Genomic DNA, 121,896 nt, shown 5'->3' on the forward strand with positions numbered 1-121,896 from the left:
AGATTTCTTTCACAGTTTTCAATAGAACGACGTTCTCTCTCTCCACAAATCCCCTCTGTGAGGGCTCGTTCAATTGCGTGCCATTTTCTGTTTTTTTTAATTTTTTTTATTAAAGCCACTCTTTCTTCTTCCGTTCTCAGAAATAAGGAAATTAACTTCTACTTAATCTACCACTTCTTTGATTATGGCGTGGAGGGGAAATCACGGATCTAAAATAGAGCAACGTCATGCCCAGTAATTTGCACTAGTCATAATGACGTTTGAGATATCTTTAACTTTCATTTTGCCTAGTCAAAACTGAATTACAGATATCTGCAATTGTCATTTAAGATGTGTGACGCGTTGATTAACGTTTTCAATGACGTCATTGTAGATATCTGTAATTCAGTTTTGCCTAGTCAAAACTGAATTACAGATATCTCTATCTGTCGTTTTGACTAGTCACAATCACGATACAGATATCTTGAATGACAATTCCAACTATCCGAAATGTAATTATGACTAGTCATAAAGACGTTATTGATATCTACAATGTTAATTCCGGATAGTCGAACTTAGCTTTTAAATGTTAAAATGGCTTGCCATACATAATCTATTATGGTCTGTCACTGCATCGATGCAGAATCGCCCACATCCCCATCGTGATGTATCGTAGGATATGCTTCATTTCAACACCCCTAATGTATACGTTTCGATGCAGCACTACTGAAGTTGGAGCCAAACGCTTCGGAGGGGGGGAAAAAAGAGCAGTTATGGCTGTCACATTTGTGCCAAAAAAGAGATTAAGTCAGGAGAAAAAGTGATAGATGGAACGCTTTCAGCAAGATAGAAGGCAAATTACAAGTAAATCCCCCCAAGGAACATTTAATATACATGTCCAGAGGGCTTAAACAGAGCCAGACAATGAAAACTGCTACCTTTTTTCTTCAGTTTGGTTGTCTCAGATCTGTTTTGTGACTCTTCCCTGCGCTGGATTCTCTTCCTAATCAATTAACACAGCTTGATAATCCTGCCTTTTCTCTTCTCACCTTTCTCTTCTCTCCTTCCCCCGTTCCTGTTCTGTTTTTCCGTTGCTCATTTTCTAATGCCAAGGCGATCTGTCAGACTCCCCACGTGCCTTCAACAAAGGTTGGTGCCTCTGTTGCGTTTTTGTTTCTGACACCACCCCCCACCCCCTTGTCCCTCCCCTCATTTCCCATCTACTACTTTGTTCCACCCTTCTCCTTTCCCTTTGGTGCAATTTGAATTCATTCTATTTGATCATAAGCCATCTAGTGGTTAATTTTTTTTCTACTCTTCTTGATGACTCACATCATGGGCTGCGTGGTTGGGTTTTCAGTTGCTCTTATGCTTTTCATCATGCTAGGATTATCACCCCCATACTGAATAGTAAAGCAGTGGCTTTTGAGTGTGGAAGCGATAGCTCGGCTCTCACAGAGGTCTTCAGGCGCGTGTTTTCGCTGTCATCCGGTCCTCAGTGCATTTGTCAAACCGCCTTGCTCAATTATTCCCTCTCTCTCCCCCCGTCTTTCCCCTCATCAGTCGCCCTCTTCCTGTCAGGAACTGTGTGATTTAGTGGCCCTGTCTGAAGCTCCTTGTTTCTGCCGCTGACCCACAGCCCAATCCAAAATTGGCCCAATTTGTCCACCGAGGCTGAGACAGGGACGCGGCTACGTCACCTCTCTTTTGTCTGATCCGAGCATATAGTCCGTATGATATCTGTGGTAAATTTGAGGTGAAATGTTGCAAAAAACGCCACGTGGCGGCCATTTTACTTTCCGCCGTAACCAAATTATTATTGTTTTGCATCATATCTCCGGATCCAAACATGGTAACACAGAATAGGCGATGTTCTCTGTGTTTTGATGGTACAGGATGACAATGATACCAAATACAACATCATCAGCTGTTCATTTAAAAAGTTAATGGTGCATTCAGTGACACTGAAGAAGACAAATCACAGTATCTGAGGACTTAGGCTAGACTTTTGATTATAAATCTTGTAATCCTAAATTTCCATTAACCTTGTGATCTTACTTGGTATGCACAAAGACACCTTCCACTAATAGTTGAATCTAAATTATGTATTGATTTTTTTTTAATAGATGCACATCCTCCCCTGCTGTTAGAACCTTGTCCCTCTGCTGTTGCTTTTGTGTTTTTTTTACTTTTCCCAGCCTTACAGTTGTAGAAAAAAGACATTCTGACCCAGGCAATATCTGGCACCTTTGATTAATAAATGATTGTCAATTCATTTTGTGATTGACTAATGGATTATCAGTCTAATTTAGGGCTGCATTATTTATATTGTCCTTGAATCTTTTGATTAGTTTTTTTTTTATCAATCAATTTAGTTGTATGATGTATAACATTTTTGAAAATGGTGAAAAATCAGTGTTTCCCAAAGCCCAAGATGGCGTCCTCAAACGTCTCAAAGATATTCAGTTTAGTGTCGCAGAGGAGAGAAGAAATTGGAAAATATTCCCATCTAAGAAGCCGAAGTCAGATATAAAAAAGAAATGTGTTGCTTTTTTACATTTTTTAAAGAAAAATAACCTTTCAGTTCCTTTGGACCTTCGCCAAGAGTATTGGAAATATTTGGAAACACTCTTGACGAAGGTCCATAGGGACCGAAGCGTTAGTTTTCTTCACAAAATGGGGACACTGCAGCAAGAGCAGTGTGCTTGACTTTCTCTTTTGTCACTACCTTGTTTTTGTCCTACGCATCTGCACAGGAGAATTGCTTGGATGTGCACATAGTTTCTTTAAAGAGTTGTTTTTTTCTTCGTCATACAACATAACTCGAGCCGATTTATTGATTATCAATAGTGGATGGAATAATTGACTAACCCTAACCCTAACTAATCGATTCATATTTGCAGCTTAAGACTAATTGTCAAATCAAATCCATGCAGATGAGAGATCATATTGCTCCCCCACATTGTGCTGTGTGTTATTGTGGCTGTCTGCGCCCCGCGCCACCATCTGAGTTTAAGACGGCGAGGCTCGCAAACACACGTCATTGTTCCTCGCTTAACCCATAGCAATTGTACACATCTTGAGTTGGCACTGGCTGACTAGCAGCAGCAGCAGACGATCAGCCGACGGCAGGCTCATCAACGCTGCACATCGCTCAGGACCTCCCTCGCTCTCTTTTCTCTCCGCTCTTGATTTATTCATGGCATATCTGCGCTGTGTATATTAATAGACCCTATACCTATTGCAGGACCATCAGTCTTCTAACATGCATAGCTGACGCTTACAGTTTTTTGGTTTAGCCACTTACTGAAACCCACTTTTGATTATGTTAGGGTTATTATTGTATTATCATTTCTGTTAATATCTCAAGGGATTATGACAAGGAACTACGGTGACGAAGTTTTGAACATGATAATGGTGATAAGTGAAGGTTACACAATGCCAGGGTGACTACCGGTGCAAATTTTTCTCGAAGGGTTTCATTTAATGAGTCAATGGAAGTTTATAGTGCAGCTATATGCGAAACGCCGTATTAATAGGAGCCTTTGTAAAAAAAAAAAAAAAAAAAAAAAAAAGTGTGGTCACAGTGTCTTGTTGGTGTCACAGTGCTCACACTGTGCTCGATGGAAGAAAGGACATTGTTGTCACCAGCGCACTGAGGAGACTGACGTCCCAGTTGTGAGGAATCAGAGCTGGATATCTATCTATGTGCAGTGGTCCACCATCAACACCACCATCCCTGTTGCTTTGTTTCTGTGCGTGTTGGTTTGTGCTGTTCTGCTGATACTGACTGTGCTCCTTGGCCCCCCGCAGGCTCCGCCATGGCTGGTTTAGACGGTCTGATAGGTGCTGAGGAGAGAATCATCAACAGCAAGCCCAAGATCAGCGACAGCGTGGTAAGCTGTCACTTTATCATTCCGCCTGTGCCTCAAAACTTTCCAACTTTGCTCAACACATGACCTGAGAGTTGGATTCCTAACCTTTGTGCTGTCTCACATTCGGCTATGCACTTTCTGGAGCAAAACTGAATATCCACATCTGATGTTTTTGTCTCTTTGTTTAACACTTTTGGCCCTTTTTGAATGTTTTTGCCGCATTTTTTCACTACCATGTATAAACACCACTAACACTTATTAAAACGTATTACTAGTTTTAGACTTGTTTTTGAAATTCATGGTCAATGAACCTCATTTATAGGAAATGATTCATTCTTGAGTCAAAAAAGCAGAAATGATGAATTATTTAGACTAAAATTAAAGCAGGGTAAATGTCAACTGTTTCGAAACATTTCCATTTTTTTCCAAATGCTAAAAAAATTACCAAAACACCCCAAATTGAATGAAAGTAGAGACCTGATCTTTTGTTGTACTTGTGAAGCGCGTTGAGTGGAATCATCCATGTTTTTTTTTGGGTAATTACAATCAGACCCACATTTCTGATATAGAAATTTTGAAAGCAGGTCAAATTTGAAGACAACAAATCAGGAGAAACTGTGTAAATAAATGTGAATGGTCTGCTTTTATATAGCGCTTTAGCTTTCTGCCTTACCGAATAAAGCCTCTCATTCACCCATTCACACACACATTCATACACCGGTGGTGGCAGAGATGCCATGAGAGGCGCTGGCCTTGCAATCGTTAGCAACTTGGAGTTCAGTGCCTTGATCAAAGACAACACATTATTGCTATTAGATATGTGGAAAATGTGCGATATTGTTGTTGAATATTGCGATAAGGAAATGACTTCTCATTATTAAAACAGATATTAAGGTGTACTCCGTTCTGCCTTACTGCTGCTTTCAGTATTCTGCTTAAATACAACAAATTGATTGTTGAATTTAAAATAAAATGAAAGGAAATCATTTCCAACATTCTTTTATTGAACAAATTGAACATTGAATATAAAAGGCAGCGCTAAAAACCGAATGACATTTCATATTGCAGTTTTCTACTGATATTTTCTTTTAACTAACACAATAGAAATCTCGGAGAGTCTTTTGCAAAAGTCTTATTGCGGCAGTTGATATTGCGGTAGTCGATATCTTCGACGTTCCACTTCTGGGACTGCTCCGGTGCAGCAGAAAATTCCACTGGATGTCCGTTACCTTCTTCTTTATTTGTGTTGGTGTTCTAACCTCTGGTGGATTTCTGAGGACTAAAATTACTTTTGAACGTACACATGTTCCACCAAAACAACGTCCTTCTTGAGGCTTTTTTTTTGCAGCGGTTCCGTGCTGAGCCTAGCGCCACCCAAGACGATTGGGATTGGTTTAACCCTTGTATTGTCTTCCCATTAACCATGAACTTGTCCTTTCTGGTCAAAATTGAAAATGAGCATTTATTTCCTCTTTTCCGATGTTTTTGTTGCTTTTTTTCTGATTTATTTGTCACTTTTTCCATGCTTTTGGCGCTTTTAAAAAAACCTGAGCTGGTTTAACAATAGGTTTTGGTCAACAAACCTCATTTATATCAAATTGTACATAGGTTTTTAGTTAAAAAGGCGGAAATTAGGAATTATTTTGACTAATAGTTAAGATCAGTGGATGTTGAGTGAATCACAAATGGGTATATGTCAAAATTTAGTCCAGATACTGTTTTGAAACCATTAAAAAAATTCAAATGGTATAAGATTCAATAAAACACCCAAAAAATTCAATAAAAGTAATCATTAAAATTACCTGAAGAACGTTGTATGGAATCATCCATGTTTTTTTGGGGGCAATTTGATTGAAAGAAATCCATATTTCTGATATAAAACACTTTGAAACGGGTCAATTTGACCTGAAGACAGCACAAGGGTTAAAGAAATGCCAATAAACCAAAGCACGCTTTTCTCCCATTCCTGAATGCTATGTGGACTGGTCAGACCTTCCTCCACAGCGCTGTGGAGGAAGGTCTGGTAAAGTGAGACTAGTATTGCGATGCTGATTAAAAAGAAGACAATATATATTGTGCAGACCTGGCTGCCATATTGAAATGTATTCCTCCAACAGGCAGTATGGACAGTTTAGTCTCATTACATGCACCTCAGTCTGAGGCAATGGAGGGGATGATGGAAATGGATGGGTACACACAGCGCTTTCACATAAAGCTCTCTTAAATTCAGCTTTTAGCGAGTCAAATAATAAATCCAGTAACTATGTTGTCATAGTTACAGCTATCTCACACAGGGCTATTTGCGTGTCACTCTTCGGCCTCTGCCAACCGCCCCACATTCAGATCAACTCAGCGCTTTGTTCGGCAGTCATCGCATGCTACTTTCCTTTTGCCACACACACCATTCCTCCTCATGGCTTCTCACACACTGCTCTGCTGCTGAATGTGTGCTGTCTTCCGCATGCTAATCCAACGCCAACTGCAAGGCTGTGTATTTGTATTTGTGTGTGTGTGTGTGTGTGTGATTATGAGTCATGCAAGGTTTTGAATGTATGCATGTTTATTTTCTTTTTCTTTTTTAAATACCTAGTGTTCTTAGACGGAGCGATCTGAGGTCACAAATGGCGGTGACACCTCAAATGTCTGTCGTGGTTATTAATTTGTGGGAAGCAGAGTCCGGACTGCTCTGTCTCTGCAAACAGTCAATTTTGTTTTCTGCCTCCTGAACCCGCCCACTACCGGTGGTGGAATGTAACTAAGTACTGTACATTTACTCAAGTCTTTTCGTGCCACTTTCTACTTCTACTCCGCCACATTTCAGAGAGAAATATTGTACTTTTTACTCCACTACATTCATTTGACAGCTTTAGTTACCAGTTACTTTACACATTAGGATTTTTGCGCATAAAACACACGTATAAATAAAATTAGCCGACAATATAAGGGCCTACTTATATAAAGTCCAGCTGAAATAATTAGACCATTAAATACACAGCTTTCAACTTTCACACTTTCTAAAATGGGTGGATATTTACTTTTAATTCTTTAAATACATTTTCCATAATAAAACATATGCTTTACTTGAGTAACATTTTCAATGCAGGACTTGTGACAGAGTATTTTTACAGTGTGGTATTAGTACTTTTACTGAAGTAGTTTTACTGAATACTACTAAAGGATCTGAATACTACCGCCCACCTCCACTCACAGCGCTTCTTCTTCTCCTTCAGATTCTCAATAATGAGTGGCTGACAGTCTGTAAAGAAAGACCTGTTAACCTGTGTGCCTAAAAGAGAGTCTGTTGTGGATGCTTGCAAACCCCCCCACCCCCCACCCCCTCTCCCCCTCTCCCCTCTCAGTTTGTACAGGAAAGCTCTGAGTGCATCATCACCCAAATACAGATAATCTTTGCAGTTTACTTTGCTGCACAATCACACCCTTTCGCTCTCCGCCTGCCTCTCTCTCTCTCTTTCGTTCTCTCCCTATCCGTCTCACACACATACAATCTCACACACACACACACACACTGTGGTGAGTGTAACCTGGGCTCCCCTGTCTGTGTTGACAGGTGATTGATGAGTCTCTGGATGTTAAAGAGGTGGTTTACAGTGCAGAGAGAGTCAGCGTATTGCATGATGCTGACCTGGTGAGTACACCGGTGCCCCCCACAGGGCTCTTTGGGGAAATGTAGTTATTGGTAGTGGGAAAAAGATGAAAGAAGGAGGAAGTGTGCAGAGATTCCATTTCTGCAGCTGAATAAAAAAATAAAAATACAAATAAAAACAGCTTTGGAACCCAAATCCCCTCCCTGTTTTTTTTTTTCTTTTGTTAAGGCCAATATGTTTTTGTTATTTCTGCATGGTAGCATGTTTGTCATGTGATTGTCTCTGAATGTACACATTTTGAAAAATCTCAGTGATATGATATGATGTATGGGAATCCACACAAACTGAGCGCGCTCAGTTTATGTGTGAGAATGAGCAGTAAAAAAAAACACAACTCCCCCAGTGGCTGTCTACATATGATTAGTTTGTGTCATATGTGCCAGATATCGTTGTGAAGATAAGTGTGTGCTGTAGGCAACTGTGGTGGTGTGTTCATACCTAATTGGCAAAAGATATTACACGATCCTCCCACCAAGACACATTCCATGCATGTGTTCACACACAAAATCACAAGTCAATCATGTCTACAAAAACTCTGCCAAAACAGGATATTGTCCCTGCTTCACTGTGGTTTGATAAAATAACATGAGAAGAAAGGCTTTTATTTTCCTCAAGTTACTTCATCTCCGCAATTCAGAGCTACTCTGACGAGGATTAATCTCTAAACGGAAAAACAAACTTTGCCAAGCATGGATAGTAAATTTAAGTCAGTTTAACTGCAGGGCAGAATAATCCAATTTTTATTCCAACAGGGGGCCTGGGACCCCTAGGGGGTCCTCACAGTCAATGCAGGGGGCCACTAAATTATTGTTAAGTCTTAACATGGATCCAACATATTATTAGTAAATATAAATCCCCACTGCTTATTGGCCTATCGGTAAGATAGCCACTAACATAGCCATCCACTGATGCAATTCATCCTTCAGATTCACTGTGCCTCATGTATGTTTTAAAACTAAAAATCATGCCAAAAATTATTAGGCTATTTTAAAAGCTTAGTATTCTAGGCAAAAAAATTTTATAAAGGCTTAGGCCGCCATACACATTTTTGAAGACCCAGTTTCTTATGCAACTCAATTTTATGCAGTATGTCAAAAGTTTGGGGTCACTTCCAAATTTCCATTCCACTCCATTATAGACAGAATACCAGTTGATCTGAGTTGGGGGGGGCTGATCTTTAATGCAATATCTACATTGCCCATTATCAGCAACCATTCCTCCTACGTTCCAAAGGCACATTCTGTTCCCTAATGTGAAATCCTATTAAAAATCTAACTGAGGGAACATTGGAGAACCCTTTTGCAATTATGTCAGCACATAATGTAATCTGAAAACTGCTGCCCTGGTTAAAAAACACAATGCAACGGATCTCAGCTGGTATTCTGTCTACAATGGAGTGCAATGGCAATGTCTAAGTGACCCAAACTTTTTAGTGTATGTAGTAGGAGGTCCCTGCTCCATCTCTCAGTTAAGGGGTCCTTGGCTTAAAAAACATTGAAGACCCCTGTACTAAAGGGAAATTTTTGTATGTGTCAACTTGGCTGCTATTGCTAATAAAGACATGCATGCTGGATCACTAGGACTACAGTTGAAAATTAGCTGGCTGGTGTTGATTAATTTGCATTGTCCTCATAAATAAATAAATCTTATTCTTACTTTTTTCTATTATGACTATTGATCAAGATAACAATTGACTCACCCATGTAGATATTTTGTAGCTTAGATTTTAGGAAGAACAATGTTGATCAGGGCAATTTCTTTGTAAAAGATACAGTGTAGTAGACCTACTCTATCTTTAAAGTGTCTTGAGATAACTTGTTGTGATTTGATACTATAAATAAAATTGAGTTGAATCAAATAAAATTGAGTCTGAGCCTACCAAAGCTTTACAAAAAAACAATTCCAATTACAGAAATAACTGTGAAGACTTCTCTTTAGATAGCTGTGCAGTGCAAATCCCTGTAGCTATTATATCGAAGTGCACAGCATAGCAGAACCCCTTCATGCATGTAAGGACAGCAAACACATGAAAGTTTGTGTCAGAGAGTTTCTAAATTGCAAAAGTTGTTGTTAATGTTGTCATGATCATTGGTCATTCAGATAGAGATTAAGAATATGAGAATAAGAATCATGCAAAAGCACCAAAAAATCACCACCAGATCAGGTGTTTGGGGCGCCTTGGTATTGGAGTTCACTTGGTTGAGGGTGCACCCCATGTACCAAGGTTCAGTCTTTACCGCAGCGGCCCAGGTTTGATTGACTTAAGCTGTCCTATCCAATGGGGCAAAAGGCAAAAAAGCCCAAAACATAATCTCCCAAAAAACAAACTAGGTTTTACTGGAAATAAATCATTCAGCATGAAAAAAGCATTAAAACATGACTAAAACTAAGAACAAAATCACTGATTAGTTGACTAAAATGGGGCAGCCCTAAAGAGCTCATGTAGATTTTAAATGACTGGAATTTGAGCTTTATTTCAAATAGTCCTAAAACAGCATGAGAACAACTATTTAAATGTCTCCTCACTGTTGCTCTCTCTGTCTTCCTCTCCCACGTTCCACCTGTTAGGAGTCCTACCGCCCCCTGGTAGAGGACTTCGGCTTTGGGGGCAGTGCACTGATTGGCCTGCTGGTGATCGCGGTGGCCATAGCAACTGTTATTGTGATCAGCCTGGTGCTTTTGAGGAAGAGGCAATACGGCACCATCAGCCATGGCATAGTCGAGGTAAGCCCCCTGTTATTTGGAGCAGTGTGTGGGGATTTGGGCAGAGGGTGTGAACCGAATAAGTGCTCTCGATGAACTGCTATCAATCTTATTCCAAGTGTCAGATTCAGATTAAATTATCAGGGGTTATGGAAATGGAGCATGGGTAATGCAAGGCTAATTAGATTGCTGCTCTACGGCATTTGCATACGACACCCACAGCATGTTGTTATGTGTGTGTGTGTGTGTGTGTGTGTGTGTGTGTGTGTGTGTGTGGTGTGTGTGTGTGTGTGTGTGTGTGTGTGTGTGTGTGTGTGTGTGTGTGTGTGTGTGTGTGTGGTGTGTGTGTGTGTGTGTGGTACTCACACAGGTTGACCCCATGCTCACACCAGAGGAACGCCACCTCAGCAAGATGCAGAACCACGGCTACGAAAACCCCACCTACAAATACCTGGAGCAGATGCAGATCTAACCAGAGCCTGCAAAGGGGGGGGGGGGGTCGCTGTGGAGTCTGACAAAGGAGGGCTACCTGAGGGGGAACATACTACTGACCAATAACATATGCTATTGTTAAAATCATTTGCATACATCCAAACTCCATTTACTGGTTTGTTCAAAACAATCCTTAAATAATGCTACTACTTCTACTACTGCTACTATTGTATCATAGAGCTCTTTTTTGATCATGTTTCTTTTGAAAAGGTGATGTATCTGCCATATCGCATTATGGAAAATGTGATTCTGCAGATTTCTCTGTAATTATCGATACAGCTATCTCCGATCAAGATGTATAACATTTCTTCAGACGTTTTCTTTAATTTTGAAAGTGAAAGGCAAATCAAGCGAAAATGTAAATGTTTTTGAGCGGCCATCGTCGAACGGGCACTGCACTTTGATTTCCCATCATGCAAGGTGTCACCCATGCAGTTTCTGATGGTTTCCCCTCAAAAAGAATTGATGTTTTTCTTTTGTTCTTTTTTTTTTCTTCCCTCTCAATAGATTGCTTGTATATGAAGGTTCTTTGTACCAATTAAAAATGTACAGTGAAACAACAAAATGAAAAAAAAAAAATGAAATCATGAATTATTTACTTTCTGTTCTTTGTTATGATAACAGACAAAATACATATACAGTTTAAATATATATAAGAATAGATGTTTTTATTCCACCAGGGAAGAGGCTACGAGTCGGTTTAGGGTTCTTAACTTGGTGGTCATGAGTTGTGTTTGCAGGCACACTGTTGGAAAGAGTCGGGGAAAGGGGGGGGGGGGGGGGAGGTGTGCACAGACCCCCCAGCTCAAACACATCACACAAGCACTACTCTGAACCCTTACCAAGTGAATGTGACAACAAACACAAACACAACCTTTTATCAATAGGGAAGCGGTATAATTCAATAGATTAAAAAACAAAATACCTATTGACATGTGTTACATAGTTGAATGTATTGGAGAAGCTTTTTTCTCCATACTATGTATCCGACAGGTACCTATGTGGCTTTGATTTGAATGCACACAAGCAAGGACATGCTATAAACTGACAAACAAGTGTAGTTTTTTCGGTTTGGTTTGTTCATTGTTTCGTGCGCAAATTATCTGAAGTAAAAACTACTTTGAAACAAACTTTAGGGGATGATGTACACACATGTAATTGGAGCAGCTGTTTGGCTTTGCTGGTCATAAAGCGTAGAACAGGCTGATGGATCAAAACAGGGCCGGCACAGGGGCACATACCGTACACAAACACTGCAAGAAGTCGCCCAAATGATAATGAAAATAAATGCAATTCGGTGGATTTGGGGAGGCTATGACTGATTCTCGGATTGTAACAAATGCCAAACAACGAGTGAAGTTTTTTTCTGAATCTGAATATACCAAATTTAGGGGATTATTACAAGTACTAACTATAACAATCTGGGATTTGGGTGCCGAGAGAGGCTTGGGCCGGCCCTGGATCAAAGCCAATTGAAGACACCTTGGAGCTGGAGGGCTGTGCAGGCAGACAGAGACAGAAAGACAAGGCTTGGAGAGCTGGTTTCTGGGGGAAAAGGAGCTAATTTGTGTATTTTTACAGGTAGAGAACGACACAAACGAGGAAACTGAATCCTACAATCCTCTTCTCTCTCTCTCTCTCTCTTAGTATTGTCTTTGTATTGCCTGTATAGTTGATGTTGCAATCATGGCTTTTTTCCGGAGGATTACCTGTGATGTGCATTGTTCTTATATGAAATGATATGATATATATTTTTAAGTTTGTTCTTCTTGTTTTCTATTGTTTTCCTCTTCCTGTGACAGTATCTCTGTATGCGACTGTCTCACTATGCACCCAAACGGCTTCAATCTTGTAACTGCCTGCTTGATTGTGGGAAGGGACCGGGAACTAATAAAATATGCATATTAGTGATTTTAAAAGAAATTTGATTGACACCAATGGAAAAACAGATTTATGGTTAACGTGGGGGGGGGGGGGCACATCAATAAACTCACAACTTCCATATGGATGTGTCCTCTTTTCTTGGATGGATGATGGATGGATGGATGAATAGATAGATAGATAGATAGTGACAAGCTAATTTTGTGGGGTCAGATAAAAGTGCTATTAATGGGACCATTATTTTAGGTCTAAAACTAAGCATTTTTTTCATTATCAATTCTGTCATTTTTTCTTTCAATTAATTCTTCACTAAATTAAATCTCAAAATAGATAGATAAATATGAGAAATAGAAATACAGTAGAAGAAAAAAACTGTTGAAAAAGTGTTGACTTGACATATTCAAATTGCTTTTCTTGCCCGATCAACTGACCCCAGAAACATTGAAATTTGTAATTATTATTTAATTTAATATCATAGCAGACAAAAACACCCGCTAATTTTTTGCATTTGAGAAACTAGAATCGGTGGATTTGGGGCATTCTTCTTACAAATTAGCCTACTTGATTATCAAAAATCTTTCAAATAGTTGCTGGATAACTGTTTGTTGTTTCATTATTTTTAAGGGTATGTGCGTATGGATTAAAAGATAATTAAGGTTTGTTTCGTAGTGATGTCTTTATTAAGTTTCAGAAGTTTTTATGGTGTGTTTGTAAAGACACATGGTTGTCCTGTTATTTATAGCCTACAGAAATAAGTGCAGAAGTACTGCTGCCCAGTTATGGCAATCCACCTGTGTCTGATTCAGCCGATTGATTCAGTCCCTTAAAATTACCTAGCCTACAATTTGGAAATATGTAATCATTTTTACCCCCAGCACATTAAAGGGGATTTCTGTTTGAGGGGGGGATGGGGATGGGGATGCCGTTTTCGCAAACAGAAACTTATGCCTCATCATGAATGTGAAAAAGAAAGAAAAACCTGCAGGTGATTCATCAGTGAGTCATAGCTACAGTGCAAAACCAAGGCCGCGTAATGTCACGTAAGATCACATGACTGATACTATAAAAGGCTGTATGAAACCAAATCAAGATTACACAAAATCAAAACAGTACGCAATATGAACACGTGGAGTGAACACACCACAAAAGACTGCTTGACTTTCACTGTAGGTAATATGTACTGAACAAAATTATAAACGCTTTTGTTTTTGCACCCATTTTTAATGAGCGGAACTCAAAAATCTCAGACTATTTCTATCTACAAAAAAGGCTTATTTCGCTCAAATATTGTTCACAAATCTGTCTACATCTGTGTTAGTGAGCACTTCTCCTTTGCCGAGATAATCCATCCACCTAAGATGCTGATTGGACAGCATGATTATTGCACAGGTGTGCCACAATGAAAGGCCACCCTAAAATGTGCAGTTTTACTGTGTTGCGGGCGTCCGGGGGGGGGGGGACCCTAACCATAACACCAGTTTTCGGATCAAAATCAGCACTGTGCACTATTTTTTAAACCGTTTTTAAATGGAATTCCTAAAAATCTGTACATCATTTGGGAAAAACACAAGAGTTGCCAAGGGAAAGAATCACGCTGTAGAGCTGACATCCTGTTTTGTATCGAGCTGTTCTCCAAATTCGCCATTCTGAAACCAGAACACAGCAAATATAGGGGATTTTCACTCCCCCCACCTAAAACGTGGATATTAAAGCTACATAACATAAGTAGTAAGGTGGGAATTTGCCATGAACAGCATTACAGGTCTTTTTTTCACAGAATGAAAGGCGATATTTCCCCAGTAGCAGAACTTTTCCATAATTGATTTTACGTTCCATTTCTTTCTGAAATGTAGCGGAGTAGAAGTAGAAAGTGGCATAAAAAGAACAGACCCATAAAAGTACAAGTACCTCAACATTTGGACTTAAATACAGTACTTGAGTAAATGTACTTAGTTACATTTCACCACTGGTTGCAGGGATTTTTAATGGGATGCTATGCCTGTGTTGTCAAATGACCACTCTACCTATGTATGAAAGAAACAAATGCTGAAGGGTTGCCAGTTATTTTCTGCAGAAAATACTCACGGTCTTTGATTAAATAAAGAACTTACTGCACCCTGAAAATTCCTTGATTCCAAAAACCGGACAGCCACAACACCATAATCAGACTGACTGAAAAAATCTGCTTTAGTGATCAAAACAACTACTAAAATATAGGAAATATTGGATAGGTTAGAAAAACAGAATTTGAATTCTGCTTCATCAAACACACAGGCCTAACATTCAGTGCTAATTTCAGTCTTTTTTATTTTGAAAATCAATTGAATCAATCTGAACAGGAAGTCACAGAAACACTCACATCCTGTTAGGTCTGATTCCAATTTAATGAGATCTTATCAGACCCATATATCAGCATGTACACATCTCCAGTTGTTTTTATTATGACAGAGCTGTCAAAATGCTCTACATGTGATGTACTACTGTTGCTGAACAGCTTTAATTTCTCTGACTTCTTAACCTCACTATCAGCCACACAACATGTGTTCTGTACCAAAGCTTTTAAATTAAAATCCCTCCAATTCAAAACCAATAAAAATATATATAATAATAATAATAATAATATATATAAAATCCTGAACCAATCCTGCCATGCTGCACCAAAATTCTGGAACTCCCTCCTTCCTCACATTTGTGCACCTAACTCCATTACACAATTTAAAACTGCTCTTAAAACCCATCTTTATAAATTAGGCCTAACTTAACCTATGCAGTGCAACTGCCTCAACATCATCTTACGTTTTAAACTGTTCATTTCTGAGCCTTGTTCTACCAAATGTGGATTGCCATTGTTTTATTAATACTTCATTGTTTTGAATATTTCTATCACTTGATGTAAGGTGCCCTTGAGTGTCATGAAAGGCGCCATTAAATAAAATGTATTATTATTATTATTACAATTGTTATTATTATAATAATTATTATTAATATTATTATTATTATGCTATAACATAGAGAAAGTCAAATGTTTAATTTGAACCCTATGGATCTCCATGCATTCGTGTCGGAAAAGAAAGCCAGAGGAGAGCGCTCACGCACAAACACACCCACACACACACACACACACACACACACACACACACACCACAAACTACCTACACTGTACACTCCAACAACACCATCCTCAATCGGAAATTATGATTGATAGGCAATAGAGTGTCACGCCCAGACTGTAGCCTAATCACTATGAGGGCTATGGTCACGGTAGTCTTGGCAACGGTTAATTCCGGTAGTCAAAAACCTGCGACAGGTAAACAGGAAGTCGGCCCAGGTGCAGTGGCGGTGACACGCCCTCAGAAACCCGAAGCTCCCGGAAAAAGTTTGTTCTCTCGCTGTTTCGTTGAGTTTCTCTCCGTCGCAGTGAAACGCGACGGATTCAGGCCCAGACATTTGTGAAAAAAAACATCTCGACCGAAGAGGAGCCTTATTTAAAGACACCACAAGACATTTGTCTTCGTTGGTAGGTTACCTGTGTCTGGTTGGCTATAGGCTCGTGATTTATTTTGCTCGCAGGTGAATTTGTTGACGAACACACGAATCATCTCCTGGCAACCAGGCCTACAGGTTCACCTCGGGGGCAAAACCGCCTATGGACAACATCGAAAACTAAGACACGAACAAGAAGAGGACTAGTTGGGGAGAGAAGAAGTAGTTCAGCTGTTAGAGGTCGGTTTGGTTTTTTAATTGCAGCCGCCTAGTGCTGGCCCCTAATGGACTACATGGACAGCGGACTAAGATACACCCCAAAGCCGGTAAGAAGCGAGTAGGCCTAGCTACTTTCTGTGAAGCCTACACATAGCTTAAGTCGCAAATGGATGGGGGTGTTCTGACGAATTATGCTTCCACGTCAAAAAATGCTACCTTATGTTTCCGTTTCTAGTTGTTCCCGTCAGTAGCTATGCTATTGACATCTTTTTGGTTCCAAACGGACAAGTCTAATGTAAGAATACGCTGAGCACATTTTGATACTCCTATTGTAACATATTTATGTAATATTCCAACGTGTTTCGATAGACCAAATCCCCTGTCAATATTGCGCCCACGCACGTGCAGAACTGCTAAGTAGCACTCTCGATAGAGGGAGCACATATTGACAATGCTCTATTTTTAACACCTAAATCCTTTCACAAAAACAGTCTAGTCTACTTTGTTTTTTTTTATGAATGAAATTTATGAAATTATTTCATAAAAACACGTACACCTAGTTTGTGTTATGGAAGAATTTGGGTGTTACCTAAATGACATTCTTCCCCAACATGGATGCATGTTTGTGTGACAGTGGAGAGCATCAGAAAAGAAAATGAAGCTCACTGATGCAGAGACAAACTTTAAAGATAAGTTAAAGTTAATGTGAGCTAAAGGTAAATAAACCTAGGATAGCAAACCTGCCATTAAGTAGGCTAGGCTAAACGGGTCCCTTGTGTTTTCATCAGCACATAACACTTAAATGAATGTCACATACAACCTTACAAATAGTTTTTAAAACCTCAACAGTGTCTAAGCTCAAGATTCTAAAAAAACAAAAAAAAGATTCACAGGATGTAAATGTAGTTACTTTTCCCATGTATAGTATACACGCCGAAAGCAAAAAAATATGAATCGATATTTTTGGAATTCTATCAATCGATTTTCAATCTGTAGAGCTTGAATTGGCATATGAATGTGAATCAATTTTATTTTTTGCTTACCCCTATTTATTGCCCACCAACTGAAGAACTAAGAAGCAAAGAAAACCTGGTTTAATTTCTTCGCCAAGCTTCAAGTTCAGTTCTGATTAGGGCTTAGACAGCACCTAAACTTGGTATTCTTTGGGCGAGATTTTAAATTAGTTAATCCCATGTCAAAAAGGTGTCTCTTTAGATTCATGAAAGCAAATACCTCTTCTGAGGCAGCACAATCCCCCAAATGTACAAGAAAACCTCTTAATGTGCATTCAGATAAGGATCAAGACACATTGTGAAAGATAGTCATAGCTCATGGGGTCTATGTCAAAATATTTTTCCATTCAAGTAAGAGCAGTAGTTTGTAAGAAAATCATATTATAAAAATCTTGGGTGTCCTGTTCTTTGGTCCATGATATTACTTTCCAACACACATCCGTCTAAATGTAACAGGTTTGCGATGACAAACAAGCTCTTGGAAGCTAAACTCGCCCATCCCCTTTTTCTCTGTAGACAACATATTTCCAAGAAGTTGGCACAATACAAAAATTATTCAAGGTGCTTGAAGTAAATTATACTCCAAAACCCTTAAAACCTGTTAAACCGATTCAATGATTTGTATAAAACCTTTTTCAGTTAGTGATTCTCTCTCCCTAAGACGAACCTCCCAACGTTCTTTACGTTGGACAAACTGCAAGTTATACAGAATGCAGCTGCAAGACTTTTATCTAAGACCAGCAGGAGATCGCACATCGCGCCTGTGCTTTAGGCTCTTCATTGGCTACCAATAGGTTTTAGAGTGAATTTATAAATTTGAATCACTACTTCTAGAGCCTTGCATGGTCAAGCTCCCTCTTCCATCAAGGATCTATTGCACGCACACACTTCCGGTCGCTCTCTGAGGTCTTCAAGCCAAGACCTTTTAACTGTTCCCAGAACACGTTTTAAAACCAGAGGTGATCGAGTCTTTTCTGTGATAGCTCCAAGGCTCTGGAACTCTCTCTCTTTAACGCCTTTAACTAGCAATACGGCTTAATATTTACTGTTTGTATTTGTTTTACTGTCTGTGACAGGTGCTATGTAAATACAGTTTACTTACTAAAGTTTTCTTTAGAGGAGAAGGTCCTCAGAAAGCAGGCAGTCATGAAGGCGCCTGAATTCCTCCAGGTTTCTCCGCCCTGTTGTGACTTGTTCACTGCAGTCCTTCTCTCCTGGCCACAAATATTCAAATTGCAGATTAATCAACTTTCATCACAGCAGGGTGATGAACACAATGCATTACGTTAGAAGTTCCCTTTATTCTCAGAGAATACATTTTCCAAGATATGATGGAGCAGATCTGGGGAGTATTCTTTATTGGAATCGTTTGGAGGATTTGGTTTCATATCTGATCATCGCTTCCCAATTAAATATGCGCGAGTTTTGGTTTCCGAAGCGGCCATGTGCTTGTTGTGTTGCAGCCTTGGAGCACAAGAGCACAGAGCTCTAGTGTGGTTTTATCTTACATTTAAAAAAAACCTGTAAAACTCCAAACCACCTTTGAATTAAAATAAAACGTACCTCTTATTTGTGAAAGTAGGTGTTATGTTCACGTTATGTGCCACTCATTAGATCCAGGCCGCTGTTCAGCTCATTCTCTGTAAGTGATTCAGCTTAAAAGCACGGCGGAACCAGCAAGCCAGCCAGCTGGTGTTAGTTGGCTAACGTTAGCTAGCTAATGTTATCCTCTTGCATCATTCACAGAAAACAAGCCAAAAACCGATCACTCGTGGCGACAGCAGGGTGCTTTGTGTGGGTGAAGCATGATGTTAATGTGACGCGTTTAGCGACTGGCTCTCTGCCTTGTAACGTTATTCCACTGCTCCTTTGTCCTTCAGTTATTGTAAACCTCAGCTTGTGACTAGCCAGATTAAATATCCGCTAATAATCAACTGTAAAGTAGCTACACCTTTAAAGGATCCCTTGGTAAATTAGCCTCTGTCGAATAGGAAGTGAAATTGTGGGGGGGGGGGGGGGGGGGGGGGGGGAGTTAACACCAACATTTAGTGGCAAAATCCATTGTTATGTCTACTAAATAATTTTAGATATAGTATAATTTCAAGTTCAAGTCCCTTACCTATGTTGATACACTGCACACCAGCATGCAAAGTATTACTTTAAAGGTCCCATGGTATGAACATTTTACTTTGAGTTTTTTTAACATTAATATGCTTTCCCCCAGCCTGCCTATGGTCCCCCGGTGGCTAGAAATGGTGATAGGTGTAAACCGAGCCCTGGGTATCCTGCTCTGCCTTTGAGAAAATAAAAAGCTCAGATGGGCTGATCTGGAATCTTGCCCCTTATGAGGTCATAAGGGGCAAGGTTATCTCCTTTCTCTGCTTTGCCCGCCCAGAAAATTTGGCCCACCCATTAGAGAGAGACATCATGGCTTTCAAACGAGCAAAGTTGCAGTTGGTCAAGGCCACACCCCCAGCCTTCACCTTGCCCCCCCCCCCTTCTCAAAAGCTACAGACTCAGAAATGGCACATACTAAGGAAAGCTCATTGTGGGACTGGCTCTAGTGGCTGTAATTCTGCACCAAGGCGGAATTTTGGGAAAGAGACTTCAGATACAGTATTAGAGGACTACTAAGGTAGGGTGACCAGACGTCCCCGGTTTCCGGGGACAGTGCCCGATTTTGGTGACCTGTCCCTGGCTGGATCTGTCCCCGGAAATGTCCCCGGATTTCACTGTGACTGACAGACCTAAGATTGGAATGAAAGAAAGAAAACACTGACCAAACGGAGCCAATAGTTGCACACCCTACACCCGCAGGCTCAAGATAGCCAGAGCCAGCGCTGCTCAGAGCACAGATTTAGAAGCTGTATTTTACAAAGCTAAAATTATTGATTATTTACATGGAGTCTGGTGGGTTTAGCTAACGCAATTTTGCGGACATTCATTTTTAAAAAAAGGATCTTAATCTTTAACAGAAAGGTCGACCCCTTTAGAAATCCTTTCCATAATGTTGTCAGATACTTGAGCACTTTTATGAACGTAAATACGAGCTGGACCATTATCCTATTAACTTCCATTGTAGCTTGTTTCTCTGCTGCCGACTGCAGCAATCTCGTTTAATACTGCATCAATGTCAAAGGAAAATATGTCCTCAATAGTTTTTATTGTATCCAATACTCAATGAGCTATTGCAGAAACAAGCCTAAAGTAATAAAGCAAAAAATGTCAGGTAAATGTAGTTCAGTAAACATTACATTATGAAATATTAGTTAGTAGTTAGTGGTTAGACTTTCTATCTTGAAATTTGACTTTCTATCTTGAAATTTGACTTTCTATCTTGAAATATCATGACTTTCTAACTTGAAATATTAGGACTCTTTATCTTGAAATATTAGGACTTTTTATCTTGAAATATTAGGACTTTTTATCTTGAAATATTAGGACTTTCTATCTTGAAATATTAGGACTCTTTATCTTGAAATATTAGGACTTTTTATCTTGAAACAGTCCCCTCTGAGGTGTAGTGGAGTGGAGTATGAAGTAGCAGCAGGGGTGAGTCTAGGATCAGACCTTTTGGGGGGGCTCTAGGTCTAGTGTCCTTGTTTTAAGTTTTACGAAAATAAAAACGTGAAGTGTTTTGGAGGTATATACGCTTCTGAGCTTAAAATCTCCCCGGATTTTGTCTGAGAAATCTGGTCACCTTACTCTAAGGTCTATCTAAAAGAGACTTTAGATACAGTATTAGGGGACCACTAAGGTCTATATAAAAGAGACTTCAGATACAGTATTAGGGGACCACTAAGGTCTATCTAAAAGAGACTTTAGATACAGTATTAGGGGACCACTAAGGTCTATATAAAAGCCCCCAAAGGGCTCCATATCATGGACCTTTAAATTATGTTGTCTGGAGATCCATTTTTCTTGTTGAAGGGGAAGTCTATTTTTTATTTCCACTGTTTCAACTGAATAATGTTGATAGTGTTTGGATGCTTTCAACGGTTTGTTCAAATTCTGAATTAGCAGAACCTATTGTAAAATCATACATTTTTATCTAGGCAAGTGACTTTTGTGCACAACTGCCTCAACAAATTAATGTCAAGCCCTGTTAAGTACACCTCAGTTGTTGACTATGATAAGATTGAGACTTTTCCTGTTAAAGACAGATACGATGAGGTTATTGATGTTCGAAGAAATACTGTTTTTTCTTCTTTTTTTAACATTCCAGAGTTTTTATCCCCAGAGTGTATTTTTATAAGAATGATTTACTAAACCATATGGACACTGTTTACAAGCTCAATAGAGATGTAGACTTGAAGTTCAGGCTTCAGTAAACAGACTACCGGTAAACAGGAAATCCCGTAAAACCTCATCTTGTTTAGAAGGAGATGTGGCATTAGAACATGTTCTCTCTTGTAGCTTTGCTTTTTTAAACACCTTGGGAAGTGTATGTGTAATGCAATATTTGGTTAATAAACAAAACAGAGCTATGCACGCAAATCCACAGGCTCTGCAACGCGCCTTTACAAAAGATATAAAAGCTGCTGCTCTTTAAAAATCTGTTTCCCCTCATAGGTGCAGTATAATTAATTCCAGTCATTCAGTACGGATATCAGGTGTATACAGGCAGAACTAAAGTGTTGTCCTTGGTTCATAAAACACTCAGTGGAGTCGGAGTTTTGCACTGCAGACAATTTTCCAAGAAACGTCTTATGTAAAACGTACATGCACAACATTCAAATCATAGGAATCCCAAAGCTTTTAAGATGATCTTTTGATGTTCCATAAAGTTGTCTAGTTTTTTTAGGGAACTTTAATTTTCTACTACAGTACAGCGAGCACTTAAAGAAACTTGTTGTGTTCCACTTCAGATCTGTGTGTTTTGCTTGCAGCCGGTTTGACAGGATTTCACACCGTGAAACCTTTTGTACTCCCTCCCCCCTCTGTCTCTTCTCTCAAAGAGTAACCACCGGGCCATGACTCATGCATGAAATTCCCTTGTAACAGCAACGTCACTCACTGAAACTGTCCTGGCTATGTAATATGGGTAGATTTTGGATGAGAATCTGCTCCGATATCTTTTCCTTTTGTAAAGTTTTTGAGTTATATTTCTGAACATACTTTATCTGTGTGAAAATGCAATTCTGTACGTCCCCTCAGGCTGGGACACTCCTATGATACACAAGTTCATACTTGCTGTTTTCTGCTGATTATCTACTCAGGTAGAGAAAAGACAGGTATTTCTACTCTGTCTTTAAAAGAAATGTCACTCAAGAAACATCCTTTGTGAAAAGCTTTTCCAAAAATGTCCTCACCCTCCTGTGGAATTACTTAATATTTTGAAGCTGGTATCTCAATGTAGACCCTTACGTTTTAATGTATTGATCATTCATTCACTCATACAACTGTCTCTCTGTCTTCCAGGACAAAGACTGGGACACGTCTGTCCAGTTCCTGCCAGCATCAGATAACAAAAAGCTTGAGAAGAAAAAGGGTCCGGGGAGAATCGGGGCTATCATCGGCGTGGTGGTCTTTGCTGCTGTTATAGCCCTTATGACCGGACTGCTGGTCTGGCATTTCCATTGTAAGCACTCCTTCCTTAATATTAATTAGACGTATAGGAGACAACAGAGCTCAACAGTGACCGCCCACTTTTTGGAATTGCTTTTGTTCCGGAATTGATTTTTTTTTATTTTTCCCCCATTCAATGAATCCATTGACATTTCATTAAATGCTTTTGGAAATAGTTTTAAGTCGGGGGACCAAGCCAACTAGCTACGAGATGAATTGTGACCATAAAACAGAAAAAGAATGGGCACCCAGATAGCTCAGTTGGTAGAGCGGGTGCCCATGTATAGAGGTTTACTCCTCGACGCAGCCGGCCCGGGTTCGAATCCGGCCTGCGGCCCTTTGCTGCATGTCACTCCCCACTCTCTCTCCCCTTTCATGTCTTCAACTGTCCTATCAATTAAAGGCCTAAAATGCCCAAAAAATAATCTTAAAAAAACAACAAAAAAAACAGAAAAAGAACATTTTAAAAACGGCAAAAAAAAGAAGACAAAAAAATACCATACTGTGTACAGAAACAATCATAGACTTAAGTGGTTGAAGCTCACTCTTGCCATTTGCGGGTTCCCACATGCATAAAGAGCACATATCATATCAAGCAGCGCCACTGGTATGAAACGGTACACAATTCCTGCCTCATAAAGGGGTGTGGCCTCATTTAAAAAAATTTTTTTGCTAATGTAAGATATCTACACAGCTAAAAGCCATATTTAGCATCACAGAGAAGAGTTTTGTTAGGGCGTTTACGAACGTTGGTTGACGTTAGCTTCTCTTTGTTGCCCGATCTCGCAAGAGTTTGGTCCTGAGACAGAAACAGGTCTCAAACAAAGTTCTTTGTTTTTTTTCCTGAAAAATTTAATTTTAGTGTCAAAATGTTTAGGAGATATGTGGCTTGTTGAAGAATGGCCCCAACATTTACTTTGGTGACTATGGGGTGAAATAATCGCTCATAATCTGTGTTCACCTTCACTTCTCCCATTGGAATCGGTACACACACTAGGACCTTCCGCCAGTCTCCTAAAGAGGCGTTGCCGTGAGAAACCCACATGGCACAGATACAGGAAACTATTCTGAGTTGGGGCGTCTCGGTTCTAAACTGTCTGTCATTTCCATGGTAATAGGAAGCTCCACCAATGAGAGACGTCACTGTTACACTTAGGTTTGTGGGTAGTGTAGTACTTCTTCGTGACATCACTATTAAAACCAGTTTTTCTTAAAACAAGGTTGATATTATACAAACTTCTACCCGAACCGAAACTATCGTTTCACAAACTCACACCTTCCTAGTCTACCTCAGATGGTTTAGACATTGTGGCTTATTATGAAAATTCTTATGGAGAAAATGAAAGGGGTTTTACCTTCTGGAACCACACTGTTAAGCTCTATATCAAACAGTTGATAAAGTCCCCTGAACACAATGAAAACAAATTGCTTTAAAGGTGAGTAATGGCCATCAATACATCTTGGCATGTTGACGTATGTGCTAAGTCAACATGAGAGAAATAATACAGAACAGCACAACCATGTTATCAAAATCCAGGGGGAAAGCACTTATGTCCTATGTGTCTTTGCATTTAAGATTTTTTTTTTTAAATTTTTTTTTTAGAAGATTTAAGATTTGCAAGATTGTTTTCATTCAAGCAAGTGTCGTAGATGAGAGAAGACTTTAAAAAAACAAAGCCCTTTTGCATATTTCTTTATTTATTCTTATTTACTGAATCCACATTAATGGACTTGTTTCTTGGCCCCTGGTGGTTCAAGATTTCTCTGTATTTCATTGAAATCTAACGATAATATGAGATACCTAACAGACAAATAGTACCAAAAGATGGACTTCTCTGGTGGAGATATAATATATTGATCAAGTGGGAGAGATTCATTCATTCATTTCCTTCTGATAAATCAACAAAAGCATACAAGTTTTTGATGCACCATGAAATTTTCATTGGTAAGTTAGCTACCAGTGCACCTTCACTTTGTTTATTCAGTCTGATTATTTGCACATGCAAGTGATTAAAACCTAGTAGGAGACGTTAAAGCTACATCAGTGGGAACAGGTACACCTGGGGGACTTAAATCTTCACAACTCAAAAGACAGAAGGCAAAAAGAAATTGGTGACAGTTGTGCAGTAAGAGTGTCTGTGTGATTCTGCAGTCCGTGATAATGCACAACTCCCAAGGATGTACAGCGGCTCCATGCGGATCACCAACCAGGTGTTCCAAGACGCCTACGAGAACTCCACCACCTCCGAGTTCAAGGCGCTTGCACAGCAGGTGATATCACAGGTAAGACTGCCACTCAGGCCTCCACACCACTGCTGGAATCGATCTGCATGTCAGCAAATTTTTTTTTATTATTAACAAACTTCATTCACGCTGTTGGGATTTTCCCTCTTGTCTCTTTCAGCTCAAAGCCATCTATTCCAAAAGTTCACAGTTGAACAAATACTATGTTGGATCTACAGTTCAGGCTTTCAGGTACAAATCTACCAATAGGCTCTTGTTTCCATTCCACTTGTCTGTCTTTTTTTGTTGATTAGGGCTGCACAATATATTGTTTTTTTATCGCCATCACAATTTTAACTTTCGCAATATACACATTGCCAAAGGCTGCAACATATCGCAATAGACACTCAGAGATGTTTTGTTTTAGTTGAAAGAAGATATCAACAGAAAAAAAGAAATGACTGTTACCTTTTAATGTGCAGACATTAAGTATTTTTTGAAGTGCATTGATATAGTCAGTTCAATCCTTTCATTTGTTTTAAATTCAACAAGCAATACTTTGTATTTTAGCACAATACTGAAAGCAGCAGAAATGCAGAACTGAGTACAATTTAATATCTGTTCATTTATTCCAAGTAAGATCGTTATCGCAATATTCAACCTTATTTTACACGTATCGTGCAGACCTAGGCTTGGTTAAAAAAAAAAGCAATTTACACTCTGTGTTAGTAATCACACACAGGCCTGAAATACACACACATGCTCAGGACTTATACATGCACTAATGGAGAGATGTCAGAGTGAGTGGGCTGCCATTTGAACCAGCGCCCTGAGAGGTTGGGGGTTACGGTGCCTTGCTCAAGAGCACCTGGCAGTGTCCAAGAGGTGAAATGGCATCTCTCCAGCCACCAATCCACACTCTGTACTTTTTGGTCCATATGGGGACTTGAACCAGTGACCCTCTGGTTCCCAACCCAACTCCCTACGGACTGAGCTACTGACACCCAAGCAGATTGGCAGATTTAACTGAAAGTTTTATGGCCACTGCTAAAAGAACAAATGATTCTTTATTTTTGTATGCATGCATGCAGATTTCCTAGCACCACCGTTTATACCACACTAATCTCTGAAAATTTTCTGGTATTAGCATTTCAAGTTCAGATGACGCTATACGCTCTCTATTGAATGCTGGTGTTTTTTAAAGATTTCCTTGCCCAAAAAATGGATGGGATTTACTGAAGCCTTAGTGTTTCAGTTCAGTGTAAATTGTATCAATCTGTAACACCAAAGGAGCTGTGGTATAGTAAAATAACTTAACAGACATATAGGCACAACAGACATAAATTGTGGAAAGAATTATACATGCTTCTAAAAGTGTTACTGAAATAAAGTTTTACCAGGTAACACTACAATTCCCAATCAAAACCTAGTCAAATGAAATTATTGTAGCTGAATTAACAGCTATTTGTAGAAAATCTGGGAAGAAAGCTAAATAATCTTTTACATATCTGTGTTTGGGAAAGTGGCATTATAATACTGATATCATTGACCAATTTACAGTAGTAGTAGTAGTAGTAGTAGTAGTAGTAGTAGTAGTAGTAGTAGTAGTAGTAGTAGTAGTATAAGACCAACACAAGGCTTGATATATCTGCACACACACACACACCTGTCTGACCCTTTTAGTACAGTGACATTTTGTTTTAGGCTTTACTCCATTTGTATACTATTGAGTTTGTGTCTGATTTGCTCTCAGTGAGGGCAGTGTTATTGCCTACTACCTGTCTGAGTTCAAAGTCCCTATTGGCCAAGAAGCATCTGTAGACGGTGCCATGTCTTCAATGGAGACTCTAGTGAACAAAGAGCGGCGCACACTCGCTAGACCTGGCAACTCTTTGGTCGTTGAAGATGTGATGTCTTCAGGTAGGGTCGAAACAAGACCAAACTAGTGTTGTGGATGTACTTTGCTGTCAGTATCCTCATCTAAGTTATGTGATTTCTGTTTTTATCTCACAGCAATCGATTCTCGAATGTTGTCAACACAATTCGGCAGTAAGTCCTCAGCTTGCATCTATCATTTCTTCTGCTAGAGTTATCTTAGACAACTCATCTTTATAGGTAAAAAAACCAGCAACCGTGTCTTACACATTGTTCACAGGGTTAGAACTAAAAACATTATCAATTTGCTTCTTATGTCACTTGTTACATTAGAATATTTTTCTGACATAGGGTTTTGTTTGCAGCTGATCTTGCTACCCAGCATGGGTTATATTTGTGCGTGCAATTTGTTGATGTTTTCCTCCTTAAATGGGAAACACAATATTTTAGGAGGAGTGCACATACTTAGTTCAGTGGTTTCATCATATCCAGAAAATGTAGTGGCATGATATTATGCAACTGATAACATCGTAAACTGGTCATAATTTAATATGCGTTCAGACAACTGATTTACAAAGTTAAAAGTGAACACCACTAAAAGTCAATGTTTTTGTCTCAGACACATTCAGGTATTCAGTACATACAAAACTCAATCAAATAACGCAGATCCAGTCCCCGGGCTTCCCCGACAGCCCTTATCCCCCCAACACCTTCGCCCAGTGGCAGCTGAGAGCGGACCCGAACTACGTCATCAAGCTTGTTTTTGATACGATACATCTGGAGAAGGACTGCAAGAATGACTTTATCAAAATCTACGACTCCCTGGTGGCCATTGAGAGCCGCGTTATGCAAGAGTGAGTTTTTTTTGCTTTTGACAAATCTAAATACAGCTTCAAGCCAATAAATAACTAGTTAATAATAAATAGTTTTATTTTCATACAGTGACCCACTGTACATGGCTTTAGGCTTGATAGAGAAGAGTGTATTTTATATGTAGGGCCCTCTGCTGGTCAGATGCAATGCTTCTGATTGATTATATGTATATACCTTATACTGTACACACAGGTGCGGTGCCCTGACATTGCCTGTGCTAATTCAATTGCACTTGGAACAGTTTAGTCCAGGGGCCTTCAGTTCTTTTTTGGCCAAGGACCCCTCAGCTGAAAAAGAGACAGGTCACGGACCCCCTACTACATATAATCAAGTTTCATATTAAACTCAGCCAACTATAAACTTTAGCCTTTACACATAGCTTTTTATGGTGCATACGATACTAAGTTACTAAACAAATAATTGTTTACTTATTCATATATTTATAAATCATGTTTTAATGTTAAAATGTAGCACAGTGAATAGTTAAGCTTAAATGTATCTAAATGGCTATCTATAGGCCAGTAAGCATATTCTTCAATGTTGTGTAAATCCAAAAAAAATACGTATCTTTACAAATATGTTGTATTCATGTCAATGTATATTTTCAGACATAGTTATTAATAGGGTCCAAACTGCAAAACGCGCCAGCTAAAATTCCTGTGAGCTGGAATGAGCTAGAAGCATGAAACGTAGGGGAATAACTGGAAATGGTGTGCATGTGCTTCTATAGAAATATGAACCCAATCGGCCACATGGTGGCGCTGTAATTAAGGTTTTAAAATGTGCAAACTTTGAAAGGCCATGCCCCCACGTCGTTAGTAAGATTGACTTGACATTTCTCACACAGGTGCAGCTTCTGTGTGAGAATTTGCGTGAATCTGCCATGTCTTTAATTTGGAGTTGTATTGGCTGGGTTGGCAATCACTAATGAAGGTTTTAACAAATGTGGGGGATACTGTCTATAAATTTGAGTAAAATACAGAGGGTGTGTGTGGGGGGTAATTTCTAAATCACATGAGGGCTTAAGACTGTAATTTGATGTGCTTGGTGTGTTTAAAATCAAGGTTTAATAAGAATTTCATTCATAATTCATTACCAGCGGGAAAAACCTCAAAAATGGTTTTACATTTCCATTGGTGTTTGATCCAATAAGAATGGGGTGTTCTAAAATCAGTTAATTTACAATAAACATGCATTTAAACAAAATTGGATCATACTGATGGTATAAATGGACATGCATGTGCATATATTTGTCTGTTTTTTTCCCCTTCAGGTTGTGTGGCTACTACTCACGCACTTCACAACTGACCTTTCTGTCTTCTGGTAATGTGATGCTGGTGACGATGGCCACAAATGACCAGCTGAACTACCCAGGTTTTAGAGCACAAGTCTCACAAGTCCGACGCGGAAGTCCAGGTAGGGTCTGATGTTTATCACCAGCTGCACCATGATTGATTGATATTTGTGCAAAGGCTGACCCTGTTCTGAACAGGTACAACATGCGGTGGCCAGCTGACGGGCGAGAACGGCAACTTCTTTTCTCCCAATTTCCCAAATTACTATCCTCCTCGAACTACCTGCCAGTGGTCGATCCAGGTGAGACGTTGTCATTATTACATTCTTCCAAAACAGCCATGAGTTGAGTTTTTATAAGTCTATATCCACAACGTTCCACTTCCGGGATTGCTTCGGTGACGCCGGAAATTCTGCCGGATGTCCGACTCCTTCAGCTTTCTTTGTTTTGGCTTTTTAAACTCGGGTGGATATCTGAGGAATATGGTTAACTGCTCCTCAGATCTCTGCAGGGTAAATCCAGACAGCTAGCTAGAATATCTGTCCAATATGAGTTTTCTGTTGCACGACTAAAACGACTTTTGAACGTACACGTGTTCCACCAAATGTCACTATTTAGCAGAGGCCTCGTGGCTTCGTCCAGCGCTTGGCCCAAGACAGTTGTGATTGGTTTAAAGAAATGCCAATAAACTAGTGCACGTTTTTCTCCCATCCCGGAATCCTGTGTGGACTAGCCAGACCCTCCTTCGCAGTGCTGTGGAGAAAGAACTGGCAATGTGAGACTAGGTTTTTATTCAAACTAAATCATGTTTGTATGTTCGATTGTTACCGGTAGGCTTCCGACAACATGATCTTTACCTGCTCAACTGACTTTAACCAGATAGTACGCAATGGTCCTGCTCTTATTATAAAAGTGAACTCACCACAGACAGTTGCCCTGTTCATGGACTCACGTGCACGCTGCTGAGAGTGACTAGAGGAAACACTGGAATGGACACTCATGTACGAAACGGCCGATTAGATTAATTTACTTGTTTATTGAAGGTGGCGAACCACTTTTCCGGATCGTTCTGGCCCACTTTAACCCTTGCTCCTCACAAGGTCCCGTCACTGTGTTGTCAAGTTTTTATTTGTCATTATCAATCATTCAGGTCCCTGCTGGTAAGGGTGTGAAGGTGAATTTCAAAAAGTTCCTTCTGGCTGAGCCTGGCTGGAAGGACAGGAATGACTGTCCCAAAGACTACGTGGAGATCAACGGAAAGAAGTGAGTCCATGGATACAGAGCACATGAACTGATATCTTTTATATAGTTTTTCTATAATACTTTTCAGTGCAATATCTTACATTCTAATTCTAAATCAATACAGCATGGTATTGCAATATTTGTGGCAAAACGGTATCGATACACAGCCGCCAAGTATCGATCTATTATTATTATACATGTGTTGGTCAGTTTGTCTGCTTGACAATCCCATTTTGCAGCAATAAAATGAAGTGAGATGAACAAAAAGAGAAATTTATCTTTTTTAGATAAAACAGATGTTGACAATTTCCTTTTGGGGATATTATTTAAAATTGGGGAAATTTAGAAAAAGCTTGCATTATGTTGCAGAATATTGCATGTTTAAAATCGCAAAATATTGTATTGTGACATGAGTATTGTGATGATATCGTATTGTGAGGCCTATGGTGATCCCACCCGTAATAAAGATATTGCCAAAGATTGCCCAGATCAATTTGATACTGATTTACAAGGTACCAAGTCAATTACATGTATTATTCAATTTTAATTTGCTTCAATAAATTTGCACCAGGTGCAATGCACCAGGTCGATGTTTTTATTAAACTTGATTAAGATTTAGATTAGAATTGATTGTTTAAAGTACTTTTTACTTAACAGGAATAACATGACAGTCATTGACAAACTACAACAGTATAGTGCATGTGTAGGTTACAACCAGTGAGTAAAGTGTGAACTATACCATGCTAAACAATAGAAAAAGAGGACCTGTTTTTGACAAGTTGACAGTACTTTGGGTCTTTATAGTAAAGGGCACTGTGAGAGTTGCAGTTGACAAAAAGTGGCTGTGCTGTGTCAACAATTGTTAAATTTAGGCACCTAAATGTCTAGTTAAGATTAGAAAAAAAGATTGTGGTTTTAGTTAAAACACTCGTCCCCTTAAGTAATACTGCCGGTACACAAACCCTCGTTTCCTTGTGTAAAGTGTTGTCACTTAAACAAAGAGATTTTGATTGGAGGATAGATTATTTTAACTGAGCCCTGTACATCTCATCCTCAGACTGTGTGGAGAAAAGGTAGACGGAACGGTGACAGAAACCAGCAACCGCAACATAATGACCGTGGCGTTTTCCTCCGACTTCTCCAACGTGGACCGAGGTTTCAGTGCGTCGTACACGGCTATCGATGCCACAGACCGTAAGCCACCTGGTTTCTCCCCGCCAATGGTTATTTCCTAACATTGCGCAAGCATACTACATGTTAACCCTTTCATCCACAGCTTGTCCAGGCAAGTTCCAGTGCAATAATTATCGCTGCGTTAAAACTGAGCTCAGGTGTGATGGCTGGAATGACTGTGGAGACATGAGCGATGAAGTAAATTGCCGTAAGTAGCATTTACTTGGATGACATTTGGCTAGAGTAGTCCAAATCAACAGTCTGATCACTCCCTAAATGAGTTCAACTGTTTTTCTCCAGAATGCTCTTCAAACGATATCAGTTGTGCCAACGGGTTGTGTAAGCCCACGTTCTGGAAATGCGACGGCGTAAATGACTGTGGAGACGGCACAGATGAGCTCAACTGTGGTGAGACCTGTCAACACTGATGGAGGACGGATTTTACATGAGCAGCGAAAGGTTTTCAGTCAATTTTCTCATACTTCGTCCGTTTCTTTTGTTTCCCAAGGTAAATGCCAATTGGGACAAATTACATGTAAGAATAACAAATGTGTTTCGGAGAAGACGCAGTGTGACGGCAGGGATGACTGTGGGGATGGAACAGATGAGCTCAACTGTCCAAGAGGTAAGACTCCTTTACTAGGCTACAAATATGTCACTAGTCACTGAATCTAGTATTCATGTTTTTTTTAAAACCTCTTTTTCTTAAAACAAGGAATAATTTGCCACAGGAGTCAAGTACTTCAGCCGGTTTTGGTTTTAACTCATTTATTCTACTTGTTGCACTTCCTCCCTATTGACAGCAAAGGGCAGCTGTAGTTTACACCTACTGTACACTATCTGCTCAGCACCAAATTTCAGGCGTCCAAAGTAGAGCTTGATTGAAATCAATCAATCAATCAATCAATCACTCAATCAATCTTTATTCATAAAGGACCTTTCAAACATTGAAAAAATGCAATCCAAGTGCTAAACTGTGATTGGAAACACAATAAATAATAAGAAACAATTTATTAAAATGGATTTAGAGATCAATAAAGGGAAAAAAAAAAGATAAAATATAATTAAAAATTACAATAGATGTATCTATAATATAAGAAAAGAGAGAGAGAGAGAGAGGAGAGAGAGAGAGAGAAGAGAGAGAGAGAGAGGAGAGAGAGAGAGAGAGAGAGAGAGGAGAGAGAGAGAGGAGAGCGAGAAGAGAGAGGAGAGGAGAGAGAGAGAGAGAGGAGTGCTACATATAGAACCCTGATACAATAAATTATAATTATGTAAAACAAAATAAAAAGTAATAATAATGGTATGGTGAAAGCTCTGTCCCGATTACCCTATAGTGAATTCTTGAGCTGGAATGAAAATAGACCTTTCTATGTGAACTGTGCAAAAATATGGCTATGCAAAGGTAGTCGTAAAACTGCCTTCTTTTAACAAATGGCTTTTTTACAGTTTTTCTCAGTCGCTTTGGTACATTTCTGGAATCATTCTTAACATTTGCAAACCAGTAAGTTTATTTCTCAAAACAATTATTCCAAACCGCACCACACAATGGATGACCTGCAAAAGCCTGTAACTTGCTGAAGATCTTTAGTCCATTCCTCAAAAGTAAATCTTTATCTCAATGAACATGTCAGTGCCATCAGAATGTGGAGTCCTTGTCAGTGTTCACAAAGAAGAGGCTTAGTCGTGTTGTCAATATAAAATTGTACTCATATTATTTTACTATTTTCTGATGTACAGTATAGCTAAGTTTTTGATGACAATGATTGAAAATGCACAAAGCTGCACTTTTTCTGGAATTGATACATTTCAACAGTACAAAGTCACACATTCCTTCATGTGAGATTAGACGGATTGGACAAGAATCACGTTTATGCTTTTATTTTTGGTTTGTTAGGTGCACCCCTAAACTATTTTACATAGATGCTGATCTGGTTGATCTAATGTTTTACACAATCCCCTAAACTAGTGGAAGTCCAGATTCACCTGAGAGCAAGTAATCAATTCTGGACAACGTCACAACAATAATCTGTGAGAACATTTTGAATGTACTGTAAGGGAAACTTGTCTGACCGGTTGTGACAATGAGTTCAACCATTGTGGATTTGAAGACATATTCAATAACTCATGCTTAGATGTAAGACAATTCAACAGACAGCCGGTATATTATATTTTGATCAACGCGACAAAAAAAAATTTATCATATAAAAAAAAAGACAGTTGTACATGATCAATTGCTTGCATCTACAAAAGCAGTTGCAATTTGACCAAAACCATGATACATTGCTTTTATGTTGTGCACAAGTGACTAGATTGTGTGAATGTTGAACAAGCAGTTTTAAGAGTTGTCAATTTAGGATCTGAAATATGTACCAAATTGACTGTAAAGAACATAATATATTGCATTTTCACCCAGTACTAGAAATGAACACTGAGGAAAATATAGAATAGATCAAATAAATGACTAAATAAACATCAGTACTGTTTGTTCAGTCATTTTCTGCATTTTATGTTCTGTGTAATTTAGGCTCTAATACAAAGTTGGCAACTGATGGTAAACTGGGTAGCTCACCTATTAGAGCGTGCGCCCATATACAGAGGCTCAGTCCCTGACACAGTGGTCGCCGGTTTGATTCCTACCTGTGGCACTTTGCTGCATGTCGTTCCCCCTCTCTCCCCTTCATGTCTAAAGCTGTTCTATCTAGTGATAGACCGATTTTATTGGCTGGCCGATATTTGCGTTTTTGCTGCTGCTGCTGCTGCGTTTCCCTGGCATTATTTCGAGACAGGCGTCCACAGGCAGCTCTGTGTTGCTGGAGACGCTGCAGTTCACGTGCAGACCGTGCACTGCCCCCCCCCCACCACCACCACCACCACTAGCACCACGGCATAAATTACAAATCAAGCACTTTATTTCCATGGCTATTTTTTAGGTTTATTGTTTTCTTAAATAATTTAAATGTGTTGACAAAGGACATTTTGTGATGACCTGATTATATCTGTCTTATGTCAGCAAGCAACGCATCATCACGGCTGTGTTGTAGATGTTGATGAAAGCCTTTCACCCTTGCAGAGTTAAACGTTTGCAGTACACCCATCCATATGATGCACATTGCACACATAATTTGGGTGATATGAATGGAAGATGATTGCAGAAGTGACACTGATCTGTGTTTTTGTTTATTATTTTTAAAGAAATTTCAGAGCGAATTCCAAAAACAAATCCAGTGTGGCAGGGTTTACATTTTTACGATGTAAATTGAGGGAGCAAAAGCAGTATCGACTCCAAATATTGGGTCAATAACATCTGCCTGTGTCAGTCATTGACTAAGACTGATGAAAAGAAAATTGATGGCAGCACTAAAAAAATCTTTTTTTATTCAACATGGGCATGTTCATTTCAAGGAGACATTCTTACATTGAACATATTGGCACGTCTAACAAACACTGATACAATAAAAAATAAAAGGAAAAATAAGGGTAATTATAAAAAAAGGACAAATTTACAAAAATCACACACAAAGAGGAGGGGAATGGAGTGGCCACTGTCTAGAGAACCATCACTGCAGTACAGTTAATAATAGTGCCTCGTACATTACTTCCACACCAATTTGGTTGTTCTTCCCTCTCCCTCTCTCTGCAGGCTCTGGTGTAGGCCCTTCTGTGAGCTGCACTGACCTTACATATAAATGTAGTAACAATATATGCATCAGTAAAGTGAACCCAGAATGTGACGGGACACCGGACTGTTCAGACGGATCGGACGAGCAGAATTGCGGTACGTCCCAATCAAAAGCTCAGTGGGTGGGTGAAGTTTGTCTCACATTCACAACCTGGTTATCATCGCCATCTGCATTGTTTAGCTCGCATGACTGCACAGATGTGAACTTCACCCACTTCAGACACGACAACAAGCTGCAACAAGCTGGTGTGGTTGAATGATTGTTTTACTTTGCAGACTGCGGGACCGCTATGTTCAAGACGTCTCGTATTGTGGGCGGTCAGGACGCCGATGCAGGGGAGTTTCCCTGGCAGGTCAGCCTCCACGCCAAAGGTTTCAACCACGTGTGCGGAGCGTCCCTCATCGCTCCCAGCTGGCTGGTCACCGCCGCCCACTGTGTGCAAGATGACCCCAAAACAAGGTAGCATCTTACTTTTGAATGTGACCAATAATGACTCATGCTCAAAACTCTCTCAGAATAAGTAATGTGGAGAGATCTATTTGCAGCTCATCCACTTTTAGAAGTCTGGTGATTATTCAACTTTCATTGAGTGGTTATCCTTGCTTGAGAATAAGGTTTGCGATGTGTTTTGCGCCGTGTTTCCTTAGGTTCTCCCAGCCCGGCACTTGGGAAGTTTACCTGGGCCTTCACGACCAGCAGAAGGTTGGAAATGCGGTGGTGAAGAGGACCCTGAAGCAGATCATACCCCACCCCAACTACAACCACTACACCTTTGATAATGACATCGCCCTGATGGAGCTGTCCAGCCCTGTCACTTACTCCGATTACATCAGGCCCATCTGCTTGCCGGCTCCCCAGCACGATTTCCCTGTTGGTAGCACGGTGTGGATCACCGGGTGGGGCGCCACTCGAGAAGGAGGTGAGTGTCCACCAACCTAATATTCATTTTGGTGAATACTTGTTGCCGCTAATATTGAATCGTTTTGTTATAAAACTTCAGGTGAATCTCTAAAATATCCAGTAAGTGGACGGATATCACAAATCAATTAATGTCTTACATGTGAGTTTTTGATTTGGCAGTAACAGAAGTAGTATTGGTGGTGGTAGTAGTAATAGTCATTGCTGATTTTACTACAGATGGAATTGCATCTCTTAGAGGCATTCCATTCTAATTTAAATTTTTAAATGAAGAAAAACATCAGATCATCTCTGAGAAATATGTTTAGTCTTTGTTAGCATACCTGTATTTATATATGTAATACACATGATTTATTTTGAATTAAAATGTGCCTATGGTTTACAAATGCTAATAAGTTGGTTTGGTGTTAATGTTGTGGTTCTGTTTATATTACAACATAATATTGTAATACATATTATATTATATTATACAATATATTGATTGTAGTTGCTCTATATTTGCCTCCAGATTGATGTGATGTCATGTAGTTGCTACACACGCCATACCTGTTTACTGAGGGCCCGCCAATAGGAACAATAACTTTTCTTTGATGACTGTTAGAGCCCAAAATAACAAAACTGTATTAAATTTAGGCCTGAACACAAGCGTGATGGTGTCGTTGTGTGTGTCTGTGTGTGTGTCTGTGTGTGTGTCTGTGCTTCAGGATTTGCTGCAAAAGTGCTCCAAAAGGCCCAGGTCCGGATCATCAACCAGGGGGTGTGTAACGATCTGATGGGAGGGGAGATCACGTCTCGGATGATGTGTGCCGGTGTGCTGACCGGAGGCGTTGATGCTTGTCAGGTAAGAAAAAGCTGTTGAACAGGCTGCCCAGCTTTCTTTCTCTATCAGCTACCTGCCATAATGTTTTACAAAACAAGGCCATATCAATGTTTTTTTCTCAAGAGGCAAATTTGACATTTACGGCTGGGTACCTAATTCAATAGTTTTTAGACACTGACCGAATTGACTCAAGAGTATCTAGTATTAAAAGAAAAAGGCCTTGTCATTTAATAACCAATTTCAAAACCTTTGGAGTAAATCTCATCTGCGTCAGTGAGCCAATCAGCATGCAGCATGCTTCTTCCAAGCTCTAATGATGTTTGTGATTGGCTGTCTAACGTTGTAGAGACACACAGGAAAAACTCTACGTTACACAGAGACAGCTTACGGAGTAGAAGCTGAAACATAAATGAAAATGTTGTAATTTATTTTTGTTTTATAAGATTAGTATTTGAAAGGAATCGGTACGGAAGTCATGGTATTGGTATTAAATATGCTTTAATAATACTCAGCCTTATTGACAATTGGTCAGAAACTGACTGTTTTCTATGATGTGGCTATAAAAGAGGCTTGTTTGGTTGTATGATGAAATGGGGCATTCACGATGTATCATTACATCCCCTAATGATGAATGTATATTGACAGACAACCTAGTTGCATTGTCTTACTATTTAATTGATTACACAGTCATGGGAAAATAAATAATTGTAAAACGGCAGAATGGAGGATGTTGGAGATGAAGGGGCAGAGAGAAAAGAAAATGCCCCACTTTGCCCCCATGTAGCAACTCTATACTAACACATGTACCTGTATTTGTCTCTGTTAGGGGGACTCTGGCGGCCCTCTGTCCAGCCCATCCGGCAAAGGTATGTTCCTGGCAGGAGTGGTCAGTTGGGGGGATGGCTGCGCCCGCAGGAACAAACCCGGAATCTACACAGCAGTCACCAAGTTCCGTGGCTTTATCAAAGAAAAGACAGGAGTGTAGATAACTGCAAAGTGGCCAAACAAGGCCATATGGACACTGATGACACTGACTTTCCAGCTGATGCTGTGGCCTCGACTCCCAGTCTCAGCCGCAGTGACAAAGGCACTGTTTGCTTGAAGAGCATTCGCAACACATTTTGCGTCCACTGTGATTTTTATGAGGGTGGGGTTGATGAAATGTTTTTAAATGTAAATAAATGTTTTAATTCTGTTGTTGTTGCTGTTTTAACGTGTTTCAGAGAATAATGTCATGTGGTGCACAAGAAATAGACTTTAGGTGTGATTGTTACATATGTTCACGAATGAAATGTGCATCATTGCACTCTGTTGGCCTATGTTCTTTCAGTGGATAAAGTATATAATAAGAATCTCCCTCCACTTCTCCTTGTTTGTTCTGAATTGTGTAAATTAAAAACAAAATGACAGCAAACTAATTCCATCTTACCTCATTCCATCTTACCTCCTATGGCTTGGTATCGTACACATTTATCATTCATTTTTAGTCACCTTTTTTCAATATGGATGGCATTTCATTTGAACAGCTGGAACTGATTTATCTATTGGCATAAGACCCATCCGCATAAACTGAGTTTAATCTTTCATGTTTAATTTGATAATATGACAGGTCTTGTCCATCACAATATCCATAATCTTGTCAGTTGAATCCATCTCTAGTCATTGTAAATTCTGTGTTTTATAGCCGATGTTTTTAAATAAAAATTTTATTATAACCTCCAATTTTCAGCATTTCTATTTTCATTCTCTGACATGCATTTCATCTAGAGTTTTTGGATGGCTTCACTTTATAACCCTCCTATCTGAGTTCCTTCCAACTAAATTTAATTCATATTTAAATATTTTTGATCACTGTGCACTCTTTTCAATACAAATTGTCTTCTTCAGTAGGATGTTTTTCAGAATGTGTGGGGAGACTGCAAATTATATTTTGCGCTTTTTATTTTGTTTCAAACACTACCCTATAGTCCTCTTTTGAGTCTCTTGGGGGGGGGGGGGGGGGCATTTAGGTCATTTCTTGTATGCTTAAAGTTCATACATAAATATAAAATCTATAGGAATGTACAAACAGTAATGATAGCTCATTTAACAGAAAAATAATAGTTACATCAGTCAGTAATGTAAATAATATATCTGAGCAACTTTTAGTACTGCCATGCATTTCTTATTTGTTACAAATAGAAGAATCAAACGTAACATTACATAACATAACAACAGATGGGAATAAATTGAAAAATAGCTTTATGAATAGAAAATGTCTCACAAAGTTCAACAAAGTTTCCAACAGTACATAAAATATAACATTTTAAATAAATGATAATATTGATACTTTGAATAATGATTGCATGTGTTGTTTTAAACACTATATCATTTTCAAAGCCTCGAAGTCTTTCCAAATATCTAACACAACTCTATGACTATTTTACTCCGGAACAAAGAACAAGCGAATCTAATCTTTACCGGAAGATATTTAAAAGCGGAGCGGAAATGGTCCCCCCGTATTATTGTTCCCCTGGTCTTCACAGCCGTCGAAGCTGAAGCTAGTCATGTGTCCAATTGCTTTTCATCAGTTAGCTATTCTTATTCCAGCTCTGACTTATCATTGTCTGATAATCTCATTTTAAAACAATGCTAAGAACGTGTATTCGGTCTGTGTTAGACACATTCATTAAAACATCGGGTTTAAAACGGAAGGGACCTTGTTAGTTTGTCCGGAATTTATCAATTTTAGAGCTAACATGTTGCTATCTAACTAGCTAGCTAGTTACACGTTTGTAAAGCCGTAAATGTCTATTTAATGTCTATTTAATGTATTGGTGAGTGAACTTGGTGGACGTTAGAAGCGAGTAACGTATCTCACGGTAAAAATGGATTCGGAGCGTGGGAGAGACAGCCGGAGTTGGGACTGGGACAGCCCCCAGTGCCGAGCCCAACTGGACGAGATCTTTTTCCGCCGACATGACTACATCCAGGCCGGCAGCCAGGAGCACAGAGAGTTCTGGTCTTTCTTTGACCGATTCCAGAGGTTTAAAACAAAGAGGGACATGTCTGCAGCAGGAACAAAAGAGGACAGGAAAGACGGGAGAAAGACTGGCGCCGGAGCGCTAGACCTCGGTCTTCCTGAAGAGTATGATGCCCGCTACAGGATCAACGTGTCTGTGTGCACCGGGGATGTGGAGGAGCGCCTGGGGAAGTCCGAGCACAGATGCCGGCCGAGAGCTTCAGGTCCAGGCAGCCAGGAGGTCTCAGACTGCCGCCTGGCTCTGCTGCACTTCCTGGACTTCAGCCAGAGACAGAGCTTTGGGAAGCTGGCCAAGCTTCGCCGGGAGCAGAAGAACCTGCCCATCTTCCAGTACCGGGACCGGATAGTGGAGCTAGTGCGACAGCACCCCGTGGTTGTTGTGGCAGGTGACACGGGCTGTGGGAAATCTACCCAGGTACCTCAGTATCTTCTCTCGGCTGGATTCAACCACATAGCCTGCACCCAGCCTCGGCGCATCGCCTGTATCTCCCTGGCCAAGAGGGTCAGCTTTGAGAGTCTCAATCAGTACGGCTCAAAGGTTTGTCACGGCATAGATTTATCTTGCACATATAAATAAAAATAAAAAAGTTGGCTGTTATAAACATCCAACACATAAGACATCTAGAACTCAGTATAAGACAATTGGACTTAAGGGAGTTTTGCCCAGTGGTGGAGAACAACCAAGTACTGTACTTTACTCGAGTATTTCTATGTTCTGCTACTTTATATTTCCACTCCACTACAATTTACAGGGAAATATTATGATACGTATTTTAAATAGGGATAGATTGATCATCGACCCACAACACTATCTAAATCTCTGTTACTGGGGATTATGTTGAAAGTTTCTCATTTATGAAACAGTTGCTTAAAGCATTTAAACAAAGTTTTGTGTTTGTAATATTCCAAAATCTTAATATTGACTTATAGATCTGTTAACTGTAAATGCATATTGGTTCCAAATATCCGTTATCGGTTCCATTAACTACTATTAATTGGTATGGGCTTTGAAAAACCGGTATTGGTCGATCCCTAATTTTAATTTACCTTTTACAGATATGGATCAATAATACAAAATATAAGCAACGAAAAACTAACAACGGATTATAATCGATTAAGGTAAAACTGTATTAATGGGACAAGCTACCCAGCAGTTAAATTAGTCCACCTTTACTAGCGGTGGCATCAAAGTGATGTACACATGAATGCATTATTAATTTTAGCGCAATGATGAAATGTGATTCTGAGATGGACCATTCTGAGCACTGAGTAATGTGTACTTTTTACTTGTACTATGCTAAGCAAGTAAGCAACCAGGTAAGACATTTGAAGATACAACTTTTAATAATGTGTGCAGGGCTCAGAAATGCAGTCGTGTTTTGCAGGTGGGGTACCAGATCCGCTTTGAGACCACCCGGACCCCGGCCACCAAACTGCTATTCCTGACGGAGGGGCTGCTGCTGCGGCAGATCCAGAAGGACCGGACTCTAGACCAGTACCAGGTGTTGATTGTGGACGAGGTCCATGAGAGACACCTCCACTGTGACTTCCTGCTCGGGGTCCTGCGTTCTCTGCTGGCGGAGCAGCCAGACCTGCGTCTCATCCTCATGTCAGCCACCATCAACATCAAACTCTTCTCCGACTATTTCAACAGGGCTCCTGTACTGCAGGTACCAGGCCGCCTGTTCCCCATACAGGTGAGCAGCGCACATCTGGGATCACAGATGTGAATATGCATTATTAAAGGAGAAGTCCTGGAGTGTTATCCTCCTGCTAGCGTAAGCACCCAACAGGCTTAAACAGGGCACGTTTTAAACGTGTTTTTAGCCTCTAAACATGTTTGAAATGTCATTAAAAGTGCCTACCCATGTGAAGTGATTCCTTCCAAGTGAACACAGCACATCTGACTGCAGTAGATGTGAAAGAAATGCATGAAAGTTGTGCTAAGTTAGCTGTATTTAGTTGGAATCTACCGGAATTCCCCTTTAAGGAAAAACTCAGGAGCAGCACAACTCAATTTACATATGTGAAGAATGTTTGGGAGACTATAATAAATCACACAGAAGCATTTAATCAACACTTGTTAGAGGAGACAATTAAGTCTCAGTACAGTTTAACCATGATGGTGTTTCGGAAAATTCCACAACATGCCTCCCGCGAGAAGGAATCTGTTTTCTGCGCCTTGATGTGGGCATGCTCAAAGACAAATGCACCTTAATTAACGTTATGAGATTTTTAATGCATCCACAAAGGACCCAAAAAACATCCTCTCTCAAATTTGAGAGGAATAGACGTTCTTAATAAGCTCTGATACCAGTGCTTCATAAATATGTATATATATTTTAACAGATTTATTCTACTAACTCTGTATGGATTTGATATGATTGCTATTGTTGTTGTTTAGCCTAGCTCAGGTTAAAGTATTTGTTAACATGAACATATACTAACAACAGAGAATGAATGCCATAGAACTTTATTTTATTATCTAGTTTGACAGCTAGTCATAACAGGAAAAAAACAGAAATGCATTTCTTTAAAGTAGATTTTCTTTCGAGGCTAAATTATGCGATATCAGATCAAGGCATAGACTCACGTACTCTCCAAAACCGATACCCGCATTTGAGCAGAATCTGATGTTTTTCTGATACTGGCATTTCTATCAACCCTTTTAATCAGTAAATTATTTATTTATTGTTAAAACACTTAACAAAAAGACATAGACTTCAGTATGTCATTTTAATATATTCTTCACTGAACTATTTTAAATTGCTGCCTGCAATACGAATTGGAGCTTTAAATTAGGGAATTATGTTCCAAAAATAACATTTTCTGTGTTTTTGGGGTTTGAGAATTTGTTTGATATTTTCTTTTAAATTGCAACCAACTTTTTTGCCCCCGTTTCTTGTACTAAGGTGATATACCAGCCCATTCCAGCTGAGGAGCAGCCCTCGCGTTCAGAGAAACTGGATCCCAGACCCTATCTGCGCATCCTCCAGGGCATCGATCAGCGTTACCCTCCAGAGGAGCGCGGCGACCTGCTTATCTTCCTCAGCGGGGTGGCGGAGATCTCCACCATCCAGGAGGCCTGTCAGATTTATGGCACACACACACGCCGCTGGATTGTCTTACCGCTGCACAGCACCCTCTCACTGGCCCAGCAGGATAAGGCACAGTCTGCTTCCTCATCAGATCGGATCCCAGTGCACATATTGCAATGTTTGAATCGGATGAACATTTGAAAGCTAATTCTTTTTCATCATGTTGTTCTTCAGGTGTTTGACATTTCTCCTCCTGGGGTGAGAAAGTGCATCATCTCCACCAATATTGCAGAGACCTCCGTGACAATAGATGGAGTGCGCTTTGTTGTAGACTCAGGTATGGCTTGGGATTACAGTTTTACAACTAGAATATACCTTCCATCAGGTCCTTCATTTAATGGTCTTGCATTGCCAGCTCCTAATGGGTCCATTGCGAAGGTCTGGGCAGAACACAGATGCAGTCTTGGAAAGGAGGAAAAAAAAAAAACTCTCTGGGTTGTTTGCATTTCTTTAAACCAGTTGCAACTGTCTTGAGCGGCGCTAAGCTCCGGACGCAGCGACGGCCGCTCTGCTAAATATTCTTTTTCGTTTTGGTGGAACATTTGCATCCGAAAAATAAAACGCCACATACAATATTAAATGAAGCTAACTGCTGACACGATAAAATAATGTGAGCTATTTAAATTAGCTGGATGCATGGTTAAAGCTCTTACTAGAGTCTCTCTGTGTGTTCTTTGTCCACAGCAATCCCACCAATCGGTCCCAAAAAGTCCCAGTTAGAGAGGAAATGCTGTAAACATATTCTTTGTAAATCTTTACAATCATTCATAGAAATAACCAAGAAGGCGTGCCTTGTTGCACCATCCATATTTTCTTAAAAACTCAGCGTGTAGCTTGCTAGCTGGATGGTGTTGTTTCCCATAGTGAAGAGATTTTGGAGAATGGCACACAATGTACTTCTATTAATCCAGACTAATCCTTACAAACCTAATTTTTTGTTCAAAATCTTTCCCATTTTAAATCTAGTGAGGATCCCAAAGGTTCACAAGATATCAAGGGGGGGAGGGATGTTTTCTAAATGTAAAGAAATTGACATAGTTAACAAGGGCAAAAAAATAATCCATGGCCCAGAAGAAGATGCAGCAACCTTATAAATGGATTGTTTTGTCTTTTACAGGGAAGGTAAAGGAAATGAGTTTTGACCCTAAGGCAAAGATGCAACGTCTGCAGGAGTTCTGGATCAGCCGAGCCAGCTCTGAGCAGAGGAAAGGGCGAGCCGGGCGCACGGGTCCAGGAGTGTGTTACCGCCTGTACGCAGAGTCGGACTACGATGCCTTCGCCCCTTATCCTGTCCCTGAAATCCACAGAGTGGCACTGGACTCCCTAATTCTTCAGGTAACAGCATCCCGTAGAAAGCAAGATAGCAACTCTTCTTTTGTTTCCTTCACATATTTTTATTATGTTATTTTGCTAAACAAATGCACCCATTTGTACAGTGTCTGCATATCACAGAGAAGGTACTGTGTGGAAATAAATACAGCCCATTCCCTAATCCCCCCCCCCCCCCCCCCTTCAAACCTCATCAAACAAACAGCTGGTTCTTAAACACACACACGCACACGCACACACACACAACGCACACGCACCGCACACACACACACACACACACGTGCACACACACACACACACACACACGTGCACATAGTGTGGAAATCAGGTTATATAGCAAGAAGTAAAATAATGTGAGAACAGAATGAAAATACATAGATAAGTAAATAGCTGATAGTAATTTCAAATGAAATTAAAAAATTGATATTACAGCAAGTACTTCTCTAACTGACTAGAGATTCTGAAAGTGTTCCAGAATAGGACACCCCCCCCCCCCCCCCCGCACACCTTTTGAATTTGTTGTGCAACTCTTCTGTTTAATTCTTCAATTTCCGTAGTTAAATCATAGCTTCATTCGTGCGGTTTTGTTCCTGCAGATGAAGAGCATGTGTCTTGGAGATCCTCTTTCTTTTGTGTTCATTGACCCGCCTCCAGCTGCTAGCATCCAGACGGCAATCACTTATCTGAAGCAGCAGGGGGCGCTAGACGCTCATGGAGAACTGACCTCTATTGGTAGTTTGCTGGCACAGCTGCCTGTGGATGTGGTCATAGGTAAGATTCCTACACCAGACTCCTGTTGTATGTGGCAGTCAGTTTTTTTTAAAAATGTTTTTCATCTCCTAACATTTTCATGAATCTGACAACCGAAACACAACATGGTGGCGAAGGGTTGAAGAAACTTTAAATGGCATCAATTTAGGCTTGGTACTTGAAGTAATTATACCAAATATCACAATGAATTAGACCCCAGGTTCTCGAACTGTGGTATAAGTACCACTGGTGGTACGCGAGCTCCCTCTAATGGCACGCGGATGGAATCTGGTATATTTTGAAAAATGTAAATTATGTTTAGAAGTCATACAAATCAAGTGTTTCCTTATGTGTAAATATGTTTGATTGGATACCAGCCTGCTTTTAGCTTTTAAAGTCTTAAAAAGTCGAAAATTTCTAAATCCAAATGTTAGGCCTTAAAAAGTCTTAAATGTATTAGTCTAGTATTTAGTATGTTAGTATTGTGTTCTAGGTCTTAAATAATTTTAAACAGGTTTTAATTTAGCTAAATCCATGTGACGCTGCCTCTAATGCTCATTGAAATGCTCCGGCAGTAAAATAGTGAAATAGTTATTTGTAATGTAGATCTTTCTTTTGCAGGACCAAATATAATTCAATATATCGCAACTACAAATGAATGAGCGGAGGTGCACAGTACACAGTGACCAGACACCGGTCCTTTAATGCCGATGAGGTAATAGGGGAATTGTTTCAGACAATGTTTGCGGACACTGACATCTGACTTTTTTCCATTTTCTTTTTTTACTTGATGTCATGACATAGGTCTAAAATTTCACTCATTATGGTCTCAAAAGGTCTTAAATTTGACTTGGTGAAAGATGCAGAAACCATAAAGAAGTCCAGCATGTCTGTGGTTGTGAACAAATAATAATAAGAATAAATAATACGTTTTTAGGAAAACTGCCTCCTGTGTGAACTGTCCGTAGCTGAACAGGGTAGACCTGTGTTGCTCTATTTTAACATGGGCCATAATGCTGGTATCTCGCTGGAGCCTAATATATATTCTGAAGTGGTACGTGGTGTAAAATGTTTGGCAACGACATTTCTACATGATTTCACGTGACAAACAACTGTATTGACTGATCGACATACTGGAGTTTCAAAGTGCTGCACACCCAGGAGCAGCTAGATTCAGGAAACGTGTCTGTGTTGATTCAGGGAAGATGCTGGTGCTGGGCTCTCTGTTTAAGCTGGTGGATCCCGTGTTGACGGTAGCGGCGGCCCTCAGCGTTCAGTCGCCTTTCCTGCGCAGCGCACAGCACAACCCTGACTGTGCCACCGCCCGCCAGCCCCTGAACAGCAACCACGGAGACCCCTTTACCCTGCTCAACACCTTCAATGCCTGGGTGGAGGTCAGTAATGGACACTTTATTAGACAGCGGCTATTTGATAGGAACGGATGAGACAGATTTGGTACAAGATGTTATTCATTGTAGGGCTGGGTATCACCACTGATTTCCAGAGTCGGTTAGATTCCGATTCACAAGGTTCTGATTTGATGCCACTCAATATCAATGAAATCAAGCCCCTTTATATATATATATATGTTGCAATTTTGCTGGGATATGAAAGAGATTCTCAGAGAACTAATTCTGTAAATTGTACAAGGAACCTCTGCAAACTGCTGCATTATTACAAATATCTTTGCCATTAAGAATTGACCCAAAAGCAGTTACATAGAGACCGAAATAAAAAGTGCTATCTTTAGTGCAGATGGTGTGATGCATAGACGGTTTAAAGGCTGTTTTATGCTTCTGCGTCGAATCAACGGCGTACCCCCGCAGTTCCCCTCTGCGTCGCCACGAACCCCTCTCCGAGCTCTATGCCGTAGCTCGACACGCACCTCCAAAAATGTGTAACTTTGCGTTGAGGCTACGCAGACTCTTCCTGTGTGTTGATAGTCTGTGTTCCAAGCAGCCTACAGTGGGAGTAGCAACATGCTAGTTCACTGACGTAAGCTTTGCAAATAAAGTTATCCGTTTGTAAAGTGTCTGTATGTCATTAACATTTTGAAATTAGCACATCGCCAGCAAGCAATACCTTGTGGGTAGTAGTAAAGTTTGCTTGCTAACATAACAGAAACTAGTGATCTGTCTTTTGCTCGCCATTTTTGGAAATTGGCTTTTTTTTCCGCAATTGACCCTCCGGAAACCAAACACCCCCTAGTGTTCTGGCGGTGAAATGCACCACGATGCAAAGAAACGTGTTCCCCCCCGACGCAGAACTCCGAAAGGGTCGCAATGCCGGAGGCACGAACGCTGTAGCTACAGCGTGGAGTTAAGGCTGTACATCTTCACTCTTAAAAGATGGATCTCAGGATTTTATGAATCCATATCAGATCATTCAAATGAAGATAGATTTGAATCCAAAAATGGAACTTTTTAAACCCAGCCCTACTTCATTGTACATAAAACTGTTCATCTTTGAGTTTAACAGGTGAAGGGAGAGAGAGGTGGTGGCTCGAGGAAGTGGTGCAGGAGGAGAGGCCTGGAGGAGCAGCGGCTCTACGAGATGGTCAACCTACGCAGACAGTTCAAGGCAAGCTGCTGAAAGACGTTAACCCCTAAAAAAAAAACATTTGACAGCAGGGTTCAAAGTTAGCATCATCTACCAGTCAAATGCTGGTAAAATAGGCAAGTAGCTGGAAGAGTTGCTTTACTCACAAGCCAAAAAACATTGGTAGTGTACTGTCGAAATGCTCGCTATTTGGCTGGTGGACCAAAAAGTAACCTTGTTTGACAGGTTTTTGATTTGAGAAACAAGATTTTACACTGCGAGCTTCCTCTGTGGTTAACAGGAGTTGCTGAGGAGCCACGGCCTGCTGGAGTCAGAGCACAGTGCCCCCTCTGGCGGTGACCGCGGGCAACGCAGGGAGAGGCTAGCCGAGAGGAAGAAGCTGCATCAGCTGAAGAGAGACCACGAGCAGCAGGAGGGCAGCAGGCGTAAAGTCCTGAGGATGGACGAGGGCCAGGACGGAGAGTTCTCCTCGGGATCCGACACCGAGGGAGGCCGCGCAGGCAAGAAGGACCAGGAGGGATCGGGACAGAACATGGACATACAGGTGAACTCAGAGTACAGCATTACATGGGAAAAAGTTGCCAAGAAGCAGCCCTAAACTTAAACACCAGCATTTAACACTCAATGTGAAACCCTATCCAATCATTTTTTTTGTGCTATTGTGTGGTGCACGTATGATCCAATAAGTGGAATAAAAAAAAATGTAATTGATCTGTCTTTTATTCCTGTAATCTTTAAAAGGTAAAGGTCCCATATTGTAAAAAGTGAGAGTTCCATGTCTTTTGTGATTATAAAGCAGGCCAAGGTGCTATATAAATACTGTATCAAAACAATCAATTCGATGGAGAAATGCACACAGCCTGCATTTAGAAACGGTGCCTTTAAACGAGCCGTCTGGACTTCTGTACGGTTAGGATGTCACAACTACACTATATATTCAAGATTCGAGAGGTTTTATCGTCATATGCACTTACCCTATGCAATGAAAAGCTCGCTTTGACTGTTTCCCTTACACAACAAATAAAAAAAAGAATGTTTTTTGAAAAGAGATTAAAAGTGGATAAAGTCCATAAATTGCACCACTCTACCATAGGTAGAAAGTGCCGCCACAGTGCCGTTACAGTCATCCCCTGACTGCAATGACAGTGCAGAGACAGCAGATGTTTTTCCTCCAATGTCGCCTTCCAGGCAACTAACCCTATCCTTAACCCTAAACATAGCCATTGCCGTGCTGCCTGGAAGGAGATGTTGGGGGCAAAAAAAACACCAACCGCTGCAGATGTGGAGGACCTGGAAAGGCTGGCCAATCAGTGTTGAGCAGTGAGGGGGGCGTAAAGTGGAGCTCTAAATGGAGTGTTTCAGTCAGAGGGTGAATACAGGTTTATTCAGTCAGACAGTATAAGTAACATAACGGGTTTATTTTACATTAAAGCACATAAACATGTTCTAGTAGAAACCCAAAATATATCGAATGCACCTAAAAATGAGCATAATGTGGGACCTTTAATAATTAAAAGTTTCTCATTTATAGAAGCAAGCGTTGATTTGTGGATAATATTTGTGTCAGATTCACCCGTTGACTGCAGCTGTTTGCAGAAAGAAGGGAAGTTCTGTGGGTCCTGGAAGCAATAGAGACTTAGACTTAGACTTCTCTTTATTGATCCTTTGGGATGACTCCCGCAGGAAATTGAAAGTTCCAGCAGCAGTTTTAGCAAGAAAAAAAGAAATTAAAAAATAGATGAAAAGACAGTATAAAGACAACAAAATAAGTAGAATTGAAAACAAGGAGATTGACAGATCTGTGTATAAAGACAATAAAAGGCCAGCACATATGGTATCAAGGCTTGTCATCTTCACAGAGGTGGATCTGCTTGTGTCTACACTCTGAGTGTAACATACACTTGTCCCGCAACAGGAGGTAAAGTTCAAGTTGCGGCACAACGTCTCGGAGCTGCAGGAGGCGGCCAGCGTCAGTCAGGACATGTCCTCCCGCCAGCAGGCTCTCCTCAAGCTGCTGCTGTGCCGAGGCCTCTACCCCCAGCTGGCCCTGCCGGACGAGCACAACACCGCCCGCAAGGACTCGGACCAGGTCAGGCTCCTGTGCAGCCACCACAGAATAGACGTTTTGGTGATACAATGAAGGGAAAAAACTTGTGTATCTATAGTGACTGTAGTGATGAAATATTCCACTAACATGTTGTGATTTTGACGTTATTTAGGTGTTTCACACAAAGAATAAGCAGGGAGTGGTAATTCACCCGACGAGTGTGTTTGCCAGTGACCCAGAGGTGCTACAAGTGCCCGAGGACGACACCAGAGAAATGGGTAAACCTCAGGAATAACGTCTTTACAAGTACTACATGTAGATAAAAAAAAAAAATGGTGGTGTGGTTGGTTGACTTAGTTCATTTAAATGAACTTTAAAAATGTGAAACAGCCAAGTGTGTTTTTTTAATTTATCCCATGGAGAAAGAAAATGGACAGCAGTAACAAGACATGCCCATGCATGCAACAATTCTAAGTTCATGATTGATACTGTTCAAATGTTAAAAACACACATTTAAAATCATGGGAACTTATTAAATCCACCTTTATGAGACATTTAACCCTTGTATGGTATTCGGGTCAATTTGACCCCTTTCAAATTTTTAGAAGAAGAAGAAGAAAAATGGTACAAGTTACATTTTTTTCTACCTGAAAATGAACCGTACTCAATTCAGAAAATTATTCTGGATATGACCACCTTTGTTTTTCCCATAATGGATTTTTAAAATTGTTTAAAAAAAAACCCTAATGGGGTTAATTTGACCCAAGGGATAGGGTCCCGAAAGTGAAGACAACACAAGGGTTAAAGTCACACTTGTGTTCTAAATAATGTTTTTTAAGCTTTTTGGCAGATATATTCATCAGCTACTAACCAACATTTTGTCTTACTGAAAGCTCCTCTTGAATCTAGAAAAGCTTATTTGTGATGGTGTTCCTTATAATTCAGGACCATTTCCCCAGAATAGTTTTTTCTTCATTTTGCTAAAACCATATTTCTCCTGATCCGCTGAGGGAGTCTTGTTGCTGTCCTCACATGTCTCTTTCTTGTTGTGCCTGCCTCTCATCATATCTCTGCAGGGCCGGATAGGCGGGACAGCACCAGACACCAGCTGCTGGCCTTCGTCACTCTGTTAGAGACCAACAAGCCGTATTTGTCCAACTGCGTGCGGGTTCCAGCGCTGCAAGTTAGTACCAGATGTGGAATGTTCCTGTTCCCACCACAAATTGTTTTTATTGTATTTTTTATTTGCTATTACCCTAATAAAGTTCTGTATTATGTTAAAGTAACGGTCCTAATAATGTGATGGCCAACCTATACAATCCAGTTTTTGGGTTGATTACTGAGTAGGACAGCAAGTCAAATAATGTGATCCATTATCTATTCCCTGGTTCCATTTTCACACGTGGAAAATTCTTGAGAAAAGCTGACACAGTAACTACAATATCCAAGACCATACAAACCATTATGACGAAATAGACACTGTAAACCAAATAAAGGATAAATATGGATAAATGACAACACCATGAGCCCATCATACATGTCTCTCCCCAGCATAAAGCTTCCTAGGAGCCCTCCAGAAAGCTCTGGTACTGTCCCCATCTTCTAGTAATCTAGTGTCCATGTGCTCCCCAGGCTCTGCTGCTGGTGGCCAACTCTGTGGACAGCAACGCCGACTGCACGCGTCTGGTGGTGGACGGCTGGCTGGAGCTGGAGCTGCGGGAGGCGGAGGACGCCCTGAAGGTGCTGTCCACCGCTCTCGCCCTCAGGGCCGAGTGGGAGCGCCTCCTGTTGGCCCAGCTGGGACAGAGCACGATGGGGGGAGCAGCAGTCCAGGGGGTGTCCCGCAAAGTCCTGGAGAAGCTGAGCGAAGGACTGGTCCGCTTCCTGCTTTACACTGAGGTAGGGCTGCTCCATTATAGGGAAAAAAAATCTGTTATCTGCCGTCAATATTGAAATTAGTTTTATTGGCTTTTGGAAAGATGTTGCAATTAATGAATTTAAAAAAAAAACAGTGAAACAGTTAAACAAATCAACAGTGAAAACACCTTGAACTGTGAAATTTCCCTTTATGCTTTTTACCGTTTGAAAAAATAATTTTCATTCAGAACACAAGACAAAATAAGAGTTCACTTGCAAACCGTAATGTGCAAAATAATTGTTTTTTTTCCTCCAATTATTCCGTTTTTGTAATCGTTGGGAGCCAAAATCATTTAACCCGTGTGTTGTCTTCGCGTCAAAACTGAAAATCAACACTTTTGTTGAAGCTTTTTAATCAATGTTTTTAACTTTTTCTTACATTTTTGTTCCTTTTTTCAACACTTTTTTTCAATTAATTTTAGTTTTACAGGTATTTTTGGATTTTACGGTCAATAAACCTCATTTATAGGAAATTATACTTAATGTTTGAGTAATTAGGAATTATTTAGACTAAAATTAAAGGAATGTATGTTGATGTGGAAGGAATATGGAATATTATCAACTTATATGTCAACTTTTACTCAATACTATTGCAAAACTACTTCAATTTTTTTTTTTCAAATGCTATAAAATTGAATAAGACACCCCAAAATTAATGAAAGTAGAGATTTGTACTTGCCAAAGAGCGTTGTGTGGAATCAACCATGTTATTTTGGGTAGTTAAAAAGAACATTAATGTTGGAAAACAGGTCAATTTGACCCGAGGACAACATAAGGGTTAAAAACAATTATAATTTGGATTTATTGCCCAGCGCTACACTGAGGCACCAGTGCAGTATAAGGCACCCCAAAAACAGGCCTGAAAAGTAGCTCACACACGTAGTCTTGATACATAGAATAATTCTGTTGATGTCTGTGTTGTTCATTTCTACTTTCCAGACATTCTCAGTGACTCAATCGCATTTCTTCAATGTCATTTAATATATCTTTTGTGTACTTCTTCTTCCCTTCCCTCCCAGGTCAGTTACAGCCTTCGGCGACTCACAGCGTTCCAGACCCAGAACCTGTACATCGGCCCCCAGTCACAGTCGGAGCTGTCTCCCACCAACGCTCCAGAGGTTAACCCGCTGTTTCCAGGAGTCGAGGCCAAGCCGGACCCCATCAAAGGAGGCCTGCGTGTCACCAGCTTCTTCAACTACAACTGTCTGGCTGTGAGTTTGCCTGAAACCATAGCAACCTAGACCGAAATTCTCTTAAAGTTACACAGAGGTTGTGTCCGACCTCCTCCATGCTTACCCCTACCATCCACCGCTCTAGCGGCATTGCCAGATTAAGCTTACATTTCTGAAAAGGGTAAATAACTAGACCAACAGTCGCAGGTGACATAATCCCAGATTTTAAATAATATGTAAATTAGAGCGTTGTTGACGTTACAGAGCTCCTTGGTCTCTGTACGCTTGTCTGTTATGAACGTTGTCGAAAGTTTGGGCTCGAAAGTTTGGGCACCCCAGGTAAAAAAATTTATTAATGTGCATAAAGAAGGATGAAGGAAAAACCTCCAAAAGGCATCAGATGACAGATTAGACATTTGTATAATATGTCACAAAAATTTCTGATTTTATTTCCATCATTTACACTTTCAAAATAACAGAAAACAAATAAATGGCGTCTGCAAAAGTTTGGGCACCCTGCAGAGTTTATACCTTGTACTGCCCCCTCTGGCAAGTATCACAGCTTGGAAACGCGTCTTGTAGCCAGCCAAGAGTCTTTCCCTGTGCCACTGGCTGCAATATAACCCCAAACTCGACTAATTTCAGTTTCAGTTATCCAGACAACTGCTTAGAAGAAGCCATGGTGAAAGTGTAAATGATGGAAATAAAATCTAACTTTTTGTGACATATTATACAAATGTCTAATCTGTCATTTGACGCCTTTTGGAGATTTTTTCATCTTTTCTTGGCTTCTTTATGCACATTAATACAATTTTTTTTACCTGGGGTGCCTAAACTTTTGAGCCCCGTTGTATGCCAGCATAGTGTTTGCAGTTTCCAGTGTTTGCTCGCTGTAATATTTCACCGGAAAAAGTATGCAATCCACATACTATTTGGCCATTCTAACAAATCTCACATGCTCTTTTAGCTACTAAATAGCTTGTTAGTGGAATTTCAGACCCAATCAGAGATGGAAAATAAATGTTTCAACCGCTAAAGAAATCGTGCCGTGTTGGGCGCCTGGTTAGCTCACCTGGTAGAGCGGGCGCCCATATGTAGAGGTTTGCCTGCTGCCTTTTGCTGCATATCATTCCCCCCTTTCTCTCCCCTTTCATGTCTTCAGCTGTCCTATACAAATAAAAGCCTAAAAAACCCACAATGGGAGGTCACTTAGGGTGAACTGTACCAGTTCATGCAGAAAAATGAACCGTCATTATGTTATTTGCGTCCCCAAACTTGAAACCGCACGTCTTTTAAGGTGATGCAAATGACAACATGTATTTTGTGCTTGTTGTTGACTCTATCCTGGACACTGTGGTTACAAGTCAAACGTTTTGGCCACACTTTGACTGCGTCCAGTTGTTTAAATGTTAATTTATTAAGTGTCCTGGATCCTTGTGTTTGCAGGACTCGAAGGATCTCTACAGTGAGTGTTTACGCACTTTCTGGACCTGTCCTAACTGCGACCTGTACATGCCTCTGACTCCACTGGAACGCATGCAGCACGAGGCCTCCTGCAGGCCGGCAGGGGAACAGCAGCAGCCGGAGGAAGGTCAGAAATCTCCATCCGTTCATATTTAATTTTATAATCTGTTGGGTTTCGATTACTTGAACACATACACCAGCTGTCTCATTCAGCAGCTGTCTCAACACCACATTAAGAGATGAATAACTTGAGACTGATTGTGGGGTGTGTGTCGTGGTTTTCAGAGCCAGAAGGTGGGAAGGCGAGCTCATCCTCGGTGTCCAGTCTTACCAGAGTTTACCACTGCGACGTCTGCGATGAAGACCTGGCGCTCACCTCCACTGAGATCCTCAAACATAAAAGACAGCACATGTACTCTGTTAAGTAGAGGACAACAGTCCATCCTGTCGAGGACAGACTTGAGTGTATACAACAAAGTTGTTGTTTTGTTTGTGTCTCCGCTCTTCTTCCCTTTTGTACTTTATTAAAGTAGTGCTTCCCTCTATTGGTCACTGGATGTATTTGCTGTTGCCCTGGGCATTGTTCCGTTCTTTAAATAATGGTTCCACAATTTCAACATATTCAAAGGCTAAAAACAAAAGAACATTTAGTTTTTTTTAAATATTCCTCAAAAAGTGATCTGCAAGTAAGTACATAATAATAAGAATCCTGGTAAAATATGTTTTCAATTTAAAATCAAAACAGTGTTTTGCGGCCAACTCCAAAGCGTAATAGTGAGGAGCATAGATGTGTATGCGTATGTAAATTCAAACACTATTATTTAAATTAGCTGTTTTTTTCCGTTTTGTCGGAATTTTGCAATGAAGCCGACCGTTTTGAGACACTGCCTCTAAAGTTTACAGTTTCTGTCAACTGACAAGATGGATTAAAGGAGAATGCCAGTCAATTTCAACATGTAGGTCTGTTGTTTGTAAATGTGGAGTGCTGTCGGTAAAGGGAAAAACTAAACCAGTCGGTGCTGTCTACACCGTGTTATCCTCGTGCTAGCGTTAGCACCCAACAGGCTTAAACAGGGCAAGTTTTAAACATGTTTTTAGCCTCTAAACATGTTTAAAATGTCATTAAAAGTGCCTAACCGTGTGAAGTGATTCCTTCTGAGTGAACACAGGGAATCTGACAGCAGTAGATGTGAAAGAAATGCATGAAAGTTCCTGTGTTGATACTGCAAGGAGTGCTTCGGGACTACAACACTGAACAGAGATGAGAGCTGTACAGCTAGCAAGAGACAAGTTATAATTGAGGTAAGTTTGGAGACACATCTTTATTTACTCGTTAAATTGATAGCCTACATACTTTTTTGTATCTCTTGAATGTAACAGACGTTTATTAATAGCAAAAAGTTAAGTGCTATAGCTTTAAGACAGTCATAGTTTTGGTGCTATGGCAGCATAAGCCGCACAATTCTTCCTCATTAAGACGACACATTGAGTTGGTAAGCTTTTTTATTAAACTGTCATTTAATTTGGCTTTACTTTGTATTATACTGATGATCTAGGAGGCCTATTGTTTTGGGGATATATATTGGCGGTTAGATGGTCTGAGTTTTTTTTTTTTTTAATGGATAAAGTTCGAGTAACACTTTCTTATTAGATAGCATTGTAGAATAATTCGAGAACACAACTATGACCCAGTGTTTAGGACAGCGATGTGATGACAAGTGAGAGAGAAGTAAGACACTGATATAAAATATAGAGTGAGGGTTTAATAATGATACAAACCCACGATATGTAACACCTCAAAGCAGCACATTGGCACAAAGTCAGAAGTAAGACAGCACGGAAGATAAAAACCTGTCTCCAAAAAAATAAAGAATCAGAATAAATATCTCGATAAATAAATAAACAGGTAATATCTCAGTAATTACTTTGGAACTAATAAATACGTACATTTGAAAATATGCACATTGGCAACAAAACAAAAAAATCAATAACCCCAAAAAAAAGGAAATAGTACTTAACACAGAGTTACTTAGAAATCATAAGGTATTGATTAATGAAATCAAAAGGCACATTTATTAAGATGGGTAAGAATGGGGGTCTGCAATAGTGACCGCATGACTGTCCTGTCAGTACTGTACTCTTAACACCATTTCTGAGCCAGAAGTAGCAAATCGTGTGCAATGGCTTTACTGGTTCAGTTTGTCTGCACCGTCGAGGGAACGTGTGTGTCTGTGTGCAGGTCTATGCGTTGCAGATTTGTGGGGTTTGTGTGTGAAACGAGATGGGGGGGAGACAGACAACAGGGTTCTTTTAGGATCAGAGGACGGCAGTCTAGTGACCGACTGACTGTGTTTCCTGCCATATGTTTTTTTGTTTTTTTTTTAAGTGGGCCAACATTGTTAACAGGCTGGCCTGTAGCAGTGAGGAAGACCGTCCCATCACGGAGAGGTCAGGGGTCGTGTTTATCACTCCGTCCCCAGTCTACTCGTCTCTGTTCACTCACTTTAAGAAGTCACTTTGGATAAAAGTTCTAAAATGGAAATAATCTGGTGAAGCTTCTGAAAGGTTAATCCTGCCATAATTCACTGTTCCCATCTTTAGTTTTAAAGGATTTAAAAGACCAAGACCCTCCCCTCCCACCTCCCCAAACACACACACACACACACACACATATATTCTCTTATACTGTTGGGATATCATCATTCGGTGATGCTAAATGCATTTCCCGAGTTATTTTGAGATTGGGTTTTGTTTTTACTCCAACTGCGTAGTCAAGATCTACTTCTTTTCAACTTTTCAACAACCCAGGCCAGTGAATGGTTCCTCATGTCAGTGAAGAGACCAATAACAACAGTTACAGGGATATTAAAGCCTGTTTTTTTTTTTTTGGTCAACCACAAATTGTGATCTCAGGAATCTTGTTGCCGCATCGCATTTTGCTCAAGGGGCAAATTTCTGTGGAGTAACTGGTGTCTAATATCTCATATATAAGAGGCTGAACAACAGGCCCTTGTTCTTTGAATTTAGGGAACGTACACACACACAAACCTTTATGTTTATGTCAAGATATTAAGATGGTTGCCAACCATTACAGCATGTTAACAAAATCTGTTAATGTACCCTTGGCCAGTTATTCACTGAAAGTAGAAAAATGTATCACCAACCAGCAAAATAGACACGGAAATGCAAAGTACACCACCAGAAGCATTTTAAGAAATGTCCCGGGGGGGGGGGGGGGGTTATTTATCGTTATGCTCAGCTATGAACTTACAAAAACCGGGTTTGAATCGGGTTAGGACAGGACTTAAAATAGCAATAACATAATAAAAAAAATGTTTAAACTTCATACTTAAAGCAACATTCAGCAAACACATTTGCCACTGTGCCCAAACAAAGACCCGCCTACGGCCGTTGGTCTTTTTCAAGTGAATGTGTCTCTTTTCTTATCACAGGGTCAACAGTCAGCAGCACACCTCAACAACAACTTCCTGTTCCCGTTTATCATTTCCGTTTGATATCGCAACACAATAACGCACTACAGTATTCCATTCTCGATTTAGCGACCGGTACAAAAATACTCTTTCAATACTTAGTTCATTGCACTTAATGTAGTTTTTTTTTTTTGGTGGCATCTCATCCAAAGACCTAGACACATCTTACAGATTGGTCGGCACGGGGTCCAGCTCTGTTTTTCTTTGGGGTTTGGGAGTGTACGGTTGTCGTGTACGTTAGGTAGAATATACTCGGTATTAAGCACCTTGACTGATTTGACAAGAACAGTGGTGGGATGTGATGTTTTTCTTAGATTAATGTTGAAAATGCATGGAAAGATGTGTGTTAAGTGAGGGCGTTTAATGTTAAACACACATTCTGGATTGCCTTTTTTTTTTTTTTTTAAGAAAACAAAAATAAGCTTGTGTTTGGTTACAAACGACCATAATGGATCACATTATGACTTTTAAGTCTTTGTGGTTGTCATTGCAACTTCCCTTAACATTAATTGTCCCTTTTGCATTTGATAACCTTTCTTTTCCACTGTGGTTGACTGCTTTAAAACCGAAAGGCGACACTAGTGGTCTCAGATGCTCATACTATCCTCATTGAAGACTGCACTCCCTCTGGACCCTCTCTCCGTACCCCTCTTCCCTCCCCCGTTCATCCCCTAACCAGGGTTGAGTAACATCTGAGGTAAAATTAGAGGTAAAGGGTGACATCTGTTCATCTGACTGATAAACAGGCCAACATGAAACAAAATACTTTTCCCCAAGAGCTCATGGTTGTGAATTTGTGATAGTGTGTGCCATTGGGGGGATTCTGTCAATGTGTTTACATTTAATAAAATATACCAATTCAAATTATAACAATCATATATATATAAACATCTTTAGTTTGTGTTTTTCTTTCTAAATTAAAAAAAACAAAAACAAAAACATTTGAAACAGTGTACACATCATCGTCGCCTCTGCCACTCTCTTCCTGTGATAAAGTCTCTGACCGCTCATTCTTGATCAGCCAACCCCCACGGGTTAGGGCTCCAGATGACTCCCACAGAGCCTGGTCTGAGTGCAACGCACCCCCCCAGCGAGGAGCAGTGAGGAAGGCCTTGGGTTGAAAATAGAGAGAGTGGAATGCAGTGGAAGGCTGTAAGGCTTCGGAGGGCCAGTTCAGAGGTCTGGGTCTCTTGAGAGCACTGTTCCACCTGCTAAGCTCCACCCCCTGCGCCCCAACAGGTGCTCCCTTCTCTCCACGCCCCAAACCTCCTTGGTCCACGGAAACCCCTCCCAACCCCCTTAGCCTGGCCTCATCGGACCGCCTTGTGCTTTCCCCCACAGCAGCCACACCTCTCCCCACACCGCAGGCAGGCGCGCAAAGGCACGTAGCAGCACATGCAGGGCACAAAGAGGGACAGGGCCAGGAGGGCCAACCAGCGGGCACAGCAAAGGGGGTGCGGGTGCCCCCCCAGCGAGTCTTCACACGAGCACGGCTCCCAGAACTCTCCCTCCGAGTCTGACATGCAGTGGTAGAGCAGACTCTCCGCGCACCACACACAGGTCCACTGGCGCAGGCAGTGCAGGGCCGGGTCCGGGGCGTCTCTGCAGCGGCCCCGCCCGTTATCCGAAGCGCTGAACACAGAGCGGCAGTACACGCAGCGGGACGAGCACGACGACGAAGCCTGAGGACACGGGCTGTCGTCGTCGGGGGAGATCGCCCCTGGGTCCCCGCCACTGCTGGCCCCTCCTCCTCCTCTCTTACGAGTCCGCGACCGGGGCGTGGCCAATGAGGTGTGGATGCAGCAGGGGGAGGGCGAGCCTTTGCATGTCTCCTGGGGGGAGCCAGCGGGCGAGGACACGCCCGATACAGCGTTGGGCGTGGACACACAGGTGGGCGACGACGTGGACAGACGTTGCGAGGCTTTACTGTCCAGGGTCACAGTCACTTCGCAGCCGGCCGTGCCCACTCCTGCCAGCTCCTTCTCAAAGCGAACCACACACAGCTCGGACTTGTCCTGCAGACTCCCTCCGCCACCGACAACCACACCCCCGGTCAGCCCCCCGACCATAGTCCTAGTGGACCCCGCCCGTCGGTAATCCTCATAACCTCGAGAACCCCACAGGTCTTTGCAAGGGTCCACACTGTGCAGGTCTCCCTCTTCCAAGAGCGAAATGGTGGGGGACAGAGGAGATGAGGCCGGGGGACCCACAGGAGGAGTAGGTGGAGCAGGAGGTGGAAGCGGGGGCGCCGGCGGATTCAACACAGCCGTCATTTGTGAGAGCTGGTGCTGTCCCGGCTTGGTGTGGATCTGTGGAGAGGGGATAGGATTACAGAGTGAGGCTGGAATAGAGTGTGCTCTGGCAGCACTTACACAAGGTTTCAGCTAGGATCGCTGAAACAGGAGCACAAATGATCTAATTTTGATTGGATTTTAATTCTAATTTTACTTCAAGTAGAATAAAGAAATGTCTGGACTTCAGGTGTGGACTTAAAGGTCTCACCCCATGCTACTTATCAGGTTCATACTAGCATTTTGGGTTTGTACTCAAACATTTTACAAGCTTTAGTGTTCATAAAAAACATTCTTTTCTAATACTGTCTGTCTGAATATACCTGTCTAAAACGCTCCGTTTTAGCACCCGTCTCTTTAAGGCCCCTTCCTGAAAAAGCCCAGTCTGCTCTGATTGGTCAGCGTTTCCAAACTCCTGCAGTCTTTGCGCCACCATTGCAGTCAGGGAATGACTGTAACGGCACTGTAGCCGCACTTTCTACCTATATATAGTGCAGAAGTCATGACGGCTCATTTAAAGGCACAGTTTCTAAATATAGGCTGTGTGTATTTTTGTGTGGATTGAGCATTTTGACTACAGTATTTATATTGCACCTCGACATGCTTTACAAGCAAAATAGAAGGGAATCTCACTTTTTTACCATATGGGACCTTTAAGGATGGAGACAAAATTACCAGCCATGTTTTTGTATTGCTCTAATGTGTAATAAGACATTAAAAATATTGGACTGCCAATTACATCATGTCCTATGGTCCTGTGATATGGTCCAGGAATTTTGGACTGGAATCCGAGACAACCTATGTTGGATTACAGGGACCCAGATTCCATTCAGTTTATATAAATTATAAATTATTAAATTATGTTGGATTGCAGGGACCCAGGTTCCATTCAGCCCGAGATTATTTGTTCTGGGAGATGGCTCAATCCTAAAAGGGCTGGATAAGCAGATAAGAAGCTGGGTCCAGACTAGTTTAATGATGGCCAGACAGATTTCTTTTAAAGAATGGAAGAATGAAGGGGTGCTTTCAAATTAAGAGTGGGCTTGTGAGAAAGATGTCATATAAATGTTTTAAATACTAGAAAACGGGGAAAGTATCTGAGCTTATCTAGAAGGCTTCTAAGACGCTTTCTGCTGGGGAGAAACATGTATGATGGGCTTACGGCTTATTCATATTTATTTGGTTTATGATATGTTGTCTATTTTGTGACTATTTTTAAGTATGGTCTTGAATATTGAAGTTACTGTGTCTTGTTTTCTTGATTTTTGTCTGGGTGAGCAGTGATGACGAAGGGGGAAGGGGTATGTTAATGTCCGAATAGTATGTTTTGTATGTTAAATAAATATAAAAAAAAGTGTTTATCACAAAACAAATACCCCTCATTTTGCTGGGAACCCTGAAGGACTCAAGGAAGTTCCCATACCCCACCATTAAGAACCGTTGCTTTATAGTAGTCATCCTTAGAGCACAGTCACAAGTGTGACCAGAACACATGAATTGAAATTGCTAAAAAATGCAACGTGTGTGTTCCTTGTAGCATCGTGTTAGCACTATGAAGTAGCATGATGGACGTGGTGTTACCTGAGCAGGTGTCTGAGGGGTGAGAGCATGGCTCGATCCGAAACTAAACTCCTCCGGCCGCACGAAGCAGGTAGATGACGACTCGCTCGTTACTATGGTGATGGGTTTGGGAAGCATCTCCTTTCTGCTGTTGGACGACGACTCGCTTCCTGTATGAGACTGGCACACGCTACATGTCATCCCACAAGTCAAAAAAACACCAAGAACTGCATTGGGGGCCCAGTGGCAACGTCAATGACGTCTTCTTAGAGAAAAGTAACCCACAAATAACCGACAAACTGCTCAGATACTCACAGCTTGTCCATCATCCTCGGTGTCGGCTTCTTCTGGTGTGGAGGATGAAGGCGAGTCAGAGCCTTGAGAACATGAATTGAGAAGATTTAGGTTCTGATAGATCTCTGATAGAATTCAAACACAACGGAGGAAAGTTTTGATGGTGTAGATCTACCTCGGTCGAGCTTGTCTAGGACAGTCTGCAGCCCTTTCTCAAAGGAGATGGCATCGGCAGGACTCTGGAACGTAAGGCCAAACTTTCGATCTTCTACCCTCCAGTGATGAAAGATGGGGTTCACCTTGTTGTACACTAAGCCCCTTTGCACCGCACACTCCAACACTGGCTGAAGACACAAACGGCAATAAAAGCAACGGAAGAAGTCAAACCAAGAGCGTTTCCTTTGCTCAAATCATGCACTCTGCTACAGTCTTTTAGGTGGTGTTGAGGACCAACGTGACACCAAAGTCAGCCATAACACACACGCACACACTCACTGCTCGATCTCGCAGCCGTTCTCCACGTATGATGTGTTCTCTCCGCCCCCTGCTGTCATGACTCCGCCCTTTACATATGACCACATGACTGAGGCCACCACCTCCGAGGGGCACCCAACCGCCACTGGAGTCATCACGCGTCATCACCACTGCACGAACACGCACACTGTCAGTGAAGCCAAGAGAGTAAGCACAGGCCCAGGCTGGTTAAACAACGTGATGATATACACTGACAGACACACACACACACAGAAATACCCGCACACATGCACACACTGACATGCATATTTGGTTGGGGGGGGGGGGTAAAAGACAGAAGATCAACTACCGTAAGACAAAAATGCTGTACTAATATGGTGCTAAGGCAACTGTTTCCAGCTCTGTTGAACTAAGATGACATGATGAAATCCAAAGAAGACAGAATTGGAAGCATTGCAACATGACAACTCAAAATATCACACAATTTTACTCAGGTTAATCTGACTTTTATTTGCATGTGAGGCTAAACAAATATGAGAAATCATGAAATATTTAAGCATTAGGCTACTGCTGCTTAGGAGCATGAGAATCCTAACTGGGATTGACTGAGTGTAGGCTATAAAGAAAGTATGGAGCAAATGGATAGAAGAAAGAAAAGCCAGCGTTGAGGAGGAGAGAAATGGCCAAATGGGAGGAGGGAGGGAGGGAGGAAGGAAGAATGAGTGTTTCCCAGATAGATGTATCAATGAACGCACCCATTCGCCATCAGAGGCCCCGGCATTCTTGCAAAAAAAAGAAAAAAGCAACAACAAAAAAAGCTCTTCCCTCGCCAGTCGGCTGAATAATTCAGCACCGCAGTTGGACACGTGCATGTAATGCCTGCACAGTCGCGTCTTTTTTGTCATTCTCAAATCACGCTGAATTTTAAGTGTTGCAATTCCGCCCCTGCTGCACGCACTCATTAAAGAACCCCGATATTATGTTCTATTTTTTTTTTTTATGAATGGGGTAGCGCGAGACTGGCTCCGACATCGCGCTGCGCGTTGGATATTTTACCGGAAAATGCACAAGGCCTAAACACAACACAACACAATACAATACAATACAATCGCGTGTGCAAAAAAGAAAAGGAAAAAAAAAGAAAAGGAACGAGTGGGTGAGAGGATGGAGAGGAAACGAGAGATGGGGGGGGGGGAGGGGGGCCGATTAGAACAGGGAAGGAGGAGAGGAGGGGTGAGGATGAGGGAGAGCGAGAGAGGAAAAAAAAAAAAATCACATTTCATTCATAAAGTTTGGCTTTAAAAAATCATAATGAAACCCCGAGACACGTTGATAAAAATCACAACGCCTCCATCCCTCCCTCGTTTTACTGTAACCATATCTTGAATGACGCGATGCTGGTCCCAAACTCGCCATATTTCGCCTCCCCCCCCCCCCCCCCCCCCACCTCCATACATTTTACACATTGACAGATTTCGTGACGGTTTTTTACCAATCGCTAACAACGCATTTAGTTCCGAAGGGTTGCATAGCTTTGTGTTGCTTGTTTCCAATGTTTTCATTAGTATTTCTGTAATGTGTGTGCGTGTGTGCCAGTCGTGTCAAAGCACAGGTCCACATGTAGGTGGCTTAACATTTATCACATTTTGGCATAGATAGATATCGGAAATGGGGTGTATGCTGTTGATTCAAGACTACGTAATGGTGTTTTTTTTTTTTTTTTTTTGATTTTTTATTCCCGACAGCCTGCTAAACTGCAGAAGACCGATTGTGATAATAGTGCATGAGGCAGGATTGGTGTAACATTGATGGCGGTGGCGTTCTTTCTACCCGATGTGGCGAATGGCTGAATACATGTGTGCAATGTTAAAAATGAAAATGTAAGGACTTACTCGCCCTCCATGGCTCGGTGTTGCCCGCCGCTTGCAGCAGCCCACCCCAGGGTCTCCTCTCTCTCTCTCTCCTCTCTCCTCTCGCTCTCTCTCTCGCTCTCTCTCACTCTCTCTCTCTCTCTCTTTATCCTCCTTTCAGGAAACACTCACAGGCTCGCTCACATTCTCTCTCTATCTGCTCTCATTTTCCTAATCTTTCTCTCTTCCTCTCTCTCTTCCTCTCGCGCTCTCTGTCCACCTTGATGTCGTTTCGGTGTATCAGGATAGGCTTGAGGTTGCAGCAGCCATTTTCCGCTGGCAGCATCCTCCCTCTCTCTCCCTCCCTCCCTCCCTCCCTCCCTCCTTCTCTCTCTCTCCTTCTCTCTCTCTCTCTTTCTCTCTCTCTCTCTCTCTCAAAATCACTCCCTCGCTTATTCCCTCTCTCCCTCTACCTGCCCTGTGCCAACACATCCGCACTAATCATTGACAGCGTCGTGTCTTTCGGTGGGCTATAGGGTTTGTCGGTGTGACCATGTGATTTTTAAATGATTGAATTCGAGCCCTGAGTAATATATGCAGTGACGTGGGTGGTAAATGAAACGCTGGGCAAGCCATCAATGACCTCCGGTTGATCCCCCACGTTGTTACGGGACAAACTGATTCCATAGGGCAAACATTTAATATAAGTCAAATGACTGTGACCATTGCATTTTGGCTAGCATTTGTGTTTTTAAATGACATAAGTATAACTTTGGCATGTTGTTGTGTCCCTGTGCTTATTTAGTTCTTAACTGTGTGTATATAGCCTAGTTGTCCATCAACAAGTGTCCCATATGGATCCTAGCGTTGGGTGCAGGAAGTGACACAGGTTTCAGAACCATGGACAGCAACTTTTGCAATTTTGACGTGTTTTTTTTTTCTATTTCAGATTATTTTTTGGGGACTTTTCGCTTTATTAGTTACAGTGGATGTACGAGAAAGAGGGGGAGAGATGGGGAAACACACGCAGCAAAGTGCCGCAGGTCGGATTCGAACCCGAGCCGCTGCATGACTCTGGCTACATGGGGGTGCCTACTGGATGAGCTAGAGGTAGCCCCTCAATTTTGACGTTTAATTTGGTGGCTTATTCATAGGTGAAATCACTTTAGTAAACCTGCGTCTGCGTCACTATTAAATAAGTATATGTTATTTTATAGGCTATTACTTTGTAGTTACTTCATTCATAAAAAACTACTAACCCAAACCCTGATATTGCATTGCTGTCGCGATGGTGTATTGTTATTTTTAGACATTGTGTTCTGAAAACAGGGCTCCGTGACTCTCCAGAAAACATTAGAGTATTTCTACATTTAAGAGATTAAACACATTTGTAGCATGGATCCATAAAGACACGGCACCAAACATTGTCATGGTGCACTGTTGGTTAAAAGTGGTTTAAAGTAACCAGCCAACTGAAGTACGCCGTGGACAGAGTTAACCATTCTCCATTAGACGAGTTACCGAATCAGGCGCCAAAACAAGGCTCGTTGGTCTAGGGGCATGATTCTCGCTTAGGGTGCGAGAGGTCCCGGGTTCAAGTCCCGGACGAGCCCTTTTTTTTGTCTAACATAGTCTCTCTTTATACTCATTGATTCAAGTGATATTAAAAGAAAAAGGCTGCTAAATACCCAAAAAACACCATCCAGGTCCATTTGCGGTTCGATGGCTTCACTCGTCTAGAACCCGGGAAAGGCAACAAATTCAAAAGGATTCCCCTACATGGATCAACAAAATAGGAATCATTTGCTTGTGTTTAACCCTGTTATTTAGGTAAGTTATTACATTGTTACACTTGTAAATTTCCAAGATCCTTCCATCAATTAGAGTAGAGATATTCAACCTTAGGGGATCCTCAGAGTTACTGCAGGGGGCCCCCCAAGTTATTGTTTAATCTTTTTGTAGAAAAACAAAAACAAAATATAAATACATGAACATGAGTCCAACATATAATTAGCAAAGATAAATACGGCCTATTTGTGACTTTTCTCACCTACATTCATCATTGATGACAGGCTTATTGGCCTAGGTAAGGTGGCCACTAAGGTAGTCATCCACAGATACAGTTAAGCTTAAGAAATTACTGTGTCACATGTATGTTTAACATTCAGACATGATGTGTAAATATATCAATATGTCAATAATTTTATTTTTATAGCTTAGTATTGTATGCACTAAAAAGGTATGGATAAAGGCTTTAGGCCGCCCTATACATTATTGTAGGCCTTATTTAATATGCAACTCAATAACAAACTTTATACAATATATGTAGTGGGGGGTCCTGCTCCGTCTCTCTCAGTTAGGGGTCCTTGGCCTAAAAAACGTTGAAGACCCCTGAATTAGAGGACATAAGGTCTAGTATATTTCAGGACCAGGGACAGCTCCACAAACAGCTAGTTATAGGTTGTCCTGTCATCACTTCTACAGTCAAAGATAAAGTCCTAAAATCATAATAAAAGTTATTGCACGGTAGCCCATAATAATATTAAAACATAAAAAGTATATATTGACATGTAATTCACAATCAATAAATAATAATAATAATAAAGCACCATTATGACCTAAGGATGCTATTTTACAAAAGGGGCATTGAGACATAGCGTGGGGATTGATCTGAGACCCATCACATCTGTTAACACTAGCGTTAAATATTTAATTATGAAGAACTCATGAACAAACTGACAGGTGAGGTTTGTACCAGCAGCTCAAAATGATAAATTAGATTAAGGGTCGCATATGTATATAGATGTTATAAGACCATTTTTGGATAACATCTAACTTTCTTTCCAAAAGCCATAACAACTCACACATGCACTGACTTCACTTCACAGCCCATAATGTAATGTTATATTTGATACTCAGGACTTTTTATACACCAAACTATATTTTTGCATAACGTGTATACAAAACTATTTTATATGTGTATATAGATGCTCTCAGGACTGTGCACCAAGTCCCCCCCCTCTCTTTTTTTTTCTGCACTACCTATACTTTACAGTTTATATTTTTATATTTTGTGTTGACTCTGTAAAGGGGTTGCTTTAATCTTGTTGTCCAGGTACTGCACTGATAATAATATGACAATAAAAGCATTCTATTCTATTTAATAAGGTAATGCAGGTAAAGATTACTTGTACACCACCTTGTATGTATGTGAGCATGGACAAGACATAACATGTTGGGGGGGGCTACTCCCTCCTCCTCCTAGACCACAACCACAACCTCCTACACTGCGTTTTGTGTATGTACACTGTCACCTCCAGTTTATCATCAGGAGCAGTGCACACAGCCCAATGAACATGGCCGCTTCAATATATTACCACCATGAAACCAAAAGTTTCAAATGAAATGCCTTGTTTTGTACTTGCCTGTTCTTCAAAAAAAAAACTTAATTTAGCAATATGCATAACAATATTAATTAAAATAATTAAACTCCAAGATAAGGTAGAAATGTGGGACCCACCTTTGGTGATAGAGTAGACATGAAATATGCTGGCATGCAGTAAACCTGGGGGGCCTTTGCCAAGTTGGTAAACATCTGCTGTGGCTGTGTGGCTGTGTGGCTGTGTGTGTGTGTGTTTCTATGCCCTGGAGATTGACTGACAGGCTGAGGTTGTAAGGCAAGTCAACTTTATTTCTACAGCACCTTTCAGCAACAAGACAATTCCAAATGCTTTACATTAAAACAGTAAAGATGAATTAAAAATGGTCATGATGAAAATAAAACAGGGTAAAAAAGAATAATATACAATACACTAAAAGTTGAATAATTATTTAATTAAAAAGGTTGGTTGTAGGGATAGGTTTGGGAGGAGAGAAGGAAGGGTTTCATTTTTTTTTATTTTTAAATAGGTTTTAAATTTTTTTTAAAAAAAATAATTTTTGGTAATTTACATGGGAAAACGAAAAAACGGGGAACGGAAAAAAATTATTTATTCAAATTAAAAAAACACATAACAGGTAGGGAAATGAGGTGTCCTTTTTGAGTGGGCATGCAGAAGTGAAATTCCAGGTTCCCCGTAAAAACGATGAAGACAGTGAGCTACGAATGTATGGGAGTGCGGCGCATGTGGAATCGTTTGTTTTCCAAAAAGAAAAATGTTCTTAAGGTTTTAAGAAAACCAGTTTTCGGGTCACAGGCAAAAAGGCTAAATTAAAGACAAAAAAAAACAAAAAAATGGAGTAGAATGGTAAAAAAGTAGAACAATATTTTTTGGGTTTTAAAGGGGTATTAAACAAAAAACTTAAACCATTGTTACTAAAGAAATGCAAAAAGATGAAAAAAAAACGCATAAAAAAAATAAACATGAAAAAAATTTTTTAAAATCCACAAAAGAAGACACCAAACGGGGATAAAATATAATAAAACATATTTAGTAAAAAAATTAAAACAAAACCCGGGAAGGGTGGGCATAAAAGGGAAAATGTTTCGGCACAGTGGTGAGGGTGAGGACCCTCTATGGAAAGTTCCCCGCAGGCAGGGCGCTTTTGGGGGAGTCCTGGGATTTTAGGGGAAACCACTTTTTCCAGATAGAAAAGGGGGTTTTGGGGTCCCACAGACGGGCCGTTGGGGGTGCAGGGGGCCGGGTTACGGCAATGGGGGAAATCTTAACTTTAGATATGAAAATCTTTAAAACCCCCAGAAACAGACAAATTAGATTTCATTATTTTAAAATTAAAATTGGGTTTAAATGAAACAGGTTGGTTACAAAAAGGTCAGTGATCAGAGCAGGGGAATTCTTAACCCGTTTTTCAGTGAAGAAAACGAGGTGGGGAAAGAACTCAAAAGTTGGGAATTTGAAATTTTAAACCCATTTCGGGGTTTTTATGATTTTCATAATGGGTAAAAACTTTGCCCCAAAAAGTCCAAAAAAAATTTTTTTACATTCAATGCACACAAGGGCAAGGGGTATCAAACGAAAAGGGAATTAGGTTTATTTATGAAAAAAGTTTATTTTTGGTTACGCAACAAAATTTTATTTAAGTGATTTTTCAGCCAGAGAGAATTAAGAAACTATAAGGGACTTGGCGCGGCGTTTAATTAGGGATTTTAAAAAAGGGGGACCTTTTTTTAAATTTACAGTTTTTACGCTTGAGGGCAAATCCCCGTTTGGAGAGAGAGGGAGGAGAAAAAGTCCTGGGCCCCTAGCAATTTATGAATGTTTTAATGGAGGTGTTTCTATTAAGAAGAAGAAGAAAAAATCAAAAAAGCATACCAAACAAAAAAATCTCTTCAAAAACTTTTTAAACTTAAAATAAAAATTTTGGCTATCAGTGTGAAAAAAATTTAAAATTTTTTTTTTTTTTTTTCTTTAAGAAAAACTTTTAAGTATTTTTTAACCGCAATTGGGTTTTTTGCACTTTTGGAAGGGTTGTGTGAAATAATTATTTTTTATTTTAAAATTTAAATTAACCCTGTAAAAATTTTTTAAAATATTTTGTAACGTGGTTTAGTAGTAAAAATACAAGTAAATTTTAAAAGGCTGAGTAACGTTCGTAGGCCGAGGACGGGGGATTGACCAAGAATGACAAAAATTAGCAGACCTTTAAGAAACCCCGGGAAATTTAAAAATTTAAAACGTAGGGGACACAACAAATCAAAAATTTTTTAAAGACTCGGGGGTAACTTTAACGGAAGCTAACGTTACTGTCAAGGGTCAATGAGCAGTTAGAGCTATTTAACAGCAAGCTAGCGAGTGATCCCATTAGCTAGCTAGTTTCCCCAAACCCATCAAAAAATCAACCAGTATTTAAACAAAAGGAATAAAAAAAATTGGGTCGGGGTTGGGAAAAAATATAACGTGAGTGTTAAAAAAAAAGTATTCATTCAGCTTACAAAAATGTTGTCCCCACGCACTATAAGCTCGGTCGACCCAAGGGGAGGTCAGCTTTGAATGCGGCGTGGTTTGGTTACGAGAGGCAAACCTATTTTTAAATTGGTGTTACACTGGAGGTCCATTCAGAACACGTAATGCGTAAACGTAAAAAGATTTAGACGTAGACTGAATGTTTTTTTTAAAAAACCAAAAATAACAAAGACCAGGTTGTCAAGCTCGGGGAAAGATTTCCTTCTACAAAATTTTTTGGAGAGGTAAGTGCCGTTACAGTTGAGCAAAAACTGTTTACTCAATTTTCGTTAGTGGCCTCATCGGGGGGGGAAAACAAGTACATTATTTCACGTAAATAAAAAAACCTTTTTAAAAATACATATATTCCAACTTCAGAGTGTAAAAACAGAAATTCTTGCGTGTTACTGAAGGGTATTGAGTATGTAAAAAACATGTTTTTAATGTGTTTTATATTTTTTTTTTGTATTAAAAATATTGTAAAATTTAATTCCCCCAGAGACGGACTGGCCCTCTAAAACAAAATATTAATATAAGTAATGAAAAAGACAATATTTGTGTGTTTTTTTTCAAAAAAGTTTTTATCTAATATCCCTACCCCAATCAAGCTAAAAAGGGGACGTTTTGAGGGTCCAAAATTTCGGTTGCCAGGAAATATATCAGCCATGTACCCGTGTCATAGTTGTGTGATAGAAAGTGTTAAAGGTTTTATAAGCGGCGAATCCATTTTTTATTTTAAATTTAAAACGACACCACAAGGGGGGGAGGGGGGGGGTGGGGGAAAACGAGACAAAGAGAGGGAAAAAAAGAAAAAAAGGTTCGGGGCCGTTTGCCCCAGTCCCACGGCCGGGTTACATTGCAGCTTTTGACTTTAAGGATAAAGTACGTATCGGGTGTAACTTTAGAAGCCTGCTAAAGTTGCCCCAAACAGGGAATAAAGAATATTTTTTTGGGAAAATTGTTAACCTAATTATGAAAAACCCAACCCTTTTAAAGGGCCCCCTTTTTCTTTGTGAATGAAAAATTTGGGTGGAATAAATTAAGTTTTTACTTAAAAACTGGGGATAGTATCACCCCCCTATGTTAAAATTCCCATAGGGCAGGACAGTTATTTTTAAAAGGGCCCGTTTTTTGGGGATCGGGGATACATGCCCCTAAAAAAATTTCCCTTGGCCGTTGGAAATTAAAAATTTTCCCATAAAACTAAATTCCCTAGAGTTTGGCGGTTTTTTTTCATTTAGCCTAATAGCGGGTTTTGATTGTTTGAGAGAGATTTATGGAAAGTTCCCCTGCCATTCTATGGTGGGGGAGGCTATGTGATGATGGGGGGTTTTTTTAAATTTCCCAAAGCCAAAAAATATACTCCTCTAGGGGGAAAAAAATAAGTGTGATTAATTTGCCCCGTATTTAAGGAAAAAACTTAAATTTTTTTGCTTTTTAAAATTCAAAAAAATTTGTGTTTTAAAGGTTTGGGTTTTTTTTTTTATTTTTAAGACACAAGACAATTTTAAAAAATTTTTTCATTTTTTCCCATTTAGTCAAATTGCATGGGTTTTTTTAATTGGGCTACAAGTTGGGTCACATACATTAATACCTGTGATTTATTTTTAAAATAAATTAATGTAGTCTTATGATTTATAAGAGACGTTGCCTTTTTGTTTCAGCACGTGAATAAGTTGTGTGACCCGATACAATTGCGTTTTTTAAATTTAGTTTGACGGTTTTTTAAGGAAAAAGTTAGGTGTGCTTTAAAAAATAATTGATTACAGTGAAAAATGCTGGTGTGTTTGGGGGTTTGTATTGCGTTCAAACTCAGATAAAAACGATATCAAGAAAAACTTGATCCAATTTGGACCCAAATCATTTTCAAAAACCTCGGCCTTTAGGAGGTAGGTACTCTTTTTGAAAAAGTCCCAAAAAAAAGGGGGAGAGCCTTTTTCTCCCGAAGACCCAAAACCCCCCCCCCCATCTGAGGGAGCACGGACAAAGGGGTGGGGCCCTTTTAGGGGGCACCCAACCCCTTTTGCCACCAGAAGGGGCCCCGGATTGGGGGGAGGGGCCCTTTTTCTTGTGCAGAGAACCCCCCCTCCCACCGGACGCAAGAACGAAGGGTGTGACCTCTTTTTTCTTCGTTGGCACCAACCCTTCTACCAGTGAAGGAGCACAGGCAAAAGGGTGAGGGCCCCTTTTTTTTTGTGCAACAAAAAAGGTCTACCCCCAGGCACCGATATAAAGGGGTGTGAGATTTTCTTTTGATGAGTCAAGGCTGTACTCCAAGGGGGGAAAAAAGATGGGGGAGTGAGAGCATTTGTCTTAAAATTTTTAAAAAACCGTTTTACCACAGGAGGGAGCAACCCAAAATCCTGTGTCCTCATAGAAACGACCTTTTTACCCCCTTGAGTAGGAGGCAAATGGGGAGCCCGTCCCCTTAAACTTATTTATGAAGACGACGGCTTACCACGAGGGGGAGCAAAAAAGAAAAAGGGTGAGAGCCCTTTTTCTTTTGAAAGTCGAGCCTTCGCTCCAATGCGGTTCAGGCGGGGGGGGGAGAGTCTTGTCTTCCTTTGAAGAGATGAGCCTTTTTTCCAAGGCGGGCAGCAAGAAGAAAGGGGAGAGCCCCTTTTTTCTTCTGAAGAAAACGAGGGGGTTACCCCAGGCAGCAAAAAACAAAAAAAGTGAATCTGTTTTGCGCGGCACCCAACCCCCCTACCCCATGAAAGGGAAAACCGGGGGAAAATGGGAGGCTTTCTCTTTCTGAAGAGACGCAGCCTTCTACCACGAAACAGGCAGCAACAACAAAGTCTGTGTCCTTTTAGAGATAAAACCCCTTTTACACTTTAGTCGGAGGCAAAGTGGTGGCAGCCCGTCCTCAATCTATCTTATGAAGCGACGAGCCCGGGTAAAGCTTTTATCCATATTGAGTGAAAAGGGAACTTTGGGGGCAAGACAAAAAGGGCAAAAAGAAAGAGTAAAAAAAAGAAGAAGAGCTTGAAGAGGAAGAAAAAGAACCGGAGGAGGAGAGGAAAACTTTTGGGCGCTTTTAAGGATTTACATTTGGTGGCTCAACCCCAAAATAGACGATGGCTAGAGAAATCCCAGCAACCCTTTGATGGCGGAACCCCCGGTCACGGTAAGAAAGTACTGGTGATTTTTAAATTAATTTAAAAGTTAAGGTAATTGTGTCATTAGAGGGGTGCTCTGTGTGTTTTTAGTTTTGGAGAGAGCCAGGTTAGCAAAATTTTTGGCATTAAACAATGAGTTAAAAATTTTAAACTCAGTTTAAACAAGATAGTTTATTCACAAGTTGCCAGGCCCCAAAAGCCTTTTTTAAAACTTGCAATTTAAAAAAATTGTTGATATTTTTTTAGGAGGGGTTGATGTACAAGGACCCCACTTAATTTTATTTTGTTTTTTACAGGTCCCCTTAATTTACAGAAAATGGGAGAAAAAGAAGATGCTTGACGAAGGCGAAGCTGGTTGGGGACAAAAAGCAGCAAGAATTTTGGGGGAGAGGGAAATAGGAAGCAAAGACTGAAGGTAAAGAGGACGGAGGAAAAAGGTTTGAAGTGGCGAAAATCTCTGAGTTTTTGCGGGCAACCCCGAAAGGCCCAAGCCCGAAGCGTAGAAATAAGTTATTAGCATTAAGAGAAAAGGAGAGCAATCAGAAAAAAAGGGCCCAAAAAAAGAAAGAGGGTTGACAAAGAAGTAAAAAAAAGTTTAAAAATTTTATTAAAAAATTTGCAACCACCACAAAAATCCCCCAACCACCCGAAAAACCCTAGATGCTTTAATTTAATACAAAAGTTGCCCCCCCTTTTGAAAATTTTACAAATCTTTGATTTCTTAAGATCCAAAATTTTTAGCCCAGGTCATAATATATTTTAATAATGGCCGGGGGCAAAAATTTATAAAGTACCCTTTTGAGCCATAACTGACAACAAGTCTTAGGTAGTTTTTACTGGAGGTCGGTCCGAAGGATTTTTGGGCCCCTTTTCTATTGGGAAAATGTTCCCCGCTGGTCTAAATTTCGTGGTTTCGACAGGCACCCCTTTTAGCCCCGCACAGATTCTCAAAAGGGTTTGGGGCTGGGTCGTGTGGGCCCCTCCAGGACCTTTGGGTTTTGGGATCATTTAGGAATGTTGGGGCCCTTTTGGTATACTTTGGGGATTGTCTTGTTGGGAAGACCCAGCGACGACCTGAAGTAGATACAGATTGGAATTATCCCTCAAAATTTCAACATAATTTTTTTTTCCGTGATGCCATGCTCCCAAAAAAAGGCTCCTTGTTGAGGCTGCAAAACAGCGCCGAGCATGATGCCCCCCCCCCCATTTTAATAGGGAAAAGTGATGTTTTGGTGAAGGCCTCTCCCTTCTTTTCCAAAAAGAGCAACATCCATGTGCCCAATAGTTCCAGTTTAGTCTCATCAGACCAACGCAGACTCCAAAAAACTTTTACCTTTTAAATGTTCCTGGCAAACCTCGTGGGGTGGGGTGGCCGTCTTTTAGGGAAAGGGGTTTTTGGGCCCATGGCCCTGAAGCCCCCCACGATGAGAGCCCCGTCTGTGTTCCTTGAAAATCAACTCGGAAGAGGCCAGGCAGCAAAGTATCGTGGAGATGTCCGCGGCTTTTTGTGAAATTCCGGGGAATTTTTCCCCCCAGAGTTTTTGCGGTGGTACGACCCCGCCCAGGTTTTTTTCTTTCAGAAATTTTCCTTTACTGGGAAGTAAGGAATGGCAAAGGGGGGGGAAAGGGATATGCCCTTTCCAAATTGGAAATGGCAGTTAACTTCCCCCTTTTAGGGGTTTCGAATGGACATTCCCTTTGGCCCCCCCCAGATTTCAATAAGATTGAGGGTTTGGGGTCGTGAGGCCCCTCCCGGACCTTTGGTTTTGGGATCATTTAGGGGAATGTTGGGAACAAATTTTTTTGGGTTTCCGGGTGATTTTTTTTGGAAGACCCAGCACAATCAAGGATAGATACGATTTTGAATTGTCCCTCAGAATTTTAAGTAATTTTTCCCTTTTTCCGTGATGCCAGCCCGAACAAGGCTCCCTGGTCCCAGGCTGCAAAAAAGCCCAAGCATGAGTCCCCCCCAGTTTAATGGGGAAACCCTGTTTTATGGTTGAAGGCCCTCCCTTTCTTCGCCAATCGAGCAAAATCCCTTTCCAACCATTCCCGTTTAGTTCTCAGCCCAAGCGCAGACTTCAAAATATTTTTCCTTTTAAAGGGCACTGCAAACCTCAGTTGGCTTGATGTGCCGCTTTTTGAGAAAAGGGGGTTCTTCTGGGACGATGGCCCTGAATCCCACCATGATGAAGAGCCCTCACATCTGTGTTCCTTAAAACATCAACTCCGAAGAGGCTAGGTCAGCAACAATCATCTTGCTGACATCTCGGACTATTTTCCTCTCCAGAGTTCTTGCGTGTGCTTACGACCACGCCCAGGTTTGTTTCTTACAGAATTTGTCTCCTTGTACTTGCAACGTACAGGAATGGCTATAAGGGGGAAGGCTATACTGCCATTTCCAAGCATTTGGAAATGGCAGTATAGCCTTCCCCCTTATCATCAGCCTCCACTCTCTTCTTTCTGACCTTAAGACTGATTTCCTTTGTCTTTGGCATGGTGAGTATATGTAGTTGTAGTACTAGTTTTCAGTCGCCTCTCAATGATGTGTTTAAGTGCACTATGCATTGGAATCCTTTTACCCTGATTAAATGCCCAGGTGTTGTTAGGAAGCCAATTGACTGCACAGGTGTTGTTTTAAAGCTGATTGGTCAATTAGCTTTGTTTTGAAAGCAAAAATTCACATGGTGGCTAATATTTTTGACCACCCCATTTTCACTATATTTGATGTAAAGTAAGCCTAAAAATGTATTTTATATTCCAAAATGTACCAAAAGCTACTAAAGAGCATTGGTGAATGTTTGATTATATCAAGTTTTATTGAGGCTTTGTGCCAGACATGTTATAGCCCAATGTGTTATGTTATGTGTGTTATGTGGGCAGCTGTTGTCTTCCTGTGTGTGTGTGTCTCTCCCCTTTTCCCCCACTGTGTCTGTGTGTGTGTATGTGTGTACGGCCGGTCGATCTACCTCTCTGCACAGCTGCTGGTTATTCCACTTACCAACTCTACAGTATTTATTCCTGGGTGAAGCTCACCCCCGGCGCCAGATCGATGCACCTACCAGTGAGGTAACTTGGCTTAACTACTTGGTAACTACAGTCTTGACTCAAAAGGTGGTGCTTTTGTTAACGTCCTGTTTTCCCTGTCCAGACCTACGCCTCCAGACCTGTTACCGTGGCTCATCACGCTCAAGCCTTCCTACCTTCCCTCTTGGATTCCAGAAAGAAAGTTTGGATCCAGCACTGCCTGCCCTCCTCGGCCCCTATCCAGCTCGGAGTCAGCCTACCTTGTGTTTTCTGTCCTTGGCTGCTGTAAGTACAGAAGTTACATTAAAACGTTTTAATGGGGCTTTGTTGGGGCAACGTGACCAGCTAATTCGTACTGTAATGGCTCACAACCACCAAATGCTAGGCGTGGGAATCACCAGACGCCTCCCGATACGATATCATCAAAATATCATATTCTTGCGATTTTAAAAAATATTGCAATATTCTGCGATATAGTATATTGAATTCAGAATCTTTTCTCCAACTTCTAATTTTTACCAATTTCAATTGATATCGCTCTGCAGTTTATTGTGGAGGTGGATGCTTCTGACTGGGGGGGTGGGAGCCGTCCTTTCCCATCGCTCCCCCACAGACCAGAAGCTTCACCCTTGTGCCCTCTTTCCAAGAAATTGTCATTCATCCAATCCACCAAAAGACTCAACTCACGTCAAGCCAGGTGGGCCCTGTTCTTCAGAAGGTTATAAAAAATTGTTTTGACATACAGACCAGTCCAACATGTCTTCCGTCCCCATGGAATACCTGTGGACATTGTTTCTGATAGAGGCCCACAGTTTACATCTCGTTTCTGGAAAGTTTTTTGTACTGCTTTGGGTGCATCTGTAATTCTGTCCTCAGTCATTGCATTTCTGTGAGTGATTTTTAATTTTTTTTCTTAGGTATGTGGGATATATGTGTGTATATGTGTTTGTTGTGTAATGGTTGTCTTGCTACTGTATGCCTAAAATTTCCTTTGGGATGAATAAAGTATCTATCTATCTATCTATCTATCTATCTATCTATCTATCTATTAGGGTGCCATCCCTAAACCATGGGTCGGACTGAGAGAGCCAACCAGGACCTAGAAGCATCCCTTCGTTGTGTGTCTGCTCAGAGTCCGTCCTCCTGGACCAACATCTGCCGTGGATAGAGTACGCCCACAACTCCCTGACCTCCTCCGCCACTGGCTTTTCACCTTTCGAGGTCGCCCTGGGATACCACCCCCCCCCCCCCTGTGCTTCCTGCTCAGGAGAGGGGACTGGCTGTTCCCTCGGTTCAGGAGAACCTAAAGTAAAGTTTGGAGCGACATCCAGGAAGCCCTGCTCAACGAAGCCAAACTCACCACCGGAGCCAGATCGTTGCACCTACCAGTGTGGTAACTTGGCTTCCAGTTGAACTTTGTGCCATTTTAGTCTCAGTGTTATATTCCTGGTGCTTTTGTTAACGTCCTGTTTTCCCTGTCCAGACCTACACTTCCAGACCTGTTGCCGTGGCTCATCACGCTCAAGCCTTCCTACCTTCCCGCTTGGATTCCAGAAAGAAAGTTTGGATCCAGCACTGCCTGCCCTCCTCGGCCCCTATCCAGCTCGGAGTCAGCCTACCTTGTGTTTTCTGTCCTTGGCTGCTGTAAGTACAGAAGTTACATTAAAACGTTTTAATGGGGCTTTGTTGGGGCAACGTGACCAGCTAATTCGTACTGTAATGGATCACAACCACCAACTGCTAGGCGTTGGAATCACCAGACGCCTCCCGATACGATATCATCAAAATATCATATTATTGCGATTTTAAAAAATATTGCAATATTCTGCGATATAGTATATTGAATTCAGAATCTTTTCTCCAACTTCTAATTTTTACCAATTTCAATTGATGTCGCTCTGCAGTTTATTGTGGAGGTGGATGCTTCTGACTGGGGGGGTGGGAGCCGTCCTTTCCCATCGCTCCCCCACAGACCAGAAGCTTCACCCTTGTGCCCTCTTTCCAAGAAATTGTCATTCATCCAATCCACCAAAAGACTCAACTCACGTCAAGCCAGGTGGGCCCAACATCTGTAAGTACAGAAGTTACATTAAAACGTTTTAATGGGGCTTTGTTGGGGCAACGTGACCAGCTAATTCGTACTGTAATGGATCACAACCACCAACTGCTAGGTGTTGGAATCACCAGACAAATTTTTTGTTTTGACATACAGACCAGTCCAACATGTATTCCGTCCCCATGGAATACCTGTGGACATTGTGTCTGATAGAGGCCCACAGTTTACTTCTCGTTTCTGGAAAGTTTTTGTACTGCTTTGGGTGCATCTGTAATTCTGTCCTCAGTCATTGCATTTCTGTGAGTGATTTTTTATTTTTTATTTTTATTCTTAGGTATGTGTGTGATATATGTGCATATATGTGTTTGTTGTGTAATGGTTGTCTTGCTACTGTATGCCTAAAATTTCATTTGGGATGAATAAAGTATCTATCTATCTATCTATCTATCTATCTATTTATCTATCTATCTAGGGTGCCATCCTCAATACATGGGTTGGACTGAGAGAGCCAACCAGGACCTAGGAGCATCCCTTCGTTGTGTGTCTGCTCAGCGTCCGTCCTCCTGGACCAACATCTGCCGTGGATAGAGTACGCCCACAACTCCCTGACCACCTCCGCCACTGGCTTCTCACCTTTCGAGGTCGCCCTAGGATACCAACACCCCCCCCCCCCCTTGTTTACTGCTCAGGAGAGGGGACTGGCTGTTCCCTCGGTTCAGGAGAACCTAAAGTAAAGTTTGGAGCGACGCCCGGGAAGCCCTGCTCAACGAAGCCAAACTCACCACCGGAGCCAGATCGTTGCACCTACCAGTGTGGTAACTTGGCTTCCACTTGAACTTTGTGCCATTTTAGTCTTAGTGTTATATTCCTGGTGTGTTTGTTAACGTCCTGTTTTCCCTGTCCAGACCTACACTTCCAGACCTGTTACCGTGGCTCATCACGCTCAAGCCTTCCTACCTTCCCTCTTGGATTCCAGAAAGAAAGTTTGGATCCAGCACTGCCTGCCCTCCTCGGCCCCTATCCAGCTCGGAGTCAGCCTACCTTGTGTTTTCTGTCCTTGGCTGCTATAAGTACAGAAGTTACATTAAAAGGTTTTTGAATTGTTACTCTGTGTCCATGTATGTTTCTCTGTGTTCTGGGTCAGAACCTCTGCCTTAACCCTCATGTTGTCCTTGGGTCAAATTGACCAGTTTTCCTATATCAATGTTCTTTTTAACATTATATATACTGTATCCTATAAAAACCCAATTGTAATTACCCAAAATAACATGATTGATTCCACACAACGCTCTTTGGCAAGTACAAATCTCTACTTTCATTAATTTGGGGGTGTCTTATTCAATTTTATAGCATTTAAAAAAAAAAGTGGTTTTGAAATAGTATTGAGTAAAATTTGACATATTCCAGTCTGTGATTATCCATCAACATACATTACTTCAATTTTAGTCTAAATAGTTCCTAATTTCTGCTTTTCTAACTCAAACATTAGGTATATTTTCCTATAAATGAGGTTTATTGACCATAAATTAGTTTGTGTTACGTAGTGTTGAAAACGTCAAAAGAAAAGTGACAAACATCTATTTCGACTGGAAGACAAGACACGGGTTCACAGAATCAGGAGGGGTACACCGTGGTTTAGGTGTCACGCTCCCCTCACATACACTGGCTTAGTGACATGCAATGCAGTCACGCCTGAGACCTTTAAAATTGATCTGGATCTTGTTCTAGATTATTAGAACACACTAAAATTATATTCTCCTGGTTGAGAATTTTGCGTCTTAAAATGTTTATCCAAGGGTGAGTGTAAAGAGAGCTTGACAACTGGAATGAAGCCCAGTATAATACCCAGTATAATACTGATCCCCAATGGTGGATTCTAATGATGTAGAAGACAAATGTCACGCTCAACATGTCAGGCATGTAAACTTGTGTTAAAATGTGACTTCAACAATTTGAAAAAACAAGTCATTAAGTTTAAATATCTGGTCAAATCACACTTCAGTCCTACTACCATTCGCTCAGTCTCCCATTCATTTCTATTGAAGCCTGCATGATGGATTAATTCAGGCATCCATTGCCTGTTTCTTTGCGATCTTCAGCCAACAGTTCAAATAAGAATAACAGTGCATACCGTGGGATAGTCTTTTCTCAAAGATATTCAAGGTGTCAGACTTGTTTGCCCATTCAAAAAGGAATGGAATTCTCTTAGTGGACCCCTAATACTGTATCTGAAGTCTCTTTTATATAGACCTTAGTGGTCCCCTAATACTGTATCTGAAGTCTCTTTTATATAGACCTTAGTGGTCCCCTAATACTGTATCTGAAGTCTCTTTTATATAGACCTTAGTGGTCCCCTTATACTGTATCTGAAGTCTCTTTTATATAGACCTTAGTGGTCCCCTAATACTGTATCTGAAGTCTCTTTTATATAGACCTTAGTGGTCCCCTTATACTGTATCTGAAGTCTCTTTTACAAAACCCTTGGTGGACCCCTAATACTGTATCTAAAGTATCTTTTATATAGACCTTAGTGGTCTCCTAATACTGTACCTGAAGTCTCTTTTATATAGACCTTAGTGGATGCATGATACTGTATTTGAAGTCTTTTTTTAAATAATAATAATAATAATAATCTTTATTTGTAGATCACTTTTCAAAAACAAGTTACAAAGTGCTTTCACAAGTGACAAGACAAGAGACAATAATACAAAAACACAAAAATACAAAAGCATAAAACATTGAAAGACTGAAATACATTTAAATACAAAATTTGGAGATCGGGAAAGGCTCTCCTATAAAAGTATGTTTTAAGAAGCGACTTAAAAGAGTTCACTGACTCAGCTGACCTGATGTCCTCGGGCAGGCTGTTCCAGAGCCTCGGGGCCCTGACAACAAACACTCTGTCCCCTTTAGTGTTCATTCGAGACTCTGGAACAGATAGCAGAGGATCCCCGAGGATCTCAAGGTGCGTGCTGGTGTATATGGGACTTAAAGGTCAGAAATATAACAAGGCGAGAGGCCATGAAGAGCTTTAAAAGTGATCAATAGAATTTTAAAGTCCATTCTAAAACATACTGGGAGCCAGTGTAATGAAGCTAAAACAGGAGTAATGTGGTCATATTTCTTTGTTCTGGTTAGAAGCCTGGCAGCTGAGTTCTGGACAGTCTGGAGTCGATCAATAGATTTTGGAGTTAAACAGGTGAAAAGGCTGTTGCAATAATCCAGGCGAGATGAGATGAAGGCGTGTAAAATGGTCTCGGTGTCTTTAAAAGTTAACATAGATCGAATTTTAGCTATATTTCTGAGTTGATAAAAACATGATTGAACAAGTTTTGTGATGTGCTGCTCAAAATTTAAATTACTATCAAACCAAACACCAAGGTTCTTTGCCACAGGCTTAATGGGATTTATTAGCAACCCGACAGATGGCAGTATTTGCTTTGCCATTTGCTGAGTCCCGATGACGAGGATTTCTGTTTTGTCTGAAAATCTGAAACTATTTGACATCCATTTTTTAACTTCACCAAGGCAGTTGTTAAGTGAACTCAGCATTCCAGGGTCTGAGGATCTGACAGGCAAGTATATTTGTGTGTCAAAAATAGACCTTCATAGTCCCCTAATACTGTATCTGAAGTCTCTTTTATATAGACCAGTGGTCCCCTAATACTGTATCTGAAGTCTCTTTAGTATAGGCCCTAGTGGTCCCCTAATACTGTATCTGAAGTCTCTTTAATATAGGCCCTAGTGGTCCCCTAATACTGTATCTGAAGTCTCTTTCCCAAAATTCAGCCTTGGTGCCATTTTGGAGTACGTAGTTTGTTTAGTGCTAGTTAGCTACGTCGTAGCTGTTCTTGGGAAACAGAAAGGTCTTAAATATGTTATCTATCTCTGAAGGGATAAGACACTTAACACTTAACCATTAAAACAATACTGTATGTATTTCAAATTTTAGCAAAACTGGGGTATTTTATTTATATATATTTTGCTACGGCTCGCATCGCTAAACCCACCAGACTCCATGTAATTATATTGTCATTTTAGCATTGAAAAACACACTTCATTCAGACTCAACAGAAACCAAATAAAACTATGAAAAGACAGTTTGGGTTTTCTGTACACTTTTCCAACCATGACACTGTTGGTTGAAATAAACACATACTTTACCGTTTTACATTTGAAGCTAAAAGTGCTATTTTTTTAAATGGACGCTGGTTGGATTAGCGCTAGCTACTTCATAGCTGTTTCTGGTAAACAGAAAGGTCTTAAATAGGTTTTATAAGTTCTATCTCTGAAGGGTTAACACTTTTATTAGGCTACTTTTTATTAAGTTTTATTGCTATTAGGATGTGCACCAAGTCGTAGGCACACTGTTAAAATTTCTGCGAAATTTTCTAGTTTTTTAATTTATATTGTTTATTGATCCCCAGTAGGGAAATTACAATCTACACTCTGTTTGTTAGTAATCACTACACACAGGCCTGAAATACACACACATGCTCAGGACCTATTCATGCACAAATGTAGAGATGTCAGAGTGAGTGGGCTGCCAGCTGGACCAGCACCCTGAGCTGTTGGGGGGGTACGATGTCATGCTCAAAGGCACCTGGCAGTGCCCAGGAGGTGAAGTGGTATCTCTCCAGCTACCAATCCACACTCCGTACTTTGATCCGTATGGCAGTAGCTCAGGAGACTACGGATATGTTTTAACATACAGTATGTGTGCATCTTATTAATGGCTTCCCTCTTTAGATACCATGGAGCACTAAAGTTTATTTCAAATATCAGGCTCTAAGTCACCATTGCTCCCTGTGAGCTGGTTGGCCGGCTTTGTCAATCAGGAAACTCAATCACAGGCCTTGTCTTATTTACAGTGGCTAGAAGAAGTTTACATCCCATGTTAAAGTTGATTAAAAAGAGGAATAAAAAAACATCTTTGGAAATTGATCTTAATGCCTTAATTAAAAAAAAGAAACCCAAACTTTTAAGGACACCAGATTCTTTGTGAATGAATATGTATGTAATAATAAATGTTCTTTCCTAAAACAGGGGGCATGAGTATAAACCCCCCTACGTTAAATTTACCCATAGAGGCAGGCATATTTTTATTATTAAAGGCCAGTTATTTCATGGATCAGGATACTATGCATCCTGAAAAGTTCTCTTGATCTTTGGAATTAAAATAGCCCCCCCTACATCATCACTTATCCTTCACCACACCTAGAGATAGGCGTAGGGAACTTTTCATAAGACCATATCTCAATGCAAATCAGACCAGCTATTAAGCTAACTGACATAAAACCATGCCAATCTCGAGGTATGGTGAGGGGTATGTGATGATGTGGGGGGGGGGGGCTATTTTAATTCTAAAGGCCAATGAAACTTTATCCTTTACTTTAATAACTTTGTCCTTAAAAGGTTGGATTTTCCTAATTTTTTTGAGTTAAGGCATTGAGAGCAGTTTTCAAAAGATGTTTTTTTATTCCTCTTTTTAATCAACTTTAGCATGGGGTGTGTAAACTTATTCAAGCCACTGTAATTCATACTTCCTTCATATCTATGTGCATTTATCCAACTGAAAAATGCTGGAGGCTCCTGTCTCCACTCTTGGACATATTTGCATTTCTCTATGTCCTCAACGTCCATCTTGAAATGCAAACAAAAGGCTTCTATGTATGCTGCTCCTGGGACTTGGAACTTGTTGCTGCACACTGATCTTGGTCTAGTGGAGCTGGTCTTTAAATGTTTTCAACAGTAGGTTGAAGGTGTAGCAGAAGTGTACATCAGGTAGTAATTCAAATGCTTTGACAGCTATTTGCCCCTGTGTGACCTAGGATACTATCTATCTATCTATCTAAATGGATAGATAGATAACAGACAATACAATTTCAAATCACGCCACACACACAGACACACACACACACACACACACATATATACACAAACGAGTGGGCATAACATCTGTATAAAGTATATATATACACACACAACACACACATGTATATATGCATACATAAACAGTATACATATACACACCACAGGTATGTGTGTAATTAACTGATGTTGTGCTCACTCGTTTGTAGTGTGTGAACATTGCAGAAGTGAGAGATTTCCCATGGTTCCCTCCCTGTAAACACGTATGAAGCACACTGTGCAGCTACTGTAATGATAGAGTGGTGATGTGGTCTGTTTGCTAGCATGCTGGAACTCAGTTTGATTTCAAAAGAAAAAGTAGTTCTTAAGGAATATTTTAAGATATATATCTTCAGTTTTCAGCAGGCACATGTCATACATGTGCTTCAATAACTTAATATTGACATATCTGATTGACTTATGTTAAAAAGTGCAATTTATGTGACAAGTACATAAAAAATGGTAGTTGAAAAGTAGAATCAATAGTATTTTGTGGGTTAATATGGTACTTGTACCATACTTAGAACTTAATACCATCATGAGCCAAACTGCAATTAAAACGATGAAATATAACATTTGCATAAATAAATAATAAAGACTGAATAAAGTGTAAACAGATATTTATTTGAAAAATGCAATCAAAAAAAATGCACAGCCAACAATGGTCTAGAATATAATGAGCTTACTACTTCATGTATCCCACATCATTTGCAACAAGCCAGTGGAAGGGTGCTGTGTCATTAAAGGGACTACCAGCTGTTTCAGGCACAGCTGATGTGACGGTGCAGCGATGCCCTCTACTGGAAGGAGCTTCTCTGCATGAGACGGGACAGATGACATGGGACGCTCCAGGCTGCAGCAATATACTCTTGTATACGAGTTCAGCTAATACGCCATGTCATTGTACCAACAGTACCGTAAATATCGAACAGAAGTCTGTTAATAGCTCGTTAGCATTAGCTCATTCATTAGCTTTCGGTATCCAAGCTTACCCAGTGAGCGAAAAAACTCCGAAAAACAACTTAGGCTAATTAGTCAGTTAGCTATCTTGTAGCTAACGTGACGTGTTCTTGTCAAAACGGATCCTTCTAACTATTGAACGGCGTCAGAAACCTTCGCCCTGAGTAAAGTTGTGGTCTGTCGGTACTCGGTAATCGCCAATGGACCTTATAACGACTCTCCAGTGGAATGTAGAAGTCCTGTTACACACTACTCGCCACAATGTTGACCTTTGAAGTATAGTGACAGGATGTATCGCTTCAACGCAAGACAAAATCGTATGCAACGTCATGCATTTGCCACTGATGTGCTCTAAACACTCAGTTTTATTTTGAAAGTATTAGCCGGAAGTGATGCTACCATTGCTGCATCGACGTCCTCTTTGGCTCTACAAACACGGAGGAAAGGGCACCAAGTGCTTGACATACTTTTCATGTTTCTGAGTTAATAAGAGATTTATTTAAGCAATTTATTCAATGAAATATTGCAAGTAAATAGCCAAAATATACATGAAATATATGTTAAATCACAGACTGTACGCATTTTATGGTTTTAATGTGTCCTTTCTGGATGTGATGTGTTTTAATGAACCATTTAATAGCATATTTATATATATATATATATATGGTTAATGACTTATTAAAATATATTTTTTTAACAGTTGCTATCATCACTTCGAATAAAGTGTAGCTGAATTGGTATATTGCCTGAAACAAGATTTAATTACTACAAATATGGTTAGTAAATACTACTGCTTAAAGTTGACCCATAAAATAAGGTTGTCTTGTGCAATGCCTCTGAAATACGTTTTGAATTAATACTATTTTTAATGTTGATTATTGTACTAAATAGTCTAAAAAGATCAACTCACTAAATGAAAAATACAACAAATTATGTTAACAGATTTCAAGTGGCTTTAATAAAAGTATTGACTTAACCCCTCCCCATCCCTAGTTATTACACTTAAACTTACCTCCATTCTGGACGATACATCTGCATGTACTGTATATTTTTATTTATTTTATTTTCTACTCTGTATTCATGTTTAATATGTTTGTTTGTGTATGTACGCATACCAAGGCAAATCCCACGTGCTGTGGCAGTAAAGTCCTTTCTAAATCTGATTAATAAACCAGAAATGCCAATGTTGAAATGCAGTAGGCCTACATGGCAGTCTGCTCTGTAATCCTGACTGACTAAATGAATCCTCACACACAGCTGACATGAAGCACAGAGCAGATTCATTTTTAACAACAGATCAAAATTCAAATGACTTTAAATGCTCCATCCATCACAGGCTACCACAAGTTCAGGTGATCTGTTATCATCTGAACTTTAGGGATGCCAACAGTGATGTGAATTATACTGATGTGTATCGGTTACTCATTGAGTTTCTGCAGAATTAAAAGATGCACCGCAAAATATCTCTGCCTACATTTCCATACTGGTAGGTAGCTCTCTGGAGAGTTCCTGGTTGAGGTCACTAGGTGGCAGTGTTGGCTAAACCCTTCTTTTCCACAAAAGGCACTTTCACCTAGCCCTCCAAGCCTTGCTTCTCTCCAAAGCGTGACACAAAACCCTTGTTAGAAAGGGAAAAAAGTAGATGAAAGTTTCAAATGAAATGACATATTTTAGTACAATAATAATATATACAATAATAGATGTCCTGTTGAAAGGATACAGCATTACATGTTAGTTTTCCTTTCCATCACATCTTCTTGGTGTACAGCATGATGCCACTAGAGGTCCCAATTTTTTGAGAAAAAAAGGATCTGAAAATATTTGTTCTTTTACTTTCTGCAGTAGTTGCATAATGCTGGAGCAAAAACAGAACGTTGAGGATTTCTTTTTTTTAACTGCTATACATCTGTTTTGGAGTTCTGAACATTAAAATATTGATAATAACCCTTACCCTAAAATATTGTTTCTCATCAAGTCAGGTGTATAATCTGTATCATTTCACATTTAGTCTGAATATTTCATACATTGGATACTTTAAAGATTATAATTCTCACCCACTGTCTTCCCAGGCATCACTGTCAATTATTAAATGTGAGATCTAGAATTGTTATACTGCAACAATTTGAAATGCAGGGTAGTTTGCCATTTCCCCCTAGGTGTGGAGTTCAAACATCTGATGAACACTGCCCCCATGTAACTAAAGTGAGTTGAGCAGCAAGATCATTTAGTATAAGAATATACAACCCATGTTATGTAGATACGTTAAACGTTTAACAGTGGTTTAGCCTTACAGTGTGAGTATCTCCCTGTGGAAGAGGTGTTTTAAAGAGAGCAGAAAATAGTGCACAAACGTAATTTTTTTTAACATAAAAATAACAGACCGATCGATCAATAAAGGGGAATGCATGCATGTTTAATATTTCTTTCCTTCACCATCATCTCCAACCTTCTTATAATCCTTTTCTAGAGCTGCCATGTCCTGTCTGGCCTCAGAGAACTCTCCCTCCTCCATACCCTCACCCACATACCAGTAAACAACAACAAACAACAACAACTACAGTGACACATTTATTGCTCAAACACAGGGTACACATCTAAAAACAAATGCAAAACATTGTGCGCCTGTATATTGTAAAGGAAGAACACTTTAAATTTAGATACTTTACTTATTAGTAAGTAGACCCTACTCCTCTCCTTCCTCCTCTCCCTCACCCTCAATAGAGTCAACTCCAACCTCTTCATAATCCTTCTCTAGAGCTGCCATGTCCTCCCTGGCCTCAGAGAACTCTCCCTCCTCCATACCTTCACCCACATACCAATGAACAAAGGCCCGCTTAGCATACATCAGATCAAATTTGTGGTCAAGCCGAGCCCAGGCCTCTGCGATAGCAGTGGTGTTGCTCAGCATGCACACGGCCCTCTGGACCTTGGCCAGGTCTCCACCAGGAACTACAGTGGGCGGCTGGTAGTTGATGCCCACCTTGAAACCGTGGGGCACCAATCTACAAACTGGATGGAGCGCCTGGTCTTGATGGTGGCAATTGCAGCATTAACATCTTTGGGCACCACATCACCACGATACAAAAGGCAGCAAGCCATGTATTTGCCATGGCGAGGGTCACATTTTACAAACTGATTGGCTGGTTCAAAGCAGGCATTGGTGATTTCTGCCACTGAGAGCTGCTCATGGTAAGCTTTCTCAGCAGAGATGACAGGGGCATAGGTGGCCAGAGGGAAATGGATACGGGGATATGGCACCAAGTTTGTCTGGAACTCTGTCAGATCAACATTGAGGGCACCATCGAAACGAAGGGAAGCAGTAACAGAGGACAAAATCTGACTGATCAACCTGTTCAGGTTGGTGTAAGAAGGACGCTCAATATCGAGGTTCCTACGGCAGATATCGTAGATGGCCTCGTTATCCACCATGAAGGCACAGTCAGAGTGCTCCAGGGTGGTGTGGGTTGTCAGGATGGCGTTGTAGGGCTCCACCACAGCGGTGGACACCTGGGGAGCTGGGTAGATGGAGAACTCCAGCTTGGACTTCTTGCCATAGTCGACAGACAGACGCTCCATCAGCAGCGAGGTGAAACCAGAGCCGGTCCCACCTCCGAAGCTGTGGAAAACCAAGAAGCCCTGAAGGCCAGTGCACTGGTCAGCCTGAGGACAGAGACGGAGAGACAGTGATCACATATGACATATGCCATTTAATTTAATATGTGAAAATTAGATGAATCCTTCTTGACATTTAGTTACCCACCAGTTTGCGTATTCTGTTCAGCACCAGGTCGATGATCTCTTTGCCGATGGTGTAGTGTCCACGGGCGTAGTTGTTGGCAGCATCTTCCTTGCCGGTGATCAGCTGCTCAGGGTGGAACAGCTGGCGGTAGGTCCCAGTGCGCACCTCATCTAAAGAGACAGATTTATCAGAAATCACTTGAGGGTTTGACTTGATAAATAAGGTAACTATGGCATCTATATATTTGAATCGAGTTTACCAACAACAGTGGGCTCCAGGTCCACAAAAAGTGCTCTGGGGACATGCTTTCCAGCTCCAGTCTCACTAAAGAAGGTGTTGAAGGAATCATCTCCTCCTCCGCAAGTCTTGTCGCTGGGCATCTGTCCATCTGGCTGGATTCCATGTTCCAGGCAGTAAAGCTCCCAGCAGGCATTGCCAATCTGGACACCAGCCTGACCAACGTGGATGGAGATACACTCACGCTGTGGAAAATAGAAACAAGTTTACTTACCCGTACGCATTATTTTAGACATGTGACAATGGAAAAGAAAACCAAACGGTATACTCATGCTCAACAAGTTGTAACATTTACTGTGAAATATTGCCAGGCATCCAAATTAAGAATCTAAATTAAATATATATGTTGAAGGTATGGCAGTTGAACAAGTGTAAAGGACAAAGCTTCTTGGCGTTACAGTGGATAGTAGGGGAGGAAGGGTAGTGTATTCGTATGGAAACGGTACTATATGTAAATAAATATAAAATTTCTGCGGAGGGACATAATCTGTAACCTTTTATAGGGTTATATATCAGCTATTTGCCTGATTCATTCATTTTATTAGAAAAAAAGTGAGTGGCAGTCAGGCCCTTTGTTTCATTTAGGCGGCAGAGGAATGTTACTATTGAACCAGAGACGATTTGCACACGGCACAGTCAGACAGAAAGCTTTAGCTAGCTAGCTAGCTAGGTTAACGTTAATTTAAATTATAGCTAGGCGCTGTCTTTTTTACGAATTAATTAATTTAAAAAAATAACACAATTAAAACGTAACATTTTCATAAAAACCCGAAACGTTGATAAGTTATATTTGTATACTTATACTTCTTATACTCACCATGTTTCCTGACGCTGCTTTAATCGGGTTGTAAGAGAGTAGTTAGCTAGCTAACGTAAGACTGATTTAACCGTCACAGCTGCCTGCACTTTTAAGAGAACGGTTGGTGTTGCTAGGCAAGTCTGCGCGTTACTATGGGAAAAGAGCAGCTGAATCCGATTGGTCGAGGGTCACAAGAGCTCCTTTCCTATTATTTAAACATTAATCTTCATCACAGTGTTACCCATGGAGTGTATAAATGTTAACGGTCTATGGAGTTTCCTTGAAAAAACTTGTATTTATTAATAATGATTTCTTTGTTTCTATGCGTGTTACCATGGCTGATACTCATAAATATATCCAATTATTCTTTCTAAACCATGTTTCTCCCTTTGTTTTGAACATTTATTGTTTTGTTTCATAAATTACTCTTCTGTTCAAAGAAACCAGTATTATACTATTTATCAGCCGTATTATTCAGAAACAATTATTTATTGGGTTTGAAAATTAAACCAAACAATACATAAGCACCAGTTTATATTCTAAAAAAAAGATGGAAATTAAAACACTAAATGGATGTGTTCTCTATAATTTATTAATTCATTAATGTGATGTAATGTTTTAAACTGCCATTCCTGTACCCACTGGCAATTATTGGCCTTAATGAGAATGAGGAATGAGATCTCCACTATAGAGCAAAATTATTTTTATGAGCATGTCAAACACTTGATTTCCTGCATACCGGTGAATTTTTCTGCAACAATTTTGGCATTTTACGGATCAGTGTCTTTATTTATGTGTAGGAAATTATAATAGTTTTTTTGGAGGGGGGTTGTAATCTGTGGAAGGCTACTTTAGTGACCTAAAATCACAAATAAGATGATTTATATTTACTAATAATACGTTGGATTCATGTTTTTTTAAACTTTAAAAAAAACAACATCCCAAGTTACCCCCTGCAGGAACTCTGAGGACCCCCCTAGGGGTTTACACTGTCCAAATATAGCACAAGAGTGATATATGACTATGACCTGCAGGGGGAATCAAATCCTATCTCAAATGGAAAAATATGATGAGACATGGAAATGGTGAAAAAAAAAAGTGGTGTTTATATTATATGTGGTTTCAAGTTCATCAAAATCTCTGAGCATGGAAATGATTAGGCCATAAATGTGCCACTAAGGGCCATTTAATTTCCAGCATATGAGCATTAAAGAGAAAAGGCTGCAGGCATTAAAAGTCAAATAAACATGCATCTGAAAAGTCCCTTTTTCACAATCTTTCATGTCCCTGTTTTATTATTCTCACTGCTGCCAGCCCATGATAGTCGTTGAATGATAATAATATATAATATAATGAACATCAGTCTCATCCCCATGCAGTTTGACAGATTTCCAGCATACGTCCTGCACAAATAGAGATGGACCTGACTGGACACACACATGAGGAGGTAATACTTCATGGCTTTCGAACTGATTGTATCCTTTTTGCAGCAGGAACTATGTCACCACAATGATTTTTTTTGTCTCTCATCACAAATAAAGCACGTTCATTTTAAAGGAATTTAAGCTCTTGTCCCATAAAGTTAACTTTCCCTGTTTACTATTGTGCCTATTATCAAAATTGCAATTCAAAGAGAATTTGTCGATGATTCTCATTTGAGTAAACTTATAGATAATACACCCCACAGTATTTAAAGCCTACTTTTTCTGTTTTTAGTTGTAGCTCTCACATTCTTCACATTCTATGGTTAATGTGCCTCAGAGATGCAGTGACTATACTGCAAATAAACTGCATGTCTTCATATTGTTGACTATTTTGCTAGCTGATCCTCCTTGAAGAAGTTGTAAATTCACTATACTTTGTCGTGGTGAGCTCAACAACAACACAAGTCTGGAACTGAAACAGGCCGATGATGCTCGCCTTTCATGTTGGTTCACATGTGAGCAACACATGTGCTCTTCATTGTTTTTGCAAGGCCGATTTCTTTTAAACCTAAAGACCAATACATATGGTTTTGGTAGGAGCAAACATATTTCAAGAAGACATGTAAATAATAATGTTTCTTTTTAGTTGAAGGAAGCAGGGACAGCCACTAATCATCACTAATCATTCTAGCTGCACTGTTAAAAGTTGACGCCATGTCTGATTTATCATTTTACTAGCTATGGTCAATACACCACACTACGTCTTCTTGTCTGTATGGACAGTTTTTAACTTGAACTTTTCTTCAAATCTTTTACTAGTGTCTATGTCTAGTTAAGTAATGATTATTCCATTTTTTATATATTGTGTATCCTGTTGTTTTCCTGTTCTATTCCTGTTGTTTTCCTGTTCTATTATTTTTTGGCATTTTCGGCCATTATTTATAGAACAACTGAAGACACAAAAGGGGAGAAAGAGAGGGGGGAATGACATGCAGCAAAGGGCCACAGGTTAGAGTCAAACTCACGGCCGCTGTGTCAAATAGTAAGCCTCTTTATATGGGTGCACGCTCTACCAGGTGAGCCACCCATGGGCCCCCAGTGCACCTTTCTGCATGTATTTTTTTCCACACAGATTGGCATGTTGTCCTCAGGTCAAGTTGACCTGTTTTCCCATATCAATGTTCTTTTTAATTCCCTAAAATAACATAATTGATTCCACATAACACTCTTTGCCAAGTAAAAATTTCTACTTTCATTAATTTTGGGGTGTCTTATTCAATTTTATAGCATTTGTAGAAAAATAATTGAAGTGTTTTTGAAATAGTATTGAGTAAAAGTTGACATATTCCAGTCTGTGATTATCCATCAACATCCATTACTTTAATTTTAGTCCAAATAATTCCTAATTTCTTCTTTTCTAACTCTAACATTAGGTGTAATTTCCATTAAATTAGGTTTATTGACCATAAATTCCAAAAATAACTGTAAAACTAAAGTTAATAAGTTAGTGTTATGTAGTATTGAAAACAAAAAAAGTGACAAACATTGAAGAAAAACATCAAAATTGTTTAATAAAAGTACAAAACTTTAATTGAAAACATTGATTTTCAATTTTGACGGGAAGATAACAACAAGGGTTAAACATGTTACAATCTAACTTAACTTATAACATGACATACTATTGATATCTTCCCTTGTGTTTTTGTACTATGGATGTGTGTGTGGATGTCATATTTCTGTGTGTCTATGTGTATGGATGTGTATGAGCTATTGGACACCTTAATTTCCTTCGGGATAAATAAAGTATCACAATATCTCTACCATTCTCTTATGATTATTGTAATTTTTTACACTTATGTAATGTCGTATTAGCCTTTTTGCATGCAATAGTAATTAAAAGCTATATTTAGAAGTAGGCTGGCTGCTAGTTATCTACTGTATCTATGATGGTGACAATGGTGTTATGACTCAGATGGACTCCCAAGACAAGATGGTGCTCACCCAGCTGGCCAATAGGAACATGGCCCCGTCAATGACCATAGACCATATATACAGTCTAAGCCAATGACACTATAGGTCCTGAGACCAGAGCAAGAAACGGCATCGAGAGCAAAGACTCAGGTTTTGAGAGCGAGAAGAAAAACATTTTGAGAGAAACACTTTTTTTTTAGAGAACTTTTTACAGAACGACTGTAGAACTCATCCCCAACTAATGACATTTCCCCTGACTCCGTTCCATATGAGACAGATAGGTGGCCGTCAGCAGCCTGAGGGGAATAAGCTGGAGGCTGTTCCGCTGGGACCACAGGCAGTCTGGTGGGTGAGAGAGGTAGACCCTCACTACTGCATGCTGACACCCCTCCTACAGCTCCTGCTGTCTGGCTGTTAGGAGAAAGTAGCATTGGTGGAGCTGGCTTCTCTGGCTTGTTTTTGGTGGGAAGTTTTGGGTAGAGACCTTCTTCAGACACATCTGTAGCATCAAGGCCAGACACACTGCTAGTGTTTACTGTAGTTGCAGATTCAAAGTCCGAGCTAGTCTCTAGTATGGCCAGGCGAGTGGTGATGTTGTTCAGCGTCTCCTGCATCTTCTGCTGCATCTGCCTGGCTGATTCCCAGGAGCTGCCGACACACTCCTCTCCTTGTGAGGGCACACTAATGGCCCGGAGAAGGTGCTGTCGCCCTCGCTTGTAGAGCTCCAGGGCCTGTGCCTTGTCTCCAGCTTCATCTACTGTGAGTCCTTTATTAATGCACTCAAAAGCCCTCTCATAGCCATCTTTGATAACTTGAAGTCTGGCACTGTCGAATGCATCTTGTTTAGCTTTCTCCATTCCCTCTGCAATGAGACATTAGCTTTGTTTACAGTTGACCTTATTCATACATACAGCACTAATGATGTCCAGCATGAGAGGGTAGATTGTCACCATTGCTAGAATGTAACACACTTTACGTCATTTAAGGCTTATAGGTTATTCTACTGCTGACTTAACTTCTGCCCCAGTGTTAAGATAACCTATTTCACAATTAGAAATAGTTTAATATCACTCAGAAAGCAGGCCCGTGTAATTGTATTGACTAGTCTCTCTAACTGCTGTTGATAAAATGAGTTACTAGCTTATTCACTGCAGTTATGTGCGTTTGTTTATCTGGTATAAAAGAGGTCGCTAAAGTTATTATAAAGTTTCCAACACAAACTAACAACAGCTAACGTTTCCGTATACGAGGAGACGGGTATGGCTGCAGCCTGGAGCATCCCATGTCATCCGTCCCGTCTCATACGGTCTCGTCTCATGCGGAGGTGTGTCCAACGGTAGATCCAGAGGGTCAAAATTACGATTTCGCGAATAATTTTCCAGATTGAGTCACGGGTAAATTCGTGACCACATTTGTTGCAATCAATTGAAAAACGTTAAAAAACTGTTAAAGTAACAATTTTGCCATAACCTACATGTAGTTTGCTCATTTCTGAATGTTATGCTTGTGTTGTTCCATATTAACGTGGCTACATCTGATGAAACCGGCATCAGCGACTCAGCCGTTTCTGCCAACTAACGGCAGGATCTCTTGAGGAGGGATAACAATCCACGATCTGCACACACACAACAAGACTACAAAAATAAACATGTTACACGCTTTCCAAGACTTTTTAATTGTATATTCTATATTGTTTTCACACTTCACCGGGACATTGCTGCAAATACAACTGCTTATCAGCATGGCGAGAGCATTCAACTGTAGCTCTACAGTCGCGGCCTCGGTTGTCGGGTCTCTGGGAACCGGGGCAGAATGCTGTCAGGTCTCTGGGACCCGGGGCAGAATGCTGTCAGGTCTCTGGGACACGGGCCAGAATGCTGTCAGGTCTCTGGGACACGGGCCAGAATGCTGTCAGGTCTCTGGGACCCGGGCCAGAATGCTGTCGGGTCTCTGGGACCCGGGACAGAATGCTATCGGGTCTCTGGGACCCGGGGCAGAATGCTATCGGGTCTCCGGGACCCAGGGCAGAATGCGGTTCTATTTTTCTACTACCGCTTCAGGTCTCTGGGACCCGTCCTGCATTCGACTGCGTATCTCTGCCGCCACGGTCTGGGGCCAGGATGCGATTGAATTTTTCTTCCACTTCCGCCAGCGGTTCTATTGTATTTTGTGTTGTATGTATTTTTTTTTTAAACTAAACCAAATGCTTGAACTCTGTCAGGAGGGAAATTCCTTATAGCTGCAACTTGGATCAAAGATGCAGCCATAGAAGGATTTTTTCAGCCATAGAAGGAATCACCTGTATTTTTTTAGAGACGGACATATATTTTTAAATATTTAAAAACACACCAAATATTTTATTCATTAGCATGATAGTTGACGTGAGCTTTAACTTTGAAACGAGAGATATTAGTATTTGATTCCAGATGCGAGCTTTTATTTTGAAAAGTAGAAACTCTGGGATGGCAGAAGGATTTTTTTTAGTTTGCCTATAATCTGCATTTATTTTATAGATATATGTTTTTATACATTAGTATGATAGTCTGCATTTATCTTATAGCCATGTTTAGTTAAAAAAACAAAGATATTTTATTCTTTTGTATAACGGCAATCATATAAATGAATTTTTAAAAAAAATTCGCGATTTGCATTTTTGACCCTCCGGATTTACCGTTGGACACGCCTCCGCATGAGACGAGACCGCATGAGACGGGACAGATGACATGGGACGCTCCAGGCTGCAGCAATATACTCTTGGGGCGCTGTCCTGGAGGAGCAGCTCCTGTGGAGATTTAGGGAAGACCATCTTTTTCTCACGATAGCAACGGGCCTCTTTAGTCGCCATCAGTACGGCCTGTTGACGCTGGGCAGGGGCCTCTGGGTTGACGATGCGGATTACTGGGGCGGCCATCTTCACTTATTAATACTGAAATGCACTTAGACACAGTAACAGCACAACATTAGTATTTTAACATCATTTTAAATTATTATATATTCAGTTTCTAATATGACAATGCATGTTAGTGTACAAAAGGTCAGTGATCAGAGCAGGATGACTACTGCTTAACCCTGATTCTTCAGATGAAGATAACTTTGAGGTGGAGGACAGATAACTTCTGAAGTTGACATTTGATCCACTTTTCAGCCCATTTACCTCTGGCAAAGTTTTTATGCCATATCTCATAATCAGTTAAAAATCATTTGCCCCAAAAGTTGCCAGTAAAACTTTTTTATCTGATTCAATGCATTCATCAGAGGGCATATGCTGTTATGGCACCAACAGAAACATGAATTAGGATAGTAATATGTAAAAAGTTAATGCTTTGTTACAGCAACAATAACTTTATTCTACATGATTTTTCAGCCAGTAGAAGAATTTAATGACAACTAGGCTGACTAAGCTTTGTCTGTCATGACAGTACTATAATTAGGGATTCTATCACTCTGGGGACTGTCTTTATTATTATTATTATTATTCACTGTCTTTACAGCCATCTGAAGGCAACATTTACAGTATTTGGAGAGAGAGGGAGGAGAAGACGTCCTGGGCCACTAGCCAAGTTTAGTGAATAGTGTTGTGATATGGAGCTAGAATTGTTTCCTTATTACATGAAAGAAGAAGAAAAGATCTGAGAGAGAAAGTTTTCATACCAATTACAAAAAAAATCTCTCTCAAAATACTTTTTTAAACTCTCAAATATATATTTTTTGCTATCAGTGTGAAAAAAATTCCCTAATTTTTTTCTCCTCTCACAGAATAAAATCTGTCTCAAAGTATTTTTTTAAGCTCGCAAATATGTATTTTTTGCGACTTTCATGTGAAGGTGTGTGTGTGAATATAATATATATATATATATATATATATATATATATATATACACTGTAACATTATTCGATATAAATATTGTTGTAACGTTAGTGTTTAGCTAGCTAACAAATACAATGTAATTTAAAAGGCCTCCGAGTAACGTAGGCCGAGGACGGAGATTTGACCAAGACACTGACATTTAACTAACGTTAGCAGTAGCCTTAAGGTAACCGGCGTACGCTATTAACAATATACCGTAGTGGGTACACAACAAATACAATTTAACATATTATTTATAATGACTCAGCGGTAACTTTAACGGTAAGCTAACGTTACCTGTCAAGGAGTCAATGAGCTAGTTAGCTAGCTAGTTAACTTAGCTATAGCTAGCTTGAGCTGATACCATTAGCTAGCTAGCTTTCCCAAACCATCAAAAAATCAACTGCACTACTTAAACAATAAGTGTAATAAAGAATACATTGGGTCAGGCTTAGGAAAAATATAAGCAGTGAGTGTTATAAAAAATGTATTTCATTCAGACTTACCAGAAATGTTGTAGCCTACGCACACTATACAGCTCGGTCGACCCCAGCGGCAGGTTCAGCTTTGAATGTCGGCGTGTGATTGGTTATCTGAGATCGGCGAATCCTACGTTTCTAATTGGTTGTCTACACTGGAGGTCCATTCAGAACACGTAATGCGTAAACGTAACAAGACGTAGACGTAGACTGATATGTTTTTATTTAAAATCCAAAACATAACAACAGACCATGGTTGTCTAAGCTACAGTGGAACAGACTTCCTTCTACAAAATCTTTTGCAGAGGTAAGTCGCACGTTACAGTTGAGCTAAAACTACTTGTTTTACTCAACTTTTTCTGTTTAGTAGCCTCATCGAGTGGGGAACAAGTACATTTACTTTCATCTGTCAAATAATTAAAAACCTTTTTAGCAATTACATATATTCCAACTATCAGATGTGCTGAAAACAGAAATGTCTTGTCGTGTTACAGTAAAGGTGTATTTGAGTTAGTCGTAGAAAACACTGCTTTTAATGTGATTTTATTATTTTTTATTGCTATTAGAAATATTGTCTAATATTATCATTAGCCCAGAGACGGACTGGCCCTCTGAAACAAATATATATAATATAAGTAATGAAATAATGACAATAATTTGTGTTGTTATTTTTCAAAAAGTTATTATCTATATATACACTACCCACAATTCTAAGCGTAACAAGGACGTCTTTGATTGGTCCAATAATTCGCTGTTGCCATGGAAATATATCCAGTCCATGTACCCGTGTACAATAGTTTGTGTGATAGTACAATGATAGTTTCAAGATGTTTTATTAGCGCCGAATCCATTATTATTATTAATTATCACCGACCATCACCAAGAGGGGGAGGGAGGGGGCGAGAAAACGAGACAAAGAGAGAGAAAACAAAGAAAGAAGTGTTGCCAGGTCCGTTTTTTGATCCCAGTCCGTCACTGTAGCCTAGGTTACCAGTTGCAGCTGTTGTACGTTAATGGATAAATGTACTGTATACAGTGGTGCTCATACGTTTATGAAGCCATGCTAAAGTTGACCAAAAAGTGGAATAAAGAATCATCTTTTGGAAATTGATCTTAATGCCTTAATTATGAAAAATCCAACCTTTAAGGGCACCCATTTTCTTTGTGAATGAATAATATGGTGTGAATAAATTAATGTTCTTACTTAAAATACAGGGGGCATTAGTATACACACCCCTATGTTAAATTCCCATAGAGGCAGGCACATTGTTATTTTTAAAGGCCAGATATTTCATGGATCAGGATACTATGCATCCTGATAAAGTTCCCTTGGCCGTTGGAATTAAAATATTCCATACACATCATCATATACCTAGAGATTGGCATGGTTTTATTTCAGTTAGCCTAATAGCTGGTTTGATTTGCATTGAGAGATGATCTTATGGAAAGTTCCCCATGCCTATCTCTATGTGTGGTGGAGGCTATGTGATGATGTGGGGTTATTTTAATTCCAAAGTCCAAAATATCTACCTGCCTCTATGGGAAATTAACATAAGTGTGTACTTACTTATGCCCCCTGTATTTTAAGGAACAACATTAATTTATTATGCATTGTAAATTCACAAACAAAATTAGTGTCCTTAAAGGTTGGCTTTTTTATTTTATTTTTAATTAAGACATCAAGATCAATTTCCAAAATATGTTTTTTCATTCCTCTATTTAGTCAACTTTAGCATGGGTTTATAAACTCATGACTATCACTGTATGTGTTTATCATACATTAATACATGACTGTTTTATTTTAAAGTACATTATACTGTAGTCTTATGATTATAAGAGACGTTTAGCCTTTTTGTTATCACGCACAGTGCAATAATGTTGTGTGACCAGATACATATTTCTCGGTTTATTTAAGTTCAGTTAGACGGTTTATTTAAGTGAAATAACTTGCTTAGTGTGCTGCTTAAAAAATAATGTGATTATCAGTGAAGTAATTGCTGTGTGTGTTTGTGTGTTTGTACTTGCAGTTTCAATACATCAGTATAAAAACGATTCATCAAGAAAATGCTTAGATCCTTTGTCTTGTGCAGAGAACCCGCCCTCTACCACCGAGACAGCAAGCAGTGGATTCTGACCTCTTTGACCCTTCTTGTTCTTCCTCTTTGTTCTTCGTTGCACCAACACTTCTACCACCGTGAAGGAGCACAGGCAAAAGGGTGAGGGCCCTTTGTCTTGTGCAGACAACAAGGCCTCTACCACCAGGCACCGACTACTAAGGGCTGTGAGATTTTTCTCTTCTGATGAAGTCAAGGCTGTTACTCCAATGCGGAAACAAGCATGGAGGAGTGAGAGCATCTTGTCTTCATCTTCTGAAGACAACCAGCCTTCTACCACGAGGAGGGAGCAACCACAAAGTCCTGTGTCCTTCATAGAAATCGACCTTTCTACCACCTTGAGTCAGGATGGACAAAGTGGTGGCAGCCCGTCCCATACATCTTCATCTTATGAAGACGACGAGCCTTCTACCACGAGGAGGGAGCAAGAAAGAAAGGCTGAGAGCCCTTCTTCTTCTGATGAAGTCGAGCCTTCTGCTCCAATGCGGCTTCAGGCATGGGGGAGTGAGAGCTCTTCGTCTTCCTCTTCTGAAGAAGATGAGCCTTCTACTCCAAGGCGGCAGCAAGAAGAAAGGGCTGAGAGCCCTTCTTCCTCTTCTGAAGAAGACGAGGCGTCTACCACCAGGCAGCAAAAGCAAAAGAATGTGAGCTCTTTGTTTTGCGTCGGCACCAACCCTTCTACCACCATGAAGGAACACGGGGAAAGTGGTGAGAGCTCTTCGTCTTCCTCTGAAGAAGACGACCAGCCTTCTACCACGAGCAGGCAGCAACAACAAAGTCCTGTGTCCTTCCTAGAGATCAACCTCTGTACCACCTTGAGTCAGGATGGACAAAGTGGTGGCAGCCCGTCCTCTACATCTTCATCTTATGAAGACGACGAGCCGGCTAATAGCTTTTTATCCATCCATCTGAGTGAAAGAGGGAACTTAGGGGATGCAAGAAAGAATGAGGCAACAGAAAGAGTAAAAAGAGAAAGAGAGAGCTGTGAAGAGATGAAGAACAAGAACCAGGAGGAGGAGAGGAAAACTTTTGGTCTGCTTTCAAGGATTTACATTTGGTGGCTCAACCACAAGATAGACCGCATGGCTAGAGAAATCCAGTCAACCGTCGTTGATGAGCGGAACCTCCTGCGTCACGGTAAGAAAGCTACTGTGTGATATTACATTACATTGAAATGTTAAGGTACATTGTGTTCATTAGAGGCGTTGCTCTGTGTGTTTTGGAGTTTTGGAGAGAGCCAGGTTAGCAACTTCTTGGCATTATAACAATGAGTTTAAAATTGTAAAACTCAGTTAAGCTAAGATAGCTCTTATCTCACTTAATGTTGCCAGGCCAACATGCCTTTTTAACAACTTGCGATAAAACAAATCTGTTGACTATTTTTTTTAGGAGGGTTGCGAGTGTACAACTGGACTCCCCACTTAACCTTTCATATTCTGTTGTTTACAGGTCCCCTTAATTCACAGAAAATGGCAGAAAAAGAACGACTGCTTGACCGAAGGACGAAGCTGGTTGTGTACAAACGCAGACAAGAATTTAAGGTGGAGAGGGAAGTGAGGAAGCAAAGACTGAAGGTAAAGAGGACGGAAGAAAAGGTTTTGAAGATGGCGAATATCTCTGAGTTATGCGACAACCCAGAAAGGCCAACGCCAGACAGACGTAGACATAAGTTATATAGCATTTAAGAGAAAAGGAGAGCAATCAGAAAAATGGCACCAAATAGAAAGAGATTTGACAAAACTGAAGTAAAGAAAAGTTAAAAATTCTATTAAAACATTAGCAACCACCATCAAACATCCTCCCAACCACCTGATAACACCCTAGATGCTTTAATTCAATTACAAAATGATTAGCCCCCCTTATGAAATTATACAAATCTCTTGATTTCTCAAGATCCAAAATTATTAGCCCCCAGGTCATTAATATATTGTAATAATGGCCTGGGGGCTAATATTATATTAATAGTGTACCCTTTCTGAGCCATAACTGACAACAAGCTCTTAGAGTAGTTCTTTACTAGGATGGCTCAGGTCTCCTGAGGGATTTTGGCCCATTCTTCTATTGCAAATTGTTCCAGCTGGTCTAAATTGCGTGGTTTCCGAGCATGGACATTCCCTTTGAGCCCCCGCCACAGATTCTCAATAGGATTGAGGTCTGGGCTCTGTGTGGGCCACTCCAGGACCTTGGTTTTGGTATCATTCAGGAACTGTTGGACCAATTTTGATGTATACTTTGGGTGATTGTCTTGTTGGAAGACCCAGCGACGACCTGAAGATGGACTACAGATTTAGGCATATTATCCCTCAAAATGTCAACATAATTTTCCTTTTCCGTGATGCCATGCTCCCAAACAAGGCTCCCTTTGTCTGAGGCTGCAAAACAGCCCCGCAGCATGATGCTCCCCCCCACCATGTTTAACTATGGGAACCGTGTTCTTATGGTTGAAGGCCTCTCCCTTTCTTTGCCAAACATGAGCAACATCCATGTGCCCAATAGTTCCAGTTTAGTCTCATCAGATCCAAGCGCAGACTTCCAAAACTCATCTTTACCTTTCAAATGTTCACTGGCAAACCTCAGTCTGGCTGTGATGTGCCGCTCTTTGAGTAAAGGGGTTCTTCTGGGACGATGGCCCTGAATCCCACCACGATGAAGAGCCCTCACATCTGTGTTCCTTGAAACATCAACTCCAGAAGAGGCCAGGTCAGCAACAGTCATCGTGGCAGATGTCCGAGGCTTCTTGCTGACATCTCGGACTATTTTCCTTTCCACAGTTCTTGCGTGTGCTTACGACCACGCCCAGGTTTGTTTCTTACAGAATTTGTCTCCTTGTACTTGCAACGTACAGGAATGGCTATAAGGGGGAAGGCTATACTGCCATTTCCAAGCATTTGGAAATGGCAGTATAGCCTTCCCCCTTATCATCAGCCTCCACTCTCTTCTTTCTGACCTTAAGACTGATTTCCTTTGTCTTTGGCATGGTGAGTATATGTAGTTGTAGTACTAGTTTTCAGTCGCCTCTCAATGATGTGTTTAAGTGCACTATGCATTGGAATCCTTTTACCCTGATTAAATGCCCAGGTGTTGTTAGGAAGCCAATTGACTGCACAGGTGTTGTTTTAAAGCTGATTGGTTAATTAGCTTTGTTTTGAAAGTAAAAATTCACATGGTGGCTAATATTTTTGACCACCCCATTTTCACTATATTTGATCTAAAAACGTATTTTATATTCCAAAATGTACCAAAAGCTACTAAAGAGCATTGGTGAATGTTTGATTATATCAAGTTTTATTGAGGCTTTGTGCCAGACATGTTATAGCCCAATGTGTTATGTTATGTGTGTTATGTGGGCAGCTGTTGTCTTCCTGTGTGTGTGTGTCTCTCCCCTTTTCCCCCACTGTGTCTGTGTGTGTGTATGTGTGTACGGCCGGTCGATCTACCTCTCTGCACAGCTGCTGGTTATTCCACTTACCAACTCTACAGTATTTATTCCTGGGTGAAGCTCACCCCCGGCGCCAGATCGATGCACCTACCAGTGAGGTAACTTGGCTTAACTACTTGGTAACTACAGTCTTGACTCAAAAGGTGGTGCTTTTGTTAACGTCCTGTTTTCCTTGTCCAGACCTACGCCTCCAGACCTGTTACCGTGGCTCATCACGCTCAAGCCTTCCTACCTTCCCTCTTGGATTCCAGAAAGAAAGTTTGGATCCAGCACTGCCTGCCCTCCTCGGCCCCTATCCAGCTCGGAGTCAGCCTACCTTGTGTTTTCTGTCCTTGGCTGCTGTAAGTACAGAAGTTACATTAAAACGTTTTAATGGGGCTTTGTTGGGGCAACGTGACCAGCTAATTCGTACTGTAATGGCTCACAACCACCAACTGCTAGGCGTGGGAATCACCAGACGCCTCCCGATACCATATCATCACAATATCATATTCTTGCGATTTTAAAAAATATTGCAATATTCTGCGATATAGTATATTGAATTCAGAATCTTTTCTCCAACTTCTAATTTTTACCAATTTCAACTGATGTCGCTCTGCAGTTTATTGTGGAGGTGGATGCTTCTGACTGGGGGGGTGGGAGCCGTCCTTTCCCATCGCTCCCCCACAGACCAGAAGCTTCACCCTTGTGCCCTCTTTCCAAGAAATTGTCATTCATCCAATCCACCAAAAGACTCAACTCACGTCAAGCCAGGTGGGCCCTGTTCTTCAGAAGGTTATAAAAAATTGTTTTGACATACAGACCAGTCCAACATGTCCTCCGTCCCCATGGAATACCTGTGGACATTGTTTCTGATAGAGGCCCACAGTTTACATCTCGTTTCTGGAAAAAATGTTGTACTGCTTTGGGTGCATCTGTAATTCTGTCCTCAGTCATTGCATTTCTGTGAGTGATTTTTAATTTTTTTTCTTAGGTATGTGGGATATATGTGTGTATATGTGTTTGTTGTGTTATGGTTGTCTTGCTACTGTATGCCTAAAATTTCCTTTGGGATGAATAAAGTATCTATCTATCTATCTATCTATCTATCTATCTATCTATCTATCTATCTATCTATCTAGGGTGCCATCCCCAATCCATGGGTCGGACTGAGAGAGCCAACCAGGACCTAGAAGCATCCCTTCGTTGTGTGTCTGCTCAGAGTCCGTCCTCCTGGACCAACATCTGCCGTGGATAGAGTACGCCCACAACTCCCTGACCTCCTCCGCCACTGGCTTTTCACCTTTCGAGGTCGCCCTGGGATACCAACCCCCCCCCCTGTGCTTCCTGCTCAGGAGAGGGAACTGGCTGTTCCCTCGGTTCAGGAGAACCTAAAGTAAAGTTTGGAGCGACATCCAGGAAGCCCTGCTCAACGAAGCCAAACTCACCACCGGAGCCAGATCGTTGCACCTACCAGTGGGGTTAACTTGGCTTCCAGTTGAACTTTGAGCCATTTTAGTCTCAGTGTTATATTCCTGGTGTGTTTGTTAACGTCCTGTTTTCCCTGTCCAGACCTACACTTCCAGACCTGTTGCCGTGGCTCATCACGCTCAAGCCTTCCTACCTTCCCGCTTGGATTCCAGAAAGAAAGTTTGGATCCAGCACTGCCTGCCCTCCTCGGCCCCTATCCAGCTCGGAGTCAGCCTACCTTGTGTTTTCTGTCTTTGGCTGCTGTAAGTACAGAAGTTACATTAAAACGTTTTAATGGGGCTTTGTTGGGGCAACGTGACCAGCTAATTCGTACTGTAATGGATCACAACCACCAACTGCTAGGTGTTGGAATCACCAGACAAATTTTTTGTTTTGACATACAGACCAGTCCAACATGTATTCCGTCCCCATTGAATACCTGTGGACATTGTGTCTGATAGAGGCCCACAGTTTACTTCTCGTTTCTGGAAAGTTTTTGTACTGCTTTGGGTGCATCTGTAATTCTGTCCTCAGTCATTGCATTTCTGTGAGTGATTTTTTATTTTTTATTTTTATTCTTAGGTATGTGTGTGATATATGTGCATATATGTGTTTGTTGTGTTGTGGTTGTCTTGCTACTGTATGCCTAAAATTTCATTCGGGATGAATAAAGTATCTATCTATCTATCTATCTATCTATCTATCTATCTATCTATCTATCTATTTATCTATCTATCTAGGGTGCCATCCTCAATACATGGGTTGGACTGAGAGAGCCAACCAGGACCTAGAAGCATCCCTTCGTTGTGTGTCTGCTCAGCGCCCGTCCTCCTGGACCAACATCTGCCGTGGATAGAGTACGCCCACAACTCCCTGACCACCTCCGCCACTGGCTTCTCACCTTTCGAGGTCGCCCTGGGATACCAACCCCCCCACCGTGTTTCCTGCTCAGGAGAGGGAACTGGCTGTTCCCTCGGTTCAGGAGAACCTAAAGTAAAGTTTGGAGCGACGCCCAGGAAGCCCTGCTCAACGAAGCCAAACTCACCACCGGAGCCAGATCGTTGCACCTACCAGTGTGGTAACTTGGCTTCCAGTTGAACTTTGAGCCATTTTAGTCTTAGTGTTATATTCCTGGTGCTTTTGTTAACGTCCTGTTTTCCCTGTCCAGACCTACACTTCCAGACCTGTTGTCGTGGCTCATCACGCTCAAGCCTTCCTACCTTCCCGCTTGGATTCCAGAAAGAAAGTTTGGATCCAGCACTGCCTGCCCTCCTCGGCCCCTATCCAGCTCGGAGTCAGCCTACCTTGTGTTTTCTGTCCTTGGCTGCTGTAAGTACAGAAGTTACATTAAAACGTTTTAATGGGGCTTTGTTGGGGCAACGTGACCAGCTAATTCGTACTGTAATGGATCACAACCACCAACTGCTAGGTGTTGGAATCACCAGACAAATTTTTTGTTTTGACATACAGACCAGTCCAACATGTATTCCGTCCCCATTGAATACCTGTGGACATTGTGTCTGATAGAGGCCCACAGTTTACTTCTCGTTTCTGGAAAGTTTTTTGTACTGCTTTGGGTGCATCTGTAATTCTGTCCTCAGTCATTGCATTTCTGTGAGTGATTTTTTATTTTTTATTTTTATTCTTAGGTATGTGTGTGATATATGTGCATATATGTGTTTGTTGTGTTGTGGTTGTCTTGCTACTGTATGCCTAAAATTTCATTCGGGATGAATAAAGTATCTATCTATCTATCTATCTATCTATCTATCTATCTATCTATCTATTTATCTATCTATCTAGGGTGCCATCCTCAATACATGGGTTGGACTGAGAGAGCCAACCAGGACCTAGAAGCATCCCTTCGTTGTGTGTCTGCTCAGCGCCCGTCCTCCTGGACCAACATCTGCCGTGGATAGAGTACGCCCACAACTCCCTGACCACCTCCGCCACTGGCTTCTCACCTTTCGAGGTCGCCCTGGGATACCAACCCCCCCACCGTGTTTCCTGCTCAGGAGAGGGAACTGGCTGCTCCCTCGGTTCAGGAGAACCTAAAGTAAAGTTTGGAGCGACGCCCAGGAAGCCCTGCTCAACGAAGCCAAACTCACCACCGGAGCCAGATCGTTGCACCTACCAGTGTGGTAACTTGGCTTCCAGTTGAACTTTGAGCCATTTTAGTCTTAGTGTTATATTCCTGGTGTGTTTGTTAACGTCCTGTTTTCCCTGTCCAGACCTACACTTCCAGACCTGTTGCCGTGGCTCATCACGCTCAAGCCTTCCTACCTTCCCGCTTGGATTCCAGAAAGAAAGTTTGGATCCAGCACTGCCTGCCCTCCTCGGCCCCTATCCAGCTCGGAGTCAGCCTACCTTGTGTTTTCTGTCCTTGCCTGCTATAAGTACAGAAGTTACATTAAAAGGTTTTTGAATTGTTACTCTGTGTCCATGTATGTTTCTCTGTGTTCTGGGTCAGAACCTCTGCCTTAACCCTCATGTTGTCCTTGGGTCAAATTGACCAGTTTTCCTATATCAATGTTCTTTTTAACATTATATATACTGTATCCTATAAAAACCCAATTGTAATTACCCAAAATAACATGATTGATTCCACACAACGCTCTTTGGCAAGTACAAATCTCTACTTTCATTAATTTGCGGGTGTCTTATTCAATTTTATAGTATTTAAAAAAAAAGTGGTTTTGAAATAGTATTGAGTAAAATTTGACATATTCCAGTCTGTGATTATCCATCAACATCCATTCCTTTAGTTTTAGTCTAAATAATTCCTAATTTCTGCTTTTCTAACTCAAACATTAGGTATAATTTCCTATAAATGAGGTTTATTGACCATAAATTCCAAAAATAACTGTGAAACTCAAGTTAATAAGTTGGTGTTGTGTATTTGAAAATGTCAAAAAAAGTGACAACATTGAAAAAAAGCGTCAAAAGTGTTACAAAAAAAGGGACAAAAACGTAAGAAAAAGTTAAATATAAATGATAAAAAGTGTCAACAAAAGTGCTGATTTTCAATTTTGATGGGAAGACAACACACGGGATAACAGAATGGATTAAAAATCAATTTAAAAGTGTAAAGATTACAAACAGTTGAGATAGAAAACTAATCATGATGCAGTTTTTAAACATTGCTTGGGAAATAATGTGTTATTTAGGGATATAACAATACACTCAACTCACTTTTAAGAACATTTAACTCGAGCTGTCAGCCTCATATTCATAATTGCCCGTGGTTTACAGCTTCTTCTATTTTTTTTGAACACATTAAAGAAAGCATAAAAAAAGACTTCTGTATGCTTTAAAATGTAGAAATTTGGAATTCCTGTGGAGTAACGCCGCAGGGAGCAGTGCTTTGCCATGTATTTCTGGATTCCTCTCCACTCCAGTACTCTTGTTTGCTGCCACAGAGCACAGGGGACTGTGTGAGGATGAATTTACCTCCCAACATCTGGAAGCGTGCTTAATGATCATTAAAAACAAGATGAGCTATTCTCTGAAATGACAAGGGGAGGGGTACACCGTGGTTTAGGTGTCACGCTCCCCTCACATGCATACACTGGCTTAGGGACATGCAATGCAGTCCCACCTGAGACCTTTAAAATTGATTTAGATCTTGTTCTAAATTTATAGGCAATACTAAATATACATTCACCTGTGTGAGAATTTGGTGTCTTAAAATGTGTATTCAAGGGTGAGTGTAAAGAGAGCTTATATGACAACTGGTCTTGTTAAAACATTAAATTGTTGACCGTCAAGAAGCTGACTTAATGTGAGTTTATCATACTAAAACATTAATTTGTGATTAAAGTCTGCTTTCATAAGCCATAAGTACCTAATTGCAGCTTGCGATCTTGTGCAATGTCTGTTACTAGCTGCTGCTCAAAATTTACTTTAAGTCTAGTTCAAGTCTCAGCAACAGCAGATTGTTTGTGGCCCTTGAATGATGTGGGAGTCAAAGGTACCAGAGCTAAAGGATGTTGAGTCAGTCACTCAATTTAAATGGTAAATCAAAACATACCTGTACAATAATTCCCTCACCCAACTGGAACTAAAGCAAAGCTGGCCAACCACTGAGATATTTAGCTTTGAGATGATAACAGCCACAGCCTCGTTATCATGGCATTTCTGTGACCTCAGTTCCTGTCTGTTGTAAGTAAAGGTATAGACAAATTTAGAATCCCTTTTTTTGACAGGTCACTAAGGATTTATTAGGTGGATTGGTGTCCTCAACAAAACCTTTGATAAGGAAAAGTATTGATAATTGGCATTACCGACCCCCAATGGTTGATTCTAATGATGTAGAAGACAAATGTCAGGCTCAACATGTCAGGCATGTAAACTTGTGTTAAAATGTGACTTCAACATATACAAGTCATCAAGTTTAAAGATCTGGTCAAATCCCACTTCAGTCTCCCATTCATTTCTATTGAAGCCTGCGTGATGGACAAATTCAGGCATCCATTGCCTGTTTCTTTGCGATCTTCAGCCAACAGTTCAAATAAGAATAACAGTGCATACCGTGGAATAGTCTTTTCTCAAAGGCATTCATGGTGTCACACTTGTTTGCCCATTCAAAAAGAAATGGAATCAGCCTATTGTTTAAAAAAATGCACACTGTCTTAAATCCTCACACCTGGGGGAGACTTTAGACGTTTGGAAAATATATCTCTTGTAGGAAATCATCAAGTATAATAAGCTATTTCACTAGACTACATTGGGGGTGGGTGTGAGGGGCTTGTTCTCTGTTCAGATCTGGAGTAATTACAGCAAAACTTCTATATTTGAAAAGCATGCGCACTCCCCTCACATCCCTGACTGAAATAAATGAGGCAAATAATTGGATGTGGTCAGTTTACTAGGGTGAGGTCTTTCACACCTAAATACAAACGACTGTTTTTATAGGCCACAGTTTGATTTCAAGATACTCCAATCAATGTAACAGGCAATACGCAACAACCTGCCTTCCGATGATTATCGAGTTACTGATGGAGAGTTACTTTATGCTTGACATGTCAGGTGGGCTTTTCACTAGTCAGTGAGCTGTTAATGACATCTTCAGGACAGGAGCAGGATTGCACTGACTGCAGCCATCAGTAAGAATGGATAACATCTACAGCAACGTCAGCACTGCCCTCCGTGAAAGACGGAGCGGGGGAGGAGGCTTCAAGATGATGCTACGATAATATTACCCTTCAAACTAAAAGCATCTATGCACATCATACCCTTCCAGCCTCTCATTTGTTAAAAGAATACCCACTAAACGGTATACATCATAGCTTTTAAACGAAATGATTCGCTTTTAAAAGCCAGCCATGTGACTTGCAGTAGCATAAAAGTAACCCAAGCTTTTATTTTGAAGTGATCCTACTAAAGCTTTTAGCTGGATACAGGGATTTTCTGGCTGAATTACATGGAAGCAGGCAGATAACCTGAATGTTGCAGGGAGAAAAAAAAATCATGGATTTAGCATTTAATAATAAGTAGAAAAATAACGGTGCTTTTCCGTTGAACTTATTTTGTATTTCAAGGCTGCTCTCTGTCCAAACAACGGCGTGTTTCTCCTTCGGACGACTGGACTTTTGCTTCAGTGGGGAGGAAGCTAGCTAGCTGTCAAGTAGTTAGCTCACTAGCTAGCTAGCGGCCACATCAGCACCGCTGAGATTAGCCAGCCGCGTTAGCATCAATGTAAGTAGCTAAGCTGTTATTTTTGTGTCGACGTGTACTAGAACGCTGTGTGATTTTTTTTTTTTTATGTTTTGTCACACTGCAAACATGATAACATCTTTATGTGTCAGGGTTTGGTGCTATCTTGCAGAGATTAAATGATGGCAGACAGTATCATGAGCAAGGCTGCTACCATGGAGATCCCCATTAACAGCAATGGAGACACAGGGACTCTGCCAGAGGATGACAGCCTGGAGCAGGTCAGTTGGTCACATTTTGTCTCATCGTGCACGGACTGTGTCATTTTTCTAAATCTGTTTTTGTGCTCAGTTTGTGGTTCTCTATCCCTTTTTCACATTATAGCACAGTCTAGGACTGAGGTGGTTAGGCCAGCTGTTATCTAACCATACACAGGCCTGCAGCTATGTAACGTACTGTAGCTATACCAATATCACCATCAATCCCTGCAACTGGGAATGGTGCGTTGAGAGCATGGAGAGTGAGTACACTTGATATTAATTGGGATAGGATGCTCACGTCATGTGAGCTTGCATGACAAGCAGTCAATAACATGCATAACTGTAGTGTAGATTTGTGGGTGTGTTTCGTGTGCAGGTTGACTTGGATCACTTCGTTTCAGTTGAGAAAATATGACAATAAAAAACTGCATTGCATTTAAACACAAAACGTGGTTTCATATTTTAATTTTGGAATGTGGCAACTTGTACACCTATTTATAATATCAGTAATTCTGAATGAGAGATGCTTTAAGTGGATCATGTAGGTAAACTGTCTGGGCCCTCAAATGCGATGATCGTTAATGCCTTCTTCTAAACCATAATTATGATCAATATCTTGTTGTGAATCCATCAGGATTTGCAGCAGGTGATGGTGTCTGGACCCAACCTGAATGAAACCAGCATTGTCTCAGGAGGTTATGGAGGACCTGCAGGGGGCATCATTCCCACCAGCACCATCAAAGGTACTGTTAGAGAACCTGATTGTCATACTTTACAGGTTTTGCTTTGTTGTTTATTCTTATAGATACAGATTGTGCCCCCCCCCCCTCCAAACAGGCGTGCATACTGCAATGCGCTGTGCCAGGGATCTCTCAATGTTGTTGTAATCCTTCGCTGAAAGACGTGAAAGACACCTAAAAAAAAAACCAACCTTTTATGATACCATAGCGAGAGCTCTTCCTCCTTTGTATTTTCATGTGTCACTAAAGAGTAGCTGACCTCTCGGCTCCTGGTTCACGTTACAAACATCCGTATCCCATAGGGCCGGCAGTTCGCTTCAACCCTGAGTATCTGGACAGAAGACGAGCCCCTGCACCCGGACCAGGTGGCTGTGTATTCTGAACACCCTTTTTTGGTTTCTACGTTAACCTTCATATGTTGGTCTATGGCTTGGGCTGCACGATATAAGGAAAACATCTAATTGCGATTATTTTGACTGATATTACAGTTGCGATGTGATTCGCGTTATTGGAGGGAATGATTGTTTTTGTATCACTATTCTCATTTTCATTGAAAATTCTTAACATTGAAAAAATTTAAACCTAGACTTCTCTTTGTTGATCCTTTTGGGATGACTCCCGCGAGGAAATTAAGAATTCCAGCAGCAGTTTTAGGAAGGAAAAAAAAAACAGTATAAAGACAAAAAAATAACAGTAATAATAACAATAACAATAAGAACATTCGTCAAATAAAGACAAAAAAACCCATACATTATTATTAAGGTGTCAGTGATAAAATGATTAAAGTGTGATTTTTTGCTAGGATCTGTACCAAACAAAGATTTTTTTTCTTAAGTCTGTAGGAAAGGATTTGTAGGCCGGGACGTCTCTGCAGCACCAAAATATTTCCTTCAGAATGGTTTGATACATATTTGTTTGCGCCCCCCTGCGATTTGGATATTACACTAGTCCACATTGCGATATCGATACAATTGCGATTAATTGTGCAGCCCTATCTATGGCCGGATAAGAGATTTTGATATTGCTTGAGCGAGGGAGTTTTATGCAACCTTGCTTGTACCTCTTCAACTCACAGCTTCAGCAACAAGAAATGTTTTTGGCAATTTTAAAAATTAAAGGGTGCACTAACTAAATACTATAGGGCTGTCACTTTAAATGTTGAATTGTTATCTAATAAGAATGTCCTCTTTTGTACTTTAAAATGCACTCTGGATGACTGTTTTGCCGTTTTCTTTTTTTTCCGTGCATCCCATTTATTCAGTTTTTTTATTTTTATCAATCCCTTTCTTCTGCATGAGAAACATGCATGGTGGATTATTTATTAAAAGCCATTTAACTCCAACTTATAATGCATCCTCTACCACAGAGCCTAACGTTTTTCTTTTACTTTACATACTCTGATGTTCACCTGCACATTTTAATGCCACACTTTTTTTGACACATATTTCACTCTATGCCCTTTTCTCATCCTCACTCTTTATCATCATCATGCTCATTTCAGACATTCGCATGAAATCCAGGGGTGTTGGCTTGCCTAACAGCCAGTCTACAGCCAGTCGACTTGCCCAACACCCAGACCAGCATCCAGGTATCACCAGGCTCATCACCATGTCCACGCCCTCCTCACTCATTGTCATGGCCCGTGCAATGTCCAAAACCTCTGCCATGTAAACTTTGACAGGATATCATTCATTAGACTGTATATTGTTCTTTTTTCCCCTCTGTTAGGGTCGCCAAACAATAACACTGGTAATTCCACTGAGGAAGTTTCTCGTGGTGTGGCAGTGGAGAAATTGGACAGTGTGAAGAAATGGGGCATAAACACATATAAGGTAATGTGTACTGTGTGTAGATACTTTGTTTTTAAACGTTACCATAAGCTGCTGAAATGGATATGTTCATCCTTTCATCGCTCTTTGCACCAAGGTCTTTACACACCGGGGACGTTTTTTTTTTTTGTGCGATTGCTTTCCGTGTCAGTCTCAATATCCTATTTATTCAAAACGCTGTTTCTGTCGCAAGTACTTTCTCATAGAATGTGAATATTACACAGCGATAAAGTGACATTTTATTTCAAAACAAGGGCGATTTATTTTTTAGCTTTTGTCATGCGAATTAGGACATCATTCAATCACGTTATGTTGTTTACTTACGAAGATCATAATACAACACAGAGACTGCTGTCCAAACCACAAGCTGCCACTGTACAGACGGCAAACTTTATTACTTCTTTCAACCTTGACAAAAGCAGCATTCATTTGTGCTCAAACTGCAGACTCTAGCTACTCTACATTTACTTGATATCTTCGCAGCAGCAGATTAGTTCTCATTTTTGTGTTGTTTGTGTGACACGCCCTGGTGTGTGACAGCCTTTCCCCGCATAAACTCGTGTATTGTGTATAGCATTCAAGAGACATTTAAAAAACATGTGGACATTTTGGGTATGCTTTGGTATAAAGCTTAACGCTATTTTTACTATAGTGTGTGTGTGTGTGTGTGTGTGTGTGTGTGTGTGTGTGTGTGTGTGTGTGGTGTGTGTGTGTGTGTGTGTGTGTGTGTGTGTCAGCTGCAGTAAGTAGAAAGTTGGGGAAAAAGTAGAGTGAGAGCTCTTCCTGCAGCCAATAGACAATAGAATCTCTCTCTCTCTCTCTCTCTCTCTCTCTCTCTCTTTCTCTGAAGTGACCTGTGAGTGTCCAAAGTCTCCCGTCACGGCTAGATTATTCTAAAGCCTGAAAACAGAGCGAAGTGGAGGTGCAGAAGTCTAGTTTTCTCTCAGACCAATTGAATAACAATATGCTGAAAGGTTGTTTTGGAATCTTTGCCCAATGACACCAAAAACCTACTGCCTATCACAGCTCTAAGTATATTGCCTGTATTATCATATTATTACTGACACATGTATATGACTTCATTGTCAAGGAAATCTTTTTGTTTTTTTCAACTTTGACCACTTCCAAATGCATTTTTCAGTCAATCAGACTACATGTTCTTGTACTACCAGAACAAGTTGATCAGATTCTCTTGTCACTGGGTCTGTTGTATTCTCTGTCCATATCCCCCGTGCAGTGTACAAAGCAGATGTTCTCCGAGAGGTTTGGCCGAGGTTCACGGACAGTAGACCTGGAACTGGAAGCCCAGATTGACGTGTTGAGAGAGACCAAGAACAAGTATGAACACATCCTAAGACTGGCCACTGCACTCACCAGCCATTTTCAAAGCATGGTGCAGACACAACAGGCTTTAGGAGACACCTTCACTGACCTCAGCCAGAAGTCCCCAGAGTTGCAGGTACTGTACAGTATTGCAAAAGCTCTCTGTGTGATGTCACATGGAATCTACAACAACAGGTAAAACGTATGTGTTTCTCTGCAGGACGAGTTTGGGTATAACGCAGAAACACAAAAGCTGTTGTGTAAGAATGGCGAGGCTCTGCTTGGTGCCATCAGTTTCTTTGTGTCCAGTATCGACACCCTGGTCAACAAAACAATGGAGGATACTCTGTTGACTATTAAGCTATATGAAAACGCAAGGTAACACACCCTGACATCCTGTGTGACGTTGTGAAATATGATCTGAATTCCTGTATGGTGAACACCTAGGGAATGAGACTCTGTGACAGCCTGAATATTTTTTTTATATTATTTTTTCAGACTTGAGTTTGATGCCTATCGGTCTGATCTGGAAGAGTTGAGTTTGGGCCCTCGGGATGCAGCTACCATGGTCCGCATTGAGATGGCTCAGCATGATTACCAGATCCACAGAGACAAATATGAAAGGCTGCGTAGCGACGTCACCATCAAGCTCAAATTCCTGGAGGAAAACAAGGTTTGTGGTTTACAGTTTTCTATTTTCTTTCAAAATGTCCATAAGTAAAGAGTAACTTAAAGGGCAACTATAATATAGCATCTTCAGGATTATACTTGCATTTTGTGTTTGTACTAGAAAATGTTTACATGCTTTATTGTTAAAAAAACACTTTCTTTTTCATACTGCCCATGGTTGCTGCAGCTGTATTCACCCTCTGTATGAGATGCTCTGTAGGTGCGCCTGTCTCTTTAAGCCCTCCTCCTGAAAAAACCTAGTCTGATTGGCCAGCGCGCTTCCTGAAAACTCCGGAGTAGTGGTGTGTAATACTGCACAATTTGGTATTAATCCAATACCAAGTAAATACGGGGCCAGTATTGCCGATACCAATACTTTTTAATAATTAAGGTGGCTGCATCATCAAATTGCTAAACCTGAATGAATTCTTATGACCTTTTTAAGTGGTTTTGTGACTTTTCTTATTAATAAATTAAAGCAACACCAAAGCACTTTTCCTCTTTGGTCTCCCTGCAAGTTGGATGCGGAATTGTCCATTACCTCCATCTCATTCAGACTACAGATCCGCTACCCAATCTGGCAAACTTGCATAGTGCCAGGGGTGTGAATCTTCCGGATAAATCCGGAAAGCCGACTTTTCCCACCTGAAAATGAGGCTCTCGTAAATCATGCAAATAGCTAGATCACTAGCTATCTGTAAGCATTAGTTGGGAGGTTGGCCGCTAACAGGCTGGCAGCAGCACAGAGTCCAGAATTGATAGGTCAAAGCTGGGGATAGAAATGTGTTGAGAATGACCAACACCTAATCTAAAATTTAGGGTACTCAATTTACCACACTTTTTTGAAGTGGTAAACATACTTTTTATACTTATATATCTGAAAAATACTTTTTAACATGGCGATGAATAAGACAAATCGTTAAAAAGAATAACATGTATTAGAACACATGATTAATAAAAACATCATGTGAAATTTTATAAATACAGTACCTGGGCTACATTTTCTCTAGCTTCCTTTTCAACTAAAACAGTTCACTTTATTACTGTATGTGCTGCTAATGACATTTTTCCAGAGGTTTCATTTTGACTATAAACCTACAACCTAAAGTGGGCATTTGTGTGTGCTGTTGCCACGTCATGGGTGCGCCGTATTTTTTTCCTGCTTTGCTTTTCCTTTGCCAATCACACCTATGATCGTGCGGTTATAGCCGGTAGTGTTACCACTGTATCTTACAGCCAGGTACACGTCCTATCCCTTGACCAATCCCCTAACCTTAATCACTCGAGGTGAAATGCCTAACCCCAACCAATCAAGCTGCTTCGTAAGGCGGGACTTGGCGTGGCCATAGTGAGATTTGTCATTTTGTCGCCGTGCCTGGCTGCTTGGTTGGTTGTTCGCCCGGTGCTGCTGTGTCACGTGACGGTATAACATCAAACTACAACTCGCTAGATTTAGAAAATGTCACAATTTGATTTAGATTCTTAGGCTCAAGATTTGATTGAAAATCGATTTTCAAATAAGATTCTCAATTTAAAAAAAAAACAACATTTTTATGAATATGAATCGATTTTTGGAATTCTATGATTTGATTTTTAATCTGTAGAGGTTGAATCGTGATACCAATGTGAATCGATTTTGTTTGCACACCCCTACCGAGCATGCATTTGAAAATATCACTGCACGCAATTGGATAACACTACGAGCAATGTTTACTGACTGATTCCGGACGGAAAGATCCGGATGTTTCATTAGTTGAAGCTGGAGCTACTGCAACGGAGTGTATAGGCTAGCATAGGGCTGCTCGATTATGGAAAAAATAATAATCACGAATATTTTGGTCAATATTGAAATCATGATTATTTAACACGATTAATCATTAATCTTTGGATACAATGAATAGTGTCCAGTGTGTAACCTTTTAGTGTCCTTTATCTCAAAGAAAGAGTCTTTGGATCAGAATAAAATCTGTTTTACTACTGTTCAGCTTTACAGATATCAGACATAACGTTACACAGCTAATGAACATTTCCAGATACATAACACAATGTGCATCTCACATCACATTTTCACTCATTATGACCCCTACTAGCCTAGTACTAACATTACTAAATGTGCCAAAATAGGAACAATAATGTCTCCTTCAGTGGGCTTATTTACTAGCTACCTAAGGAAAAATCCAGCACGTAGACGGTACCTTAGAATAACGTTACGTGAAACAGGTGATTTAACGTCACTGCTCATTTTACATACAGTTTAATAACTAAATTAAACTAGAGGCAGAGGGACCGCGGGGTTAGATAACGTTAACTGTTCCCAGACAACGCTGCTGTGGCTGCCCTCCTTCTGCCATCTTTACTCAAGTTTTTAAATTCCAGCGGATGATATGCACACGACTTGCCTCCCTGACTGTATAGGAGAGAGTTTGTGGCTTTGGGATGGGCGGATGTACGCACACGCGTCATTCTGAACACAAGACAAAATATGAGTGTTCTTGCAAAACAGAACGTGGCAAAATAATCGATTTTCTCGATTATACTATTTTGGTGATTGTTGGGAGCTGAAATTGATATGGAAATTCAATTAATTGCTCATCCCTAGGCTAGCAGGACTTTGTACTGTGAAAAATCACCAATAAATGTTTCTAAACCAAATATTACACAACCAGTCCCGGTGACCTTTCACAGCAGGAATGTGACGAGAATTTGGGGAGAAATGACCAGCACTGGCCCAGATTACAGCTGTGTCGTGATAGCATGTAGCTGCTTAATAGTTCAATAGATTGTAGAACAAAGAAGCACTTTCCATCGTCAAAAATCCCAGATAAGGGCTTCTGAACAAAGCACTACCCAATAGGACTTGTTTCAGCAGTTATGTGACCCGGAATTGGGGAGAATTTAACATTTTCAGCCCACATGACATGGTTTACTGCCGTTAGCCATGTAGCTACTATAGTTAGCAGTGGACACTAAATAGAATGTAGCAGCAATTTCTGTCAAAATAAAGGCTTTTAAACCAAATACTACACAACAACAGAACATGTTTCAGGAGTAATGTGACCTGGAATAAGAGAGAATTTTAACAACACTGACAGCCAAGATGACATATAAAAAAAAAACACTCCAGTCCTGCCTACTTGGAGCATAGCAGGCTGCTATTTAAGCTTAGGGTTGCGCAACGCTCAGCCAAAAGTAGAAAAAACTGTCAGAAGAGAAAACGTTTTAACTCACAGGGATTTGTCTTAAATACATTTACCTCAGAGGCAGAGGTGGCCTAAAGGTTAGAGAAGCAAGCTTGTTACCGGAGGTCGTCCTCCGACCGACAGGATAAAATCTGGGTGGAGAAAGAAAGAACAGCAGCACTTGTCCCTCCCTCATTACTGCCACTGAGGTGCCCCTGAGCAAGGCCCTTAACTCCAACCTCTCCAGTGAAGCTGCTCAGTGGCCAGCAGATCAGACTGGGGTTGTACCGGGCAGCTTCCAGGTATGAATGTGGAACTGTGTGAATGTGATCAGGGCGTTCCTGCAAAAGAGAGTCTGCATCTCATTGAACCTCCCCTGAATATATAAAGATAAAAAATAGATATAACAGAAAACATGGAAAAGCATATGTCCCCTTTAATACCTACGGAAATCTTGTTTTAGCTGATCTCCACTGGACCCCATGGCATCATTGTTGGGAGTGGGTACAGATACACAGCAACAGTGGACACACCTCTGACCACACCCAACCACAGGCACCAGGGATGCTGGGTGTGGTCGGAGGTGAAACCGACTTGAAACTAGAACCAGCGAGAACCAGTCAAACACTGCTCTTCAAGAAGGTGTTACGTTACTCCTTTAAAAAAAGACCCACTCTAATTACCATTGGAAAAACCATTCTTAATAAGGAAAAAAATCAATAAGTTAGTAAATTATATTTACAACAGATAGGCATTGCTGTGATGCATTCTAATTTGTCATTGCTTTCTTGTCTTGGTTCACTTATAAGTGCACTAACTAGAGTTGGGTTCACATTAGGTGAGAATGCAATCCAAATATAGGAAGTAGACAAAAATACAGTGCATTTACTAGCCTGCAATTACTACTTTGCGCATAATTTACGGACTTATATATGGTTAAACTTTAACCATATATAAGTCCGTAAATTATCCTTTAACCGTTAAAGGGATGGTAACCTTCAAATCCATAACTTATTATGACCATACCTCACTCATTGTCTGTGTCACATCACATCATAATCTCCCTCTGATTACGGTCGCCCTCTCCTTCATTCTCTGTCGGACAGCTTCTTCTTAAATATAAGAAACACAAAAGCAAAGCCAGAAAACCCGAGAGAGCATAAATTTGGTGTTTTTCCCTCGGATAGTCTGTCCAGTACACCAGCGACCGTTTCGGGCATTTGACATTTGTTCACAATGATTGGTGCGCTCAAATGCATTGTGAACACTAACTGAACTAATTAAAAAATGCAACAATGTGTCAACTTCACCCCTGAATCGCACAGATTCTACAAAATTGCATATGGGAAAGCACCATGGGCGATTTTAGACCCTTTTTAGGGGGGCTTTCATCTCCGCCCCCTAAAAATTATAATGTAAAACATTTTTTTAAATCCATGTCACACGTGTCATTATGAGCCCCCCTAAAGGTCTGATCCTAGAATCACCCCTGGAAAGCACCCAAAATACCATTATGTTTACATGTCTTTAGATGGGCTGATGGAACTTTCTAGTTCCTTCAAAATTGTTTTGGGGACTTAAAAGACCCCAGAACCCTCTTGTTGAAACATGGCTTGAATAGATGTCCACGGGCTCATTAAAAGAAGACTTGACACTTGAAACTATGTTTGTAATGGCAAAAATGTTCCTTTTCTTCTTCTAGGTGAAGGTTATGCACAAGCAGCTGCTTCTCTTCCACAATGCTATCTCAGCTTACTTTGCTGGCAACCAGGAGCAGTTGGAACAAACTCTAATACAGTTCAATGTTAAGTTAAAGCCCCCGGGATCAGACAAGCCATCCTGGCTGGAGGAGCAGTAAAGAGCATCTGTTTGAGATGTACAGGGACACGCTGGTCACTGGAGAACTCGGCATTGTGCTTAGATGGACAGATGGAAATGTATAAAAAAAGAGTATATTGTAGGATCAAGTGCGACCAGTGATAAAGAAAACCATGAGATCATTTTTTGTAATGTTTTTCAGTTTTACGTATTGCATAGACGGTACAACAGTTTCATTATATTCTTGTTAATTGACAAAATGACCTTTTGTTACTTTCTTGTTCTTTAGGTAGCACAATCATTTACATGAATATCACTTATTATTTATGTACAGTATAGTCTACTATTGTGGAGACACCCCTCTGCAGTTTTGCACATGCATTATTTAGTTGTTTATGAATGTTGTCTAAAGCTATATATATATATATATATATATATATATATATATATATATATATATAAAGCGATATATCAAATTGGAGGAATTCCACAAATCCAATCAGCAATTAGTGGGATGATATTAAAACATGTCATGAAATATCCTCTGAAATTGTATTTATTATTTCTCTTGGCTATACACAACTGAAAAAATTTAGATTCAGAATTAATTCAAATACATCAGGATATAGCATACTTTTCTACGTTATCCCACTTTCTTCTAATATGACCTTGTGGTATTCTTGCCTGAATGGTCAGTTTACATTTCAGTCATTTTTATTTAACCTAGTATACAATCCATAATTAGTTTTGCTCTCCTACATTTTAAGTACCTTCAGTTATGTTCTTGTGAATCCAGCACAGTTATCAGTATCTGTCTTGTTTACACATGGAAACAAGTCTGAAAACAGATGTTACACTCCATATATTGTATGCTTTGATGATAAATGCAACCATGTCAACTATCCTAAATGAATCAAAATGCAACACACAGCCAGTAATTTGTTGACTATGTTTTAATATGAGGTGCCAGTGCGCATACAAAAACACGCTGTTGGGTCTAAATTTTTTAAACGGCCATGGAAACACCGGATACATATAACACATGAACTCTCGGTTAAAATACACATTTCAGCGTCAGAATGTATGAGTACATTTTTACATATTTATTTACTGTATCTATCTGCTTGTGACATAATACTGTATACATTTCTTTTAATTTCAGTAGTCAGGCGATTGTCTTTGTCTTGTTCTGTATTTCCAATAAAATGTGCTGGATGTTTTGTTTCACTTAACTGTGCTGTCGACACATTTGCCGGTTCATATGGGAAGCTCAGAAAACAACTGATAATATAACAATATATGTTATAAGTATAGCACCATTAATTATGTACATGATACAATCTGATATCTCAAGTCTAACAAACTTGCTTAAACAACAAGCAAGTTTGTGCTTGTTGACCAAAATGGCTCACCACAGTGGGTAAGGTGAAGCTAATGTTTACATTGAAAATACTGAACACATGTACACAGTTGCCTACTGATAAAAGTATGAGCATGTCAAAATGAGCATGTCAAAAATGATCTGGGTCTGAAAAATACTCAACCCCCAAATGGTTAATTTAGGTTTATTAAATTGGCCTTTGTAATACTTGG

The 121,896-nt window shown here is 40.5% G+C and overlaps 6 protein-coding genes, 2 long non-coding RNA genes, 1 other non-coding gene and 1 pseudogene across 19 annotated transcripts in view; 6 read left to right on the top strand and 4 right to left on the bottom strand.

Moving 5' to 3' along the window:
- The window catches only part of aplp2 (amyloid beta (A4) precursor-like protein 2), a 96,555-nt gene extending 83,839 nt beyond the window's left edge, over window positions 1-12,716 (top strand). For 2 of the 5 annotated variants that reach the window (XM_032505928.1, XM_032505954.1), the window contains 5 exons: window positions 1,093-1,128; window positions 3,793-3,875; window positions 7,423-7,500; window positions 10,088-10,243; window positions 10,593-12,716. In XM_032505928.1, coding sequence (XP_032361819.1) covers window positions 1,093-1,128; window positions 3,793-3,875; window positions 7,423-7,500; window positions 10,088-10,243; window positions 10,593-10,694 — 455 coding nt within the window. In that variant the 3' untranslated portion in view covers window positions 10,695-12,716. The remainder of the gene's footprint in view (window positions 1-1,092; window positions 1,129-3,792; window positions 3,876-7,422; window positions 7,501-10,087; window positions 10,244-10,592) is intronic. The other 3 variants (XM_032505944.1, XM_032505936.1, XM_032505951.1) reach the window with 3 other exon arrangements.
- Window positions 12,717-15,914: 3,198 nt separating this feature from the next.
- st14a (ST14 transmembrane serine protease matriptase a) lies at window positions 15,915-38,698 on the top strand. Its single transcript, XM_032505902.1, has 19 exons — window positions 15,915-16,404; window positions 22,732-22,891; window positions 25,031-25,161; window positions 25,283-25,353; window positions 26,855-27,021; window positions 27,115-27,150; window positions 27,596-27,830; window positions 29,123-29,265; window positions 29,342-29,445; window positions 30,294-30,406; window positions 31,443-31,579; window positions 31,662-31,766; window positions 31,859-31,966; window positions 32,067-32,183; window positions 35,199-35,333; window positions 35,514-35,697; window positions 35,886-36,157; window positions 36,861-36,997; window positions 37,803-38,698. The coding sequence occupies exons 1-19, from the start codon at window positions 16,363-16,365 to the stop codon at window positions 37,959-37,961; spliced, it is 2,556 nt and encodes an 851-aa protein (XP_032361793.1). The 5' UTR covers window positions 15,915-16,362; the 3' UTR covers window positions 37,962-38,698.
- Window positions 38,699-39,475: 777 nt separating this feature from the next.
- dhx34 (DEAH (Asp-Glu-Ala-His) box polypeptide 34) lies at window positions 39,476-54,879 on the top strand. The gene is made up of 16 exons (XM_032505881.1): window positions 39,476-40,536; window positions 41,384-41,695; window positions 42,911-43,165; window positions 43,271-43,373; window positions 44,214-44,431; window positions 45,022-45,196; window positions 46,376-46,569; window positions 47,654-47,755; window positions 48,015-48,278; window positions 49,650-49,823; window positions 49,954-50,059; window positions 50,858-50,964; window positions 51,414-51,680; window positions 52,718-52,909; window positions 54,317-54,461; window positions 54,620-54,879. Exons 1-16 carry the CDS (start codon window positions 39,844-39,846, stop codon window positions 54,760-54,762), a joined length of 3,450 nt encoding a protein of 1,149 aa, XP_032361772.1. The 5' UTR covers window positions 39,476-39,843; the 3' UTR covers window positions 54,763-54,879.
- A 1,201-nt stretch (window positions 54,880-56,080) lies between these two features.
- Window positions 56,081-64,646, bottom strand: spred3 (sprouty related EVH1 domain containing 3). Its single transcript, XM_032506009.1, has 6 exons — window positions 64,337-64,646; window positions 62,466-62,631; window positions 62,146-62,314; window positions 61,992-62,053; window positions 61,698-61,856; window positions 56,081-60,134 (listed from the first exon to the last, which is right to left on the bottom strand). The coding sequence occupies exons 1-6, from the start codon at window positions 64,345-64,347 to the stop codon at window positions 59,136-59,138; spliced, it is 1,566 nt and encodes a 521-aa protein (XP_032361900.1). The 5' UTR covers window positions 64,348-64,646; the 3' UTR covers window positions 56,081-59,135.
- Window positions 64,647-65,835: 1,189 nt separating this feature from the next.
- trnap-agg (transfer RNA proline (anticodon AGG)) lies at window positions 65,836-65,907 on the top strand. Its single transcript has one exon. It is a non-coding gene; the product is annotated as a tRNA-Pro (tRNA).
- A 21,953-nt stretch (window positions 65,908-87,860) lies between these two features.
- Window positions 87,861-102,357, bottom strand: LOC116673802 (tubulin alpha-1B chain-like; annotated as a pseudogene).
- Window positions 93,411-96,434, bottom strand: LOC116673833 (spartin). The gene is made up of 2 exons (XM_032506174.1): window positions 96,320-96,434; window positions 93,411-94,364 (listed from the first exon to the last, which is right to left on the bottom strand). Exons 1-2 carry the CDS (start codon window positions 96,411-96,413, stop codon window positions 93,649-93,651), a joined length of 810 nt encoding a protein of 269 aa, XP_032362065.1. The 5' UTR covers window positions 96,414-96,434; the 3' UTR covers window positions 93,411-93,648.
- A 2,022-nt stretch (window positions 102,358-104,379) lies between the features above and the next one.
- LOC116673870 (uncharacterized) lies at window positions 104,380-107,230 on the top strand. Its single transcript, XR_004327894.1, has 5 exons — window positions 104,380-105,093; window positions 105,571-105,908; window positions 105,999-106,159; window positions 106,634-106,971; window positions 107,062-107,230. It is a non-coding gene; the product is annotated as an uncharacterized LOC116673870 (long non-coding RNA).
- A 2,980-nt stretch (window positions 107,231-110,210) lies between these two features.
- Window positions 110,211-121,535, top strand: LOC116673808 (arfaptin-2). Of its 7 annotated transcripts, none has more exons than XM_032506099.1 (10): window positions 110,211-110,527; window positions 110,638-110,766; window positions 111,380-111,488; window positions 111,788-111,850; window positions 112,987-113,073; window positions 113,214-113,317; window positions 114,552-114,773; window positions 114,858-115,015; window positions 115,136-115,310; window positions 120,188-121,535. In XM_032506099.1, exons 2-10 carry the CDS (start codon window positions 110,665-110,667, stop codon window positions 120,341-120,343), a joined length of 1,176 nt encoding a protein of 391 aa, XP_032361990.1. In that variant the 5' UTR covers window positions 110,211-110,527; window positions 110,638-110,664; the 3' UTR covers window positions 120,344-121,535. The 7 variants fall into 7 exon arrangements, with proteins under 7 accessions (XP_032361990.1, XP_032361979.1, XP_032362020.1 ...); XM_032506088.1 differs by having other exon boundaries at window positions 110,658-110,766; XM_032506110.1 differs by having other exon boundaries at window positions 110,212-110,432; window positions 110,658-110,766.
- Window positions 115,428-118,308, bottom strand: LOC116673897 (uncharacterized). The gene is made up of 3 exons (XR_004327909.1): window positions 118,207-118,308; window positions 116,104-116,109; window positions 115,428-115,518 (listed from the first exon to the last, which is right to left on the bottom strand). It is a non-coding gene; the product is annotated as an uncharacterized LOC116673897 (long non-coding RNA).
- Window positions 121,536-121,896: the final 361 nt, after the last annotated feature.

Source organism: Etheostoma spectabile, chromosome 3, assembly GCF_008692095.1.
Source record: "Etheostoma spectabile isolate EspeVRDwgs_2016 chromosome 3, UIUC_Espe_1.0, whole genome shotgun sequence".
Taxonomy (NCBI): domain Eukaryota; kingdom Metazoa; phylum Chordata; class Actinopteri; order Perciformes; family Percidae; genus Etheostoma; species Etheostoma spectabile.

What these genes read in the sequence shown, in the direction of transcription:
- st14a (XM_032505902.1), top strand. Translation starts at nt 16,363, where the DNA reads ATGGACTACATGGACAGCGGACTAAGATACACCCCAAAGCCG. An exon ending in GTTGTCAACACAATTCGGCA is followed by an intron (nt 27,151 to 27,595) that starts GTAAGTCCTCAG and finishes TTTTTGTCTCAG; the next exon opens with ACACATTCAGGTATTCAGTA. An exon ending in GGGCGCCACTCGAGAAGGAG is followed by an intron (nt 36,158 to 36,860) that starts GTGAGTGTCCAC and finishes TCTGTGCTTCAG; the next exon opens with GATTTGCTGCAAAAGTGCTC.
- dhx34 (XM_032505881.1), top strand. Translation starts at nt 39,844, where the DNA reads ATGGATTCGGAGCGTGGGAGAGACAGCCGGAGTTGGGACTGGGACAGC. An exon ending in TGGACTCCCTAATTCTTCAG is followed by an intron (nt 44,432 to 45,021) that starts GTAACAGCATCC and finishes TTGTTCCTGCAG; the next exon opens with ATGAAGAGCATGTGTCTTGG. An exon ending in GGACGACACCAGAGAAATGG is followed by an intron (nt 50,060 to 50,857) that starts GTAAACCTCAGG and finishes ATATCTCTGCAG; the next exon opens with GGCCGGATAGGCGGGACAGC.
- spred3 (XM_032506009.1), bottom strand. An exon ending in CCTAGACAAGCTCGACCGAG is followed by an intron (nt 62,054 to 62,145) that starts GTAGATCTACAC and finishes CATGTTCTCAAG; the next exon opens with GCTCTGACTCGCCTTCATCC. An exon ending in CCCCTCAGACACCTGCTCAG is followed by an intron (nt 60,135 to 61,697) that starts GTAACACCACGT and finishes CCCTCTCCACAG; the next exon opens with ATCCACACCAAGCCGGGACA.
- LOC116673833 (XM_032506174.1), bottom strand. Translation starts at nt 96,413, where the DNA reads ATGGCCGCCCCAGTAATCCGCATCGTCAACCCAGAGGCCCCTGCCCAG. An exon ending in TAAAGAGGCCCGTTGCTATC is followed by an intron (nt 94,365 to 96,319) that starts GTGAGAAAAAGA and finishes GTCTCATTGCAG; the next exon opens with AGGGAATGGAGAAAGCTAAA.
- LOC116673808 (XM_032506099.1), top strand. Translation starts at nt 110,665, where the DNA reads ATGATGGCAGACAGTATCATGAGCAAGGCTGCTACCATGGAGATCCCC. An exon ending in GGGGCATAAACACATATAAG is followed by an intron (nt 113,318 to 114,551) that starts GTAATGTGTACT and finishes TCCCCCGTGCAG; the next exon opens with TGTACAAAGCAGATGTTCTC. An exon ending in AGAAGTCCCCAGAGTTGCAG is followed by an intron (nt 114,774 to 114,857) that starts GTACTGTACAGT and finishes GTTTCTCTGCAG; the next exon opens with GACGAGTTTGGGTATAACGC.